Source organism: Euprymna scolopes, chromosome 30 (genome assembly GCF_053919585.1).
Source record: "Euprymna scolopes isolate OS-2025 chromosome 30, ASM5391958v1, whole genome shotgun sequence".
In the NCBI taxonomy this organism is placed as follows: domain Eukaryota; kingdom Metazoa; phylum Mollusca; class Cephalopoda; order Sepiida; family Sepiolidae; genus Euprymna; species Euprymna scolopes.
The window spans coordinates 12,197,830-12,342,008 of NC_136511.1; the positions used below are offsets into that span (position 1 = coordinate 12,197,830).

The 144,179-nt window shown below is 32.7% G+C and overlaps 1 protein-coding gene across 1 annotated transcript; it reads left to right on the plus strand.

The window, feature by feature from the left end:
* The first annotated feature begins 17,241 nt into the window (after positions 1-17,241).
* Positions 17,242-68,082, plus strand: LOC145254653 (cap-specific mRNA (nucleoside-2'-O-)-methyltransferase 2-like). Its single transcript, XM_080113296.1, has 14 exons — positions 17,242-17,348; positions 24,952-25,386; positions 27,940-28,145; positions 32,917-33,114; positions 35,608-35,737; positions 40,875-41,137; positions 43,070-43,228; positions 48,031-48,168; positions 49,898-50,053; positions 52,876-53,031; positions 54,147-54,245; positions 55,242-55,431; positions 65,680-65,853; positions 67,714-68,082. Exons 2-13 carry the CDS (start codon positions 24,957-24,959, stop codon positions 65,784-65,786), a joined length of 2,232 nt encoding a protein of 743 aa, XP_079969422.1. The 5' UTR covers positions 17,242-17,348; positions 24,952-24,956; the 3' UTR covers positions 65,787-65,853; positions 67,714-68,082.
* Positions 68,083-144,179: the final 76,097 nt, after the last annotated feature.

Sequence of the window (144,179 nt, forward strand, 5' to 3'; positions counted from 1 at the left end):
CCACTTCCATTGATCTTAACCGATTTTGGCCGTGACTTCTCAGCAGAAAAAGTATAGAAATCTAAGATTATCGAGGAATTTGAGAAATAATAAGCCTATAACACACCTCAGATATTGTTCTGCCGTTTGTGCATATTATATTTGCATGAAATATCTTGATTTTTAATCCTATTAATGTCAAAATCAGACGGGGAAAAAATGAGTTCATTTTATTTATATATATATATATATATATATATATATATATATATATATATATAAGAGAAGATAAAAATCGATACAACATTAACTCTATAATAATATATATGCAATTTTCCAGAATTTAAATATCATATTTAAGCATACTTTACGACCGGGCTTTGCCAGGCATTCGTGCTGGCTTAGATAAATAGTTTTGCAGTTTTAACAAAAAAGCTACAATAATATCAAAGCGTCTCCATCAATCTGTTACATCTGAATGAGTCCCCTGTGGAATTTCCACAGGTCCCGCTAGTTATTATTGATAGGATATTAAGTCTAAATTTGGTTCCGTGCTGATATTGATGTGTTAGTTCCCTTGTTATGAAAATGAATAAAGCATTCTTTGGCACCTATTTTTCTTGTTATTTTCAAGTAATTAAACTTTGTTGATTCTAACAATCGTTTTCAATCCTCTCATAATATTCTACATAGTTAAACCGGCAATACGTAGGATGTGTGTATTTCGTGGAAATATGTGCAAACCTATAACATGGTTTATGTTACACACAGGTTTATTCATCGACAACGGTAAAATTAAGAGGGAATAAAAACGCTGTTTCAGGCACACGTAAATACAAAATGAAGACAGTGCAGGCACGATGTGTTTAAAAAAACTTCAGAGAGCCGTAGACTTAATAAACTTACAGAATAGAAAGTATAGTGAGCATAAAAATACTTCTAGAAATGAAAAAATACAAATTATGCTAAGTAACAACCGAACTACGAGTTTAGATAAGGTTTCACATGTCGAAAATGTAATCAAAGTTCGTTAAGATAATAGAAATAATACTAAACAATAATACAATATGATTGAATTCTATCCTAAGAGAGAAGAAAGGCAATAATTCTACTGGTGATACTAAATATGTCGAGATATTTAAAGGGATATAAAACCATCGAATTAGGCAATTTAAAGGTGTCGGGAACAGACACCGGAAGCGTCAGTCAGTAACAGGTCTGAGGGAAACTTCTAAGAAAGGGGCCTACAAAGGGAGAAAAATGCTTTGTCAACTTTCAGTCTACAGGCTCGAGATTTGACATAAAAGGATACTGAGGTTTGGGAAAATCTTTTTAATTGGTTTTCGGTCAAAAATTTGGTTGTCAAGGGGTCAAAGTTCAACGATTTCACCTGTGAAAACTCTACCAAACTCCTCCGCTAAATTTGGGTCTAAACATTTGAAATTTTAGATGTAGGTTACTTGGGCATAGAACAAACATTTTAATTTGATTTGAGCACTAAACAATAAATGTTAAGGCGTCAAAATTGGGGTCAAAGTTTTAAAAACGATAACCTCTGCAGTCTCTACCAAATTGCTCAGCCAATTTTTGGTCTAACCATTTGAAATTTTACATAAAGTGTATTCAGACAGAGCAAGCGTTGTAATCGGTTTTTGTCAGAAAATTTGGCTGCCAAGGGGGCAAAGTTCACAAGATTTTACCTTTATGGTCTGTAGCAAATTATTCAGCCAATTTTGGGTCTAATCATTTGAAATTTTACATAAAGGGTATTTAGACATGCAGCAAGCATTTAAAACAGTTTGGGGGCGAAAATTTGGCTGCCAAGAGTCAAAGTCGAAAGAGTTGACCTTTGCAGACTCCAAACTCCTCCGCCAATTTTAAGTCTAAACGCTTGAAATTTTAGATGTAGGTTACCTGGACATGAGTCAAACTTTTAATATATATGTATGCATATGCACATAAAATTATGAACAGTACATAGGGTCCGAGCAAACCCGGAATGATCTACTAATATATATATATATATATATATATATATATATATATATATATATATATATATATATATATATACTAGCAAAAGTACCCGTCGTTGACTGGGTTCAAAAACAGCCAACAGAAAATGGACTCTGGTTTATGAAAGTATGATAGGTTATGAAAAGGAAGGGTTGCAAAGAGATAGCTTCGAATTTGGAGGTATCAAAACCAAAGCAAAATATGATGAAAGTACAAATAAAATAGATAAACCCTATAATTTATTATACCATACTTGTTCACACTGAAACACTTATCACAGTATTCTGTGGATCTATATTAAAAAACCTTGTTAAACTTTGTGACATATTTCCATTCTATGGAGGTCAGGCGCGAACGAACACCCTATAATTTTATTATATCATATTTCTTCAAACTGAAACATAATTATCAAAGTACACTTACGCAGATAGATATGAAAAGTCTTTATTAAAGTTTGTGCCTATTTTCATTCTATGGAGGCCAGGCGCGAACGCAGATCCCACAATTTTATTAGATCATCCCTATTTAAGTTAAAACATACTTATCAAAGTATTATTATGTACATCTATATCAAAAACACTTGTAAACGATTTTTTTTTTTAATTTTTAAATTTTTTATTTCCATACTTTGTGGACCAGGCGCGTATGCAGACCCACAATTTTAATGAATCATTCTGATGCAAGATCAAATATACCCATTCCTGTGTCTCGATACATCTTCTATCATTATATGTGATCAGTTTTCTATAATAGTCAACCATATAGGAGCCTATTCGTAACCAGACACACACACAGACGTTCAGCTTTATATTATAGATATATGAAGAGGGAGCAGAAAAGGATAGACAGACAGACACAGAAGCGGATAGAGAGAGTTGTGGAGGGCGTGTTTTGTTCTTCCTTTATTTTATTATTTATGCGTGCATTTATTTTAACGACGTTTTCTTTTTTATAAAAAGAAATAAAGCACAACAAAAGACGCAAGTATTTATGCAGGCAACAAATATTCACCCCCACTAGTACATTACAACAAAAAGAAACTCAGATGCGATAGAAGAACCTGCCAGTCATCATGTTATCAAGTCAGTGTTAAACAACGTTACGAAATGCAGATAATAAGAAACGTTTGCTCATCCAGTTAATATGAGGTTTTTTTTTATCTTGTTTGCTTTATCGTTTGTTTAGAGTATCCGTTTTGATTCACAAAGCGTGTATAATCAGTAATCATTCCTCACGTATATGTGTGTGTATGTCTGTGTATGTGTGTATACGTGTGTATGTGTGTGTATGTCTACATACTTTTTTGTGTCATCTTGACTTTGCCATTGCTCAAATAAAATGAAGCGGGCAGTTATCAACTCTCCTTCTATCTGCCTGTCTTCTCTCTCTCTCTCTCTCTCTCTCTCTCTCTATATATATATATATATATATATATATATATATATATATATATATATAATTATTTTTTTTACTATAATAATTAAAATAATTAAATACCTACAGACACTAGTGTTTCATCCTTTCGGGAATCTTCAGTGCAGGATGTCACGATTAATACCAGTCGAACGATTCGAACCCCGCGTCATGAGACATCTCTGGCTCGATTAGTGAACACCTAACCCATTCGGCTACCATTAACCGCGTGAAATAACGTTGAATTTAAACATTTTAATTTTAAATGTTCATTTACGTCCGTCAGAGAGTGATCTAATCGTTATACGATGATCTATGCATAAGAGCTGAATTGACCGACTATAATTCAACTGAAAGTGCTCAACGATAAGAAACGAATTTCTTAAAGGAGCTGTCATAATTATTTTTTTTACTATAATAATTAAATACCTACAGACGCTAGTGTTTCATCCTTTCGGGAATCTTCAGTGCAGGGTGTCACAATTAATACCAGTCGAACGATTCGAACCCCGCATCACGAGACATCTCTGGCTCGATTAGCGAACACCTAACCCATTCGGCTACCATTAACCACGTGAAATAACGTTGAATTTAAACATTTTAATTTTAAATGTTCATTTACGTCCATTATATATATATATACCAAATTGGTTTAAAGGGAAAATTATTCCCGACTCGCATTTAGGTAAAAATGCACTTTCGTAAATAATTGAATTCATTCAAAACATATCGCTAAAACCAAAACAAAACAACATCTAAGTAAATCGCGATATATCCAGACAGTTGGCGAGATGGTCCAGGGGTAAGGGTTTAGGCTCATTACCGTTGGGTCCCGATTTCGAATCTCGCTAGATACAGCCACTTTAATGAGTCGTAGACGACGAAACACGTGTCAGTGGATAATTACATTTTAAAAATTATATATATATATATATATATATATATATATATATATATGGGCCTTTCTGACAATATCGCGTCCGAGATGTGCATATTTGATGATACAACGCTCTATAACACGCATGGGGGAAGAATGGGTGTACATAAATCTAAGACAATGGCAGAATTGTAAGAAAATGAGCTCCAGACCATAGTCGAATGGGGCTGCAAACGGATAGTAACATTTAATGCTAGGAAGGCTAAGCTGCTCTCCATTAACAATTACAAGACGCCCCTCCAACCACCAATATCCATGACAAATAACTCCATACATGAGATTTTTCCCCTTCAAACTCCTCAACCTAATATTCTCAGGCAATATAAACCGGAACAAATACATTGAGTACATTGCAAAGGCTTCTGCAAAGGTGGGTTCCCTCTATTGAGCTAAAAAACTACTCACACCTGAGAGTATCCTGTACCTCTACATGGCCATAATTCGCCCACGCAGTGCGTATTGTTGCCACATCTGGGCTTGTGCATCTACCCCTAGCCTCTCCCTCTTAGATAGGGTCCAAAAAGTGTTTCCAATCTAATCGGTCCCACTTTGTTAAGTAAGTTCCAACCCCTGTCCCATCGCTGTAATGTTGCATCTCTGTGTCTGTTTTACAAATATTTTAATGGAATGTGCTCTTGTTGCACTTGTGTACATATTTCAGACAACCCTGCTTTGCAACAAAATCTTACCTCTTCATTCTTGAGCTCCCTAAATGCCAGAAAGTTTTCTACTTTAATAGTTTCTTCCCTCAAACAGCTAGATTTTGGAATTCCCTTCCTGTAATGTGCTTCCCTTTACTATACTTATATGAGAAGTTTAAATGTAACATAAACCAACATCTTGTTAATCTTTCCTAAGTATGCTCCCAATCCAATTGGTGATATGCCTTGTTAGGAGTGAATGTGAGTAAAAAAAAAAATTACATAAGCGAGGAAAATAATCTCAAATGCATTTCACATGAACCATCACAATCTTCCTGATTTGAACATCTTGTAAAACATCACCGTTGAACATCATACGGTCTTTACTTTTCTAGTGACACAATAATAAGACACACACACACACACACACACACACACACACACACTGTTTATATGCTCATATCCAAACTTTGTTAATTTGGAAAAAATAAATATTTATTTCCAAAACTAATTCTGCGTTGCACTGTTTACTTAAACTTACAAATTCCAATTTCAACGTTAATTACAGGGTTGCACGATAAAATTGTCGCTCTAAAGAAAACAACACTACAACTTTATTTTTATTTATTTTTTTTTTTACAAGGTGGTCACCACTTATCAAGGCCCGGAAGCCACTCAGGGATAAGGGTTATTGCATGTACAGTAAGTTAGTGTGGATATTTAATAAAGTGTCTACTTAAAGGGGTGGGTTCATCAGGAATTTGTTTATGTTGAACTTGAAGACATCCAGATTGTAGTCAGGTGGGAAGCAGGCAGACGGAACAGAGTTCCACAGGCGTGCAGTTCTAAGAAAGAAGCTTTGTTCATGGAATCCACGTTTTGATTTAGGCACAGATAAAGAGTGGGGAAATTTTTGACAGTGGTTTCAGCTAGACGGGTGTTTTTCATAAAAGATTGGCGAGGGGGGAACAGAGATTGGTGCTCAGACGAGCACCTGCCATGGAAATAACGATAAAACAAAGATAGGCTCGCAATGTCTCTTCTGTAGGAGAGAGGTTGCAGGGAAGAGAAAAGGCCATCCCCCACTAAGCCACGAAGTCTATTTTGTACTCTGTCAAGGCAGGATAGGCTGTTTTTAGAAGCTCCTGCCCAGATATGGCAGCAGTATTCCATCCTTAGACGTACTTGGCTTTTATATAGATAGAGAATTGCATCAGTAGTGAGATATCTTCTGGAGCGGTAGAAGGATCCCACCATCTTTCCAGCGACCTTGGCAACAGACTTGATGTACGTGTTCCATTTCAGATCAGTTGTAAAGGACAAGCCCAGAAGCTTGTCAAAACATGGGGCTTCTCCTAGACGAGAGCCGTCCATTTCAATTGATACCAGATGAGGATCAGAGCGTTGATGATATAAGGATAGGAGTTTGGTTTTAGATGCATTAAAGGTAACCAGCCACGTCTTCCCCCACTGAACCATGCGCTCGAGATCAAAGGAGAGAGAATCAGAGAGAACTTTGTCATCTACAGCCTTTGATGTGTTGTTGTAGATGGTCGTGTCATCAGCATAGATGTCAACGAATGATTTAAGTATGTATTTAGAGAGATCATTGATGTACATCAGGAAGAGAGTTGGGCCCAGGATGGATCCCTGAGGGACTCCAGCATTAATACTGCAGGCCTCTGATTTTTGTCCATCGACCACTACTCTTATGAGCCTATCATCGTCTGTCTTATTTGAGTGGGTCAGCCATTCCACGTTATGGACGTTGAAGTCACCACAGATGTGAATGTTAGCCGAGAGATGTACGGACAGGATGTGGTCTATTTTCTCAGACATACTCTTAAAGATAGTAACTCCGCTGTTATGGGGTCGATATAGGGCAAATGTAAATGCAGTGATGTAAGCAAGTGCAACTCAGAAGCACATATCAGGTAAATTAGGATCTTCTTTAGAGATATCCCTGCCACACGGGAAGACATCTTTAATGTGTGCACATATTCCATGCCCATGGCGGTTTTGGGCATCAGATTTAGATGTTAAGTTAGAGTATCCGTTAATTATGAATTCATCTAGGGAAGTGGTCGGCCCTATTCCAGTTTTGCTTAGAAAGAATATGTCTGGTTTCGTTTCCTGTAATTGGGTTTTAACCACTGGAAAGTTGGAATGTAGACCCCTGATGTTGGAGAAGGAGACATTGTAGTAGGAGTCTACATTGGAAGATGGGGTTCTAGGTTTATTCGAGTTATTTTCTGGTGATATTTCATGTTGAGGTTTTGGGATTTGTGGAACAGGTCGGCATACTTGGTTAGAGCAGGATAGAGACGGAAAGTAAGAGAGAAAAGGACAGGAATTTTTTTTATGTAGTGCATGATAAAGTAAAGCCGTAACAATTACCCACTAGTATGGCATCGAGAGGCCCCACCAGAGACTACTGCATGGTCCAGAATCCATTCACCAAACGGCAATATAGCAGCCCCAGTACTTTGCACCTGCTGATAGGACAGCCTCCTTAGTGGTTAATCCAAGGTTTGGGTCCCTGATTATCAGGTGGATAACATCAGTCCAGACGAAACGTTTACCTCCAGCACCCTTACTAGTGACATGGCCACAATAATAGATATAGAGACAGAAAAATTTCCGACATCTCAGACTACTGTTCATCAAGTACTACCGACCGGGAAAGCAGCTTTTTCTTCACCCTTTGTCAGAAAAATCACTCATTTGAATAAGGACTGAGGGACAAAAAAGCAGAAGTGAGAGTTACTGGAGCTGCCGAAAACACATCCACTGCATTCTCTACTCTCCATTAAAAAAAAGGAGGAATAATTACGAGGGACTTATTAATATCTACTTAGTAGAAGTCCGGAGCTCAATAATAAATTCAGGTCGCTGTTTGAAGATAATCTCCCCTCTCATATTAATGTGGGGATGTTTTTGGCATTATCTATCTCGAGTTTGAATCATTCGAGCTCCACCTTATAATTAAAATCCAATAATGAACTTTTATCAATTTGTGAATCAGCTTTATTTTGTAATTTACATTTGAGTTTAGATAATAGTTCAAGGTTCTCGTTTTCATGGGTGACTTTTTTTCTTTTCGTTTTACATGTAACAAAACGATATTGGTTAATAGCATATTTGACACAGAAAGATTTCAGAACAAAAAATAAAAAATGCAAGACAAGATAGATAAAATTAAGTTACAGATTTTTAAGTCAAAGCTACAATAAGAAAACAGTTAGCGGTAATTAGTACAAAATAGATTTCAAAAAGTTAGATAGAAACATTTTTAACCTTAGCTTAAGAGTCTGGAAAATGCGAGCTACCCTTCTTCAGGTCATATCAGAAATGGGAATCTAGCAGAATTCTAGGTACATAAAGATATCGTGGATGTTGTGTGTATATGTTGGGGAGGGGGTAATGCGTTTATTTGATTTTTTTGTGTTTCTTTGTCTATTTTTATTTTTATTTTTATTATTATTTGCTTCATGTATCGGGTTTGAATCTTAGAGCTTCACCTTATAATTAAAATCCAATAATGAACATTTATCAATTTGTGAAGTCGGCTTAATTTTGTAATTTACATTTGAGTTTAGATAATAGTTCAAGGTTTGAAATTGGAATGTTCTCGAGAACAAAAAAAAATCAAGACAAGATAGGTGAAATTAAGTTACAGGTTTTTAAGTCAAAGCTACAATAAGAAAACAGCTAGCAGTAATTAGCACAAAATAGATTTCAAAAACTTACAAACATTTTTTAACCTTAGCTCAAGAGTCTGGAAAATACGACCTACCCTTCTTCAGGTCATATCGGAAATGGGAAGTTAGCAGAATTCTGGGTACATAAAGATATGGTGGACGTTGTGTGTGCATGCTTTGGAGGGGGGGGGGCGGGGTAATGCTTTTATTTAATTTCTTTATCTTTATTTCTTTGTCTATTTTTATTTTTAGCTTTATCTATCGGGTTTTAATCTTCGAGCTTCACCTTATAATTAAAATCCAATAATGAACTTTTATCAATTTGTGAAGTTGGCTTAATTTTGTAATTTACATTGGAGTTTAGATAATAGGTCAAGGTTTTAATTTGGGAGGTTCTCGTTTTCGTTGGTGACATTTTTTTTCTTTTCGTTTTACATGTAACAAGACAATATTGGTTAATAGCATATTTGACAAAAAAGATTTCAGAACAAAAAAGGAAAAAAAAAGCAATACATGATAGGTAAAAAAAGCTTTTATTAAAAAAAACAATTTAGGTAACGTGACTATGTAGTGGAGCTGACATCTATTCAATGTAGTCGCCTTCAACCTAAATCAACACTTTGATATCTGGAACTGGGAGCATGCCTTTTCCACAAGCACCAGAGGGAGCTTTGTGAATACTCGGCAGATGACAGCAATCAGGCTGGCTTTGGTGTTGTGGAAGTCATTTTGGTGAGGTTTTCAACATATACCAGACAAGTAGTCCAGTGGGTTCACATAGACGGAGAAGGAGTGAGGGGCAATGAGAGAAGGGTACAAAGTCATTGCACCCATTTGAAGCCAAACCTAGATCTCTTTTGATTTGTGGGCCAGCGCCAAGTCCAACTGCCACACCCAGGATCTGCCAGCGGCCACCTGATTGCATCAGGGGATCACTACACTCTTCAGCACATCCAGGTACACTTTGGTGTTGATTTTCAAGCTGATTTTGAAGATGTGAGGTGGCATGATGTGGCCCTTACTTAAAACCATGCCAAAGCATAATCATGGCCGGAAAGTTTGTTTCCATCACACTGTTATTCGTGGCAATCGTCAATGCATTATGAGGGTGCTGGCAATGGTCCTGTTGTCATAACTTGGATCAGTAGAGAGCATGAGTTGTACAGCGGAACATCTCTGATCTCACTTATTAAACATTGTCTCACTTTCAGACCTGATAGAAGGCTCCTATCGCTTTTGGGATTTGTACACACCTTGCCAACTAGTAGATAGCCTGCAATAAAAAAAGAAAACCGATTTTCATTAAATTGAATTGGAATCATAGTCTTTTTCTATGGCGACAATTTTATCATCTCACCCTGTATTTTTTAATGTGTCAAACATAAGATATTATTTTAGTCCAGTAAGTTTTAAGAGACCAAGCGCTGACATTTGATTCTGCTATGAGTTAAAAGGGTTCTCTTAAGGATATTGCCAATTTTAGTACTACTATTTGTACTTCCATAAAATTTGGTCTTTCCGGGATTGTATCTAAGTACTTTATTAGAATTGAAAATTTGACGATTAAAAAACCAGACAAGTGCAGAATATATATTCTTTTATAAATATATTTATTTATTAAAATAAATATATTTATTTATTTAAATAAATATATTTATAAAAAAAGAATTGCACTTGTCTGTCTTTTAAACCATTAGATTTTACATTCCAATATGATATTTTTAAACAGTGGATTTTTTTAATAATTTTTTTAAAATTATTATTTTACTTTATTAGATCTTTTTCCATTTGCCTCTCCCGTAACAGATATAATGTTTATTTCTTTCAGGGACCATATTGCTTTTAAGTCATTCTTGAGGACTATTGAGGTTTGGTTATTTTTTCTCATGATGAGGCCCTCACTTGAATGGTGGTGACTATGTAGAAAAATAAATTCTGGAGCACAAAAGACTCTTGTTTTAGTTGTACCACTCTCGTTTTCATAGCTCTTCAACTTTTTGTGTTAAAACAAATAGGAGGTTTTACTTTTGGAATGCCCATTGTATGACAAAGCACGTTCCAGATGCCCATGCACAGTAATCGTTCATCTCTGGCAAAAGTGCATTGAGAATGATGGAGACTAAGTAGAAAAATAAATACTGAAACACAAAAGGTCACTCATTTTAATGGTGCAACTCCCATTTTCGTAGCTCTACAATTTTCTGAATTAAAAACAAAAGAAGACTTTACTATAGGAATGACCCTTGTGGAACACTGCCACCTTTCCGGTTGATATTATACGTAAAGATTCATGTTCCCAGATGTTTAGATATCTTTCAAGCTGCATTTTTCCGTGTGATAATAGTGTAATGACTGTTAAAAGATATTAGGTGACTTGGACTTTCACTGGTTGAAGGATAGAATTTGCAATGCTTATTTATTTTATTATTTAATATTGTTATAGACTAGTCATTTTCTTAAATCTTTTTGTGAGTAAGCCCTGATCTTGTGTAATTATGATTATCTGTTCTTCATTAAATGAGAATAGTCATAGCACTTATTCTGAAGCCAAGCATGGGTCTCTTTGGACTTGTGGGCCAACGCCAAGTCCTACTGCCACACCAAGGGTCTGCTAGTGGCCACCTGATTGCACCAGAAGATCACCACACTCTTCAGCACATCCAGGTACATTTTGGTGTTAACTTTCAAGCCGACTTCAGACGATGTAAGGGTGATTGGTGTGGCTCTCACTTAAAACTACACCAAAAACCATAACTGTGGCCGAAAACTTTGTTTTCATCACCCTGGGCACGCCCTTGTCATTCGTAACAATCTAACAATGCGTTTTGAGGATGCTGGCAATGGCCCTGTTTTCATAAGTTGGATTGGTAGAGAGCATGCGTTGCACAGCAGTGCATCTCCGAACTTGCTCGTTGAACATTGTGCCATTTTAAGATATGATACAAGGCTACTATCGCTCTTGGGATTTGTACACAACTTTCCAACTAGTAGATGGTCTGCAACAAAAAAAGAAAACAAGTCTGCATCAAACGGAAATGGAATCCTGTCGTCTTTTCTATGGCAACAATGTTATCATTGCGCCCTGTACAGCTTCGTATGTGAAGTTAGCAATTTTTGTCTAGACATAATATAGGGTAGGGTATATTTTGCGATTATGAAGAATCCATGCAAAGTCTCTGTGCAGTTCTAAATCCTATGACTGATAAACTTAACCAAACATGGGTATGAGAGACTTGTTCACAACCTATAGTTGCAGTCAGTAGTGCAAGTAGACATGCACACATGAATTTAAGGAGTACGAGTAAATCCGTACTGTTAGGTGTACAGGTTTATTAAGGTTGCATATAATTTCAAAATTTCTACTCCCAGTAAGTTGCTGAATAGTCTACAACATGAGTATATGGAGTCTTATCTAATTCTGCAGTAAAAAGGAAAGATCAGCCACAGTAAGAGTTCCCAGTATGACTCTCGATAAGTAGGATAAAAATTAAGAAATATCTCTATATTAATACGATAATGTGTATGTTATTTTGTGTGTCATACTTACATCTTTTTTCTTCTGAGTGATTGTTGTTTAATTGTTATGATCTATTTCTTGTAATAAGTAATTTTACCAAGAATTCTTTCATAAGTTTTGGTTATGATTTCAAATATAGCTGATGTCATCTATTTTTTTATAAATAATTTTACCAAAACTTTTAGTTCTTCATAAGTTTTGGTTTTGGTTTCGATTATAGCTGAAGGAACTCAAATTATGTATATATATATATATATATATATATATATATATAGAGAGAGAGAGAGAGAGAGAGAGAGAGAGAGAGAGAGAGAGAGAGACAGACAGACAGACAGACAGACAGAGAGAGAGAGAGACAGAGACAAATAGATATAGATATTTTTTTCCTTCATAAGTTTTGGTTTCAGTTTCGATTCAACTAATGCATCCAAGTCATATGGATATGTCTTTATTTTTGTAATTACAACTTTATAATATATAAGAATCGACCAAAAATTGACTCTATAATAATATATGAAAGCTGCATTAATTAAAATATCATATTTAAGTGTATTTTATGACCAGGCGTCCCTGCTAGCTTAGATAAATACTTTTGTAGCTTTAACAAAGGAGCTACAATAATAACAGGGCATCTCCATTTATGCTGAACATCCGCAGAATGTCAACATCAATATATTACATATGAAAGAGACCACTGTGGAATGTCCACAGGTCTCACTATTTATACTTATTACCAAAGACATAAAAGAATTAAAAAGTTCAAAATTTCCGAAGACAAAATTATGAAAAGTGAGATGGTGAAATTCACTTGTACAAGTTACATCTCTGGAGACTAAAGGTTCAATCGTCAGTGTGGATGACCCAAAAATACAATTGTGAATTACTTAAAACTTCTCCCCAGTCATGGTTGATAGGATGAGAGCATGCTACGCCAGTGGATTAAATAAAGGGTTCCATTTGAAATTCCCAAGTTTGACAGAAAGTTTCCTGAGTTAAACAAAATACATTTAAAGAAAGTTGGAGGTTACATTGGCTAAAACGTTGTGCAAATAACACTCAAGGTAAAAACAGTAGTCCGAAAAATACAAATTAGAAGAATAATCAATCCTCATCTCCAAAGTTGTTAATGTTGCGGATATCAGTCTTTTCTATAAATAATATTGTGGCATGTGTTCTTCAGAATAGTTTGGTTTATTCCCTGCTTCTTTGTTTCAGCTCGTTTGACTCTTTGGTCTAGTGGTCTCCATCGATTCACTGTTTTAATACCTCATTGTAATGCAGCTTTCTATTCCAGTAGCTTCTTTCCAATAGCTTTGCACTTCCATTGTTTCTGTGAGCCTGTAAAGATGACAGTGTTGAGGGGAAATTAGTCCAATTGAAGGTTTATTCTGACCAGCTTTTTTGGAAATGAGATATTTTGTGTAATTTTTTTTTTTGGTATATCAGCACGCCAGGACGCCAGATTTCAATCCGCGATTTTGGTTTGTCAAAAAAGTACACCCAAAAAAACAATGTGAGATATTTTCTTTCACCTGTTTTTGCTTCAAGACAGTGGCAAAAAAATTAACAAAACAATTACAACAAAGCATACCTTTAAAATTCCATACAAATTTTATTCGTTCTTCGTTGCAAAAGAAGTAAATGCCTGATTTGCCTCTGAATAAAGTTGGTAACAACCTCGAAAGGTAATAATTCTTTTATCTTCATCAGCAACTGGTATTCGTATACAGTACTGTTCGAAGATCAGATTAATTACAGCCATTTGAAGGGGGTTGGTATAATGCCTTCTGGTAAAGGATTCAATTCTCGACTTGAGTCAACATTACAGAAGTTCAAAATGAATGTGCAGTTGAAGGAAAAGTAATTTATGATGATTCGATAATTCTGACCTTAAAAAAGTCTCTAAGAGACATATATAATAACTAGCCTGGGTGCCCGGCATTGCTCAGGTGTTTGGAGGTGTGTGTTGAGCAAAAAAAAAAAGTGTTAGTAAGCAGGCAAGCTTGAACCCATGACACGAAAGCGGAAAAGAAAGTGAAAGAAAATCTAACGTCTTACCACTACGTTCGGAATGTTAAAATTAGGCAAAGTCAATCCAACCGATACAATGACTTGCAAAAATACCTTGCAAAAAATTGACGTCTTCTTGTAGAAAACTGCCCAGTTGAGGGTGGAGGAATTAATATTTTTGGCCAACCTTTTGATATTTATTGTCCAAGACGTCGAGCTTTAAAATGATACCGATCTCGTGAAAATCCATCGCCTCTGTTGAAAGTTTTAGGCATACATACATGATGATTGCAACGTCTCTTCTCAGACGAGTGGCACTCCCTCAGACACTGAAAGTTCATGAGCCCGAAAAATGACATATGGTCCTGCCATCGAATTCACATGCTCAAGCAGACATGACACTAAAGACGGTCATTGTTATACATACATATATATTCACGCACGCATACATACATATGTACACATAACACACACATATATACATGCGTACATACACAATACACAATATGCACACATACATATGCATACACACACACATGCAAACATAAACAAGACAGTCATTGGTATACATACATATAAATATATACATGCATACATACATGCATACATGTCTATAAGCATACGCTCATATACAGTGATGATCATATTTATTGGCACGGTAAAATAAAAGTTAAATTTTGTCTAATAAATTCTAAAAAAAGGGATTAAATTAAAGAAAATAACAAAGTATATTATGTATTTTTAACTGGCCTTTCCGATGCAGCAATCGGATTTTAGAAAAAATAAATAACAAAGGAACAACAAACATAATTGCAAAAAACCCTTGTTCAAAATTATTGGCACGGCTTTGTTTTTCTTTTAGTATCAGTATAATATCAATCAATTTCCGATTTACGTGCTTTCTGAACTTTTTTATAGCCATATTATGCTTGTTTAACGCTAATTCAGTGAATAATTTTTTTCAGATAATTTTTAGATAGCGATTTATTTAAACTATTATAAGTGACTAAATTATAATTTTCAATCGCCATGGTTAAAACTAAGGAACACAGCGAAGACGTCAGGAAGCTTGTTGTAGCATGCCATACCAATGGGGGGGGGGGCTATGATAAGATTTCAAAGAAGCTAAACCTTCCCAAATCCACTGTTAGAGCCATAATAAACAAGTTCAAATCGCAAGGCCACGTTATGAGTTTAGAGGGTAGAGGGAGAAAAAGGATTCTTTCCCCAAGAGATGAACGGAAAATTGTTCGACAAGTAAAACAAAACCCAAGGATCTCTGTTGGGGAGATTGTTGATGAACAGAGCACCTCTGGAGTGAATGTATCTCGACATACAGTTGGTAGAGTTTTGAAGAGAGCTGGTTTAAAAGCATGTCGTCCGAGAAAGACTCTCTTATTGAAGCCTATGCACCTGAAAGCAAGGCTAGCCTTTGCAAAACGTCATATTGATAAAGATGTTGCATTCTGGAAACGTGTTCTATGGACTGACGAAACGAAAATAGAGTTATTTGGCCATAATAAAGTGTCTTATATTTACAGAAAATCTGGCGAAGCTTTCCTGCCTAAGAACACCATACCCACAGTGAAGCACGGTGGAGGCAGTTTAATGTTTTGGGGATCCTTTGCTGCCTCTGGACCAGGGCGACTTGTTAAGGTCACAGGTAGCATAAAAAAGGAAGATTATGTTAAAACCTGAAAGACTCTGCTAAAGAGCTCTCACTTGGTCGTCGTTAGTGGTTCATGCAAGATAATGACCCAAAGCATTCGGCTAAACTGACTAAGAAATGGCTTGAGGACAATCATATTAATGTTTTGGAGTGGCCATCACAAAGCCCAGACCTTAATCCAATTGAAAATTTATGGAGAACATTAAAATTGAGGGTAATGCAAAGGAAGCCTAAGAATCTTATTCAATTGGAGGATTATTGTCAGGAAGAGTGGGCTAAAATTACTACTGAAGAGTGCAACAACTTGGTTGTAAACTATGAAAAGCGACTGAGGAAGGTAATCAAGGCCAAAGGCTATACAATTGATTATTAAATAAATCGTGCCAATAATTTTGAACAAGGGTTTTTTGCAATTATGTTTGTTGTTCCTTTGTTATTTATTTTTTCTAAAATCCGATTGCTGCATCGGAAAAGCCAGTTAAAAATACATAATATACTTTGTTATTTTCTTTAATTTAATCCCTTTTTTAGAATTTATTAGACAAAATTTAACTTTTATTTTACCGTGCCAATAAATATGATCATCACTGTATACCCATATACATACACAATGCATAATACACAACCATACATATACATACTCACATTCATACATACATATATGCATACACATATACATCCACATATACAAATACATGCACACATATATTTACACATACATATACGTACACATATGCACATATATATACATACACTTAGCTACATATACATACACATCCATATATATGCATTCATACACATACACACATACATGCACACATACACATACATATACATACACACATGCATACATACACATACATGCATATACACACATACATGCATACAAACATATATAAATGTATATATGTACACACACAAACATATATACACATAGACACATATACATACATATACACATAGATATAAATACATATAAACTCACATGTACATATATAAATATACACACACGCATACATATATAAATATACATACACATATACATACATAGATACATATAATGATGGCAGATTAATTGTTGCATAAAATGTATTTTATTCAATTTTTTCTACGTGAGAAAAAAAAAATTGCTTGTTTTTATTTTTGTTATTTTAAATTTTTTTTCAAAATTGAAATTCCTTTTTGTCAGGTTTTATGGAAGCATAAAATGGTGTCATATTAACGTCACATTTTACAAATGTGACATAAATAATTTTATCGGTGCCGGAGGAAAGATTTATGGGTGCGGGAGAGGCTAAAATGTATGGGGTTTTTTTTTGCTGTTTTTTTTTTCTTTCTTTATTCTTTGTGGTGAAACACATCTTTATATTTCAATGGAAAGAATATAATTGGGTTATAGTTTTGGTTTTACACCGTAAGTAAGACGGTGACGACTGAAAAAGTATTACGAACTGACTTCGCTGAGGTAAATATTAGAATGTGTTTTCTTACTTTTTACTTGATTCGTTTACGAAATAACTTTGAATTCGTCGAAAAAAATAAAACGGTTCTAGTCAACTTATTGATCCGCGCTATATTTTAAATAGTATTTTAAAGTTTTATGATATCCGTTTTTATTAAATTGTAATTGGCCCTTCCATGTTAAAAATGAATGGCTTTCTAAATAATAACGTTATTATTTCAGCACGGATCAATAAGTGCACTGCACTAGTACCAAAAAAAAAAAAAAAAAAAAACTAGTACTTCTGCAGTTTAGTTCTATGTTTTAGATAGGATTTTCGCGTTAAATTCATTTTTACGGTATTGTTAGGTGAAAGTATGGTGCTTCTACAGTTTATCGCCGAAACTGGAGACGCCGTTTTATTTCGCGCACCTGTCGTTCAAATCCAACGGAGAAATCCGTATTATTTTAAATTGTGATCGAAGTAAGAAATAACAAAATATATATATAGTAATATTAATTACTTCCGGAAATGACTATGAAAAAAAGTAAACAAAGTGAAAGAGAACATATAGCCGTAATTGTTTAATTGGAAATGTTTCGATTTAATTGATGAAAACGGGAAAGATTTTCATGAAACGTATATATATATATTTATTTATTAAAAACAGAGGTACTAGTGCAGTGCAGTGCGCTCATTGATCCGTGCTGAAATAATAACGTTATTTAAAAAGCTATTCTTAACATGGGGAGAGGAGGGTGTTTTGTACCTATTCTATACTTCAACCTTACAATTGAATAAAAAAAAAAAACACATAAAACTTTAATTAAACTTGGAAATACGATTTAAAAAATAGCGCGGATCAATAAGTGCACTGCAGCCACTGCACTAGTACTACTAGCACCAAAATGGAAAATGAAAATGACATATTCATAATTGTCTAAACTGGGCGAGCACGAGCGCCATTTGAAAACATTTACTGTATAAAAATTTATCAAAATATAATTGTAAAAACATTTATTGAAAAGTTGGCGTAAGAAAATATAATTTTAATAAAACAATTTTGTAATGAAAGCAACATTGGATTTTAAATTTTTTTTTTTTTTTTTTTTTTTTTTTTTCGAACAAATAATTTTAATGAAACTTTTTTTTATTTTTACTTAAATTAAAACAACTTTGAAGGGTCAACAACAAATTAATTTAAATGAAACCTAGTTTAATTTTTGTTATTTATTTCATGCTTCGGTCAGATACCGATTTCTCCCTTGGATTTTAACGACAGGTGCGCGAAATAAAATGGCGTTTCCAGTCTCGGCGATAAAGTGTAGAAGTACCGAAAGGACAGAATATTTAACAAGCCTACCCCATCCCCATATTCAAATAGGTTTCTAAGTAGCATTATTAGGTACAGTTTAATCAAGACATTCAGAAATGAAAATATCGAAAAAAGGTTATATTGTATGTATTTGTTATAGAACGAAGTTCTCCGAAAAAATTTACTTTCATGAAGTAGTTTTCTTTGGTTTTTTTTTTTTGTTTTTTTGTTTGTTTTTTTTTTTTTTTTTACAGCGAAAAAACAATTTGTTATGATGCCGAACAAAAGGTTCGATTTTTAGGAAGAAAAGCTCGTATTAAAGATGGGGAGGGGGTGTCGGCGCTTTAAATTGAGTTATCTCCCTGTGGCGTGTTAAAAAAATTCCATAATGGCTGACTTTAACACGCTATCATAAAAACGTGTTTTTCCACTGTAAAAAAAAAAAAAAAAAAAAAACTACTCGATCAAATTAAATGAAATTTTTTTTCGGGGATCTTCAGTCCAAAACGGATACGTACAATATAACCTTTCTTCGATATTTTCATTTTTGAATGTCTTTATTAAACAACATATTTTTTTTTTTTTAAATCGATCTGTCGACTGTATCTTAACAAGCACCTTAAATTCATATCATTTCTTTATTAAATTGTTAGGTGAAAGTACAGAATGGTTACAAAAAGCCCTTCCCAGCCGTCCATGTTAAGAATGTCTTTGTAAATAACGTTATTATTTCAGCCCTGTATTATGCATAAGTACCTCGAAAACTTAGGTTAACACGCACACAAACATAGAAGTATTGATTTTTAAAAAATGTTATATATATATATTGATTGGGTAGTTTTAGAGTGAAACGATAAAATTGTCACCCTAAAGAAAACAACACTACAGTTTTATTTTAAAGCTTTTACTGAAAAAATCGATTCAAGTAACTTGATTATGTAATAGAACTGACATCTCTTCAATGAAGCTTTTAGCCTCAATTACTGCCTTGATATGCGGCTGAAACTAGAAGCATGCCTTTTCTACAAACGTTGGCAGGAGCTCGGCGGATGGTGGCGACCAGGCTGGCTTTGGTGTTGTGGGAGGTCATGTTGGTGATGTTCTCAATGTATGACCAAATAAAGTAGTCCAGCGGATTCAGGTCGAGAGAGGAGAAAGGGGCAGTGAGAGAAAGTTACAAAATCGTAGTACTCTTGAAACCAAGCCTAGTTCTCTTTGAACTTGTGAGCCAGCGCTGTCCTGCTGCCACACCCAGCGTCTGCCAGTGGCCACCTGATTGCACCACAGGGATCACCACTCTTCAACACATCCTGACACTTTGGTGTTGCCTTTCAAGCTGACTTCAAAGATGTGAGGTGACATGGTGTGACCCTCATTTGAAACCACACCAAAGACCATAACCGTGGTCAGAAACTTTGTTTTCATCACTCTCCTCCCTGTTATTCGTGGCAATCCAGCAATGGTTCCGGCTTTTGTGCACCTGGTCCTGGCAGAAGTTCTTTTCGTTTGAAAAGAACAAGAGAATGTTTGGCTTCTTGGGATGCTTCTGTTTGTTGCACAACCTGACAGACTTGATTAGCCTAAGGTTCTTTGTCTTTTCGGTCAAGATCTGGCTTGTCTGGTACCTGCAGAACCTACATTTCAAGTCCTCCCTCACACATGCATTCATAGTTGTTTGTGAGACACCTAAATCTCTGGCAGTCTGCTAAATAGGCTACTAGGGAATTTCATCAATGATTGCCTGGTCCTTTTTGATGAACTCCTTCGTCTGGATCTTTCTGGAGGTGTCATCGGCTTTGAGCTTCCATTCCACCACCTCCAAAGGGTCGTCTGATACATTGAGCTGTGCCTTGAAGTGTTGAACCGTTCAGATTTGCATTTTGAGGGTGCTGGTAATGGTCCTTTTGTCATAACTTGGATCGGTAGAGAGCATCTCTGATCTCGCTCATTAAACATTGTGTCACTTTCAGACATAATAGAAGGCTCCTATCGCTCTTGGGATTTGTACACAACTGGCCAACTAGTAGATGGTCTGCAACAAAAAAAGAAAACTGGTTTTAATTAAATGAAAACGAAATCCTGTCAGCTTTTCTAAGGCGACAAGTTTATCATTCCACCCTGTATTAATGAAAAAAGGAGTGGGGAGAAATAAGTATACAACAAATAACTGTTATCAAACTATAGAAATTCTTTTAAGAAGTATGGCATGGTTTGCTTGAAGCAAATAATAATAGGTATTTTGAAGGCTTACAATGCAAGAATAAACAGTCATTATGAGCAAATAAATGATAAATAATTGAATATTTTTTAATTTATTTATATTTATTTATTTATTTATTTATATACCTGAATTTTCCAACTGTGGATTGTACTTATTCCAAAGGTCCTTTCAGGTAATAACCTATCATTAGTGGAGAAACAAATCCTCTCTCTAGGCTGTAAATTGTAAACAATTTACAGCCTAGAGAGAGGATTTGTTTTAGAAAATTTTTAATTCAAACTTTTTTTTTTTTTTTTTTTACAATAAAATACATCTTATTCCACTTGCCCACACAAAAATGTGAGTTTACTTTTTAAGGTGATTACATATAAACTGGCTGAAGATAGATATGACATTAATTTTCGAGACTCATAACAAAAAATACAAGTAAAAACTAGTAAAATTAAATTAATTCATCATAATTTGTACTCTAAATGAGATAATTTTTTTTTTTTATATATTATTTTATTTCAGTTTATATGTAGTTTAGCCTTTTTTTTTTTTTAAATAAGTCTGTAAAAAAAATAACGAAATTGATTAATTTGATTTTTGAGAGAATTCTAAAAAATCACCTGGTTTTCATTGTTTACGTCAAAATATGTAGAAATTCGGTTCTAATTTTCCCCGCATGTTTTTCAGGATAGATAACAATTTTGCCGAAGCTTAAAAAATAGCTAGCACAAAAAAAAAAATAAATAAATTAAGGAAGTTACTAATTGAACAATCAATCTCGGTCCAAGTGTGGTTACCAATCAGTTTTTATTTTTTATTATCGTTTAACCCAGAAATTTGTGAAGCAGGCCTTGGCAAAATTGCTGTTAATCTTAAAAATCACACTGGCTTGGCTAAATAACAGTAACGCTAACATATGCATAGATATTAAACTTTAGAATCAGTAAACACATGCAAAAATTATATTTTTCTCTTGCTAACTACAAGTAAGGCTTCCTATTTTTAACTCAAAAGCTAGAATATTGATGAGCTATGAAGACTGGAGTGGCATCATAAAACGAGTGAGCTTTTATGCTCCAGAATTTATTTTATTACATCATCATCATTCTCGATGCACTTTTGCCTCTTTTGATGTCTCGATCTAAAAAGTCTACAGCATACTTTGTCGCTCACATCTCTCTCACTACTCTGAAATTGACAAACTCATCTCCAAACTGTGTAAGCATTTAACAGGCGCCGATGAATGTTGATCGGTTCAATTTTTCTGCATGTTGGAATTCAATGATGCATCTATGCTTCTGAGGCACATGCGTTACAGGAATTGTGTTTTTTAGCTCCATCAAGACACAGATGAAGACCTTTATTTGCTCCAGATATGACGGTAAATTGTTCAACTTGGCACAATCGAGAGCAAACACAAAGACTCAAAATGAGCTGATAACAAAACTATTTGCAGATGACACAGCCTTGATGGCACACAGCGAGTACCAAATCCTAAACATGGTAAACTCATTTTGTAGAAAATTGGTCTTCAGGTAAATGCAGGGAAAGCTGAGGTAATATACCAACCATCACTTAACAATATACACCCACGACATCCATCAATCATGATAAATGTGTTAGAGAATGGATAGAGAGAGAGAGAGAGAGGAAGAGGTGAGTTATAGTGTAGACACGTTGGCCGGAAGTAAAAGATCAGCTGATTTGATTGCGTGTGAGTCATGTGATCAGGTTAGCTGAATCGTTGAGATTTGATTTGGACTCGGAAGACAACGGACGGCTTCCCGTTGTCTCCTCCTCTTCACTGGAGAGGGAGGGGGGACGAACGAAGAAGAACCCACACAGGCCGATTTCACTTTCCAACTTCTGCAGGACATCTGGAGAAAGTGAAATAAAAACTATAGAACTAATTCCTTGTCTTGGAGTGATTGAATCTTCATCCAAAAACAAGTATCAAGTCTCCCTCCAGGACGAGAAATTCCAGATGGACAACATCGAAGAAGCAGAGGTAGGTTCTGAAAATACATGTCACTCGCACACGATTCCCTTTATGATACAACATAAATATATAATATAACACGTCATCTCTTTTAATCCATTATTAGAGATGACGCAACAACACTCAACCCTTTATTATAGAGCAACAACGTAACAAACGGTGAGGAATTAAAAATGGTACTAGACTTTAAGAACCTGGGAAGTACACTGACTGTCAATGGCCGTGCAGACAAGGAGATAAGCTGCCACATCTAGAGTGCGTGTGCTTCATTCAGAAAACTAGAAAAACGATTATGGTTAAGGAACAGCATTAGACTAGAAACAAAATCCAAAGTGTATCAAGCAGTGGTATTACATGGTCTACTATATTCAGTAGAAACCTACACACTGTACAGGGACCCACATAAAGAGGTTGGAAGTAATACAACCGCGCCATCTAAGAAAAATTATAAGAATGATCTTATACAAAATGTTGAAGTACTCAACAGAGCCAACATGAACAGCATAGAATACATACTCACTACTGCATTCATTTGATGGATTGGATGTGTGACCAGAATGGAAAAGTTACCCAAAATCCTATTGTATGGCGAATTGGAAAATGGGTACAGAAATATTAGTGGGCAGATACTCCACTACAAGGGTGTGATAAAGTGTCACCTAAAGGCAATTATATGAACACTAAAAATTGGCAAGAACTAGTAGCAGACCATAGGCAAAAATAAAGGTTAAGTTTGTACAAAAACATTAGCAAAGGCACAACCCTGGTAACTACCCATGCACGATTTGTGTGGAAACTTTCTATACTGAGTGTGGCATGCTGCAACACCATAGGATAAAGCACAGATACCCTGACTATTCATCTTCAGCTATGAAGGACTACGTAGTGATGATGATGCATTTTTAGTTTGACACTGTCAATATCAGCAACAGAGACGTGAAACTTTCAGATCATGAATGCATGAATTCAGTCAATTTGCAAACCCCTTTGATCCATTCAGGCAGAATATTAAAAAAACAGGAGGCATTACTTTTGTATATGTCTTACCAGCAGCAATTTTATAACCTTTTTTAATCCTTGAATATCTTATGCTTTATCAAATTGTCTGCTTATAACTCAACACTTTCTTTTTCTGCACATCATCAACCCAACTAATCAGATCTCTCGTTCAGAAAGTATCTCATTCCTGACGCAGTCGTCTACCTGTATAAGAGCCAAATGTATCCTAAGATGAAGTACTATTGCCACATCTGGGAAGGAGCTGCTCAGAGCACCTTTTCCTGCCTTAAGGTCGAGAACCAGCCTCGAAATTTGGTGGGAGATGTCCTTTTCTCCTCCGTGCTATTTTTCTCATAGAATAGTTATGAGTCTATCTCTGCTCTATTATTATTTTCAGCAGGTGGTTGGTTGAGCTTCAATCTATGGTGACTTCCCCCACTCCAAAAAAAGAAACAGTCACAGCAAACACTTGTCAGCAATTTCTCTTACTCTCCATCCGTGCCTAAAGCTAAACAAAAATTCCATGAGCAAAGCTTTTTTTATTAGCACTAACCATCTATGGAACACAATACTGCAGAGGCTGCATCCCAGCTGACTATAATGTGGTAATTTTCAAGTCAAATGTAGACAAATTCTTGTTGGGATGTCCTCAAATAATTAATTTCTACCTAATTTCCACCACCACTGATCATCGGTGTTGGCACTCATTAACCTTTATCCTCGAATGGCTTCTAAGTCTTGATAAGTGGTGGCTCCTAGTTTTACAAACATGTCACACCAGACACAGGACAATTTTTGTTTTTTTGTTTGTTTCTTGTTTTGTTTTGTTTCTTGTTTTGTTTTGTTTCTTGTTTTGTTTTGTTTCTTGTTTTGTTTTGTTTCTTGTTTTGTTTTGTTTCTTTTTTTATATTTGCATCTTAAATGTGGTTTCAAAGGAATTATGTCATTTTTTTTTTCTTTTTCCAAATTTCAAATTTCTTTTAAAAATGTTTGCCAATTTTAATCTTTAAGAATAAGTTTCATTCTGATAGAGTAGCAGAGACACCTGGAGTTGCCCGGGAATGAATCATCGTTGACCAAAATATGTCCTTTTACTTTCAGACCTAATGAATCTGACAAAAGCAGATAAAAATGATATCCACCAAGTTTTTGAAAAGAAGTTCTTGTATCCGTCGGAGGATGATACAACATGGCCATGGCCTACTCTCGCTACTTCGACTCAGGAGAACAACTGGAATGATGAAGCATTCTCTCGGCTTAGAGATCAGCTGAATGTTTGCAAAGATAGTCTCAGTGACAAGGACATCAAGGCCTGGCATGCCCATACAACAGTCACTAACCTTGCTGGTTCCGTTTGTTCAACTCTTCGCTCAAATTTTAAACCTGAGTTATGTACCCAGGCCTGGTGTAAGTTTTTCGAAGTTCTCTGGTCATACCACATCGTTCCTCTTGATGACCCCGAGTTGTTCACTGTCCACCTTTGTGAGGCCCCAGGGGCTTTTATCACCTGTCTCAATCATTACTTAGCAAATACAGGTAAGATTTTTTTGATTTTGTTTTTATGTAAAATGATTGATGCTGCTTTGACTGGATTATCTACAAAGAAAAAAAAAAATAGAGCTGACAAATGACATGAATAATTAGTAGAAATAAGACATAGTCTATTATGACATCTCAATGTAAACCTGTGTTTCAACACTGCCAGATTTTAACAAATTTCTAAATATTTATGAAAATGTTTTGGAATTTTCAAATATGTATGCAATAAGTATGTGCAAAATGAATGGCTGATCTACAAAATGTATAAACATTTTTGATTCCTTAACAATTCATTCAGGAAATCAAACGATTTTAATTAAATTTTCAGTATTAATTAACGATCACAGAATATAATGAATCCATTATTTTTATTTAATTTTTTAAAATTTTAGTGAAAATGTATTTTATGTAAACCAGAAACATTTTTCTTCAAGTTTTAAGTACAATAGAACCCCGGGATATGGCATTAAAAATTAGTAGCAAAATACAGATTACCTAATTTAAAGAATATTTTTTATAATCTTCAAAAATGCAGGAATTAAGGTATGAGAATATTTAAATTTCTCTATAAATTTAAAGATAAAATTTAATTTTCAAATTTTCGGCTTCTATAGAAAATTTGAGTGTCACTTTTTTATTTGTTTCGATGTAGTAATAGCCAATTTCTGTTACTAAACTTGTTTTATTTTTTTTTTTTTTTTTATTAATTCAGTATCTAAAGACTTCACTAATTATCTTTGAAATAGTTTCATAAATTTAATATTTATCTTTCAAAGGATTTTTACGAGTTTATTTAATTTTCAAATTTGCCTAAATTTCTGAATTTTTGGATCCGCTATAAAAATAATTTGGATTATAATTTTTTATTTTCATGTGTAAAAATGCATTTTTTTCTTTTAGAGATTAACTTTAGTGTTTATTCTTTTAAACGCAATGAAAAAAATAATCGAAAAGTTATAAACATTCATAAGCCAGTTTTCAAAATCATGGGCTGGATCAGTTTCCACCATTAAATTGCACTTACCAAATATACAAACGTTTTGGAATTTCCAAAAAGTTTTCATAAATATTAGAAAATTATTAATTTCCCCTAAAATTTAAAACTATTGCTGTTATAAACTACTTGCTTATTTTTCTTCGCTCCTATCAGACACTAAACTTTAACTAACTTCCTGACTATTTTAGCTTCTAATTCTCAATTAAATTAATTTGACTTTAAACTCAAAACATAATTTTTATAAGAGCATTTTTATTTAGCTATCCCAAAATTATTTTATGTCTACAGCTTATAGTAAGTTTGCTTCTTTGTTTAAGTAGATTTCTTGATTCTTTAATTTTTAGTTTTACGTTCAGATATATTTATCAACAAAAACCTAACTAAAGATTTCCCACTGAACACTTATATTAAAAATTGTATTCTGAAAGAAATTATTGAAAGTTATCCAAGAGTTTACATTAATTCTTAAGCAAAGCTTCTAAAAATAAATATATACATTTCTGTGTACCAGATTCACTCCTAAACTGGTAATTATGAATTTTGGCACACAGCTGTCAAGCATAAAGGGTTGTAAGGTTGACTATATTTAGTTTAATTAAGTTTAATGCAAAAAGAGTATTAGAAGCCTTAGTGACCTGATTTTTATTAACTTTTAACAGTAGATATTAGATATCAATTAATTCCAAAGATTTCAGTTTCTTTGGAATATTTTAAAGGATTTTTAGAAGGCATAATATGGGCAGAAATGTTCATTTTTAAATTCAAATAGTTTGCAATTTGCATTGAGTTTCGTTTCAATTTCTTAAGATGCCTTAAGTCTTAGGCATTTTCTAGAATTAAAATCATGATTGATTTCGATCAAAATTGGAATAAGGATTCTAGCCATAAGATTTAGTATCCTTATATTTTGATTTTAATATTTGCAAATGGGCATAAAAGTGGTGCAAAATTGGATGCTTGTTAAGATAGTCGACAAATCGATTTTTTAAAATGTGTTATTTTAAGAAAAAACAGTATTACATACTTAATTGTCTTGCTGAAAATAGTAATATATCCAAAAATGACGAAAGTTCATCTAATAGAAACATATTTAAGAGTATTTTTTATGGAAAATTAGGTAAAATTGCATTTTGCTTAAATGTTATAAAGTAGACAGTAAGAGTGTACATGCAGGGGACATAACCTGGAGTGAATATTTACGATTACTTGTTCACGGTTGTAGTATTTGTTGTCCATAGCAATAGACTTTTTTTTTCTTTTTTCTACTGAAAACGCAATTACAGTTGTTCTACTCAATGAATTTTCATAATTTTTGGATATATTACTATTTTCTACATGACAATTAAGCAGATAATTTTTGCTTAAAACGACATATTAAAAAAATCGATTTTTGTTTACTCTATCTAACAAGCACTCAAAATTGTCTAAGAAAATTAATTTTACCCATTCTGGGACGAGTATAATTCCAGTTTTGTATAAAACGCTTCAACACTTTAAAAAAAAAAATTTTTTTTTTTTTCTGATTGTTACAATGAAAAAGTATTTTCTTCAAGCTTTTACCGGTAAATGGCGATGGGTCGGCACAACATTGAATCCTTATTACGAAGGAAACGATTTAGCCCAGATGATTGTTGATGATCGTCTCATTCGGAACACGTTGCCAAACTGGTTCTTTGGAGATGGAACTGGAAACATTATGGACAATAACAATTTCCAAGAATTCCTGCAAGTCATCAAATCCAAAGGGTCTGTGAAATTGGTAAGCATTTAATTTTTAGCATTATTGATTGCACAAATGAAAAAAAAAAAAAATTGTCACTCAGGGATGGGAGTTCTCTACTTTTTATCAGAATTCTGCCATTTTTTTTTTTTTTTTTTATATTCTGACAAAAAAATATGGTTATAATCAGCTAACGTACTTCCTAACTTCCGGCGTAGCGCTACTGGAAGTCGTGACAAGGCAAATCAGTTCCTTCACTTTTATTGTTCTTCAGTATTTCTATTGTGAAGAGATTTATTAAAAAATATACAATAAAAATGAACAAAATTATAAAAATAAAAATGAACAAAATTATAAAAAGATAAAAATAACACAATTAGTCTTTATTTGCACTTTTAATAACAAAATTAAAAACGTTTTTATTTTATTTGAAATTTTATAAGAAATATGTTTATGAAATTATAAGTTTTTTATTTGAATTTATCAAAATAACAAAATTTCAAACGTCATAAAAAATATTCAATACACAATATTTCCGAAATAGTTTTAAAAGATTTTTAAGTGTTTTTAATAAAAAGCGAATTTAAATTAATATATATATATATGATGGAAATAGTATTCCGACAAAATAGAGAAATAAAAAGGAACAAACCGTATTATGTGTTCATCAACGTTTCGTCTTTATTTCGAGACTTCCTTTGGATGAATCCAGAGGTAGTCTCGAAATAAAGACGAAACGTTGATGAACACATAATACGGTTTGTTCCTTTTTATTTCTCTCTCTCTCTCTCTCTCTCTCTCTCTCTCTCTATATATATATATATATATATATATATATATATATATATATATATATATATATATATATATAAATGGCAAAACAGGTGCAAGAGTTTTTATATGTCCAAGAAAGGCTTTTTTCACCGGGGTTCTCTCATTGGGTTACTATCACTTAGAACTTATGTACGAATTGCAAACGTGCATCGCGGCTAGATTTATTTACGTTGACTTTTACAAAATTATTGCGATTTCGGCATCTCACGTGTTGATTCGGCTTTTTTGTATAAAAGCGAAACTGATGTGAAACTAAGGAGCAGATCTCGGTCTACAGGTCAGGAGCGTCCAGAAAGCAATGGACGTTTGGTCAATGTCGATAAAAACCGTCATATCAGACAATTGCTTTCATTTGGACACTCCCCTAATAAAGGGGAGCTGGTTTTCTCCAACACGTTGGGGAAACAAAACCAGACAAAGTTGGATGAAAAAAAAAAACCAAAAGAACTACCCCGCAGTTAAAATTAAGTGCGGAATTTAATTTCCTTTGACCTAATTAAATTTGCTGCGCACCTGCCACTTGTGCATTTGTAAATGTTAAAATGAAATTTTTTTAGTTCCTTTCGTGGGCGAGCGATAAGTTAAGTTTTTTGCCTCAATGTTCTGGGTTCAATCCTACCTACCTACCTACCAAAACTTAAAAAAAAATTTTTTCCAATTTTTTAAACAAGTTTTTTATTTTATTTTTTATTTTTACATCATGTTCGCTGTTTTTTATTTCTTTTTTTATTTCCGATGTTTTAAAAGAAGTTTAACATAGGATTTGGATCTAATACCCCCCCCCCGCCCAAATACACGCACCTACAAACACCCAGGCAACGCCGGGTACCCTTGCTAGTCTATAATATAAATCTCACTTGTCTGTTTAAATGTGTGTTTGTATGTCTGCCTAAAACTTTTGCCAAACTTTTACAAGAAACACTTGTCTAACTTAAAACATTATCACTCTTTATTTGTGCCTAAACCTAAACGTAGATTCCATGATCAAAGCTTCTTTCTTAGAACTGCACGTCTATGGTATTGTCTTCCGTTTTCCTGCTTTCCAGCTGACTATAATATGGTTGTCTTCAAGTCTAATGTAAACAAGTTTTTGATGAGCCGGTCCATTTAACTTAACAAATTTACCAAATTTTCATTACTAACAATTAATATATTGTCCAATTGTCTACTGCACACTCTTTAACTCTTATACTCGAGTGTCCTCTTGGCCTTGATAAGTGGTGATGCCTATGTAATATATATATATATATATAACATTTTTACTGAAAAATTTGTGTAAAAAATGTGACAAAACGGTCTTGAGGAAGGAAAAATAACCAAACATGTGAGGCATAAAAATAGTCATAACTTCCTTAATTTTAATTGGATTTTAAAAATTTAAAAAGATTCTAAGCCATTTCATTTTTTTGTGTGTATTGCTAATCTTTGTTACTTTTAGTTAATCTTTGCACTGCTCCCCCACCTCGTTTTCTAATCAGTTAATTAGTAAATCTTTGCACTGCTCCTCCTCGTTTCCTAATTAGCTGACTCTATCCAAATAGAGATTTTGTCATCAAGTTAACATTTTTTTAAACATAATAAATACATTGCAGAATTTGTCGCATTTCGAAATATCAGAAATCTTAACTTCTTTTAGGAATGAAAAGTATTGCTTTAATAGTAAATAATAAATTCCTGACAAATAAAGCAGATGCCATGACTGGAAATCAAAACTGAATCTTCAGTCTGGATTCTATAAACTGAGCTGTTTAGATTTTCTCATAAAAAGAGCTTAAAATATTGGCTGAACGAAATAATTATAGCTTTGATATCGAATATATATGGATTTAGTATTCACATGTATTATAAATAAAGTATATATAAATATCAAATATATATAGATTTAGTATTCACATGTATTCAAACATTAGTGATAAATAAATGGATGGTTAAACATTATCAATGGCATTGGAAATTCTTTTAATTGTTCAAATCAATTCCTTTTACTTTTACAACATAATAATGTTAAAAACTATTTATAATGTATTACAATTTGGGTCATATATATATATACACACACATACATGAGAAACTGTCTGTCTGAGTTAAAGTTTGTATGCTCCCCCCACCTCTATACTGTGTTGGGATTGAACCTAACAAAAACTATTCTTCCAAACTGAGTCTCTTCTCTAAAGAGAATCAAAGCAAGGCAAGAGTAGATTGGGTCAAGAAGAAAATCTCTGGCGACTGATGTGACTGGACAGCTATTAATGAACAACATTTGGAGTGTCTTCTATACTACGCGATGGTATCTCATGAATTTAAATCAAATAATTGTCTTGTGTTGTTTTATCATGGCGTGATCACAAAGGTGATCGGATTATAAGAATATCTTTTGATATTCGGTTTTTTTTATTTTTGGTGTTTTTTTAGAATTACACCTAATTAAAAAAAAAAAAAAAAAAAAATACAGAAAAATATGAATGAAAGAAGCTGCAATATTCCAAAAATCACATCAATTGATCAAGTACTTTTTTTTTTATTTAAGAAAATTAAATTTTATGAGAAAGTGAGGAGGAGGCTGGGAGCCGTCATTGATTTAAATTTTCCCAAAATGCAAGGACTACAATTCAATTCATCTACAAGATTTTGTTTGTATTCAAAATAATTGAAATTTGATTTTCTTAGTTTAAAAACAAAGCTACTTAATTTATGTGATCTTTGGAATATGTCCTCTTCGTTCTGTGATTAGTTGTTCGTCATTGGCAGAACTTGGATAAAAGTATACATTTTGCTCATTAGGATTGAGCCAGCCCCAACTACAAAATGTTTTATGTGATCCACGAGGTGCAACTTCATGTTGCACACACTTCAGATGTCACCATTCACTGCAGCAAACATGCTTGACATGCAGGTTCAAGAAGGCACGTACATCAAATCTGTTGCCAGGGACGCTGGGAAAATGGTGGGATCCTTCTACCGCTCCAGAAGATATCTCACTACGGAGGCAATTCTCTATCTGTATAAAAGCCAGGTACATCCAAGGATGGAGTACTGCTGCCACATCTGGGCAGGAGCTGCTAAAAACAGCCTATCCTGCCTTGACAGAGTACAAAATAGATTTCATGGTTTAGTGAGGGATGCCTTTTTCTCTTCCCTGCAACCTCTCTCCCACAGAAGAGATGTTGCGAGCCTGTCTTTGTTTTATCGTTATTTCCATGGCAGATGCTCGTCTGAGCTCCAATCCCTCGTACCCCTCTCGCCAATCTTTCACGAGAAACACCCGTCTGGCTGAAACTACTGTCAATAATTTTCCCCACTCTTCATCTGTGCCTAAATCCAAACGTAGATTCCATGAGCAAAGCTTCTTAGAACTACACGCCAGTGGAACTCTCTGCCGCTTGCCTGTTTCCCACCTGACTACAACTTGGACGTCTTCAAGTCCAACATAAACAAACTCCTGACAAACCGCCCCTTTAAGTAAGTCACTCTATCTAAACCCCCAATACTAATGATTACTACAATACTATCTCATTGATTACTGTACACGCAATAACCCTTATCCCTGAGTGGCCTCCGGGCCTTGATAAGTGGTGAACCCCATGTAAAAAAAAAAAAACGGCATCTTGCAGCAGGTTGGTAGTACACCATTACATGGAGTACCGCCTTGTCACCTACCCATCAAGCAAGTATATTTGAGGGTGCATCTCTCCCAGTGAATTAAATGTGCCTTCAGATACCAACGTGGAAATTTCTACGATTCGGCATGGTGATGAGTACGTACATCATAAAGATTTTTCTGTATTTGTGGGTTTTTTTTAATCAAGTGTAATTCTAAATAATCACTTTTTTCTTTTTTTTTTATTATAAATTTAATTTTTATTCAATTTATGATTTCTTAAGATTCAACGTACGAATAAAAAATTTATGATGAAAATATGAAAGCAGAGCAAGCATATATTTGCAAGTGATTGTATTTTCTCATTTCCCTTTTTAGGTTACAGCCGATGGTAGCATTGATTGTCAGAATAATCCCTCCGAACAAGAGTCTATAGTTGCTCATTTACACATGTGTGAGGTTTTTACGGCACTTCATGTCCTTGCCCGAGGTGGTTCATTTGTGATCAAATTCTTTACCATGTTCGAAGCCAACAGCATCTGTTTGATGTATCTCTTGGTGAAATTCTTTGAAAAGGTTTGTTCACTCTTGAAATTCTTTACACTGTATAAATACAACTGATACAGATTTTTTTTTTCATCCCAAGATATGACTAAAGTGAAATTTTTTTTTTTTTCATCCCAAGATATGACTAAAGTGAAATTTTTTTTTTTTTGTTATGCCATTTTTTTTTTTAACTAAATGGTTTATTCTTGATTATGATTTTTGCAAGTAAAATTTAATTACATAGCCGTGTTGAAAGAATGAATAAAAGTTCTTGCGTTAGTAGTTGTAGAACATTTGATGAAACAGAATTGCTTCTCTGGGAAAGACCAAGGAAAATATGGTGTAACGCTATGAAGAATCTTCCTTTTGGGGGAGCTGGGGGCTTCCTGTGTTGCCATAGATGGTCGTGTCATCAGCATAGATGTCAACGAATATAAAATTGAAAGTGTCTGTCTGTGTGTGTGTCTGTCTGTCTACACAATAACTCTGTCAATTTTCAGTTTACAGACTCGAAATTTGATATACGGGGTACTGAGATTTGGGAAAATCTTTGTTATCCGTTTGGGGTCAGACTTCTCACTTGTGGGGAGGTGCACGGCAACGGACTCGCGCAGATATCCTTGTTGCTGTCTTCAGAATTGAAAAAAAAATTTCAGTCACTTTGTTTTCTTAGCATGTATACATGTCTCTATCTGTTTATCTCTCTTTCTCAATACTCTTTCTCTCTCTTTCAAAGAGAGAGAAATTGTTTTTACGTAGTTGAAGTTGAGACTACGAACAAGACAGATTGTGCGCCAGCCAACGACGGACAGTCGAGAATGACTTTCCAAGTTGAAAATGATCCTTTTAATTGTTAAAAATAAAATGATTTTATTTTTATAAAAAAGATGTCTTGTCACTTACTTTTTACAAGTGTTCAATTCCAGCAAAGCGGTCCCTGATATTAACGACGATAAAATCCTGCCCGTAATTATGTCAACAATTGACTCACCAGCAGATGTAGTCGACGTCAAATCAACACTAATCAATTCTGTTGAATCCATTTATGTAACAAATGTATTGTGTCAACCCTTTAGTTTAAAGGGGATGTACCTATCATTTGATTGTGTCTAAGACTCTGGGGAACTGGTTGCCATTCCTAGAACGTAACTCAAGAAATGTCCGTTCGATAAACCAAGTAACTCTCCCTCGCAAACGATCGGATCACAATGGGAGGAAATGATGAGAATGAACTTCAGAGAAAGAGGGATAAATAGACCTGGTTAGAGATAGGTTAGTTTGGAAGCCAATTTCTTAACCCTTTATGACCTGAATTATGATGTAGATGATTAAAAAATATTAAAGGGTAATTATACTATGATTTACAAACTGGAACAATTATGAAGTTCAATAGTTAAATTACCACTGAGAATTTTTGCATTTCCTAAACTTACCTTGATTATTATCCATACAAGTATTTATGACAACAAATGAAATCCTCCACTTTCTGAAACAGATGGCGGCATACTGAATGTAAGCAATGGACATTTTCAATCTGGAGGCATCTGGCATCTGCCCAGATATTGAACTAATACGTACAAGGTGTGTTTGAATCAATTCCCACTTAGTTTATGCCATTATGTTCACTTATTTATGAATGAATTAGTTCAATCAGACCATAAAGGGTTAAAGCCGCCCGACACATGCCAGTATGTAAAATGAACGTTTAACCAAATGTGATGATGTTGTGACAAGATACAAATGTGAAGAAATAATTTGGATGAAAATGATTCTGTGGAAATCAACAATATAAAATGATTTATAAACAATTTTACAACTCTAATTACTATGAATAAAGGCCCATTGTTCAATCAGTGTTGCTAAGCGACGACATCGAAAAAATGGCTTTACCAATAATAGATAAATTAAAATAACGGTTTTGGTTATCGATAATTATCGGGGGAGGCAAAACTTAGCTAAGATCACTCCCAGACTTATAGATTAAAGTTCTGTAAATTTTAAAGAAAATCTGTTCAGTCATTTTGGAGTCTATAAGGAACGGACTCACACAAAGTTGCATTTATATAATTGTAGAAATTCTTATGTTGAAAAACATTGATTGGAAATTTTCATAAGTGACTGGCTAGACAAAATCAAATAACGATTTGTCAGTAATATGCAATATCATTTTTATCCATGTATTATGTTTCACCTGGTATAGTTTTTTTTTTTTTATATAACAAGAAATTAAAGTTTACAGAAGGCAGAACATATATACACACACACATCTTTTAACAATATTTTACATATAGGATGTTCTTACTTGCATCATCAGGTACTATGTCCATGATGCTATATTTCAGGATGTTTGCCCTTCTTCAGGTGTGTTCTATTTTCAAACATGCATGGCAGGTTTTATTGTAGATGGTGCAGGTTTACAGAAATTGGAAATTAATTTATCTGTTTCAGATGAATAATTTTCTAATATCGCTTTAAGTACTTTAACCTATTATCAAGTTTAATATATTATATTTTTTGTTGTAGGTAAATGTCTTCAAGCCAGCCACAAGTAAGCAAGGAAACTCAGAAGTATATGTTGTCTGTCTCAATTACCTCGGCTTGAATGTTTGCCCCGAACAGGAAATGTTGGACATGCTGCAAAATATCATATTCAGTAAGTTTTTATTATGATTTGTTTTATTTAAGTAGCAATACACATGAAAAAATTGAAATAGCTTAAAATATTTCAATATTGGTATGCATAGAAAGAGCTTGATGAGCTAAGAAAGAATCTTTTTAAATTTTAAAAATCTGATTAAAATTAAGGAAGTTAGGACTATTTTTGTGCCTCACATGTTTGCATATTTTCCCCTCTTTAAGACCATATGCGTTTCGTCACAATTTTTACACTACTTTTTCAGTAAAACTGTCATATCTTTGTTAAAACACAAGACTAAGCAATGAAATTTACCATATAAGTGTATTTTTGTACTAGGAATCAGAATATGCGACTGAAAATCTCCAAAATTTCATGGTTTCCAAATAATCTGCAGTAAATGTGCATAAATATGCTGCAATTCCTTAAAAAAAATGTCATGTATCCATAAACAGAAAAGAAGTTGGAGAAACTTAAATCTAAACATAGGACCATTTAAAAATGAATATATTGCAATATTTCTTTGGTATTATTGTAGATTAACACCTTCTATTTAACCCCATCCAACCCCTTCTGACCACTCCTCCAAAATGTGATTCTACCTTTTTAGGCAATTATGTATGAAATGCCATGAAAAACTTTAATGAAAGATAAACAAATTATTTTAGAATTTAATGTAAAATAATTCCCCATTACAAGTCATTCTAGCATTTTAGGGCAGTTAACTATTTTTTTTTTATGGGAGATAAATCCTGTATGCTTTTTGTTTTATTTATTTATTTATTTATTTTTTTAAGATGATTATGTGTGGTTTTAAGAGGGTTTCTTTGCAATGAGAATATGGGGAGAGTTGCCATTCAGACTTTGAATTAATTGTAGGGCTAATGAAAATTATGTATGAACATACTGAAGACTTGACAGAAACAAAAACAATATTAGAGGGGGAGGGGCGGTTAGTTTCACAAAAATTTAATTTCAAATAAATAATAAATATCTTACAGAAAGTTGTGTGTGTGTGTGTGGCAGGTAAATAAGTCAGCAAATGTTATATTTAGTTTTAATTTAAGAAACTGCGTTACGAAATTTCAAAGAAAATTCCATAAATTTGTTGATTTCTATTTTCGAGGTTGAAGGTGTTTATTCCATAGGCCATTCATACTACACTGGAGTACGTTGTAAAAATACCTTTCGTTTAATAAGTAGAAAAAAAATAATGGAGTTTGTATTACTGTACACATAGATTCGAAAAAGTTATCAAAAAGCAAATACATAAAAGATAAATGTTATCAAAGGCAAGATAAGTTACTTTTGTACTTAACTGGATATGTTTTTAGTGTTTATATTTAATGTAACATGTTTATTCAGTTCGAAAAACATACAGTGCTTACCGATGTAATGGAAAGTTAAAAATGGCGGCCGACTATCTCTTTCACATGGTAAGTTTCGGAAAATGAGTTAAAAATAAAAGAACTAGTCAAAATACTGTTAAAAACCTGCCAAATATATATCCGCCTATGTCATGGTAACATATATTGAGCAAGTTTCTAACAGTATTTTGTCTAGTTTTTTATTTATAGCTCATTTTCCCAAACTTATCGCCTGAAAGAGAGAGTCGGCCGCCATTTTAAATTTTCGAATACATTGGTAAACACTGTTTTTCGAGCTGAATAAACATGTTACATTTAATATAAATACTAAAAACATATCCAGTTAGGTAGAAAAGTAACTTATCTTGCCTTTGATAACATTTATTTGTTCTATATTTGTTTTTTGACAACTTCAAATCTATGTGTATAGTAATACAAACGAGATTTTCATATATCGTTTGATTTTGATTAAACATTTGTGGCTGTTCGCAGTAAAACATTGTTTTAATTCGCTGTTCAAAACTAATGCAATGAATAAAAGTGCATGCAAGCTATATATCTGCAAAAGTTTTTGTTTTTTAACCATGTTTTTAAATTTGACCAGAAATGTGAAATTATAATGGATTCATAATGCCGAATTGGTTGGGATTGTTGTTATTATACATTCTGAAAACCGAATAGTTCTAAACTAATTTTATTCTGATAGCAAAATAGCTCTAATTAAACATATCAGAACATTTATATTCATATTTTCATGTTTTTCTTAATTCATTCGTGAATAAAAATTAAAGAATGCGTGTTGTTTATACTGTGCTATGACTAATACTACAGCTCCTGCTGCTACTAAATGCTAACTTAATTTGACCAAATTCGAGAAATAGAAACTTTTTTTTTCGTGTAGGTCCTTTTAAATTATTATCAATTACCATGGTTCTACTCAACATAGAATAATACTTTTAATTGATAAAGATAGTAAAAAGAATGATTTACTTACTAGTGGGTGTCCGATAAAAATTTTTTTTCGAAATGTTCGATACTCGTCATATTAAAGTCTTATTTTTAACACGACAAAAAAAGAAATGGTCAAAAATATTTCGGACACTTGACAGTATTAATATTAACACCTCTTCTGATTGTTTCCTAAATTTCATGACGAAATTCTTCATACAATCATGGTACGGGCCTTTAGAAAACAGGGAGGGTCATTACAAAACCTTACCGAAAACGCCATTTTATGATTTTCACATTTTTATTACTTTATTTGCTTAAAACTCTTAAAATATATAATGTACATTCATATTTATTAATTCATTTGAAAGTATATTACTTTCCGAACAAAACACTAGTATTTTGAAGTCTTGAAGTGCTTTGGTTTGAAAAATATGGCTATTTTAGTAGAACTACCTTGAAATCTGTGATTATCCAAAGCGTTTTTTTCGTCCGTGTGTATTACTAATTTAAGTTTTTTTCACTCATAAAAATAAGTTTCTTTGAATATATTTGGCTAAAAGTTTGGTCGTTTTTGCATCCACTTTTTTGAAACGTGATGTGATGACGTAGTGAAATGAAACCTGACTAGTGAGGGTTGAAAGCTGGTATTGTAACGTTATACACATTTTAACATGTAAGGACTCGACACATTGTAAACTCCATCGCAAGGAACATAAGAAAGGAAGAGGAAAGAAATTCAACTCCCTGTTTCAATTTTTTTTATTATTGGAATCCTTTCAGATGAGTAATTTGTATATTTATTTGTGGACTGTTATCCTCATCTTCATTGTTGTTTCATGACGTTTTGGCCTACTATTCCTCTGGCCTTCATCAGGTGGTTAACCGCAACAGGATAGGAATACTGAAACCGTATCCTCAATAGTGCCTGTGACGCAGTGGATAAAGGCACTGATTCTCTGTGGTTCCAGGTGAGCATTGTCTGAAGATAGCGGTTTCAATCCTACTCAAAAGCCAGCCAGAGGATTAGTTGGCCAAAAAACATATAGTTAAGAAACTTAGCATTCTTATCCCGTGATCAACAATAAATTAACCCCTTCTCAAAGGATGAGGAGATAAGGTCTGGGAGGCTAGATCCCACCCCTTAGAATTGCATAGAATCACACCTTAGACCGACAGAATAAGGATATACCAGCACAGAATTCTCCAAACTCTGTCAATCTGATTTTAATGAGAAAGCCATCCCAGAGAGCAGCTGCATATAAAGTTACAGAGTTATTTCCCTTTAAATATAGAAATCATTTTAGATGCATTATTTTTATTTAACAGGAACAAGAAGTTATATGGCATTGTTTCAAGTTATGTCTATTATATGAACAAAACGTTATTAGTTTTATGACTTTATTTTTCTGGTGTCTTATTTGTTCTAATGAATTTATATTTTTTCTTTTTAATATTTTTTCTTTTTAATATTTTTTCTTTAATATTTTTTTTTTCTTTTTAATATATTTTTTCTTTTTAATATTTTTTTTCTTTTTAATATTTTTTTCTTTTTAATATTTTTTTCTTTTTAATATTTTTTCTTTTTAATATTTTTCTTTTTAATATTTTTCTTTTTAATATTTTTTCTTTTTAATATTTTTTCTTTTTAATATTTTTTCTTTTTAATATTTTTTCTCTTTAATATTTTTTTTCTTTAATATTTTTTTTCTTTAATATTTTTTTTCTTTAATATTTTTTTTCTTTAATATTTTTTTTCTTTAATATTTTTTTTCTTTAATATTTTTTTTCTTTAATATTTTTTTCTTTTTAATATTTTTTTCTTTTTAATATTTTTTTCTTTTTCTGTAATCTATACTTCTATAACTAAAGGAGATTTGGTATCTGTCTGAAGTCAACACTATATTTCTTTAAATTTTACAATTGTACAATCTTTTAATGTTGATTTCAGTCTGCTATACTGTTTTAGATTAATGTCCTCAATTATATCACAAGTGGGTAATGTAGCATCTGTTCTGTGATTATGAAACATCCTACCAGGCGTTATCTTCTCCTTTAGGGAATATATCATCTGTTCCGTTGTCATGAGACTATCTTCTCAAATGTTACTTCCTCAGTGTCAAACCAATGTAGCTATTGAAAGATAAGAAAGATTTAATATTAAATAACTTGAAGAAATTAATTGAATTTGGGCATGTGCAGACAGAAGTAAAAATATCATCTAGTTGAAATAAACAGTTTGAATATCAAATTGCTGATATGTTTTGTACACATTATTCATCCATCCAAACAAAGATTTTACTTGTTATAAACAATCCTTGGTGTGTGTGATTAATATTTCCTGTAAATTTCAGTGTTGTGAAAAGTAGTTTAAGAGTTTATCTGTTAAATATTTGCACACACATACATCTACTGTTTTTATTTATATAGATTTGTTTTCCATCCCTAAAAAAAAAAACCCAAAAAAAAAACCATCACCTTACAATCCTTCCAGGTATTACCTGGTCTTATTTTGGGGGCAGGGAGTTAGTATAGTATGTTCTGTTGCCATGAGACTATCCTTTCAGACCTTACCTCCCTTTTAAGAAGCGGAGTAGTGTAGTGTGTAGTATATGTTTGTTAGCTCACAAATATGTGATGAGAGGAAACATACTTTTGTTAGTTTTTATAAGTGTCTCGATAAGTTTCTTGTTTTTTGTGTAATAATTTTACCATTTCTGCAATATTTTGTATTACCATATTTGTCACATTTTTATATTCATATTATTTTTAATTTTTTAACATTTCTGCAATATTTTGTATTACAATATTTGTCACATTTTTATATTCGTATTTTTCAGGTGAATCGAATCTTCCAGACTGTTTATGGGATATGTCATCGATACCGGTCAGCTTTATTGAGTCGCACTTTCAATGCTGTCGACTATTCACCGGTTGGCAAGAGTCTGTGATTAAGAACAACCTCCGCTTATATCCGTGCTCAGTATCGATGAAAAAGAAACTTGACGTTATGCGCTATCACTGCTGCAATGAATATTTATCCCGTTATCCATGTCACAAGATTCCGCACTGTAACCGTCTCGTGAATCCATACAATTTGTTTGTAAGGAAATACTGCTTTTTTTCTGCTGGAAATTCTTTTGTGTTTTTACTTGAGTCACTTTATGAAGTGCTGAGGCTACACATAAAGCTTACTAATAATAAAAATTACAAATGCTCACAAATATAAAAAAAAAGTTCAAAGAAATGGTTACCTGTTCTTTTCCTATGCCATCTGGTTCAGAAGTGAATGATCATTAACATTTACTCATCCTCCCCGCACTTTAACATCTAAATTAAAGAAATTTAATTTAACACTTAATTAATGCTTTAACTGTTTTAAATTATTGCAATTATATATTTTTACAGATTTTTTTTTTTTCAAGCAGTTGCTTAAAAAGTAGAATCTAATATTTATCTTTCTGTAAAAAGCCTATGTTAATCTCTCCAAATTTACAATGAAATAAATATTTTGAAAATAAATATATTAAAAAAAAAATAGTTTTCATTTAACTTTCTAACTGGATGGATAATATTAGTGTTAACAAAACGTTATTGATACAATCTTGGTTAATGTGATGTCTATTAACATAGTCACAGAACGATATTAGTGTTATGAATGTTAATGTTTATTATCATAATAAAACATTATTCATGTTATGACCTTGTTTCATGCTATGCCTATCATAAGGAAATATTAGTGTTATGACACTGATTAATGTTGCCTATTACAGTAACAAAATTAGTGTTATGGCCTTGTTTACTGTTTTATCTATTATCATTGTTACAATTAGTGTTATGTTCCTTTTCAATGTAATGTCTATGGCATAATAATGGCAACCTTCTGTCTCTTGAGACCATGGTATTCTGCACCTAGTTTGGTTTACTACAGCGTCTGCTGTGGCTAAATAGTCCAATTTTAGATTTGCAGCTATGGTGACAATTGCTGCAATTATGGTCAGTGGTCCGGGTGGCATGGGTGGACTGTATCCACTCTTGTCTGTGGTTTTTCTTTTCTTCACGTTGTCTTTCTCTCATCTTTCTACTAATTTGATGTCGTCCTTGACCATGGCTGTGCGATCGGATGACTCTGACTTGAGATTTTGTGGCTGAATGCTGCAAGTCTTTAGGTCTTGGTTGCAGGTGTCCTTGTAGCACAGAGTTGGTCGTTCGATTGGCCATATTCCAGAGACGAGCTTGCCAGACAGGATCTCTCTTTTGGGATGTGACCAACTTCCATCCTGCACATATGACCAAGCTAACGCAAGTGTCTCTGTTAGAATGGCAAACATGCTTGCTATGCCAGCCTGGGACAAGACAACTGTGTATGTTGCTCTATCCTGCCAAGAGATGCCTAAAAGACGTCTGAAGTTTTACATGTGGAAAGCATTCAGTCTTTGTTCTTGGTGTGAGTACAAAATCCAGGACTCGCTACCATAAAGAAGAGTACTCAGCAGGCAGGTCTGATATACTCTCATTGTTGTGGTTAGTATCAGTAAGGTGTTGGTTGACACGGTGTTGGCTAAACAAGCCATGCTTTGCCTATCCCTATGTTGAGTTCCGCGTCCAGAGATACTGGTGATGGTGCAGCCGAGGTATGTGAATTGTCTACCACTTCCAGAGTGTAGTCACCAATAGTGATTTTAGGGGTGGTATTATCTTTGCTCATGCTGTTAGTGTTCTGATGGTAAGGGAGAACTCTGTGCATGCGTTCGTAAAGCAGGAGATGAGTCATTGAAGACTTTCCTCAGAATGAGCAACAAGAGCTGCATCATCTGCAAAGAACATCTCTCTAACGAGCGCTTGGTGAACCCTTGTCTTCGCTCTGAGATGGGCGAGGTTGAATAGATTGCCTATACAGTAACAAAATTAGTGTTATGACCTTGTTTAATGCTTTATCTATTATAATTGTTACAAAGCGTTATAATTAGTTTCATGTTCCTTTTCAATCTAATGTCTATTCTAATGTCTATTTTGATTTTGTCTTTCTATTCAGATCCAGAATGATGATTTCCTTTCCCTCAACTTCCAAACAAAACACCAAGGAACTTTCACTCAACGAATGGACTATCTTTCCCTTTCATGGAAAGACCAACTTAATCACTTTGATTTAAACGAATACAAACTCCCGGAATCATCCACAGTTCCATTAACGGTTTGTATGCAAAAAAAAAAATGCTTTATTTTTCTGTAAGACCAAAATTTTAATTTCATTTGAAAATTAAAACAATGGTGTGCATTTTTAATTGTTTTTTTTTGTTTTTTTTTTATGGACGGAGACTTTTTAGCAGGTTTATACATTATATACATTAGTTTGAACTTTAATGGCAGAAAACACACTTTTAGCATATTTTAACATGTATTATGTATTTTAACATGTATTATGTATTTTAACATGTATTATGTATTTTAACATGTATTATGCATTTGATTTATTCAAACTACTATTCTTCTTCTGGATGTTATTCTCACAATATTTTATCCGATGTAAGCATCAACCATCAAACTAGAGGAAATCTTTGCTACATGTGCTGCAACTCACCTGCTGAGAATTTGTATGGAATTTCGGACTGAACCAATAATTATAAATAATCTGATCTATTCGATACTTCCTTTGTTCCAACTTCTTTGACTCGTTGGTCTAGTGATCTCCATCAATTCACTGTTTTACTACCTCCTTGTAATACAGTTTCCTATTCCGGTAGTTTCTTTCTAAGAATTGCAAAGTTGTGGAACATGGTGTAATGCACCCAGTGTGTATGTATTTAAGGCAGCTTTTTTTCATTCAGGCAAATTTTATGAAAGCACACGTTTTTTTGTTTTTTTTAATATTTTTATTATTCTTTAATATTTATTATATTAATATTTTTTAAGTTTTCAAAGTTCATTTAGTATTTTGAAGTTGATGTACATACATTGGGTTTCTTGTTCAATTTTTCCTTTTATTTTACACAAATACTTTCAATTGGATTCATCAAATCATTATCATCAGGTAGTTTTGGTATGCTTACAACTGTCTTTCCTTATTTAGTTTATTTTTTAATATATGCATTGGTGATGAGATGCAGGATGTTATTGTGTGCAAAGTGCATGACTAGCTGAAAATTACAAACATGTGAAAAGTTTTTTTTTTTTTCTAAGGATTCAGGTTTGACATTATAAAATATTGTGGCTAGAGTCGTAATTGATATTGTGTGTGTGTATTTATATAGTTGACATTTCAAAACCAGAAGATGTATTTAATTCACACTCATGCTATTTTATTCATATTTTTTTTTTTTGACATATTTCTTGCACATGTTTTGTTGAATAGCGGTAACCCACCAAACAACTCATCAGAGACAAATGTAAATATCTCAGAACAGTTGGAATTTATTTTTCCTTTTTTCAATGTTGATGAAAGGAAATGGAGATATTTAAAGTTTGCAAAAACATAAGAATAAGAACCACTGTAATATTTATAGGTAGCCATCTCCAAAATAAACAATGAATTCAAAGCACACAAGAAGAATCCATATTTTATTATAAGTGCTACACATCTAAAACAAGATTACATTTAAGGTTTCAAAAGATAAAGGTGTTGAGTAATAATCAGTTCTAAGTGCCAGTCTTCTAAAGGTTAAATCCTCAGTATAAGCAATGCGAAGAATAAAATAAATTTAAGACTTTTGCTCAGTCATGGATAACTGAATGAGAATGCCGAATTAAATAAAGGGTTCAATTCCAACTTCCAAAAGTTCTGGGGTTTTGATTAATAAAATTGAGTAAGCTGATCCATAAGGATTTTAATTAATAATGATTGTAGCATTACAAGTGTATGCTGTATTTTCGTAGACATCGGCAATATTACATACCTAATGTGCTTCAACAAGTCATATCTTTTTTATTTGTGAGTCAATTTTTAAAAGAATTGCATTGATGAAAAGAGAATAGAATAAGCATTCCAATGATGTTAATTTATTTTTTTTTTATGCTCAAAGTCAAAGATGAAAAAAACGGTCAAAAATGACGACCGCAGAAAGGGAAGCTGTTTTTTCAATGTTTACATTTTGTACGTTACGTTTGGATACACATGCACGTGGTCGAATTTGCTTGGATATGGCTGAAATTTTACAGGCTATATAAGCATAGATGACCATCTCTACTGGACTTTGATTTATACTTTTACGACCACAGGAAGCAAAGTTACAACCAAGCAAAGTTGACAAAGAATATTTCAAAATTGATGAGATAAATCGGTATATATCATACATTTTCATATAGATAATAGTTTCAGAATTATTTGATAATTATTGTGTGGAAATTTCTTTAAAATGTTATCTTTTATAGAAATTACAGAATATAGATCTTAACGGGAAAACGGCTCGCTATGTACTAATGCGCTGAGCTGCCTGTACTCAGCATATTAACGAGTTTCGTTTGTATTCTCCTAAAAACACCAAGCTGTTTTTTTTGTTTTCAATATGAAAGCAGAAAAGTTTCATTTTTTTTTTTTTTTATTCTGAATTTATAAGTTAAAAAAAAATATTTTTAAGTTTTTCAAATTTGATTTTCAAACAATACTATTTTGTTGTTTTTAACGCTTTTAGTACATGTGTACTAAAAGCGTTAAAAAACAACAAAATGTACGAAGTTCATGCGTTTCTGTTACCATTGTATTCATAACTTCTTACTTAAGGTAGAATTGTGTTTTTTAGTGGTAAAAAAGAAATCAAATATATAACAAATAAAAGGTACTTGTGCACTTATGCTACTATGCTGAAATAACATTATTTAGAAACCCATTCAAAACATGGGGAAGGAAGGGTGTTTTGTTAACTATTCTGTACTTTACCTAACAAAGAAATAAAATATATCATGAAACTTGAATTTATTTTTAACTTATTGTCAAGACCATTTTTTGAATCAGTAAAACAAACTCATTTTTTTTTTTTTTTAACTGAGGTTATCTAAATAATAATAATTTGATAAAGAATTTCATTGTGATGCATTTTGTAAATTTTTACCTTAACATTTTTCTTTAGAATGACTACCTTTTAAGGTTTTCGGGTATTCTAAAAATAAATATCGCATTTAAATTTTCCGCAAATAAGTAGCTTTCCAGATATTAAGCAATGTCATTTCTTATGTTATTGCTGGTGGCCATCTTGGTACATGCGTTTCTGCATAGTTTCTCGGGGGGGTTATGTTTGCGTGATGGCCACCAGCGATAACATAAGAAATGACATTGCTTAATATCTGGAAAATTACTTATTTGCAGAAAATTTAAATGCGATATTCGTTTTCAGCATACCCTAAAACCTATAAAAGTAATCATTATACGTGTTATGGTGGAAACAAGGTAAAAAATTACCGTTTTATTTCTTTGTTTACATAGTTTTCAGTAAAACAACAGAATAGAAAATGACAAAAATTACCATCAACTGGTGAATATAAAGTTGTTGTTTATCAGGATTCCTGGTATCCTGGTACTGTGAAAGCTACATCGAGGATTCATGTAGAGGACGATTTTTGGTTGCATCTCAGAAAATAGGGGTATATTTTGGGCCAGATAGAGGATTTACAAAATTGATAATTGGACTGGTCACAAAATGCATAAGTTCTGGTCGACTATGGGAATTTCCATCTTTTACAGAAATCCAAAATCTATATGAAAAATTTTCTTCGATTTATTTCTGAGATTAATTCATATCTACTCATTTTTTTTTTTTTTTTTTTTTTTTTTTTTCTTTGAGGGTAGTAGTAAATACCAGCCATGAATGCTCTGTAGGCATTCAATGGCTACACCTTAGATTAAGCTCTCCTTTGGTGAGGAGGAAGGAAAATTCCTGCTCTCAATAAAGCTATATTTAAATACCACTATAATACTTAGTTTTATTCATGAATAGAAACCCACTGTATGATACTATGCGGCAGTTTAAAAAAATTGAAATTTGTACATCTTAATTTATAATTCATGGGTTATGGTAAAGAGATACATCAGATTTGACTACATAATCAGAAAGCACATGATTTTACATAAGAGCACCAAGTTTCATGAGAATAGATTGAAAAATAAATAAATGGTGGCAAAATTACCAAATTTCTAGAAATGTTGAGGTCTGTAATTCAGCCCATTTTTTTCTAAAGAAAAATGTCCACAGAAAAGCATAAATTTTGGCACTTAAAATTCTTATAACTTTTGAACTACTGATGGTATTTGCATAATTCAAACGGTTTTAACTATCTTTTACATAGCTCTTTTCATGCAAGTTGATAAAATAATAATTATCTAAAAAGAAAAAAATCAATTTGTAATGCTAATGATTGCACACAGCTCCAGAACCTGACTCCGTCCACGTCAGCAGTTTATGGTTAGTTACGTGAAAAACAGCCTTAAAAAGCCAACATGATTAGCCAGTCAGCTGTTAGCCAACATTTTCATTAACAGGAAAAAAATCACGTATCTGTTACTATTCTAAAAAGAATTTTATCATACAGTAGAACACCAGGATATGTTGTTTTCAGGTTACGATGTAGAATATGTTTTTCCGGACCCTGGTTATGGTATTTGCCCCGCCTTATGGTGTTATTTATTATTTTATTTGATTATATACATGTATATTATATACTGTACTGTATTTTGTTACTAATTTTTAATGCCATATCCCGGGGGTTCTACTGTAGTTGTTTCCATGAAAAATGTATCAAAAATATTTCTTTCATATAATTAAACTTACTATAAGTCTTTTCTTCTTGTGTTAAACTTGTTTTCAATGTTTTGAATTTATCATCTGACAGAGTACATCAGCTTTTTCCAGCAACTTTTTCAGTGGCTTAGCATAAACTACCAAAAGATGCCGACGTAGACTTGGGTCAGGTTCTGGACCAGTAACCATGATTGTACACTTGCTGACTAGTATAAAACTGCTTTATTAATCGTCTTTGTATCTCTTTATTTTTGTGATTTATTTACAGAAAATGAAATCTTCATCCCCCCGAAATAAGTCCCAGCTACAAATACTCTCAGGAAAGCCATTCTCTGTGATTTATAGCTCGCGACTTTGTGTTATAAAACTTCTGGATGATCTGAACACGTTCCTTGAAAACTGTGATGTATGCAGTTTTTCTTGTTTTCCTCGCATTTTTTTATTTAATTTTTCTTGTGGGTAAAAGTGCAGAATAGTTTACATTAGAGAAATCATAAACTTTTTTTTTTTTTTTTTTTTTACACAGTGGTCACCACTTATCAAGGCCCGGAAGCCACTCAGGGATAAGGGTTATTGCAAGTACATTATGTTAGTGTGGAGATTTGAAGTGTTTACTTAAGGGGGTGGTTCATTAGGAATTTGTTAACATTGGACTTGAACACATCCAAGTTGTAGTCAGGTGGGAAGCAGGCAGACAGAACAGTTCCACAGGCGTGCAGTTCTAAGAAAGAAGCTTTGTTCATGGAATCTACGTTTTGATTTTGGCACAGATAAAGAGTGGGGGAAATTTTTCACAGTGGATTCGGCTAGACGGGTCTTTTTCGTGAAAGATTGGCGAGGGGGGACCAGTACGAGTTTGAGCCTGCCTGCCTACTACCACTTTTTTTATTTTTTTTTTTGCTCAACACACACCTTCAAACATCCGGGCACCCAGGCTAGTATTAAATATGGGTGAAGGTTCTGAACATTCAGAATTAAGTTTAATTGTAGAGTAATTTTTAAAAAAAATTTTATACCATCTTTTCAAGATAACCCCCTCCCCCCAACAGTTAAGCAAAATCTCGATGGCCATTTTGGTTTATATGTGAGGATAAGCCAGTTTTCATAGAAATAAAATTTGAAATAAAACAAATCCTACAAATCATTCCAGCACATTAAAATTGTACTGTTCTACTGCATTTGATATAAATTATTTTGTTGTTTTTGTGTCTTTCTCAACTGTTAACTATTTTGCACTTTTTTCTTGGTTTCATTTAAAAAAAATGATATTCTATTAAATTTTAGCATTTTACTTTTTATTTTGTTGGTACTTATGCAGAATACAGGCTATGTTGAAATAATAATGTTAATATTTAGAAACTCATTCTTAACATGAGAAGTGGTACTTTTGGACTATTCTGTATTTTTACCTAATTATTGACTAAAGAAAAGATTCTGTAAAAATAAAATTTAACTTTAAAATCCTATTTAAGAAATAGCATGCTCCATAAATTGTACAAGTATCGAAATTTGAAATTAATTTGGAAGTAAATTTTGGTGATACTAACAAATTTAATTTGAGTACTTTCCCACAAAAGAGACGTAGCGAGCCTGTCATTGTTCTATCGTTATTTCCATGGCAAGTGCTCGTCTGAGCTCCATTCTCTGGTCCCTCCTCGCCAATCTTTTCAAAAAACACCCGACTAACTGAAACCACCGTCAATAATTTTCCCTACTCCTTATCTGTGCCTAAATCAAAACGTAGATTCCATGAACAAGGCTTCTTTCTAAGAACTGCATGCCTGTGGAACGCTGTTCCACTTGCCTGTTTCCCTGGATGTCTTCAAGTCCAACACAAACAAATTCCTGATGAACCGCCCCCCCCCTAAGTAATGACACTTTACCAATTCTCCAATACTATTGCTACACTATCCCTTTGATTACTGTACACACAATAACCCTTATCCCCGAGTGGCCATTGGGCCTTGATAAGCGGTGAACTCCATGTAAAAAAAAAAAAGTTTGCAGACCGTGCTGCATTGAATCACCTAAAAAGGGTTGATATGCCATAAAACAACCAAAAACGAAGTATTATTTTTATCTTAAGAACAATTATTCTTTGATAAGCTTTTATTTATTTGTTTTTTTCTCTTTAGTGCTCTGCTTATTTGGCGAAACAAAGCCAAAGTCATTTTGTTCACTTATCAAACACAATAAAATCATTGTTTGACGGAAGCAAAACGCAGACTCCATTGACTTCCCTCGTCTGTTGCTTGAAAGATGATTGGATATTAAGCGAACTACAAATCAAGGTAAATTTTATTTTTATATTTCTTTCTTTTGGTTGGAAAAAAAAAAGGGGGGGGGATAATCCTGCTTTTTTACCTACATTATTATCTCCCTTTGTCCATTATGTCAATGAATTTTGTATTTAAGAAATCAACAGGCACTACATTTTGATAAAAAATGATTCTGTAATTTACAATCCGTGCTAAACCAAAGGTTTCGTTGTCATATTCTGGCAGTTTACGTAAATGTGTGTAAAAATCGAATGGAAACTGATCTGAAAATCAAAACAAAACTAAGCTATCGAACAGGAAGAATTAATGGAAAAATGTTCTTTTTGTTTTTTGGTTTGTTTTTTGTTGACAAAGGCTCTATCAAACTGCCAGCTAGGGATTATTATCCTCGGCCCCTTAAATTGACAGATTAGACCATTCTTGCAATGACCTGGTCCCCGTTGATTGCAGTATAATGCTGGTTGTGTGCAGTTCTAGAAGTTCCACTCTCAGGCTTTACCTTCTCTCTTTGGGAAAGGATTAGTTTATTGCTAATCGCCTGAAGCGCCTGTGTCGGGAAATGCTGACGAGGCTGCCCAGGCACTTTTTGCAGGTCAGAATACCCCTCCTCAGTGATACTGACTTCTCAATTCCACTTTCCGATCCTGGGGTTACAGTCCTTGCAGTGGGAGCCACATAACATACAACAAATATGAGGGTCATAAAGTAAAGCCTCCTATATTTTATTTTTTATAACACAAAAGTTAAAGAGCTATGAAGACGGGAGTGATACCATTAAAACGAGTAACTTTTCTGCTTCAGAATCTGTTTTTCTACATGGTCACCACCATTCTCAAGCACTTTTGCCAAGAATTCAATGATGCATTTCTGCTTCTGACACATGTCTATGACAGTGGTTGCTTTTAATCTCATACTGTCAAAATTCTGCAGCAGAAAGATGAAAATTTCAGGTTTTGAATGCATATGTTCAGTCATTATAACAATGCAATTTACCCTCTGATCCATTTGGGCAGAAATAAAAAAAAATAGTTGCCATTACTTTTGGAGCGTGCCTCTTAGTTCTGTTTCGCGATATTGTTTTATTTTCTTGAAAAATGTTTAGTATTTGTGTTCAAAAGTTTCTTTCTTCAGAGAGGCTGATTTGATCTTCAACAAGCTGTGCAAGTGAAAAACAAACTGACTTTTCATTTCTTTACGGTCACGTTTCAAAGATAAATGTGCATCAAAATTATCAAAATGCTAATCTTCACATGTATTTAAGTAAATTTTTTCATTTTACTTCAGTTAGCTCTCGGAAATTATGAGGCCTCTTCCTACGGTGAACACTTGATTTCTATGAGATATATAGATATCCGAATGTTCAATCAAGATTCTTTTCCATTTCTCAAATGTGCAGTTTGTAAAGCAATGAAGAACATTCATTTTCCTTTTCCTAATTGATCAATTAATTATATATTTAAAAGAAAATTTTTTTGTGGTCTTTTACATGGTCTTGCTGAATTTTCAAAACAAAAATTTATCTAGTCTGGTAGAGTATCCAACTTAGTGTTGTTACTTGAAGTAACATCACTAGGAGAAGGTGGACCCTTCCTCATATGAGCCAATGTATAGCTGTGTCGATTCAATATTATTATTTGGGCTTTGAATACAATGTTATTTTGAATATTTCGGCGGGCTTTACTTGTAGGGAGAAATGTCCTCCTGTCAGCTTGTCCTGACAAACCGATGGATAAAGAGACCAAAGAACACTCAAGAATTGTGTTCAGTATGTGAAACACTGTTTCATGTTTGCAGTAAAATTTTGATTTTTTTTTTTTTTTTTAATTAATGTTTCAACTAGCAAATTTTGCAATACAATAGCAAGAGGACAAAGTGAACTTGTAACATATATAACAAATACTGACCCAGTGGGTCACAGATGGTTCAGTTAAAAAATAAAGAGTTGTGAATTCCATTCTTTTTTAGGTCCTGGATATGACCGTAAACTATATCCAGTGGTGAGGCCCCAGCTTGCGGGCTTTGGGGAGTGTGGAGCCACCCTTTAATTACCATTGTTCCCAGGTCCACTCTGACCCGGAGTGGAAGTACCTGTTAGAGTCCCAACTATGTGTTAAATAGAAACCGACATGAAAACAACAAATATATTCTAATTAAAAAAGTTTTCTTCAAAATCTTTGGATTCGGCATTAAATAACCTGAAAAGGGTTGATATGCCGTAAAACAAAAACAAGCAAACCAAACCAAATCCATTCTTTTTTATTATTATTATTATTATTATTATTATTATTATTATTATTATTTAACTTCAATTTACTCCAAACAAGACAAACTGCCTTTGGATACTGTGAATTAGGAGTCAGATTTATAGCGATGTCCTAAATGAGTCGTGCAATAAGATGCTTGTTTACTTTACATTTAAATTTCTGCATGCTGATATAGTTGGAGAAATGGAGCAGAGAGAGAATTTCAAAGGAAAGTAGTTCAAGGAAAGAATTTATTAGAGCAGAAAGCTTTCTGGCATCTGGGAGACATCTACTATGAAGGGGTGTAATTTTGCTGCTTGTCAAGTTGGTCAGAACACAAGTGCAGCAACTTTATTAGAGCACACTTAATTGATGGGTAATGGGACAGTACATTGTTTGTGAAAGGGAATGTGCACTGTGTATGTTACCAGCTGTATCAAATTTCTATCTTGTACATCCGGCCACGCCCAAATGGGAACAAGGTTATTTTTAGCAGTAGGGGCTGGGGGTCAAATAATGCATTTTAATCTCCAATGTCCACAGCATTTTGCATTTCTGTGTCTGTTTATTTTTTTCATTTTCTTTTCAAAGGAACTGGACACTTTTCAAGTTGACGAGTCATCTCAAGACGTTCCATCTTGGCCATTCACAATGTTTGTCAATGCGACATCTTCACTCGGTTGTTTAGGGAAAGGGGAAATCCGAGACAAAAGACTGCTGCTTTCGAAAATCATGTTTGCACTTCAAGTATGTTTTTTTATTTTTTAATTTATATCATTGGAGTTGATGTAAATTCTTTTTTACATATTTATTAAAAATCAATAGTATAATATCGATCCTCCCTTTGATTCCAATTTCTCATTTTTCCCCTCCAGCTTTTAGGAACTGTTTCTAGTACTTGTATTATGGTAGTTTCCTTCAACTTGCATATTTTCTTCAAGTTGTAGTAATTTTAACAACAACTGCAGAATAACGATGTCTAAAATCATTTGCTGTTTGTTGACTGATTGGAGTAAATACTCTATTTCAATTAGTCAAATCCTAATATAGAGAACCAATCTGGAACCACGTACATGTTCTCAGTTATTAAAGAAAGAATTGTTTGGGTTTTCTGATCATTTGGTGATGAAGGCCAGATTTTTACATTACACATTAGCCTTCATTATAAAGTTGATAATTAGACTCAAAAAGGGTTGATATGCTGTAAGAACAGACAATATCACCCAAACGAAATTATAAGAAAATTATTTCCCTTAAATTTTCATCATCTTTTTTATTTTTTTATAATATTTATTCAATAAAGAATAATCAATAATGGCTAATTGATAAAATGCCCTTTTCAAAACCAATATGCAAATATCAGGAATTTTCTTATGCTGGCTTAGCAAGTTAAGAGCAGGCTCAAAGCAGTTTAATGAATAATAGCAGTAAAGAGGTGCTCATGAAGATCAGTCCATTCACAATGGTTCCTGGTGTAGTGCATCATTAACAGACCAGGACTGTTGAGGAAGTTATGCATAGCAGGTTCTATTTTGATTGTTTGCAATTCTCTGCTGATGTTATTGTATGTCCAAGGTTTGTTGCCGATTCTGTTACTGTAATGAGGTGCAAAAGTGTCAGCACAACAAAGTAAAAAAAAATTTATTTTTGTAAAGAAGTTTCTAGTCTGTCATGCTTCAGCTTCACATAAAGTTTTTGTTAGTTTTATGTTTCAGTTTAAATTACATTAAATAACCCAAAGAAGGGTGAGCAAAAATTAATTCATGTTATCAAAAAACAAATTTCATGTTTGAACATTTTTGTAACGTTTTCTGCAAGTAATATTTTTCTTATTGTTTTTTTTTTGTTTGTTTTTTTTTCAGAACTTGAAACCTGGCGATAATCTTATAATTTTAACCCACACTCTTATGACAAGATATTCAGCTGGACTGATATTATTGACCAATGATTGTTTCAAAAAAGTAAGTTTCTATCATCATTCTACAGTCATTTGTTTCAAATTGTTATTTTCGTCTGTTAAATGTTATTCAATTTTTACAGAATGGTATTAGCAATTTTTATTTATAGTCTGTTCAAGGTTTTTTATACTTTTTATGGTTTTGCAGAATATGATAAGTAGTTTTATGGACAACAGTAGTCCAATAGAAATCGGTTTGAAAATAAACTTCAATGCAAGGAATCTTGAGTAAAGTAATCTTCAATAGAAACTAAAAAGTCAGTAAATAATTAGGACACTTCAAGGATAAACTGTATTGTAATGTTCTCAAGGAAAATATTCTTCAGATGAGTTTCACATGTCTGGAATTGGTCAGAGAGGTTCCGAAGAATAAGCCCAATGTAGTGTAACCAGGTGTATGAATCCCCGAAACCTCACATTTTAGTAGTCAGTCCGAATAATCGATTTGTGTGAGCATATCCAAAAGGAGCTTTCAATAGTGCAGTATAAATTTAAGAGAAAGTTGATCCCGAGAAGAATTTGAAAATATATTTTAAGAGAAGTGATCATGAGAAAAAAAAATGGGAAAATTACATTCAAGAAATATGAATTACAATTCAGAGGTTCCTTAAAATCTTTTTTTGTTCTTTTTTTTTTTTTTTTTTTTTTTTTTTAAAAAAAGGAAACCAAGTAAATGGAAATTTATATTCAACTCTAATCATATTTTTATGTTTAATTTATGTAAAAAAAAAAAAAATGAGTTGCTTAGAAAATCCATGGAGAAAAATTTAATAGAAGGTTAGTCATGGGGCTCAATTCGAAGCATACAGCCCAGTGCATGTTTGCAATAATTCAATGACTAAATCTGCTATCAAAATAAATTTGGTATAATATTTGTTTTGCAAAGATTTATGTGTCTGTATTAAAATTTTGGTTTCACATATCTACTTTTACAATCAGATATTTTATTTTAATGTAATTCTTTTTTTTTTTTTTTTTTTTTTGTGTTATCGATTTTCAGTTGGAGTTCCACACAAGTCCAGCCAGATTGTCTCTTTTACAATTACTTGTTTTCTCTGACTTTACGTCCTGCCATTCCAACACTGCTCAGCATTTGCAGGACATTAACCATTGGTACGAAACACCAAAGCCAAATCTGCAGTCCCCACATGATATTCTTGAAGTCATCTCTACAGAAAATAGCGCTGATGGTTTGTTTTTCCTTATGTTTTATTCAATGATGGTAAAAAAAAAAAATGGTTATTTGTTAAATATAATTAAAGTTGGCTGTGATAGAAGGTCCATTAATTTTATAGGTAAATAAAATAGACAACTACAGATAATATTGAAGATTAACAGAAATGCCTTTTATTTTGGTCTGTGTTGGAAAGGAAATAAAAGCAGTTAATAGTCAATCGTTATAAACGTGTGTTATGCATTTTGGTATATTTTATTGGCAAGTTTGGAAAGCCACTGACATGAGGTGCCTTCAATAAGTTTCCAGACTTTTTTGTACAGGCTTTTAAAATTGTAGACTCTTGAAAATTTAGTATGTTATTAATTTACATCTTATGAGATGACTGCCCATATAAAACATAAACAGGTAAAACAACTTGCATAGGCATTGCAAGTAATAGTTGCTACTTACTTGCCTCCCCAAGAGGGTAGAGTGAGACACATGGTCAGTTGTTAATGTGAGGGGGAAAAAAATGCAGCTTCTTAAAAAGGATACTCTGGATTGGAACAAAAATAAATATTGCTTCAGTCTAGAAAGATTTCTCTTTCACTGACTAAGGACAGAAACAATGAAGTGAGTATCAGAACAGATACTACAGTTTGCTCTTATTTAAAAGATCAAGATGCTAAATATTTAAAAAAATAAGCCCACCTTTTCAAAACCTGAACATTCAAAACTAAACGTTACTTTTGTTACTGTTAGTGATGAATAACTGTGCTAAAACCACTGATATTTTTTGTTCCCTGAGCCTTTGAGAGTTTCCTCCGTTACATATACAATGCCGACTCATTTTTAGGGACATATATTTGTATATTTTTATATGGATAAATTAGTTGTCCATGTACCACATGTTTTGCCATTATTGGGACTCATCAGTGTGGCTGACTATGATAGGATTCAAATCTTTGATCACAAAAATTAAACTAGATATAGATAATTGTGCACCACGTGGAAATTTTGTTTGTTCATATAAGTCATTACAACAGTAAACACACTGAATCTTCTTGCTATGATTCATAGTACAGTAGAGATCATAATGCAAGACATAGTCCAACAAATTCTTATATCATCTGAAGACCTTGGTGGGCAATTACTCATTGGCAAAACTCTTTATTTATAACAAAAGAAAATAGTCCATCAAAATATGAGACTGCTATGATTCTTTAGAAACTATTTTCTCAATGGAATTCTCCTTTCACCTTTTTAGTACCATCTTAATAATTAAGACTTTATTCACTTCTTACACTCAAGGGGATTCTGGATATGACCTTAAACTATATCCGATGGTGAGGCCCCAACCTGCAGGCTTTGGGGAGTGTGGAGCCACCCTTTAATTGCCATTGCTACCAGGTCCACTCTGACCCGGAGTGGTAGTACCTGTTAGGGTCCCAATTATGGGTTAAATAGAAACCAACTTGAAAAAAAAAAATATATATATATATTCTATTAAAAAAAATTTTCTTCAAAATAACTGGATTCAGCATTAAATAACCTGAAAAGAGTTGATATGCCGTAAAACAACCAACCAAGTACACACAAGGGCATGTCTTAAATTGAAAAGCCAGTGCACTACAATTAGAGCACTCTGGCCCACAAAAAAATACCACAGCTGCCCTGTTTAAACTTACTGATAGAGGTGAGGTACCTTAGGCAATTAGCTATAAACTTTCTCAAAGAAAATGTAAAACTGGGGAGAATGGACTTCTATGACTGAACAAGTCTATACTTTGGTCTAACAACTGCACAATCACTGTCTCACTGATTGTCGTAGACAAATCTCCAACTTTTATGAAAGGGAATAAGTTGTGTCAACTTATGCATCACCAAGCAATTCTGTAATTAATAGAAGTTTACTAGACAAATGTAAATGTAAGCTTCAGTCCAATAAACATTTTAATGTTTATATTATCTCAACCAAGTAAAAAAAAAAAACTCGATATGACAGTGAGAAGTAGAGCTCAATACCATAAGAATAAATAAAAACTGTAAATCAGAAATTTGCATGTACAAATTTATTTTTCAACAGAATACCTCCAATAAAAAAAGGGGCAGTTAGCAGATTATATATATATACATATATATATATATAGCATGGAGCTAGAATCTGCTGGTTTTAGTACTTTTCTAAAATGCATTCTAATTCTTCTAATGTCTGCGCCTGAATTGAACATTTATTAATTATTAATTCCCTTCATTCTCATGGCAATTGTTTGGTGACCTGGCGGTAGAATTATAGCAAATGGAGTCAAAGGTGGCTTCATGGCTGGGTTCGAGTCTCTCGACTGGCAGCAATAATCATCCTACAATAATGATTGCGTTTCAATCTTGGCTTGAGGTAGTTGCCTGTCTAGCTGCACTGATGAGCTGTAAAACAGCGAAACAGTACTGTATGTGGATGACTATATATATATATATATATATATATATATATATATAAAACAATCATGTAATTTATAGGGGAAGTTTATTAGGTAAATGCAAAAGTAAGCTTCGGTTCAATAAACGAATTAATGTTTATATTATCTCAACCAAGTAAAAAAAAACTCGATACGACACTGAGAAGTAGAGCTCAATACCATAAAAATAAATAAAAACTGTAACTCAGAAATTTGCATGTACAAATTTATTTTTCAATAGAATACCTCCAATAAAAAAAGGGGCAGTAAAATATCTTTATTCCACAGTTTCAAAGAATGTAATCTTCTTGTCGGGGGGATAGAAACCGGTTAGCAGATTATATATATGGCAGTGCTAGAATCTGCTGGTTTTAGCACTTTCTGCAACTGCATTTTATGATGGCGGTCATAAAATGTATGATTATGCTTGTAAAATAATGTTAGCAAATAGTGTGTGTGTAAAATAATTTTTTTAAATAATGTTAGCAAATAGTGTGTGTGTAAAATAATTTTTTAAAATAATGTTAGCAAATAGTGTGTGTGTAAAATAATTTTTTAAAATAATGTTAGCAAATAGTGTGTGTGTAAAATAATTTTTTAAAATAATGTTAGCAAATAGTGTGTGTGTAAAATAATTTTTTAAAATAATGTTAGCAAATAGTGTTTGTGTAAAATAATTTTTTAAAATAATGTTAGCAAATAGTGTTTGTGTAAAATAATTTTTTAAAATAATGTTAGCAAATAGTGTGTGTGTAAAATAATTTTTTAAAATAATGTTAGCAAATAGTGTGTGTGTAAAATAATTTTTTTAAATAATGTTAGCAAATAGTGTGTGTGTAAAATAATTTTTTAAAATAATGTTAGCAAATAGTGTGTGTGTAAAATAATTTTTTAAAATAATGTTAGCAAATAGTGTTTGTGTAAAATAATTTTTTAAAATAATGTTAGCGAATAGTGTGTGTGTAAAATAATTTTTTAAAATAATGTTAGCAAATAGTGTGTGTGTAAAATAATTTTTTAAAATAATGTTAGCAAATAGTGTGTGTGTAAAATAATTATTTAAAATAATGTTAGCAAGTAGTGTTTGTGTAAAATAATTTTTTAAAATAATGTTAGCGAATAGTGTGTGTGTAAAATAATTTTTTAAAATAATGTTAGCGAATAGTGTGTGTGTAAAATAATTTTTTAAAATAATGTTAGCGAATAGTGTGTGTGTAAAATAATTTTTTAAAATAATGTTAGCGAATAGTGTGTGTGTAAAATAATTTTTTAAAATAATTTTAGCGAATAGTGTGTGTGTAAAATAATTTTTTAAAATAATGTTAGCAAATAGTGTGTGTGTAAAATAATTTTTTAAAATAATGTTAGCAAATAGTGTGTGTGTAAAATAATTTTTTAAAATAATGTTAGCAAATAGTGTGTGTGTAAAATAATTTTTTAAAATAATGTTAGCAAGTAGTGTTTGTGTAAAATAATTTTTTAAAATAATGTTAGCGAATAGTGTGTGTGTAAAATAATTTTTTAAAATAATGTTAGCGAATAGTGTGTGTGTAAAATAATTTTTTAAAATAATGTTAGCGAATAGTGTGTGTGTAAAATAATTTTTTAAAATAATGTTAGCGAATAGTGTGTGTGTAAAATAATTTTTTAAAATAATGTTAGCGAATAGTGTGTGTGTAAAATAATTTTTTAAAATAATGTTCGTAGAAAATTTGTCAGGGGATATAAAGAAACAAGAAAGCGGGGAGGGGGATTCTAAACTGGACTGGTTGAATCCAAGATGCGATATTGTCCTTTGTAAATATCATGAAGCGAAAGATGTATATATCTGTTTTGGAGTTTTAAAGCAGTTGATGAGGATTTGAAGGGAATTAGCCCTATGTGGTCGCAATTTTTTAACCCAAAATCTGTTAAACGTTTAAATTTGATTCATTGTCAGGGAAAGCAGGAATAAACATAGACTCAGGACCAAGTTCACGTCAATCCTAAGCTCCTTGCTTCAAAATCCCTCTTGAGAACACCCGCATAAGACGAGCGACACGTCAAGCCTTTAGGTCTCTCCGCCTCCATTTTAATGTCATATTGTCGGATTTTATTTCTTTTTAATAATTATATATATACACACTACTTTTTATTATGGAGTGGAGGATTCCATATTCAGTTGATTTAAAAAAAAAAAAAGTTTGTAGTCATAAAAAATCGATGCTTGTGAAAAAAACCCTAATTTTTGTAGGTTTACAAAGCATTTTGTAATATATTCTGAATGTTGCCGATAAATGATCAATTAGTATATAATTAGTCATATTGACATATATAAGTAGTATATAATAATTTTATGTGTGTACTGTAACCCTCGCTTCAATTATCATGGATTCACTACTTCATGGCTTTTTCAATATATTAATATTGCAGATTTCCACCATAAATCCATAAAAACCATGATACTCAAATATTCAAAAATTCGATATTAAAAATAATTAAAATATCAAAAATTGTGTACTATAAATATTATATTATAGGAAGAATAAAACAGTAATAAAAGTTTAAAAAAAAAAAATTTTTTTTAATTATTTAAGTATAAAATATTCAAAAATTCGATATTTTTAATTATTTAAGTATAATAACTTATTTTTAACAAAATACACTAAAAAATAATTACTGGAACATCGCCGTCATATGATTGCTTTCTCGGTTCGCTAGCCACATCAAGAAGCATAGCGTAGCATCTATGTGAGACAGACTGACGTCATTTGTAAGATCTGTGATTGGTTCATGGAGAATGAGATGGCCAATGAGAACTGTAGAAAGAAAAATATTCCATTGAATACGAACATGATCCAGACAAAGTCATGGAAACTTTATGAAGTGTATGTTGCTAAGGAACCACAAGAAGGTGATAAAGAAATGGAAGAAGACGAAGAAGGCCCTGACGATCCGCAACCAGGCCCATCCAACCGATCAACAAAAAAAAAAGCAGTTTGTCGTTAGCAAAGGGTGGTTTGCCAAATTCCAGAAACTATACAGACTCAAAAGCGTAGCAATTCGAAAGCGTCCCTAATTCAATCTATTGACCAGGGAGTTATTAAGGCATTTAAGGTTTTTTATTTTTTTCATACACATGTGCGTATTATAAAGGTTCTCTCTCTACTTGCTTAAATTATTTTTTATTTTATTTTAAGAATTATTTATTTGCTTAATTTGTAATTTATTTTTAGAAATCATTTTTTTTACATACGTATGTATTGTACATGTATCGCCACAGTAACTAACTTGTTGCATGTACGTACTTGCATAATTTTCTAGTGTTACCCATGTATTTATATACAGTACTGAACTGTAATAGTGTAACCTAACAATCTTTCTATTATTATTAATATAGTAAATAATTATTAATAATATAGTAAATAATTATTAATAATATAGTAAACGGTGGATTATAAACATTACAGGGATGTTTTTAAACAGTTTATAAACAATTAAATAAGGTAAAAAATAATGGTTTTGTTCTACTTTTCGGATTTCCGAATGTCACGGGTGGTCTCGGTCCCTATCTACCGCGATATTCAAGGGAATACTGTATATTAATATATAGTTTTTATACCTTCATTTTCTTTCTTCATTTACTTATATATATACACCGTACTTTGTGATCATTGCACCAACTAAAAAAGTGCTCTTTATATGTGTGGTTGCTAAAAGAGCACTTTTAGCTAGTTGGCGCAATTACCCCGGACTTGATACATACATCTTCATGTTATGACTTTCGATGCAAAGAACATACGCATAACAAGGATGCTTTTAAACAACGTATAAACAATTGAAAAGGTAAAAATGTTTTGTTTTTTTTAATATCATGGATGGTCTTGGTCTCTATCATGATATTCGAGGGAATACTGTATATATAAAGTATGATTTTCTTGGTTAAAAAAAAAAAATGATTAAAATAGTTTGCTTATTGAAGCATTTGATTATAGATTGGGAAAATAATATGAGATAAATACCTACTTAGTGCTTAGATAAGGTGATGGAATGTGTTTAAATGTACATATACACAAGGCGTGGACAATGTTTACTCTCAAGATAAGTGTAGGAAAAAAAATAAGGTTAATTATTTTCTTTTTTTTTTTTTTTTTTTTTTTTGTTCATCAAACTTTTTTATTTACTAATGAGTCGTTGCTTATCAAGGTCCAAATTCAATTTGAGGATAACGGTTACAGAGTTTGTTAGGTGGACGATGAGACAACACTTTGAAAAATGTTGGTTTAAACTGATTAGAATTTGATTCTTTAAGCGGATGGATCAACAAGAATTTATTTACATTGGACTTGAAATTGATCAAGTTGTAGAGAGATTGGAAGCAGGCTCAGTATGATAAACTAACTTATCTTCATTCACTTAAATTAAGGATCCGCCATTTTTGCACACAAAATGTCAGGACGTAATTGGGGATATTTTTTTGTTAAAAATACATCTCGTAAATTTACTTGTCCATAAATTCTAATTTCAACATGGCATGTTTTCATTTAATAATTTATTAATAAATTAATATTTTCTTAATTAAATTTGTTTTCTTAATAGTTACAATAAAATAAACAATATATATATGGTGGAGTGGTGGTGGTGGTGGTTAAAAGAAGTTTTACTTCATATAATGAGATATATATATGTGTTCACTTTTTTTTTTATATTACTAGTGTTTTTTTTGTTTTGTTTTTTTTTTTTTTTAAGAGATCAAGGGAACTAATTATTTTTATTTTATTTATTTTTTTTAATTCATTTTACTTAATTTTTTAAGAGATCAAGGGAGCTAACTCCTCCCGGAGCTAACATTTTTTTTTTAATAAATGTTGTTCCCTTTATGGCTGCAATCTGTATTTCATTACAGCTTGGTCTTCCAGCGATTGTTTTCAGATACTACTTAAGATTCTCTTTCACTAAGCCACTTGCACCAATTACAACCGCGATAATGTCTATCTCTTTCAGGGACCGTGTCGTCTTAAGTCATTCTTTAGGTTCTGATGCTTGGTTATCTTTTCCTGTTCAGCTCTATTAAGGCCATAATCATTTGGAACAGTGACCAATAATGAGCGCAGTTTTTTCAGGCTTGTTCCATATTTTTTTTTAAATGTTACTTCAGTCGAAGTTCTCAGAAGTCAAGGGGCCCACAACCTGGGGCTAACACTTGAACTCTATATGAGATAGATATTCGAATGTTCCATTTAACTTCTTTATTTCTCAAACACTGAGTTAGTAAAGAAATTGAGAACATAATTTTCCTCTCCCCAATTAACTATTTTAATATGTTGTAGTATATCTTTCATTTTGGTCTCTTGGTCTTACTGGGTTCCATGACAAAAATTTATCTAGTCTAATGGAGTATCCTGCTTCAAGCTATTACTTGAGGTAACATCACTTAGAGAAGGTACACCATTCCTCATAAAAGCTAATGTGGGTTAGCCATAGTGAGGAGATCTTATTTGGGCAGCGAATACTATGTGATTTTGAATATTTGGTCAGGATTTACTTCTATGGAAAAAGTATCCTTATGCCAGATTGTTCTGACAAACCGCTGCACAAAGAGACCTTACACACTCGAGGACAGTGTCTAGTAGGCATTCAAGTTCTCTCTGTCTAGTAGAAACTATCAAAGAGTCATTTCTGGTTTTAACATTCTTAGCAAATTTTCCTGTATTCAAAGATTTGGAAACTATTTATCTCGAATAATTTTATAATGATTAACAACATTAATTTAACAAAATTAGTTAGAGTTTTATAAGAATTTGATTCAATTAATAATTTAATAACCAAATAATGCCTTAATATTTAAATTTAACTCTCAAAATCCTATATTTCAAAAGAAAAAAATGATTTGGTAAAAAATGCAAACGGCATAGTTTAAAAAGAAAAATGAAAGTAAAAGTCCTAGACAATGCTGAAATCGGTAGAGTTAGTAATTTATAATCTCTAAGTTTCCTGAAATAAAATTTTTGTTTGTTTGGCTTTCATGTAGCATGATCCAGAGAGTAGATATTAGAAACAAATAAAATATTCAACAAATAACTGTTTCCATATGCAAGAAAATTTAATTTTCTATCGACCTGTATACTTTAAAAGTGTGGAAACTGTAAGATTTATTATCTCTGAATTTATTATCACCAAGTTGAATTATCGAAATTAGAAAAAGATCTGCAAAATAACATGACTTACCATTAACCCTAAGTCCATGGATAACTTTCCACTTAGTGTAAGTGGTAGTGGAAGTCATTTTTTAAGGAATTAAGTCCTACAACAGGGATGAGCAGCCATTTTGTTCCTCATTTCAGAAGAGACATTTGAATAATTTTGTTATTGTCACTTTTATTAAAATACGAGTTAGGAAAAAAGGGCTTTTTTTTTAAGATGGTTGCTGATTTCAGGATTAAAAGATAGTAAAAAAAAAAAAAAAAAAAAAAAAAACATACGCTATCATTAACCCTAAGTCCGGAGGTGAGGACAGTTGAATTCATTGTTAGTTGTATGAGAAGTAAGTTTTTTTTTTTTTTTAAAGGAATAAAACACCAATACCAACACATTGTAGGCCAGATTGAATTTTTTACTGTCTCTGAAAGGCAAGATAATATTAGCTAAATCTTATATTGAAGTAAAATTACTTTTAGAAGTTTAAAATTATGCTACTCAGTAGAAAAGTAAACTATATGGCATTTGGTAACAGTAATTTGTTATACTTTTTTTCTCAATTTCTACTGAATCAACCATACTAGATGACTTTTTTTTTTTTGACTATTGAGTCGCCACTTATCAAGATCAAAAGCCACTCAAGGATAAAGGTTATCAAGATGTAATGATTGTCTGTTTAAAAATGAAGAACTTTGAGAAAATAAAAAATAATGGAATGAACAAAGTGACAGTTTATGATGAGTGTTGTAATCGGCAGGGAAGCAGCCTCAAGGTAATGAGTTTAACAGATAAGAAACCCCTTGCAAAGGAGTTCTGTAAATGGAAGTTTTCTATATTTTATTTGTAGGACAAAGTGTTGATAAAATGAATTTTTCTCCCAAGTTCTATGCATGCATACACACCATTTTATATTCATTTTTCATTTGTGTTTTCATGAATGACTTGCAACTTCTGTCCGTTGCCATTTTGCTTGTGCTGTCTATTAGAATCAGGTAGGCATCAAATGATCACCTCTATACCTTAAGCAACCTAGTGCACGGCTTTAGACCATTGATGTTGTTATGGGACACACTTTGAACATTTTGGATGGCAGGCAGTTGAGATGTTGTGCAATGCAAATTTCACAAAAACCTTTACTGTAAAACTGATTTTCTAGATTCTTCATCCTTACATACTAATGTAAAATTACAGTTTGTAATAATAGATTTTTGTTTCCACTTGGAACAATCACAGGCTTGGTTATGGCGATCATCATATGCAGCATTTGCCCATCTCATCATAAAAATTTCCCGTGGTTGCTTTTCGATAACTTCTAATTTAAAAGTGAGTTTTGTGATGGTGTCGTCAGTGACTCCAACACATGTCCAAACCAAACAGGCTGCCATTCACTAATCTTGCTTTTGATTCATGTGATGCTATAGTGCCTTTGGATGTCATCATTACAGATGTGGTTGATCAGTGTAATTCTCAAAATAAATGTGCCTAGATTGATAGAATGATATCTCTCAGGTGGGATCCACAAGTAAAAGAAGGTTGGGTACTCCAGGCCAAGATCAATGGAAATGTTTGTTTATTTATTTCTTTTGTTCAAAAAAAAAAGAAAAAAAAGTATGTAATGATAAAAAATCAATTTCTTTTTCATTTTGCAGATGTTCCATTTTACAACATGGTTATGGGACAGAATGTGAAATTACTGAAGTCCTTTCTCTATTCCGTTTTATCGTTGGAAAAAGAACACTTCTCTGCAGATGGATGAGAATCTTACATTGTGTGATGTTTATCTTTTTTTTTTTATTGCCTTCATTCGAAAGATCATTTGTTTGGTAAGAATCATTTTGATTTGTGCAAACAAATCAATATTACATATGTCTCTGAATTTTTTTCGGTGAAAATTGATAATTTGGATTATTCAGCTTAACGTTCTGATCCTAGATGTTATTCTCACGTCTTGGCCGAATGTAACCTCCGACAGACTTCAGCTGTGTCTTGTCAAACAGGAATCTGTACAAAATTTCAAACTGAATGCTTAATTGCATGGATTACAAGAACGTGCGATGCAATCGATAAAATGCCAAGTTCTAATCAGCTCTGACGTGTAGTTTTCTAGAGTTTGTAAGTTCAATCCTTGCTACGGGCGATACTAAGAATAAAATTACAAATTAAGATTTCCACCTTGTCATGACTGACATAATGAGAACAAGCTATAAACGGTTCTCTTAGAAATTCTGTACAGATTCTCTTGTTTGACAAGATGGGTTTGTATTACTATACACATAGATTCGAAAATGTTGTGAAAGAACAAATGTTATCAAAGGCAAGATGAGTTATTTTTCTACCTAACTAGATAATTTTTTAGTGTTTTTATTAAATGTAACATGTTTATTCTGCTTGAAAAACAGTGTTTACTGATGTATTGGAAAATTTTAAATGGCGCTTGACTCTCTGCTGAACACAGTAAATTTCGGAAAATGAGTTAAAAATAAAAACCTATACAAAATACTGTTAGAAACTCGCTCAATATATGCTACCGTGACATATATTCGGTGGGTTTTTAACAGTATTTTGTATAGTTTTTTATTTTTAACTCTTTTCCCAAACTTACTGTGTTCAACAGAGTTTGGTGCCATTTTAAATTTTCCAATACATCCGTAAACACTGTATGTTTTTTGAGCTGAATAAACATGTTACAGTAAATAAAAACACTAAAAAAAATTATCCAGTTAGGTAGAAAAGCAACTTATCTTGCCTTTGATAACATTTGTTATATCTTTATTTATTTTTTTTATTTATTTATTTTTTTTATTTTTTTTATTTTTTATTTTTTTTATTTTTTATTTTTTTTATTTATTTTTTTTATTTTTTTTTTTTTTTTTATTATTTATTTTTTTTATTTTTTATTTTTTTTATTTATTTATTTTTTTTGGGGGAACAACTTTTTTCGAATCTGTGTATAATAATACAATCCCAACAAGATGTATCTGAAGATGGTTGGAGATTGCATAGGCTGAAACGTCCGAAATGGGAACATCCAAATAATATGGGTATTTTTAGTCCACTGACCAAGTAGGGATTGAACCTAGTAATTCATCCGTTTGTTTGTTTGCACTTAATAACCACGCCTTAGATTTTTAAAAATTTTGCACAAACCTTAACCATGGTGAAATAAAATTTTTGCCAGAAGATGAGTCGGTCAAAACGTGATGAAACAACTATGAAGATGAGGATAACGGTTTGCAAAAAAAAAAAAAAAATGAATAAACAAATTTTGAAGCCTCATCTTAAAGGATTCCAAAAAATAAAATATATTAATTTATTATTTTATGACGTTTTGGCCAACTATTCCTCTGAGAATACAGTTAGGAAATTCAGAGTTCCTATCCCGTCGCGGTTACCACCTGACGAAGGCCAGAGGAATAGTTGTCTGAAACGTTGTGAAACAACAACTAATAAAGATGAGAATAATAGTCCGCAATAAATAAATTAATAAATAATACTCATCTCAATAATGAATTCCAATTCAATAATATAAAATATATAATGCAATGTATTCAAGGAATATGAAATTACTATTAGTAAAAAAAATATTTTTGTTTTTTTGAATAACGTTTCTTTTTCATGCAGGTGTTTGAAGATGGTTTTATCACCTTTTCATTTGATTTTCAAATATTTTGTTTTTTCTTTAGGTGATATACTCGATGACATGCTCATAAAATAAAGGAGAAAAGTGGTTTCCTGTTGAAAGATTTTATCTTTAAGACAAATCCCTGCATCCCTCGTCAAATATTGCCCCCCACCCAGATCTTTATTCCTAAAAATGGTGACAATATTTCATCCTTTTAATTTTTCTCTTTGTAAATAATTGTGAAATGCAATTTTTTATTTTCTTTTCATTTGTATGCATGTGTAACTTTGTTCGCACCATGATTATGAGAAAGCTGTCAGCTTAGAAGTTACCTTCCTTGAACCGTATTTAAGTGATCTCCCCTGAATTCTACTGTCCAGCAAGAGATTGCACTAATCTGTCCAGAAGTCAAAAAAAAAAAAAAAAAAAAGGACTCATTGAGTGTGATTCAAAACAAGGCTTTTTCACTTTGTAAGCATAGGCTTCAAGTTAGCTGGATATGTTCAGCCTGGATTTACATTTTTAGCATGATACTAGCAAACCGCCCGGTGTTGTTCAGCTGTAAAATATGCTTAAATATGATTTTTTCATTTCTGCAGATTCCTTTTTTTATTATTATCAAGCTAATTCTTTATTGATTATCTTGTATCCAATATATCCTAGCGAGTTCAAGTTTTTTTAAAAATAAGACCTGGGTGCCATTAGCTATAATCAAAACCAAAACATTTAGCTCTCCAGCACTATTCGCTACCATCAGAGCTAACAACACCTGCATATCAAAACTAAACATTAACACGGTGTAACATATAAATGTGTATTTACACATGCGCAGAAGATACACATTAAATCGACTTACAAGTTCCAATTTTTCAATCAGCAACAATTTTTATCGGCTAAAAATGAAACCAAATGTGTTCCACAGGTCTGCATCTCCTATATATCAGGTTTCAATTTTGTAAACTAAATATTGATAATTTCGTAGAGAATGTTCCGCACACACATGCACACAAGGTCACTTATATATATATATATATATATATATATACACACAGCACAATTCGCGTTGATACACCGATTCTCGCCAGATCACTGAAGTTAAGCAACAATTAGCCTGGCAAGTACCAAATGGGTTACTATTTGGAAGGCTAGGCGCTGTATGTATCATGCCAAGTCATAGAAATTTTCAAGGTTGATATCTGGAAGTGCATTAGTTCACTGGGAGAGATGCGCCCCCAGTCTTTGTTAAGACATGCACCTAGGAGATGGAAAACTCTGATGTAAAAACCTGCAGTTTACTGTATGCTCTGTCTTGTGGCAGTCATCTGCATCGATATTAGCAGTAATATTAATAAGTGTGATTGGTTCTCTACAAAGCCTTCACCACTATAAACAAATCATCTGTGTGGATAACCAAATAACTTAGTTGTTGTGGCGGAACCTCATACACTGAAAGTCCATATATATATTCTTTGTCTCTTCTGCAGGACGTTAGACACAAAGACAGATGAAGTTTTGAAAAATTATTCATACTAAATGAAGTGTATTCTGGCCTTCATAAATGCCTGAGCAGCCTCGTTTGCATTTATCGGTAGGAGTGTCTCCAGCAATTAGCAATAAATTAACCTCTTCTCAAAAAGAAGGTAAAGCCTGGGAAGTGAACTTCCTTGGACTGAACAGAACCTTATCTCAGCCTGACAGCAAGAAAACCATGGTTGGACTGAAAATAGTGTCAGAACAGATACTACACTTTGCTTCTTGATTTTCATGCCTCTGACGTGGTTTGGTCAGATTTCACTTTTAGTCGCAGTTAGACATGACACCCGAACAGCTATCAATCTCTTAATCACAGATGATGTCCAAGTAACTCGAGTTTATTTTATATAAAGTAGAAGTTTTAAGTGATCCATAATTGTATTTTTAGTATTGCCTGTACTGAGGATTAAAAAGTATCACTTAGAAATGATTGTAGAGGTTTTACCTTGAAATACATTATGGAACATGGTTACACGCATTAGGTTGATGTGTACGAATTATGACTAAAGTTAAGATTTGCTAAAAAACAAAATCTCTGTTTGTCTACTTCTCAACATTGACATACTTCCACTTCTTACATTGTGCTTGATTTCTATTACTCCTTTCTGTCTCTCTCGTATATATATATATATATATATATATATATATTTAAAAGAGTGTAGCCATCAACAATTGTGTTTTTTTTTTTTTTTAAAGGTTTTCATCATATTTTTATTTTAAAATATTTTTATAACGCGTTTCGAGCTTAGGGTGTGCTCTCTTCAGATGTTTTCGTAAAAAGTTTTTCTTTAAAACGGGAGTTTGTAGAGTTACCTCCGCTGATATTAAATATGTTTTTCAGATTGATGCGTGGGCTCAGACATTCTGACTCCAACTGTAAGTGTTCAACGGAGGTAACTCTACAAACTCCCATTTTAAAGAAAAACTTTTTACGAAAACATCTGAAGAGAGCACACCCTAAGCTCGAAACGCGTTATAAAAATATTTTAAAATAAAAATATGATGAAAACCTTTAAAAAAAACCCACAATTGTTGATGGCTACACTCTTTTAAATATACATTTTTTTCTCTCATTGGAACTACACAACCACCACTTTAAATATATATATATATATATATATATATATATATATATATATGTGTGTGTGTGTGTAAATGAAACCATCCCTTTGTTATTTTTTTCATCATTGTCTTCTTGCCATTATATTCTAACTTTGTGGGTACCCAAGAAAACACAGTACACAAGATGACAGCCTTCCTGTTGGACAATAGACTCAAGCACATGCATCATTATGGAATATACAAATAGAAAATTATTATTCTTGTCAATGTTCTTGCACACTTCCTGTCACCTTTTCTGTCTAATTGACTTTTTAGAATTTTAGGACACCACTCCGATTCATCCTTATTGAAGATGCACACTTAGATTTGAAAATAGAAATGATTTAGCCATTAAAATATTGTTTGTTTTTTTTTGTTTTTCTTTGCTATTTTCATTGTTGAGAATATATTTTGCCAAATATTGGAAAAACAAAAGCACTGTTAATTTATTTTTTAAATATTTTCGTTTTATTTAATTTTTTTTCTTTTTATAAAGAATTCTGTGTGAAAATATATTTTTTGTAAAGAAAAGAAAAAAAGAATGGATTAAATTAAAATTTATTTTCTTTCTCTTGTTTTTTTTTTTTTTTTTTATTTCTTGCCTTTTTTCCACAAATTCAAAGGATTTGAGGCAGCCAAGGATTTTACCATAGCACCAAATTAATTTTTTTTTTAATTTTCTCTGGAATTATAAAAAAAAAAATAACTTTGCCATCAAATATATTTTTTTAAAAAATAAGTTTGTTTTGTAATATTTATAATATCCCAAAATACTGCATCCATTTTTTTGAATCATTAAATTTGCTGATTGTTTTACTGGTCCGTAAGGATAATAGAAGGGTAGGAATACACATTTGAGTATACTGACAATATAATTAACAAGAAACATTAAAAACACTTTTAATAACGGTAAAGACAGAATTTTCATAAAAATTAATACCAATTTATAACACAACCAATTCTGCTCAATATTTTTCAGCACTTGTACAGTTTAATCAAGACATTAAAAAATGAAAATATCAAAAAAGGTTATATTGTATGTATCCGATATGGAACGAAGTCCTCCAAAAAATAAATTTCACTTAATTTCATCAAGTATTTTTTTATTTATTATTTTTTTTTTTTTTACAGCAAAAAAACTATGATACCGAGCAAAAGGTTCGATTTTTAGGAAGAAAAGCTAGAATTAAAGAGGAGTTATCTCCCCTTGGCATGTTAAAAAATTTCAAGATGGCTGACTTCAACATGCTTTCATAAAATGTGTTTCCGCTGTAAAAAAAAAAAAAAAATACTCAATCAAATTAAGTGAAACTTTTTTTCAGAGATACGTACAATTTTTTTTTTTTTTTCCGTATCGATTTTTCATATCATAAAGAACTAGACCTAAAAACGTCCTGCAACATTTCCCTTGGTACATAAGCATGTTCTTTTGATTTGTCAACAATTGTTTCAGGTTTGAACATTGTCTTTATTAAAAAAAAAAAAAAAGGTAGAGAGATAGGCATATAATGCAACACTGCATTGTCTGCTCTTTAATGTTAAACTGGTGCAGCTTGAAAAATCTTGCAGAGGACAACAATAATGCAAAGGGCTGCAGGAGGTTTTCTCTATGCCAGCATCTTATTTTCTGCCTATGTCAAGTTGTATTCAAATTAGTTTATTTTAGAATACATATAGGTATGAAAGAGTGGTTAAAAACTTGTATATATAACAAATGTTATCAAAGGCAAAATTAGTTACTCTTCTACCTACCTGGAAAAGCTTTTAGTGGTTTCATTCACATTAGACGGTTATTTGGTTTGAAAAACAAATAGTGGCTAGCATTAGGTAGGAACAAGAAAAATGGCTGCAAGTTAACACCGGAATGTTTTAAATCTTGATAATGACTTAAAAATAAAACAAAACTCAGCTGCTCACTCTGTCTAACTCTCTTTTCTCTCTAAGCTGATCTTTTTCAAACAACTTTTAAAAAAACCCTCATCAGCTCTGTATTCAAATTATATGTATTTTTTACTGTAAATTTTAAATGTTTAGTTTTGTTTTTTTTTTTTTTTTTTTTTTTCAACCCACAAGAACTAGCTCCACTTTTTTTTAGACTCACTCCCTCCAAAATCTAACACCAAATTGTCATGCGATTTAATGGATTACCAGGGGCATGCAATAAGTAATGCCTCTGACCCACTTCCCATAGCAGTAGAGCAACGAAACTTGGCACAGTTATTAGTCTTTCTCTACATAGGAACTACCCAGAGTTATGCATTTCTCCCATCGTTTGATGCAGCTCTGGAGACCGTTTTTGTAGAACACCCTAGGTTGGTCCTCCAACCATGACGTGACTTCAGAAATCAAGGCAGCAGCATCTTGGAAATGCTTTCCTTTCATAAACAACTTCATGGCTGGGAAGAGGTGAAAGTCAGAGGGTGCAATGTCAGGGAGGATTTCATAACTGTGCTTCTGATCTGGTGACATGCAAGTTGTGGATCGGAGTGTTGTCCTGCAGGAGGAAGGTACCTTTGCTGATCTTGCTCCGCCTCTTGATTTTGATAGCTTCCCTTAATTTCCTCAAAAGTGAAGCATAATAGGCTCCTGTAATTGTGGTACCCTTTGCCAGGAAATCTGTGAGCATGACCTTCTTTGCCAGAAGACTGTGAGCATGACCTTGGCAGCGCAGGGCTGCACCCTTGCCTTTTTTGGAGGTGGTGAGTCCAAGTGCTTTCACTGCATTGACTGGGCTTTGGTCTCTGGATCATAGTGATGAACCCAGGTTTCATCCTGTGTAATCAGTCTTTTGAAAAACTTTGACTCATCTTCTTGGCACATCTCCAAATTCATCCTCGAGCACTCTACGCGTTCTCGCTTCTGGAATCGTGTGAGCAACCTGGGAATCCATCTGGCAGACAACTTATGCAAATGGTCATGAATCATAGTTTCCACAGACCCTGTACTAATCTTGACATCTTGGGCTATTTGGCGAATAGTAATGCGCCAATCTTCCAAAATGGCAGCCTTAACTTGACAGACAGATGGCGGAGGGGTGACCAGGTCTGGCAGCTGTTTCCACAGACTTCCGGCCATGTTTGAATTCACGATGCCAGCATTTTACAAGGTCATATGATGGGGCATTATCACCATAAGTTTCTTTCATTTCATCAAAAGTCTCCAGTGGTGTGCGTCCAATACAAAAAACGGATCACTGCTCGACATTCAATAGGCTCCATTTCACACCTGACTCTGTTCAAACACCTGTGAAACAGAAACCACAATTAGTTCAGAGCTGTAATTTGCCACATAACCTGTAGAGATATAAATCATTGCACATGCAAAATTTCAGCTAGATCAGACAATTGGAAGTGGGTCAGGGGCATTACTTATTGCACACCCCTCGTATTTGGAGTTTCTATATTTTTATTACTATTTCTTAACTAACATTTCCCTGCGGTCCTGGCCTTTGTCTTTTGTTTTTTGTTTTTTTTAGGTGGGGGAGGTGCAGTACATAGTCTCACATGAATAGGACCAACTGGAGCTTGTTTCTATAAACATCCAAATAACAATTAACTCTGGTGAAAATAAACATTTTTACTTTTGATTCAAATGATTCTTCCAGTTTAGACTTTCAAAGAAAAACTGAAGACTCCAGCAAGGTCAATTTAAGGATTATCCTAAATTACAGGTGATTAGATGGATGAAACCTAGGTACCTCTGATGAATACTATTTTAATATATGTATTTTGCTGTAGCAATTTTTATGATCGAGCATTTTTAATTTTTTTTTTTCTGCTGACATGAGATGCTATTACTACCTCCCTCTCTCATATATATGTATATATATGTGTGTGTGTGTGTTAGTGGCCTGGCAAGGCCACAGGGGAGACAACCAAAAAATTCATCACAAAGCAACAAAACTGAAGTAGGCAAATTTGGGCATATTTTATTGATTTGAAAATATAAGTTCTTTTTTACCAATTTTCATAAATATTAACTATAGAATAGTATTATAATCTTCAAAATGCCTTCAAATTTTCATGTAGTTTTGTCCCATACAACTAAAGATATGAGCATTTCAATATTCTATTTGGCTACTAGTGTGTGTGTGTCATATATATATATATATATACATATATATGGGTAGGTTGATGTAAAAAAAAAAATATATATATTTTTTTTAAATATCAAAAAGAAAATGTAGCTGTGTAATATACTGATACAAAAAAATTTAACTGAATCTTCAGCATTTTTTTTAGCATTTGGCAGGAAAGGTTTTAAATAAATATTATCAATTTTTGCCAGATTTAGCTTAAATATTAGTGTGAAAACCAAACAATTGCAGTATTTATACAAGAAATTTTATTTTATTTATGGTGACATAAGAATAAAATTATAACAAAATTTCAATTTGAAAATTAAACCCCACCCCCACCCAACTTACCATTTTCGTCTTTGAAATGCAAGCAGTAATAGTTGAAATATATTGATATTTTTTCCTGTTGTTATAATTAAAAAATACAACAAAAGTCGAAAACGATTGTTTAATAATTTTTAATATATGAAGTGAAATTGTTCCATATATGAGCCTTTTTAAGAAAATGACGGTCTTAATTGTTGGTACTGAACTTTTGCTAGTATGTGCTGATGCCTTGCTTCAACGTCATCCACTGATTGAGAAGCCTCTGTTACCAACTTGAATGCTCATTCCACACGTTGAGAATGTGAAGGGAAATCTTGCAAGTCAAGCTTTTCTCCAATTAATAATGAATTTTGCAATTGTCAGAAATGTTTACTGTTAGTCGCGGTTCACAAACTCTATTTACTGACAAATAAATTAAATTTGTCTAATGTAAAGCTTGGATTTTTTTTTTTTTTTTTTTTTTTTTTTTTCAGACTTTTCTTGGCTGGCTTTTCTCTTTTTAAAAAATATAAAAAATTGAGTTTAAGGCAGTACAGATTGCATTTAAAAATTCATATATTTGAAATTAGATAGAATTTTAAAAATCTATATATATAAAGTAGTAGCATTCGTGTGTGTCTGTGTGTACAACTCCCAATGACCAAAGAAATATAAAGGCCAAATGTGTGTACACCTCTCCTGGTCAAGAAATATTAATGCCCATTTTAGGATACTTCTGTCACAGGAGACATTATATTGTATACAAACTTTCAATATATAGCATTCTTCAAACCACATTTACATTATTGAGTTACGGTCATTAACATATCACATTAAATTAAATCTATTTAAATAATTACCTCGATGACATAATAGCTTTGTTTCAACTGTACTAATTAAAAACATTAATTATTTAGTTCATTTAAATTTCAAGTTATATTTGATTTAATTGATTTTATCTGAAACCGTTTTATTTTCAAACCGAAAACCAAAAGGAGAAATAACTGTGATAGTTTAATTGAAACGGAGCACATTATTAAATATTTGTTTTCATTTTGAAATATTCTAAGCTGAATTATTATTTTTATTTTTAATTCGGAGGAAATTTTTTTTCGCTTATTCTTAATTTTTAAGTAACCTTTTTTATTTGTTAGAAAAAAATAATTATAACTAATGTCCTCATTTACTTGCATCCTCACGAGGGCAGAGTTAGTCAGAGACACATGTGAACAAAATCCATCATCCTCTACTCTTTCTGTTTATAAATTTAATCGGTGTTTCCCAGGATTTATTATAATAATTTACCATAGCAAGTGTGTTAAATTGCTTGCGAAACGGATTTTCTTTATAATTTATTTAATATCTTAGATTAAAAATGCTCAATTTTTATGACGTGACCCAGCATCATTTGACCATTTTTTTTTCTACGGGTTAATGTCAAATTTCTTTCCAACTCCTCAAAAACCTTGAAAATGACAACTTTTAATGGTTTACAATGGTGCTGAAAACGAATATCACATTTAAATTTGGGGCAGATAAGTAGTTTTCATGATATGAAAAATTGCTTTTTCAAAAAGTGGGAAATCACTTTCCTATATAAATTTAACATAAAATGAGCACCCACTTTCTAACCACTTAATAATTTCTTTATATCATAAACAAATTTAACTGTGATATTCGTTTTCAGCACCACCAAAAACCGGCGCTGTTTTTTTACTAAGAGATTCGTTTATTTTCATAATTTAGGATGTAAATAATGCTGTCAGTAAGCTTACACGAGCGGTTTACAAATATATATATACTAGCAAAGATACCCGTGCTTCGCATGGAGCTTTGTTGCGCACTCGGGTACCAAAATCTGTGGGCACCTTTCCAGTAAGTTGATGTTGTAAGAGCAACGATTGCATAAGGTGATTAACATTTTAACTACCTCTTGTAGTGACTGAAATTCAATCAGGAACTTCACAAAACATTTTCATCAAAAAGGAAGGTTACTTGATGTTACATAGTAAATTTTTCATTGAAGTAATTTTCAACTCTTGCTTAAATTTTATCTTGCACATTCAATACTAAAAACTTACCACAATCAGATCATGTCAGTTTTTCCTCATATCCATTTCTCGAACTTTTCACTGAAGAGCCTCAGGGTAAACTACATTTCTGCTGCTTTGATTTGGAGCCAGAATGTAGAGTTTTTCTGAATTTCCTGTCCGGCTGATGGAGACGTAGAACATACCGTGACTGAAGCAGTCTGATGTCAAGTCTACGCCAATGGTGTTAAATGTCTGACCTTGACTTTTGTTTATGCTCATTGCAAAACACACCTTCACAGGAAATTGGAGTCTCCGGAATTTAAATGGAAGTTCTGAGTCCGATGGAACTAAGGGGATCCTTGGCAGTAGAACGGTTTCGCCTTTGTAGGGACCACAGGAAATGGTGGCCTCAAGTACATTGGTGTGCAATCTGGTGATAACACATCTGGTTCCGTTTGTTGTTTTTGGCGGTTCCAAGGATCGAAAAATCATGATTGGCGATCCAATTTTGAGATTTAAAATGTGTGGAGGCATTCCAGATATCTCCAAAGAGTTTAAAAACTCCACAGGGTAGTGAACAGCTTCATATTCATTAGTAGCCGAATCAACTGACTTGTATTGCTTTGTGTCTCCTGGAAATTCATCCATTATTGAATTGTTCAAATGATTCACATTGCTGTTTAATGGCGAAATAATAGCCCTCTCAGCAAGCCAATCCGGTGATTTTCCATTGTTTTGCAGGTCTGGGTACACTTTGTCTTTCAGTTGCTTCTGATTACCGACACATTTACCAAGCGCAGTTGGAATCTTAATTGTGTCAGGTGAAGAAGTGATAGGAAACTGACCATTACAGATTTGGAGAAGCAATTTTGAGAAGTCTGCTGCAGCTGTGTTATCAGAGATATAGGCTCTCATATTAGTAGTCAGTCTCTTCACTATAACGTGCCTCCAGAGATAGGATTGTTTCAAACTTGCATTGACAATGTTAGCCCTTGTGCCATTTTTAACCACTGGGAGGATTTGACGGAAATCACCGCAAAATAAGGTTGGAATGCCACCCATGGGATTCTTGTTTCCTGTGATGTCTTGCAGTGTTCGGTCAATTGCTTCATAAGCACTCGTGTGCGTCATTGGGGCTTCGTCTACAATGATTGCAGAGGTGTCTCTAATTACATTTGCCAAGGCTGAGTTACCAGTAATTTTGCAAACTGGCTGATCCATTCGATGAGTATCCAAGGGTACTTTAAAAGTGCTGTGAAGAGTGCGGCCACCTTGTAGTAGAGTAGCAGCAATGCCACTGAATGCTGTTGAAAGCACAATCTTTCTCATGGATCTAATCTTTGCAAGGATCAAATTGATTACAAAAGTCTTGCCCGTACCACCTGGAGCATCAAGAAACATCATGTTTTTGTTCATTTCACCTTGTGATTCCAACATTGCCATGAATGAATTGTAAACTTCTCTTTGAGAATCGGTCAGTTTTTCTTGCATATTTTCTGCTTGTAGGGAAAGTTCTTCAAGATTATAAGTAACTTCACGTTGATACTCTCTCGCGAGTCTTTCATCTCTCCCTTGCGTTGGTGCAGGTAATCCATAGCTTGCCAATGGTTGACCGCACATAAGGAGAACTTTTTCTTCAATTAGACAAAGAGTTTTATTGTAGATGTCCTCATTAAAATCTGCTTCTGGATTGTTAACTTCTTGCCTGTATCTGTGAAGAATGTCTTCAGATATTACATCACGAAAAGCCATCCAGATCTCAAGAGGATTTCTTGGCTCAAAGGCTGTTAAAATTATCACAAATAGGCTTCGCAAATTTGAAGGTGATTGAGTGGCACTTGCCTCTCCTACTGCTTGATGCAAGTGATGGTCATTTTCTAGAAGGCCTCGAGCAAGGCACGCTGCTCTGTATGTTTCAAACACCTGACCATTGTATGCTCGCAAATTTTGAAATGAAGTTGGACCAGCAACCTCATTGAGCAACAGGCGTAAGAAATAACACTCCCCTGCTTTTGGACTAATCGTGTAGATTCTCCCAATGCATGGTGCCTTCCATACATCATCATTTTCAGTACCTTCAACTTGTACCCCACGCATTCTTCTCATCCATTTCTTTGTCGATTTGTTCCAAGTGTAAAACTCAGGGACTTCTACGTATTTGAGACCCCTTGCAAAGTCATCCTCATGGCAGAGTTGAAAAAATGCTGTCAAAGTTGTGGCAGGCGGTGGACCTTGGGCTCGTTCCAGAGCAGTATCAGCTGAGAACATGACACGCTGCCCATTTTCAAGATGAACAGAAAGTTGTACAATTGGGGGGAAATGTTCATGGATGGGATGTTCCAATATCCTCCAGGCCGCCTCTGAACTGCCGACATACCTTGCATTCTGGAACTGCTGGATCTCATCCACAATGTGACTTTGTACTTGGCCTTGTTGGTTAGCTGCTCCATCAGTTCTTTGTAGTTCAAACACTGCTTGATCACATCCTTTATTCACGTATTTGAGGACATATTTGATGCTTTGGATCGAGCTGCAAATTTCTACGTTAATGTGAGCGTTGAACTGCTGAAGGAGGACCTTGTTGTACGGAACAATCCACTGGTTTGTTATTTCTTGATTAACATACCGACCATTTCTCTTCATCCTTATTGTACCAGTCTGGCCTCCATCTTCTGGTTTTCTTCGCCTGTACTTGGGGTAAGAGTCTTGGCCTTGCTCGGTACACTGAAGAAATTCTTTTGGGTATTTTTTGGAACATTTGTTGTCAATCATACATGGACAATTTGGATTAAATGGTCCACAAGGTCCATGCACCATATGTGCCATCACTTTAGCATGAAGATCAGGATCTTCCTCTTTGTCAGGGATCTCTGCAGATATGCAGAGATCCATTTTTTCTGGTAGAAGTTTGTCCTCTGGGGCCTGCCAGGTGAGGATGTGTGCATGCGGCAGTCCTCTTTTTTGATATTCAATACTGTACAGGAAAGCCCTCAGCCTGCCAAATCCTCCCTTTTTAATAAATTCAAGTAACTTTTTTAGCTTCTGCCTGAAAACCCTGGCAACAATATCTGGACGATCCTGAGGGTCTTGCCCTTGAAGACAATTTTCTGTAATTTCTGTCCACTTTGGATTTGTTGTGAACGTGATGAAGAGGTCGGCTCGGCCCATTCGCCGAACATATGCCATGGCATCACTTTGACGCTCAAACATGTATCGAGGGCCTCCTGTATAAGTTGCCGGAAGTACAACTCGTTGACCAAACTGTTCTGGATTCCCATTCTCCCTAAGAATTGAATCTCTCAAGTTGCTATAATTGTCAGCTCTCAGGGTCTGTTGCTCACACCTCAGGAACTGTAAACGTTCTGTTTCAATCTTGCAGTACACATCCACCAGCCATTGTTGAAATAGCCTTCGGTACCAGAGAAAATAGTTTCCAGGCCGAGTCATTAAATGGTACGAATAAAATTGCTGTTGCGTAACTTTTCGCCCATTGGATGCCTTCATGTAGATGTTGTAAGATGGAGAACCATAGGGGTACATTAACGGGTACATTAAAGTATCGTAGAGGGGATGTAGTTCGGAGATCCATTTTAATGTATCATTTCTAAAATGCAAGACAATATCCCGGTTAGCTGTTGGTTCATTCTCCATTAATATTCCAATCTCATACGTTGTTGTTGGAGCATTGAATCGCCGTGGATACTCTTCTTGCGGCCTTCGGTCTTCCCTTATGACAACTTTATGTTCTACCAAGTGTTCTTCTTCAATCCTCTCCTTTGTTGTTTTCAGCTGACAAATAAAGCTGTTGTTCTCATGTAAAAATTCAGTCAGACTTTGGAGAATGTCTCTATTGAGTCTACTGTCACGTCCCCGATTATGTAGTTCCTCTTCCAGACTATCCAAGAAGTAGACTTGAATAAACTTTGCTGTTTCATCTTCAGGTGGTAAAAGACTCCCAATCTGGTGGCAAACCTGGCCTCGAATTCTAAAAGAAGGATTCCACCCATGTACTGCCGCAATTTTGTGACCAAATGATGTCATTGCAAAACAATTGTTATAACAGCGTAGATTTTGCAGAAAATCTTTAGAGATGGGACCATTGCCGGAGAGCAAATCTTGAAGCAACTGAGGCAGTGGTGGAAAGCTATCAAGCACAACTTTGCCAGAAGAACAACAACAACCAGGGGTTTCTCCTTTAAATTTTACAGCTGAGCAATGTTGACATACTTTGTCCATTTTTCCTATATCAGCTGTAGTGAGAGAGTCATTTTTGTTGTAGAGCAATCCTTTTCTATTGCAGTGTTCTATTTCATGGTGTCTCAAAGCAGTCATTCGTTGTCTAGCTGCCTCGTTTTCTGTCAATTGCTGGGGCAAAGTCATACTCTCTCTCCATGCAGCCTTTCGTTGTTGCCCTTGGTATAGGCGAAAGCTTCGTTGGGTTTCCGATTCATTCTGATGTCGTTGAGCCACTCTCAACTGACCTTGTGTACGTCTACTTACCTCATATAATTCATTCGATCGTAATATTGCTTCTCTTTCCAGTGCATATCTTTGCCTTTCTTGAATTTCATCTTGTGATGAATTTAACCGCCTTACAGCATGTCTAGTTCTGTCAGCTTCACGTTGGGTTTCTCTTTCCAAATCTGACAGTCTTGCTCTCCTTTCTCTTTGACGTATCCTGTTAAGTTCTAGACGTCTTTCTCTATCTGAATTGTTTTCATTGGAGCGAATTGCAGCAACTCTTAGTCTATTAGCTTCCAATCTTTCCATTCTTTCTTCCTCACTTTCGTTTCTACTTCGTTTGGGTGGCATAATTTCGGTTTTAAACGGAATTGTTTAACGATATTAATGATTGTAAATTAATTAAGCGTAAAGGAAATGTATACTAACTGAAATGGACGAACTATAAATAATATTTCTGAATAGTACAATTATAAACAATTATATTGTACCTATTTACTATGCCTCCCCACGGGACAGAGTTAGACACCAGGGTCGTTTTTTAACGTGGAGAAAAGGTACAAAAATAAAAATTGTCTCAGTCGTGAAGGATTTCTCCTCCACCGAAAGAGAACAAGAAAATGAAGTGCAGCATCTGAAGAACAGATACTACACTTTGATCTTGACCAAAAGGAATGAATAAAAGCGACCTACGTGTGACTCATTACTTCCGGGTGTAAACGTCACAGTCTAAAAGTAATAATTAAAAAAAAAAAGTAAATGTAAAATAAATGTAATACCAACTTAGGTTAACTAAGTAAACAGTTCTATTAAAACAAATAATTACTAAGATCTAGGTAATTGTTAGTCTCATTGTTATGGTTTTAAAGAAAAAAATGTGTAAAAAAAGTTCTGCTTTTGTGAGTACGTGTATTTCTTTTAAATTACATAACCTTTTTATTTTATTAATTATATCTCTTTTAAATTTATATATTTTGTTAGTAAACTGGAAGAAATTCAGTTGAATAAAACCTTGTTCGTTTTCTTTACGTTAAACTCATATTTTTATAAAAGGTTCATCCGGTTTAAAGAAAGCACTAAGTTTAAATAAGACTGGAAATAACTAATTCAATATATAAATAGAAAAATGAAATAAATATAAGCTTTAAGTCTTAAGATAGTAATAATCAAAATGTAATAAATTATTTGTAGTTCAAATCTATGATAAGACAGGCTTTCGAAATAGGCTCGACCAGAAAGATTAAATTGGAACGAAATTATAATCTCCGTGCCATTTTCAAAACAACCCCACAAAAGTAACGATATCCTGCAGTTGGTTAAATGACAATGGTTGTAAGAAAAATGTAAAAGAAAATGCGCTTATCTGTTTATTTTGACCTGTTTTATTTAATTAAAAAAAAATTGGCTATAACTGGAAGAGAGCGTTATGTTTTGGGGGTTGTTTAAAAAATAGAATGGAAATAAAGTTAGTTCCGTTTTAATTGTCTTTAATTGCGGCAAGCGCTAACAAAATCGAAAAATCACTGTTTACATTCGAAATGTTAACTTTTATAGGTTTACAGGTTTGCTGACAAGGCTGGGGGTGTTTAATACAATTATTTTACTAAATTGATTTTTTTCATTTAAAAATAAAATTATTTCTTTTTTAATAAAGTTTTATTTTAAAATATTTGTTTTTGTTTATTTATATAAAATTACGATAGTTGAATTGTATTCTTTCAATTATATTGGCAAGTAAAATATAAAAGATTAAAACGGAACGAAATTGAAATTTCCATTACATTTTCAATACAATCCCAAAACATAAAGCTTTCCTCGCCAATGAATTGTTTTGATAATATACGTAAAGTGAAATAAATCGAATATAAAATTAAATGAAAATATATTAAATAATTAAATGTTAAATAGATTTTGTAAATAGTACAATTGAAATGATTAGAATATTTCCAATATGTAATAAGGTCGAGGTAATTAGTTAAAGAGATTTAATATAATGTGATATGCAAATGAGCATAAGTCATTCGATATGGGGGTGGTTTGTAGAATAGTATATAAAGAAATTAGGCATTGATTCTTATGTCTCCTATAACAGAAACATCCTAAAATGGGTTCTAATGTTTCTCTACTAGGAGAGATCTACCCTCTAACCTCCTTTATATTTCGTTGATGATGGAGAGCTGTACACACAGACAGAAACACACGAACCCTATTACTTTATAAAAATATATAGATATAGATAGATTTTTACTTAACCGCCTCCTAATGTAAGCAGAATTTTTGTGAAATGTTAAACTGCAGAGGCAACTGTTAACAACTATAAAAGTTGTATAAAAGAATGAAAAACAAAAGTATGCTTTTGTAAACTTACTAACATCATAATTAGCGTCCTAAATTATGAGATGAAAAAATGAACGCATCTCTTAGTAAAAAAAAAAAAACAAAAAAAAACAGTGCCAATTTTCAGGAGTGCTGAAACAAATATCACAGTTAAATTTGTTTTGATAAGAAGAAATTACTAGATGACCAGAAAGTGGGTGCTCATTTTACGTTAAATTTATATAGGAAAGTGATCCCCCATTTTTTGAAAAAGTAATTTCTTCATATCATGAAAACTACTTATCTGCCCCAAATTTAAACGTAATATTCGTTCTCAGCACCATGGAAAACCATTAAAAGTAGTTATTTTAAAGTTTTGGGGGGAGTTGAAAAGAAACTTGACATTGACCAAAAAATTAAGACCTATTTTTTTGTGGCCTAATACGTTTAAGCAGTCTTTATAAATAATATGAAAAAAATTTTGAAAAAACAAAAATTAACATTTTAGCATGGGGGATAACTTTTCTATATAAATTTAACTAAAAATGAGCACCCACTTCTGGGGCACAAAGCGTTCAACCAGACATGTCATCTCTAGCATTTTTTTCAAGGTTGTCTATCGATGGGTGGGGGACAAAACATGACAAATACAGAACCTCTTTTTCTTTTTTTTTTTTTGTGGTGGGGAGGGACAGGAATTACATGTTGAAACATAAAATAACAATAAATTTAATTAATTTTTATGAAACCATTCTGTACTTTCACCTAACAATTTTATAAACAGAATGAACCCCAAAATATGACAAATTCAATTATTTTTGGAGAGCAAGGGGAGGACTACATTAGAAATATAAAATGACAAAAAATGTCATTTAATTGTTTTGGGAATTAATTTTTGGTAGATCTTTTCTTTTTCTTTTTTTTCTTTTTTTTTTGTGATCACACGGGCATTCACTGCTATTTTTATTGAAACAAAAGTTGTAATAATTTATTTTTAATTATCTTTTCTTTGCAGGGGGGGGGGTCTTTCCAGTGCTCAATATCCGGAGAATAGTTTCTTCTGTGTAGCCCTTCTGCTGAAATATCTGATGGAGAGGGTATCACATACTTTTTTTTTGTTTTGTTTTTGGACGATTACATTTACATATTTTCATCCATTCTTTTATTTTTGTTGTGGGAGGTATCCACGTTGTCCATGATGAAAATGATTAGTATACAGATGTGTTTCAAACAGAACTCCATGTCAACCCAGGCAACGCTGGGTACCCATGCTAGTATTTCAATAAATTGCCACAAGTATTTCAACCAGTTTTTTATGAATAAATATTAACTTACCTAATGGCCAAAGTTCTTTTTCTACATTCTTCTCTCACTTCAGGTCCATCACATTTCACCATTGAAAATAAAACATTTGCATGTAATAGTAGTTATTACCCGTGCGAGCCATAAGAAAAAAAAAAAAAAACTTTAATTAAAAACAAATTAAGCAAGAATAAAATATAAATAGCAGTAAGTACCTGTGCGAATGCCAAAAAGAAAAAAAAAAATTAGCGGCGGTAGGCAGGCCCAAACGTATAACACTAAGAGGAGGAGGAAAAGGAAGTGAAAAAGAGGAAGTGCTTTAGTTGACTGGTCTATGATGAACTTAGGACGTTACTGGTCTTCGAAAAAACCCTTTTAAAACGTACATATCATGAAGCATGAATGACTTTGCAAAATTGTCAATGCATAAACTGACCGGTCCTAGCAAAGAACGGCCAAGTTGATGGTGAAAGAAAACGATACCGATTTTGGCAGATTTGCCATTTAGTCATACAAATATCTTCGAACCATGTAATCACCACCACCCACACCCCTCAATCGCCCCCTCCCCAATGTAAACAGAATTTTTGTGAAATGTTAAACAGTATTCTACTCGGTAAATGTTGGTGCCTTACATATGGAAAAAACGATTAATTAAACTGCAGAAGCACTTGTTAAACTAAACAAGTTCTATAATTGAATACCCCCCCAAAAAAAAGAACAGAAAACATAAAAATGTTTTTGTAAACTTGTGAAAACTTTTTTAGATCAATTAAAAACTACGTAACACACACAAAAAAAAATGAACCGCATTTATTTTTAAAACTTTATTTCAAATGTCCGCTAAAAAGATTCCTCCGCGATGTGATAAGTCACTTCACTACGTGTGTGCGCATGATGTAAGAAAACACTACTGAAGGCGGTTAAATGGCGCAAAATAGTATCAAGGTCCAGGGGTTCATACCATGCAAACGGTAAATTTATGATTTGGGTTTGATTATCAGATTCATTGTTAGCGACCTCGAATACCCCTATTTAGAGTGGTCGGTGTTCTGTTGTAGCTTAAGGTAATATTTACCCAATAATTATAAGTTTTTTTTAAAAATAGTTGTCTATTTTGCTAATATCTTTATATACGCGTGTGTCAATTACAAGGGATAAAAATATAAACAAATCGAACTTATTAGGCGAGATAATAAATTCCGGTGAATGCTAGAAAAATATCCAGTAAATAAAACGGCGTTTCATATTTTGTATTTTAAACCAAATATTTTAACATAGTTTATTTTATCTTTTATTTATTTTGTCATTTCATTTAACGTAATATAAAAATGGATAATAAACATGAAAATATCTATTATTGAATGGATTTTATTATATTTTATTTATTTAAAGACTCAGTTTTATTTTTATCGCAAATTATTGTCTCTTTAAATTCAATTGCACCAAAAAATATGTTTTAGAAAAAATATTTTGTGTGGTAATTTTTTAATGTTATTTTGCAACTTTCTTCAAATTATTTTTTTCCAGTTCCAAAATCGACCTACCCTAATAAATAAATATATAGTGAATATGTAATTACAGAATATATTGATATTCCCCAAAACCTCTGGCCTTGATGGAGCGGAGACTAAAACTTGCTGCAGTAAGGGGAGACTTGATTCCAAGTATGTCTCAGATGTTATATCTCTCAATTATGAATATCTCCAGTAGCAAATAATCCTTATACATTGTGAAATTTACTTTATGTATGAAAACCAAAGAGAGGAGATATAACATATGAGAAATATTTGGAATAATGTCTCTCCTTGCTGTTATTTCAGATTATTCGAAACCATACAAACAAGTTTTAGTCTCCCTTCCATCAAGGCCAGAGGTTCTGTTGAAATATTAGATATTTTGTAATTCATAAGGAAAACTAGGAAAACAAATCACTTTATGGTTTCAAATGATCTGAAATAGCAAGGGAAGACTTAATTCCAAATATTTCTCATGTTTCGAATTAAGTCTCCTCTTGCTGTTATTTCAGATCATTTGAAATCATATTAACAAATTTTAGTTTCCCCTCTATCAAGGCCAAATGTTTGGGGGAGAAATATATATATATATATATATATATATATATATATATATATATATATATATGCATATATATATATATATATATATGCAATTTATTTATTTTTTTTTTATGCGATAGTTTGCAACAAATTATTTATCCAAAAGAAGTTGGGAATTTTTGCTTCACTAATGTGATACCTCCCAATGGAAAACGCCATATATATTTATAATTTTAATTCAAAATATATATATAGAGAGAGAGAGATAGAGAAGGATTTTAAGAAAGGAAAAACGGGAGCAAGATACAAAGAGAGGTCTAAAAAAATTGAACAGAGAAAAAGCAGAGATTTAAATAGAGAGGACAGAGGCAGAAGGAAGTTTTAAATAGACAGAAAGTAGAGAGAAAACTCAGTAAAATTCTCACTTCCTCCCTGGAGGAAAAACAATTTTCATATTTCTTCCTATAATTAAACTTATTTATAGGAACCAGTCGTCAGAAGAACACGTGATTGACACATGACCGGAAGTTTTTTGTTTTTTTTTATTGATCATGAATTATCTAGAAATAAGTCCCACATGTTAGAAGGAGAGGGAGAGAAAACAACTAAAATGATTATTCTTCAGGTAGGCAACCCTAATTAAGAGCCAACCTACTGAACGTTCAAAGTATTGCGGCTGATACCTTTGCCTTAACCCAACAGCAATGATACCTTTTTAATGAGAGGAATCCATTCCCCAAACAGAACAAATTTGCACCACTTTTACGTCCCCTTCCAAAATGAAAATCAAGATATAATTCTACTAAACCTTATGTCTAGAATGTATATTCCAATTTTAATCAAAATCCATGACCTGATTTTGATTTTAGAAAATGTCTCGAATTTAAGCTTAAAAGATCTTAAGAAACTGAAATTCAGAAAATTTTGCTTGATTAAATGAATATAGATCGAATTCTATGTAGATCTGAAATATTTGAATTTTGGTTGTACCCATATCAAGCCCCTAATCCTTCAAAAAATTGAAATTTTATTAATTGATGTCAAAATGGAGGCATTTGAATTTTCATAAACGGCTTCTGCATGTTTTTGCCTCCTTTGCATGAAACTAAACAAAACTAAATATAGCCCATATTATCTATCTAGCAACTTTCTTGGTTAATTAGTTTAGGAGTTTATGTAGTAAATTTATATATATATATATATAAATATAAATCAGACGCTAAGAAGTGTGTGTATATATATATATGAATCAGACGCTAAGAAGTGTGTGTGTGTGTATATATATATATATATATATATGAATCAGTTAGACGCTAAGAAGTGTGTGTGTGTGTGTGTATATATATATATATATATATATATATATGAATCAGTTAGACGCTAAGAAGTGTGTGTGTGTATATATATATATATGAATCAGACGTGAAGAAGTGTGTGTGTGTGTATGTATGTATATATATATATATATGAATCAGATAGACGCTAAGAAGTGTGTGTATATATATATATATATATATATATATATATATATGAATCAGACGCTAAGAAGTGTGTGTGTGTGTGTATATATATATATATATATGAATCAGTTAGACGCTAAGAAGTGTGTGGAAATATATATATATATATATATATATATATATATATATATGAATCAGTTAGACGCTAAGAAGTGTGTGTATATATATATATATGAATCAGTTAGACACTAAGAAGTGTGTGTGTGTGTGTGTATATATATATATATATATATATATATAATGTTTTTTTTTCTTTTTAGTGTCTGACTTCATTTATCAGATACTTTTAAAAATTAGCCTCTTTTCTCCAACTTTATTATTTTTTTTTTTCTATTTCACCCTAAACAAGGCAGAGTCACTTGCATGTAGTGAGCTACTATTTGGGACATAATTTGCGGGGATAATATATAGAGAGTTGAACAGCAAGATGTTTGTTCAGATTACACTTGAACTTCTGCATGTCTGTACGGACATGGAAGCTGGAACTCTGGAGGGAATTCCAAAGTCTAGCAGTTCAAGGGAAGAAACTTAGAATATTTATTTACTTGTTTCATTTGATGATGATTTGATGCAGAATCAAAAACGTTTGTGATACACATTGAACATACATTATTTCCAAGACAATTTAATCTAGCATGCAACTTAATCATAAAATAAACTTAAATATGATATTTTAATTTATGCATATTTCATATTTAATAGTATAGATAAAATTCTTTATGAAAAAATTTATTTTTCATCGAAAAACGTTGCATTTATCAAAAAATTAGGCACAAATTCATGGCAAAAGTGTGGGAAGGGGCATCTATGGTTATCCTTGTTAGTGTGACTTTGATTTGTGTAAGGTATTCCTAGCTAGAATCCTCAATCACCATAATACCACATTCACTCCAGTGGTCGTCCTACTTAAGATTCTCAAATCGTTTTTTTTTTTCATTTATTTTAAATAAATATATACATAAATAAATCGTTTTTATTATGAATTCATTTTATCATGGAGTGTGGGGGGGTGGAATAAAAAAAAACAAAGATCCTTTCAATCCTTTCTAAATGTTAGACCACCCACTGTTTTACAGCTTGTTTGGAACAAGCAGGCCAATTTCTAATCTAGATGGGAGAGTTAAAAAAAAAAGAATGTGCTGGTGGTGGGGGAGGGGGAAGTAAGTAATATCTTTCCAAGATAAACGCAATTTGGGGAAAGCCATAGTTGAAAAGAAGGGTTGGGGATTGTGCGTCTTGAAAGTTTCCTATTGAAATGGGGGGGGGGGACCATTCACTTGACTAGCTAAGAAAGGCTTACCTTAGGGCATCTGAGATCCGACAGGACTAGGAACACCATGCAACGTTCAAGCAGGGAATCGATACTCAAACTTGACTCTTCCGCATCCATCTTCTTTAAAAAAAACTATAGAATGTAATTTTTTTATCACATCTGATTTTAACATTCAGTTGGTGTTTGAAGAACGTGATCAGATCCTGATCAGCAAAAGATTCAACCCCTCAATTCTCATTCAGATGCAACGTCCTCACCACCGTTCTTGCTTTGGCCAGGATCATGAGAAATGCCATTCATTTCTTCCTTTTCCATGGTAGCCCGCCATTGTGGATGATGTAGAACACTGGAGTGATAATAGCTGTCACCTCATTGACATACCCACAGTACCATGTGAGTTCACTGCCTTCAAGGAAAGCATGTTCCAGCATTTCTTCTGCTGGAAGGGGCACCCAGCTAACTCCAATAATACGAAACTGTCCTGCATGGCAATGAGGGGTAACATGTTCTGGACCAATTGTCAAGGAAAACTCATAACTTGAACCTGGCGCCCAACTTCACTGGGAATGGACATCCTCTTCCAACAACCCCAACCGCTCGACAAGCACATCAGCAGTGGCAACCCCTTCACTAATCTCCCCTGGAGTTCCTTGCTAGAAGTCAGAAAGGTCGCTGGACCTTGGAATCTTCTTGAGCATGACACGCCACTCTCTGAGGAACTGCATATCACCCTACGGCAACCCTTGACCAAATGATTAAGAATGAGGTTGGGAAAGGCACTATCAACTGGGAGGTAATGCAGATTCCTCAGTTAATGTTTGACTCAGAAAAGCCAGTCTCTCAGCATCTCAATGACACGTTGTCTGGCTTTCCAAAGACTTCCTCACACGGATGTTGAACATAGACCTATCTGTGAACCTAATGCCTCTTTCTGTTCCAAAGAAATGAGGATGGGAGGTGCTCAAGGGCCCTTAGGAATTTCACAGGCAGAGGAAGTACAACTAGTTAGTGCAGAATAAGGGGGAAGACATACGTGGTATACGCCTCCACTCTACCTTTTAAGGAAAGTTTCCTTCGAAGCTAACAGTTGATCGACGCTTCCACCTTCGACTGTAACTACAATCAGTTCTTTTCGAGCTAGAGGCCCAATCCAACCAACATGCCAAGAATTCAAACAGGGGCATCTGTCCAGCTGAAAGGAGCTGGGAGGGTGATGACGCTAGTCCAGGCAGCAAACCACAAACTTACCGACTTGCTGCAGTTGATTTTAGATCCTGTGTCACTATCCCAATGTTTTGGAAGCACAACACAAAAATAGTGATGTTATTAGCAAACACTCCACTGGGCAAAGCGATTCTGCAAAGGACCGAACTTGCCTCCCCATGCCTTAGCTTGAGAAGTAGCGGCTCCAATACAAGGATGTAAAGCAGAGGCTACAGCAGACATGATACAATACAGAGATGCATTTGCATAAGTCTGGTTTAAAACTAGCGCTCTCTAAAACAGACGCCAAAGAGTGATGATTGACCCTGCTGAAAGCTTTGGACTGATCCAAGTTGATCTGTGTGGCTTCCACATAGTCTTCTATTCCCTCTCTAGGATCATATGGATAAGGTGTAAGTTGTTCTGAATCGAATTCCTCTTCATCGCATAGTTCTGCTTAGGTTTGATCAACTCACTGATAACAACCTGCAACTGATTTAATAGAATCTTGGCCAAAATCTTTAATTCTATGTTTAGCAAGGTTATCGACCTGTAGTTGTCTAGTTCTTCCCCCCCCCCATGCCTGTCTCTCTTGCTGAGCAATGTGATCACTCCCTTGGTAAGTTGATCTGGAATCTAACACTCATCAAACTAATGGTTGAACACATCCGTCAGTATCAGAATAAGCAGTCTCAAATACAGTTTGTTGGGCAGATCATCAAGTCCTGGCGATCTGTTGCAGCTGACCTGCTTCAGTGTAGTTAAGACCTTGTGCTCTGTCATCCTGACTTCACAACCAGCCACATAAAGGTGGAGAGAGTCGGCCAAATAGTCAGCAAAGTCTTGTACATGGACACTAGGCTGTTGCATAAATCGCCCCTCAAAATGCTTCCAAACTCCCTCGCAGATCTCTCTAGTTTATCCCAAGCTTCTCCCATCCAGGTGCTTGACACACATAATATATCTGAGTCATAACTACAACCCTTTCTACATTCATCCGCACCAGAGCTCACTGCTTGTTGGACACTTTTCTTCGCCTAATCCTAATTACTTGGCTTTCATAACATTCGCTAGCCTTGCATGAAAGTTCCTGCTTAGCTAGTTCTTGACTAACAGTATCCCCCTCATACACCACCTGGGATAGTTCCTTTTTAAGCTGTTTCTTCATCTTGGTCTTATCTAATGCAAAACGCTGAGCATATTTGATGGAGAAGTTTGTGATCTTAGTTTTTACACTAACCCACCACTTACTCCCGCTATGCACTCTTCAAAAGCCTCTTGTATAAATAGTGCTAGCTTTTCACAGAAGTATTGTATCTCTAGCAAGGAGGTATTCAACTTCCAGTACCCAGTTAATTTAGGCCTAATTCTTAATTTCAAACGGGTCATCACATCTATCTCCTGCCGGTAACCTGCATTTCTACAAAGCATCATTAGCACATGCATTGAGTATTATTGTTACATCTGGACTACTACATCAATCAATAGTTTTTCTAACCCAAAAACTCATCCATTCTTTCAATGTGACCATACCAACAAAGTCTCCTGTTCTGCAAACATCTCCCAATACTGTTCAGATTTAATCTTCTTCTGAGATCATCTTTGTTTGAGACACGCATTACACATCCATCATATCATTCCCATATCATTTCTCTCCATGCAACGCAACTCCACAATCCTCACTAACCACTAACCAAATCGATACATAAAATTATATTTCTTTTTATGTGGATACATTGAAAGAATAATGCTTATAATAATATATATATATTACCTATAATCCTCAAGCAGTTGAGCACTTTAATAAGAATTCATTTCATTATCTGAAAAAAAAAAACCAAATATGAAAAATATAAACTGTTGCAATATTTTTTATATAATTACAGGGTAGATATTTACTTGCTGCACACCACAGCAAGATGTGACACAAGGTCAGAAGGTGGGGATGTCAAGCCAGTGCCACTAAATACGAGTCACTCTGGCCTAGCAAAAATTGGCTGGGTATCCCTCTGAGCATTCTCCGGTAAGGGCGCCCCAGGCAACAAGCAATAAACTTGCCCCACCCCAAAACTGGATCGCAAGACCTGAGAGGGTGAACCTCCTAGGTAATACCCAGGCAACATACTGGGCCAGTTCCTGGCCCTGCACCTGTAAAGCTGATTGTCAAGAACGGATTCTTGACTGGTACTTTCTACCCAGGTCTCCTTAAAGGAGGGGAATTATTGCTTAGCAAGAATTGCCTGGGCATCCCTGTCGGCATTCTCCAGTTGAGGCGCCTCAATAAACTTACCCTGCCCAAATGCCAGGTGGCAAGGCCTGGAAGAGTGGACCTCTTAGGTAATATTCAGGTGGCATACTTCAATTAGACAGGTACTGGGCCAATTCCTGGCCCTACACCTGTCGGGCTGATTGTCAAGAACAGATTCTTCACTGGCAATTTCTACCTAAGTCTCCAATCAATCAAAGTAGCAAGGAGACTCATGATCTATAACTAGAGGATTTGATTAAAGAAAATCGAAAGGTTCTACTTATAAACATTGGCGATATGAACTGACCAATCAAATGGTGTCATGTTCTGCTAGCAACTCATCAGAAACTGCAATCACTCTATAAAAATATCAGATCTTTTACAATTCTCACACTTATTTTTTATGTCCACATGAAAGATGTGGTGCATTTTTGCCTGCAAAATTTTAAAGTTAAAGAATTATACAGATTAACTACCCACTAAAAACTCTTTTTCATCTCTAGGACTTATACAGATCCTGAAACTCTTCTGAAATTTAACGTGGCTTTCAATATCGCTTAAAAACAATCCAACATCTAGCAAGCAATGAATACATTATTAAAATGTCTAAAAATTTCTATTTAATTTCTAAATACCGAGCTTCTTATTTGCAATCGAGATTAGATTTTACTTGCTGCACACCACAGCAAGATGTGACACAAGGTCAGAAGGTGGGGATGTCAAGCCAGTGCCACTAAATACGAGTCACTCTGGCCTAGCAAAAATTGGCTGGGTATCCCTCTGAGCATTCTCCGGTAAGGGCGCCCCAGGCAACAAGCAATAAACTTGCCCCACCCCAAAACTGGATCGCAAGACCTGAGAGGGTGAACCTCCTAGGTAATACCCAGGCAACATACTGGGCCAGTTCCTGGCCCTGCACCTGTAAAGCTGATTGTCAAGAACGGATTCTTGACTGGTACTTTCTACCCAGGTCTCCTTAAAGGAGGGGAATTATTGCTTAGCAAGAATTGCCTGGGCATCCCTGTCGGCATTCTCCAGTTGAGGCGCCTCAATAAACTTACCCTGCCCAAATGCCAGGTGGCAAGGCCTGGAAGAGTGGACCTCTTAGGTAATATTCAGGTGGCATACTTCAATTAGACAGGTACTGGGCCAATTCCTGGCCCTACACCTGTCGGGCTGATTGTCAAGAACAGATTCTTCACTGGCAATTTCTACCTAAGTCTCCAATCAATCAAAGTAGCAAGGAGACTCATGATCTATAACTAGAGGATTTGATTAAAGAAAATCGAAAGGTTCTACTTATAAACATTGGCGATATGAACTGACCAATCAAATGGTGTCATGTTCTGCTAGCAACTCATCAGAAACTGCAATCACTCTATAAAAATATCAGATCTTTTACAATTCTCACACTTATTTTTTATGTCCACATGAAAGATGTGGTGCATTTTTGCCTGCAAAATTTTAAAGTTAAAGAATTATACAGATTAACTACCCACTAAAAACTCTTTTTCATCTCTAGGACTTATACAGATCCTGAAACTCTTCTGAAATTTAACGTGGCTTTCAATATCGCTTAAAAACAATCCAACATCTAGCAAGCAATGAATACATTATTAAAATGTCTAAAAATTTCTATTTAATTTCTAAATACCGAGCTTCTTATTTGCAATCGAAATTAGATTTCTTTCTGAATCAATGTGAACTTTATAAATTTACAGACGTGAAACATGGATTGAGAGAAAATGAAGGAAAAAGATCAGATAAAAGATTTAACGATTAAAGTGAGTTAACGTTCAGTTTGTAACATCGTTTTTCTCCTTGTCCAGACAAAACCGATGAAGAAAACAAAGCATAAAATAAGAGAGCAGCGAATGTAAAATGGCAATAACAGAAGGGGGTGAAAAAGATGAGATAAAATAAACTGTGGCGTATAGCGAACGTCGGGGTTACCAGTTTGTGGTGTGGTTTCTGGCCATTTTGGACGACGAAAATATCTTTGGGTAGTGCCATGAATCATGCAAACATTTACTATGAATTGAAGTATTATTGTTGTTTTAGCGAAGGAAGAAAGTCGATATATAGACAATGGGAACAAATGCAAATATAAGAGAACAAGTACTACCTGAAGCATAAACAGAGTTTTGTAAATGAAGAATTGAGAAAAACAAAATTTCAAAACAAAACAAGAATATAAAATTTATTTCCAGTCATTTATGCAAACAAGTGTTTGGTGAAGAATGTTCAAACGTGCAGGTCAATATGCTCATAGTGTGAATATGCGTATATAAGTAATATACGTATATGAGTATTTTGCAGTGTGGCATTGTGTATGTATGTGCGTTGGTTGTTAGTGTGTATTCTCTTGATTAATTTTTGTATGTGGCCGCCTTTTATATTCTCAGCCAATTCATATATACTCAAGAAACATACAGCTTTGTATTTAAGCAGAAACACATTTGATTGGGTTAAAAAAATTCTAAAAAGTAATTAATATTTTTACCGGAAATTCTGTATGGAACCACATTCGTGTGAACCATTTTAAAACATATTCTATTTGGACATCGCATAGGAAACATCTGGTTTTCTATACACCACAATCTTTGACTTTTATCATTTGGCTCAGTACAAAATTAGATTAGTAAAATGTAAGCCTGTCGAACATTTCCACATAAACCCGTTTAGAAAAACAATTTAAGTCTTAAGAAGATGAAAATAAAATTATTTCAGTTTATATTATCTTCCCTTTTACCCTTCTTTTACTCTTTTGTTGAATCGAATTTCTCAAGCTAAAAAAATATTATTTAAGTAGAAATATTATATTACTTTTATATTTGAAATACAAACATTTTTCTATTGATAATTTTTTAATGGAAATTCTGCGTGGAGCCATCTACGAACAGATCATTTTAAACATTTTTATTTGGACGTCCAGGGGTAAATATTCAGTCCTCTGTACGTCATTAAAGGATCCGAGCCACTACTTTACTTCTTCGTGCACAAGTGTTTCGGAAAAAGTTACAAAAAACATTTTGTTGATTTGTCACGCTTAAATTTGAAATAGCATTTTGGTTGGTCTTTTTTAATGATTTGAGTAACCAGAAAACTCAAGAATGAGGGTTAATGAGATGGTTCGTTTCAGTTGAAAAATGAAGAACACTATGGGAGTATAAAAACTGACCAGTGGAATGAACTAAGTCTAATTACGTATGGGAGGATTTATGGCAAGTATTTATTGGCGTTAGATTTGAAGACAACTATGTTGTAATCTGCAGGGAAGTCGTTCCAGTGAAATGTGTTCCGTTTGTGAAAAAGCTTTATGCATGAAAATTTCGCCCGAACCTAGGCACATGAAGAAAGAAATGAAAGCCTTTTTCTATTGTGGTAGAAAGACAAGTTCCTGCTGTGAATGAATTACACTCCGTTTAAATGAACGCTTGTTTAGTATCCGTGTTCACTTCCGCATGATAAACAATTTTCTGTTATTTACCATTTCTATTACGGATGTTCGTTTAAGCATTAATAGGTAGAAGATTAACAAATGAGAAGGTGGAGCCGACAAAAGGGCAGTGACCTCCAGAAAATAAAGGAACGTCAGAACACGAGATTCTGTTGGTGTAAAATGACTACGACAAGGTTATAATTAAGAAGGTAGGGTGCACCCAAAATGTTATTGTGTCCCCCCGTCCACCGACCAGTTGTTGGGAAAACCTAATACACTTCGACTCATTAGTAGTTTTTCAATATATATATGCACACACACACACACACACACACACACACACACACACACACACACACACACAGAAAAAGAGAGGAAATTAGGCCTGGACTAAAGAGTAAGTTTAATTTAATGTATTAATACTTTAAAAGAAGAGTGCTTATATATATATATATATATATATATATATAAGTTTGAAGTTAAATAAGGTGTAATGCATCATTAGATCAATAAAAAAAAGGAATCACTTTAGGTCATGGCATTTCGAAGCCAAATGCTTCTCATCAGAAGGGAAGAAAAATCCCGGTTTATATATGTACAAAAAGCTGGCATATATATATATATATATATATATATATATATATATTACTCAAATGATCTTGTAACGAGTGATGTACCCCACTTTCCGGTTTACGACATCCGGTTGCGCATGCAGGCATAAGCATTAACCCATAACAATGTAAACAAATAACCACAAATCGCTAGTTTTGCAGATTTTGACCTGCACACTGAAATATTAATTATTTTTTAACATGGGAAGAGTGGGGGTGTTTTGCAACTATTCTTTATTACAACAATACTGTCGCTATTTTCTTACAACTAAACAACTTTAACCCATTGACAAACATAAGAACAATTGTAGTAAAGCCAAAACTACTACTATTACTCTCTATCCGTCCCTTTTCCTTCTTTCCTTCCTCCCTTCTTTTTTTATTTTTTGTTTACATTTCTAGATACAAAATAGTTGTGTGAGAACGGTGAATTTGTTGACACATTTAGTAATCTGTTTCAATATTAGTTTTATTTTATTTTATTTATTTAGGTTTTATTTTTTGCTTCAGGTTTTATTAATTTTTTTTTTAGATTTTAAGTTTCTATAACTTGGTTGAAGGATTCCAATATGGGTTTTTCATTCTTATATTTCTCATCGTTAGGTTCATGTGCGTTTTTGTTGCTAAATGACTTTCGTCAGCGTTCGATTCATAGGAACATCATGTTTAATTTTCGATTTTTGAGCGATTATTCGGAAAAATAGGTAACTTTACACAAATAGGGAGGATTTTTTTTCATGTTTGAGTGATGCGTCCGTGATTTTTCATTTTAATATACTTTCATAGAAATCTTTCTGTTATGTTAAAAAAAAGCTATTTTCTTTACGACACAAGTGTCACGCTCATACATGAATTCCATAGCTAATATAACATACTGACCCAACGAGTCACTGGTAGTCTAGTATATATATATATATATATATATATATATATATATATATATGTATAGGAAATTTATTACTGTGAGTCCAGAATGAGTTTACAAATTGTTTCAGCTAGAGGAAAATCCTCAAAGAGAGGAAAAATCCAACTAGCATCATCAGAATTCATAGAGTCCATCTATGAATTCTGATGATGCTAGTTGGATTTTTCCTCTCTTTGAGGATTTTCCTCTAGCTGAAACAATTTGTAAACTCATTCTGGACTCACAGTAATAAATTTCCTATATACTGCTCTGACTACACATTGAGCACTCTAGTCCGGTTTTTTCACCACTGGTAAATATATATATATATATATATATGTATATATATATATTATATATATGTATATGTATATATATAATATAAATGTATATATAATATAAATATATATATATATATATATATATATATATATATATATATATATATATACACTAGCAAAAGTACCCGTCGTTGACTGGGTTCAAAAATAGCCTGCAGAAAATGGACTCTGATTTATGAAAGTATGATAAGTTATGAAAAGGAAGGGTTGTAAAGAGATAGCTTCGAATTTGGGGGTATCAAAACCAAAGAAAAATATGATGAAAGTAAAAATAAAATAGATAAACCCCATAATTTATTATACCATACCTGTTCACACTGAAACACTTATCAAAATATTTTGTGGATCTATATTAAAAAACCTTCTTAAACTCTGACATATTTCCATCCTATTCCGTCAAGCGCGAACGAACATCCCATAATTTTATTATACCATATTACTTGAAACTGAAACATAATTATCAAAGTATACTTACGCAGATAGATATTAAAAGTCTTTATTAAATTGTGTGCCTATTTTCATTCTATGGAGGCCAGGCGCGAACGCAGACCCCACAATTTTATTATACCATCCCTATTTAAGTTAAAACATACGTATTAAAATATTATTATGTAAATATATATCAAAAACACTTGTAAACGTTTTTTTTTTTTAAATTTTATAAAGTTTTTTTTTCCATACTTTGTAGACCAGGTGCGTATGCAGACTCCACAATTTTAATGAATCATCATTATGCCAGATCAAACCTACCCATTCCTGTGTCTCGATACATCTTCTATCATTATCATGTGATCAGTTTTCTATAATAGTCAACCATATAGGAGCCTATTCGTGACCAGACACACACACACAGTCGTTCAGCTTTATATTATAGATATATATATAATATACATATATAATATTATAATATATATATATATATATATATATGTTCAGCTTTATATTATAGATATATATATATAATATACATATAATATATATATATAATATATAATATATATATATAATTATTTTTTACAGTAATAATTAAATACCTACAGACACTAGTGTTTCATCCTTTCGGGAATCTTCAGTGCAGGGTGTCACGATTAATACCAGTCGAACGATTCGAACCCCGCATCACGAGACATCTCTGGCTCGATTTAGCGAAGACCTAATCCATTCGGCTACCATTAACCACGTGAAATAACGTCGAATTTAAACATTTTAATTTTAAATGTTCATTTTCGCCAGTCAGAGAGTGATCTAATCGTTATACGATGATCTATGCATAAGCGCTAAGTTGATCGACTTTTAATTCAACTGAAAGTGCTCAACGATAAGAAACGAATTTATATATATATATATATATATATAACAGTAGGAAGGATGCTAAAAAAAAAAAAGTACAGAATAGATAGGAGAAATACATAGGGAGAGAAAAGTAGAGAAATACGAACATACATACTGTAAAAAAATATAAATTCAAATAGTTCAAAGGTCAAAGTAAAATTTGTGAAAAGTATCCGTCGAGTCGAAAAATAGCCCAGAATATATCGATACGATGGTAAAAAAATGTATTATGAAAGTCCGGAATTGAGATATATTTTAATAAAAGATCATTTGGATCTCTAATCAATTTCATTTACTTTTGCATGTATATATATATATATATATATATATATATATATATATATATATATAATAAAGCTGAACGTGTGTGTGTGAGTGTGCGCGCGCTCGTGTGTGTGTGTGTATGTGGTCATGAATAGGCTCCTATATGGTTGACTATTTTAAAAAACTGATTAACTATAATGATAGAAGATGTATCGAGACACAGGAATGGCTATGTTTGATCTGGCAGAACGGTGGTTCAAAAAATTGTGGGGTCTGCGTTCGCGCCTGGCCCCCAAAGTATGGAAATAAACAATGAAAAACAAAAATGTTTAGAAGTGTTTTTGATATGAATGTACATAAGAATACTTTGATAAGTATGTTTTAACTTAAATAGGGATGGTATAATGGGTAGGTTTGATCAAGCATAATGATGATTCATTAAAATTGTGGAGTCTGCATACGCACCTGGTCCACAAAGTATGGAAATAAAAAATCAAAAAAAAAAAACGTTTACAAGTGTTTTGATATATATTTACATAATAATATTTTGATAAGCATGTTTTAACTTTAATAGGGATGGTATAATAAAATTGTGGGTCTGCATTCGTGCCTGGCCTCTATAGAATGGAAATAGGCAAAAACTTTAATAAAGACTTTTCATATCTATCTGCGTAAGTATACTTTGATAATTATGTTTCACTTTCAAGAAATATGGTATAATAAAATTATGGGATGTTACTTCGAGCCTGACCTCCATAGAATGTAAATATGTCACAAAGTTTAACAAGGTTTTTTAATATAGATCCACAAAATATTTTGATAAGTGTTTCAGTGTGAACAGGTATGGTATGATAAATTATGGGGTTTATCTATTTTATTTTTACTTTCATCATATTTTTCTTTGGTTTTGATACCCCCAAATTCGAAGCTATCTCTTTACAACCCTTCCTTTTCATAACTTATCATACTTTCATAAATCAGAGTACATTTTCTGTAGGCTATTTTTGAACCCAGTCAACGACGGGTACTTTTGCTAGTATATATATATATATATATATATATATATATATATATATATATATATATATGCTTTCAGACTTTTTGTATACGCAATTTGTATTTATAGTAAGCACATGAATTCTAGTACCCTTCAAAGTAATCTCCCCCGGCTGCAATGCTCTTTTTTTACTGTTACAACAACTTCTGGAAGATCTCATACCTCTTGTGTGATGTGTCAATGACCCTCGTCACAGCTCTTTTTTCATCTCAATTGTCTCATAAGACTTTCCTTGAGCTTAGACAATAACCAAAATTCACTGTGATCAAGATGTGAAGTATAGGGTGGGTGAGGAATTCTTAATCATGATAACGTCTCTCTGTCTGATCTTCTCTAAGCACCCTTGGGACAAACTTTGCGCAAATCTTCTGCATATTCAGTTCCTCACGAATAATTGTGTGAACAGTTCCCACACTGACATCAAACTATGCACTGTTTATCGCTATAGACACACGACGGTCCTTACCCATGAAATTCGTATTTTGGCAAATCAGCTTTTGTGTTCTGACTACCTTAGACCTTTCACATCTCTTATCATTCTTCATAGACTCGCTGCCTTCCTGAATCGTTTATGTCACTCAAAAAATGATGCACAATTCATGCGAGATGGTCCAAAAGCAGCATAAAGCATTCCATACGTTTCTGCGACATTTTCTCCAAGTTTAAAACAGAATTTCATTACATATCATTCTTCTAAAGTGTTCTCACGTCCAGATTGTATTTTTAAATTTCACTAGCTGTGACAATCAGGCTTTAGTTAGATGTATTTCAGTTCCTACTGTAGCTACTCATTTGAACCTGATATCATAAACATTTGTCAATCGTCTCATAAGATGTATAGCAATACCATACTGAATTTTTAAAAGAATACGACAATTTTTAATGCTTGTACAAAAATGTGTGGAAATTTATTAAAGGCGCCTGATATATATATATATATATATATATATATATATATATATATATATATATATATATATATGTACTAGCATGGGTGCCCGGTGTTGCCCGGGTGTTTGGAGGTGTATGCTGAGCAAAAAAAAAGGGGGTAATTTTTTAAACTTTGACCCCTATTATGACCCCTGAAAATTTATTGTTTTGGGCTCAAATCAAGTTATTAAGTTAGATCCATGTCCACGGAAGCTATATCTAAAATTTCAAGTGTGTAGACCCAAAATTGTCGGAGAAGTTTGGTAGAGTTCTCAAAGCTCAAATCGTTGAACTTTGACCCCTTAATCGCCAAATTTCTGGCTAAAAACCGATCACATAGATTTTTCCAAATCTCAGTACCCTGTATATCAAATTTCGAGTCTGTAGACTAAAAATTGACAGAGTTATTTCGTAGGGAAATGTACACAGACACACACACACACACACTTTCACTTTTATAGATATATAGATTTAAAATTTGAGTCTGACAGAATGACAAAATTATATTGCAAACCGATATATTAAACAAACGAACTTCAAAGAGACAAATGGACACATAAGTAAAAAAAATTTGTATTAGAAAACATTTATTATTCCACGTCTTTTTTTACAGACCTGACGACTGAGGTTCGCTCTTAATAAAAATTGTTTTTTATAGTCTTAATTTTGACTTCCTTTTTCATAAAAAACTAAAAAAAAATCAAGAAAGAAAAGAAATTTAATTTTATTTTTTCATTAATTTCTTTCTGTGCAAAGCAATTCTTTCAAACTTACTCTGTTTCCAAAATGTTTTTATTTTATTCCCCTCCCCCTTCATTCATTTTCCTCCGCATCCTGGCAAGTATTAAAATAAACCATTTATAATATTTATTTATGGATTTATTTACTTATCATTTCTTTTGTATCGGTAAATGAATTCCATTTAAAAAAAACTGTAAAAGTCACGTTAAAGGTGATTAAGTTGGAAAGTAAGTAAAAATTTACCCTTTTTACTTTTATACGATTTCTGATCACTTTGAAAAAGGTGTGTGTGTGTTTTAAAAATGTTTTTTAACTGCTATAATCTCATTTATATATATATATATATATATAACAACGTGAGTATTCATATCGTGGGTTTGTATTACTGTACACATAGATTCGAAAAAATAGTCAAAAACAAATATATAAATAAATGTTATCAAAGGCAAGATAAGTTACTTTTCTACCTAACTGGATATATTTTTTGTGTTTTTATTCAATGTAATATATTTATTCAGCTCGAAAAACATACAGTGTTTACCGATGTGTTGGAAAATTCAAGATGGCGTCTCACACCCTCTTTAACACCGTAAGTTTGGGAAAAGGTGTTATAAATAAAAAAAACTATACAAAATACTATTAAAAACCCGCCGAATATATGTCAACCTATGTCACGGTAACATATATTGAGCGAGTTTTTAACAGTATTTTAACAGGGCACATCGTAAAAACTGACCCATTAATTTTCCTGAAGTAAAAACTATATAGTTTTTAAACTTTTAAAACTGTACATTATAAAAAGAAAACTGTTCGAGTGATTTTTTTTTTACATGGGTGTCACCACTTATCAAGGCCCAGAGGCCACTCAAGGATAAGGGTTAATAGGTATACATTAGTCATTGTGATTTTAGCATAGTAAACAGTGGGAATTTTGTAACTTGGATTACTTGAAAAAGAAAACTGTTCGAATGATTGAAAATGAAAACAAAATAACAATGTAAATATATTGATAAGAAAAAAACAAAAACAAACGAAGTTTCCGTTTCAGGAACCCGAGTTTAATTTTATGTCGTAATCATTCAACTCGTTAGCGGTTTTATTCAGCGATTAGGGATAACCATACGACATATCTAATTACCAAAGCGATTTAAAAAAAAAATTTTTTTTATTAAAACTAAACCTGTTTAGTTTTAATGAACCAATTTTTTTAAATCCAACACTTTAGTTATTTTGAGAGCGTGCAACTGCACCCGAAAGGTTGATTAGGAAACTCCAAATCCTTTTATGACTCGAAAAAAAAAAAAAGGGCTTTTTATCGGCTTAAATGATAAACTAATGTTAAATATTAGTATTTAATATAATGAGATATCAATCTACACAATTTGCCATCGATTCTGAAATAAAATGAAATCCTGACATTGTGATCATTTTTGCAGGTGTTATGTGCCAAATATTGAAATAAGAATGTTTAAATTCAATTATTGTAATTTAAGTCTTTAATTTTAAAGTCGATTTTATTTATAAAATATCTTTTTAGAAATCAATCTCAAAAACAATCTGAACAATAAATCTCTTTTGTTATGGCTAAGTTTTGTCAAGGGTAGAAATTATAATAGACAAGTATTTATGTATTCATCCATGATGACATTTTACCGATTTCCTGGTTTACAGGTATTCTTGCTAAATTTCTTCGAAAGAATAGTTTAACATTCTGTAAAAGTACCTTCCGTTTTTTTGTACTTCTGCAGAGAAGGTAAAAAACCGATAAAAACTGGATATATTTTTCGTGTTTTTATTCAATTTAACATGTTTATTCAGCTCGAAAAGAATATAGTGTTTACCGATGTGTTGGAAAATTCAAGATGGCGTCTCACACATTCTTTAACACCGTAAGTTTGGGAAAAGGTGTTATAAATAAAAAACTATACAAAATACTATTAAAAACCCGCCGAATATATGTCAACCTATGTCACGGTAACATATATTGAGCGAGTTTTTAACAGTATTTTAACCGGTTTTTTATTTATTACACCTTTTTCCAAACTTACCGTGTTAAAGAGAGAATCGGCCGCCATCTTGAATTTTTCAATACATCGGTAAACACTGTATGCTTTTCGAGCTGAATAAACATGTTAAATTGAATAAAAACACGAAAAATATATCCAGTTTGGTAGAAAAGTAATTTATCTTGCCTTTGATAACATTTATTTGTTATATATTTGTTTTTTGGCAACTTATTCGAATCTATGTGTACAGTAATACAAACCCGAAATGAATTTAAGACCACGAGTGAAATGAGAAAATGAAGAAAATCACATTTACTGTGTGTGTTTACTGTTTATGTAGTCAGCGGGTTTGGTTGCCATAACAACGTGACGGTAGTGAACGTGTGTGTGTGCGTGTGTGCGCGTTTCGTGTAGTTTAGTTTCGTATTTTTTTAATTTGTAATTAAAAAATTAAACCCTTCCAAGATGGACAATAAATAAAGCCATAATATTTTATGGTAAAGGTAAGAGCGTAGAAACGATTGTTTTTTAGGAGATGTGATTATTGGATTAACCAATCAGAAATCGTCTGTGGCACACACATCTCTGTTTTTATAGATATAATATAGGTCGAGGTAATTAGTTAAAGAGATTTAATATAATGTGATATATAGATAAATAGATTAAATGTTAAATAGATTTTGTAAATAGTACAGTTGAAATGATTAGAATATTTCCAATATGTAATAAGGTCGAGGTAATTAGTTAAAGAGATTTAATATAATGTGATATGCAAATGAGCATAAGTCATTCGATATGGGGGTGGTTTGTAGAATAGTATATAAAGAAATTAGGCAAAGATTCTTATGTCTCCTATAACAGAAACATCCTAAAATGGGTTCTAATGTTTCTCTACCAGGAGAGATCTACCCTCTTACCTCCTTTATATTTCGTTGATGATGGAGAGCTGTACACACAGACAGAAACACACGAACCCTATTACTTTATAAAAATATAGATGTATATATATATATATATATATATATATATATATATATATATATATATTGTATAATATATACAGGAATTTACATTTATATCGGTAGTCGGTACCGACGGTTTCAAGCCCGGTAGTTGAGGACTGCTCTTAATGTCCGCCTCAGGCTCTCTTCAGCCGACTCTCATCTGTCTTTAACCGGAACCGAAACTCTATATATAAAGTAAAGTGGACTTCTTAGACGTAACTTTAGATCTCCAAAAAAGAATATATAAACCCTTTCATAAACCAAATGAAAAATTAGTATACATAAACAGAGGTTCATGCCACCCCCCGACAATATTTAAAAATATGGTAGCAAATGTGAGCAAAAGAATATCTACATCGTCTTCAAATGCAGAAGTATTTGAATAAGCAGCTCCATATTACAATGACGTGCTCCATAAAAGTGGATTTAAAGAACAAATAAGATTCGAACCAACCCATAACCAAAAAAAAAACAAAAAAAAAAAACAGAGGACGGAAAGTAATTTGGTTTCTACCTCCATTCTCATTAAATATAAAAACTAAAGTAGGACGGTTGTTCTTGAAACTACTAGATAAACATTTTCCAAAAAAGCACAAGCTACATAAAATATTCAATAGAAATACAATTAAAATAAGCTACTCAACAACACCGTCAATAAAATCCATCATCTCTAGAGAACCAATAGAGAGGGAAAATGCAACCTGCTCTTGCAGAGCCAAAAATGAGTGCCCGCTTGAAGGGAATTGTAAAGCAGAGTCACTTGTATATGAAGCAACTGTAACGAATACATCCACAAACGTAACTAATAAATACATTGGAATGACGAAGGGGCCGTTTAAACAGAGATATTACATGCACATGAGCTCTTTTAGAGCAAAAGAGAGAAGTAATACGGCTTTAGCAAACAAGATCTGTCAGTTAAAAGAAGAAGGTGCACCTTTTACGGTTAAATGGAAAAGAATCGAGCAAAAACCTTCATACTCCCCAAAGCTAAAACAATGCTCGCTCTGCAATGCCGAAAAATATTATATTTTAAAAGCAACCCAAGAAGATGGATGCTTAAATGTAAGAAACGAATGCTTGAAGGACTGTATACATAGAAGAGGATCGCTTCTTATAAATTGAGATAGAAAAAAAGATAAAACGTGAAGATATAAAAAAAGGGTTTAGTTATAGACACATGCCAAAATATTTTATTTTATATTATTGTAGATCTTATCACCCATTTTAAACGAGATCTAGAGAGAATTTTTAAGTTTAAAATTTTAAATGTTTTAAAACGTGTTTTTAAATAAAGCGAGATCATATTATACTTAATATACTTAAATATAAAAACGCCAATTTTTGACACCGTTTAGACCTATTTCAATCTAAGATTTATTACCGTTTTTAAAACGAAATTACATATAACTTTAAAATAACGTTTTAAATAATTTTAAACGTGAAACGATACTTAAATATAAACATATGCCATATTTTTACACATTTTAAGTCTATTTTAACTAAATATTATTACCGTAATTAAAATTAAACTAGAGATTAATTTAAAATAAGTCTTAAACGTTTTTAAAAGCAAAGCGATACTTAAATATTAGTATATACCATCCCCTGGGCACTTCCTAGGTCTATTTCAATCTAAATTTAATTACCCTATTTTTAAACGAGATTAGACATAACTTCAAAATGAACTTTTAAAACGCTTTTATACGAGACTTAAACTGAATGATAGGGGGTGATGCTTAAAGAAAAATAATAATATAGGAGGCATCATCCCATACTTTTTAATTTATTGCTTCAAATTTATTACCTTATTAAAGTAGCATACAAAAAAAAATATAAAGGATAAAATAAATAAATAAATAAATAAAAATTATGGTGTGCATATATAGAGTTCCGGTTCCGGTTAAAGACAGATGAGAGTCGGCTGAAGAGAGCCTTAGGCGGACATTAAGAGCAGTCCTCAACTACCGGACTTGAAACCGTCGGTACCGACTACCGATATAAATGTAAATTCATGTATATATTGTACAAAAAATATATTGCTCTTATTTCGAGAAAGGTTTTTTCCCTAATAATAAAGCACTGTATGGGATTTCTTTTTCTACAAAAAAGTACAAGTATATATATATATATATATATATATATATATATATATATATATGGGGGGTATAAAGTCGGGCATTATAGTTCACATTGAAATGTTTCAGCAGTTTCCTCGACTCGAGTATAGTATTCGAGTGATCTTTTTCTTTTTTCATATAACATTCTTTCATTGTATTAATATTAGTTAATTAATTAACTTGTTTTGCTAACTTGTGTCCTTTGTGTAAATTGTTTCGGTAATTTTCAAGATTCGGCTATAGTATTTATGTAATCATTATTTCCATTAAAAAATAACATGGTTACCTAAAAACAAAAAAAGATTTATTTATTTAACGTATATACACACAAAAAAAATCAGTCAATCATACTGTAACGGCGCACACGCACGCACACACACACACACACACACACACACACACACACACACACACACACACACACACACACACACACACACGAAAACAAAAGAACATCAAAGTAAGATCATGTAAAAACAATGTTAAAAACCAACACGGTAACATAAGTGTATAAGAAAATTAACATCTTCGATGTAATTAACGGAAAACAAAAAGAATTTTTTGTTTTATAAACATTTACGATATATTTAAACAAAAAGAGTTATATAGCGTTAACTTCATATAGTATAGTCAATCGCACACACACAAACACACTAAAACAAAAACACGACTGTAAGAACGTGTCAAAACAGCATGGTAACATAAATGCATAAGAAAAATCAACACTTACGATGTATTTAATGTTAAAAAGTTTTTGGAGCTAATAAACATCTACGATTTATTTAAACAAAAAAGATTTATTTACCATAAAAAAAAAAGAAGTTTAGTCACGCACGCACGCACACACATGCACGCACGCACACACACACACAAACGTAAACAAAAACACGACTGTAAGAGAATGTAAAAACGATGCCAAAATCAGCACGGTAACATAAGCGCATACGAATAATTAACATCTACGATGTATTTAACGTAGAATAAAAAGAAACTTTGGCTTATAAACATCTACGATTTATTTTTAAAAAAGAGTTATTTAGCGTAAAAAAGAAGTTTAGTTAATCACGCACACACACACACACACACATACACACACACACTAAAACAAAAACACGGCTGTAAGAATTTGTAAATAAGATGCTAAAAACAACACGTTAACATAAATGCATAAGAAAAGTATACATCTACGATATATTTAATATAAAATAAAAAGAGATTTTGGCTTAAGAACATGTGGAGAAGTGAAGCTATGTTTGAATGTTAGGAAGTGTTCGTTTATTCAAAAGAATCGGATTCCTGAATGTGAGGATGTTCAGGACTCAGCCGATCAGAAAGGACGGATTTTGTCAAGGGAGCCATTATTATTTTTGAAGAAGAAATGGGGAAGATTATGGTATGTCTATGAGTTTATGATCCAGTTACGAAGGATGAAAGTACCATATCTGTATAAGGTGTGTATTTTCCCCCGGTGTTGGCTGGTGACGCTAAGAGGATTTTATATTTAGAAGGAAAAATAAGAATCTTCTTCTTAAGATGGTGAGATTGTGATGGCGTTGCTCCTATGATGTAATGTAGCATTTTATTTAACGATGCCTAAAATATCGTTCTAAAGTTACATAAGATAGTGGCTAATAGTCTAGACATAATAAATTTGTACGTGGCATCTGTTGTTGTAAACTCACGGTACTTTGATCCAAAGAGGAATTCCTGCAATCAAAATATTATATTAAGATTAGGAATAAAATTACATAAAATTTTATTGTATCATCAGATCAATAAAGTAAAGAAATGGAGAAAAGAACTTCTTTATGCCATGGCATTTCGAAGCTAAATCCTTCTCGTCAAACAAGAATAGTCACGATTATATGAATAAAAGCACAAAGATCAGCTTAACAACGTTTAGTTTAGAAATGAAATAAAAATATTTTAGTAAATATCAGTAGGATACAATTTTAACAGTAAAATACTTAACAGTATTTAAAGCATGTAAAATACAATATATACACAGCAAACAGCTGAATATATTAAATTCCACAAAAAATATATGACTCCATAAGACCTTGTTGTGTTATTTGATGTGTTATTTGATGTTATATATTCAAGTCACAATTAATCGAAATATGGAATTAATATGAAAATATAAAATATCCAAGCAGGCAAAAAGATTATTCAGGAAATACGGCAGAAAAAAGTTTATAGTGCATATAAAACTCACCAACCACGTAGTATGTATGTGTGTATGTATATGTGTGTATGGTCATGTCATATGCTACTGGTACCATGTAACCCAGTACTACCTGCCTCATGGTCGGGTCACCGGCGACTAAACTGGTTCCCCCACCAGACTTGTTTGGTGAGGAGGGCGGCTAGTCTCCCTGAAGGATTAAAAACAAGACCTTCCAAAGGGCGAATGAACTCTTTTTCTGGGTCAACGGCCAACTAGCACCGTGTATATTTGTGTGTGTATATGTGTATTGGGGTAGAGAGGGCTCCCGTAAGCCGTGGTGAAGGCAACCTTTCTAGGAGAAGCAAATCTCTGATTTAAAATCCCATAAAGCGGAAGACCAGTACCCACATTAAGCTGGTCTGCAGTTCAATTTGTTGCTGGCTATCTTGCTCTTGCTTGTTGCTGGATCTCAACATTTTGAACCGAGAGAGAGACTTAGCTGTCGTACAAAGCTAAGACTCTGTAACATCATATTTGTATAGATACTCCCTCAGACATTTGGGCTCATGGATGTTAAATGTCTGAGGGAGTGGCACTCGTCTGACAAGACGTTGCAATCATCAGGTATATGTGTGTATGTGTGTGTGTACTTTTGCAGATTGCGCTTCAAAAAATAGCAGTTTCTTCATATTTTAATATTTGTATTTTTATTTGTTTTATAAATCAAAGTTTGAAAAAAATAATATATGTCATCTTCAACTTTTATTGAAAAAAAATCTTCATTACAGAATCAATATATTCGGAAGAAAAAATATGGAATTATTAAACAAAAAAGAACAGTTTTTTTTTTGTGAAACAGTTTTTTTTTTTGCGAAACTCCGCCCACGAACTATTTGCGTTTGGAATTCTCTCCCTTCTCACTTTTTCCTCGATTTCATCAACATGCAGAAATTAAAATGTAATAGTAACAAACATCTCGCTGCATAACTCCCCATTCAATATGCTCCTACATCTCAATAGCAATGTGACTGTGGCGAGTGAAGTTATTCATACGAACGCTAAACGCTAAACTGCAAATGGCTATAATTGCTTACAGTCTTCCCTTCTCTGCTTCGTTGAAATTCACTTTCTTCATTCCACAAAGCAAGTAATTTTGACAGAACGTGTGAACTCCAAAGTATTTTCAACTAATGGAAATATTTCAAAAAAAAAAAAAAAAAAAAAATGATACGTACATATGAAAGAAATAAGTCAGTGCGGAGTTGATAACTTCTATAAAGTAGAGAAACAGCCAAAACTAGAAAGATTTTCCAACCGATCGAATGAAAAGAACCAAGAAGGTCTACTCGACAGCCTACTCCATGCCTTGGTTCCCCGGTGTGACAAGACGAAAGAACTTAATGACTCACACAGCCAGCCTTTCATCATTCGCAGACATCTATACACACTATAACAAGGAAAAGGTAAACGTACGCACATACGCAATACCATGTTAGCCAATGCATTATGAACATATTGATTTGTAAATATTCGGTTTGTAAATAATATTCATTCAACTTTTTTACCCAAACATGTGTCGTACTATAAACATTTACTAACCTGAAACTAACTTTTATATTCTTATTTCTTATATTAAGATGTTTTCTTATAAGCTTTAGTATTTCTCTATTTTTCATTCATAAAATTCTGTTTATGTTTTAGGTAGCACTTGTTATCTAGTGGCGCTTCTATTCTTTCAATGTTTCATTTTATTTATGCACGTTCCATATTTATGCTTCATTTTATTCCTTCGTTAAAAAGAGTAACTTATATACACTAATTCATATTAAATGCCGGTGTGGATTTTTGCTGTACACAACAAAGAGCTCCAAGATAGCGCCTACTAAAGCCAGGTATCACGCCATATAACTTGACCGTTATACTTTAACCGTGTCGTTACATTTCAACCACTTGGACTCACACGTTGTCTGGTACCATCGCAGGAACAAACAAGCATAAAAAATACGACTGAACATTTTTTTTCTATCGCCGCGTACGAGTCAAAATACCTCCGGTCTCTTCCTTTACTCGACCACGTGCTGTCCCTTTTTTCTGCCTTTTCTTTTTCCCGCGTTGATATTACTGCGCATGCGCCCGCTCGCTTCAACAAATGTCAAACACCTTATCGTAGCCTCGTCATCACCCGAGCAAACAACAACAACGAGGGCTACTCAACTAGAATAATGGCGGCGCACAGCACAGCCACAGCGCGTGTCTGCTCGCCAATCGTAAAACCCAGTTGCGCGAGCACGGCTGTATAAAGAACGTTTTCTCTACGCGCACATTTGCTTTCCTACACCTACGCAAATATTCCACTACACCTTTTCTCCACGTTAAAAAACGACCCTGGTGTCTAACTCTGTCCCGTGGGGAGGCATAGTAAATAGGTACAAATAGCAAAACTTCATACTTGTAAAGGAACGCGCAAAGACACAATGTCGTGATTTGCCTATCTGCGCACCAGATAAAAGGACTACGTTACGCCTCACGCGTAGCGATACAGTTAAATAGTCCAGAACCTTCCAGAACCCGGTTATATAAGCTTTTGCGCGCATAAATTAAACAGTTGAGCCCAGCCCAGCATTTTTTAAACAACATCGATTCCGTCCTCGTGACGTGCTCACCCGTCATTTAATTCTCCACGTGGAAATGGATTTTTACTCCTATCTGATTTTTTTGCTGAAGTAAGCAATTGAATTCTGATTGTTTCAATTTCATTTAAAAGAACATTACTTCACCAGCCAGGATGACTTTCTTGTTAAATTTTATGTTTTTAATTATTTCTTAAAAGAACTGGTTTATCCAACCTAGAATTTTAACCTTTTCTACTTCATTTCATAAAGAACATTTATTACCTCGATCGCAGGAAGAGACTCTTAATAAAGAGGAAACTTTCCGGCTTTTGCCATTTATTTTTCAATTATGAGGAAATAAATTTTATATAAAATTTACTCTTCGCCTCGGTCATCTTTGTTTTGGTTGTTCAACTCATTTTTTTTTTTTTTTTTTTTTTTTAGTTTTATTTATTTATTTATTTTGAGTTTGCGGGGCTAACACCGATACCAACAGTCCCGCAACAACCTCTTCTCTTTCCGATTTTCTGACCACAAGGTCTATTTTTATTTTTATTTTCTCTCCTTCTTCTTCCCGTGACGCCAGCGAGTGCACAATTGTCAAATTGCATACGTGTTTTAAATGCGGTTGCTGCTACTGCTGCTTTTCTCGTTCGTCTACGTTCTGTTACAATAAGAGCGCATAACATTCTTGGCCTTCGGTACAAGATCAAAGTGTAGTATCTGTTCCGGCAGATACTGCAAGCTATGACTAGCAAAGACCAGCTATGACTAGCAAAGACCAGATGTGGGGGCAACCCCACATGCCTGACCTTTAACCAGCTCCCATTTCCCACCTCTCGGGAGCTGGTCCCCTTTTTCCCTTCCCCCTCCCTTCACTCCTCACATTAAAAATCGGCCTTGTGCCTAATTTGCTCGGTGGGGGAGCAAATAAATACCATCTGTTCCGGCAGATACTGCACTTAAGATAATTTGTACCAGTCAATGGAGGGGAAACCCTCTATACTGGGACATACGGTTACCATTTGCCATCGTATGCACCTGGGAACAATGTCTTCTGTAACATTAAACCACATTTTGGTGCTTATGCATTTTTGATATCACGCTATTTTTACATTTTTTTTTGTTAAATTAAACTTTCACGATATCTTTTTTTAATTTTTACTATCCTTCCCATGTTACGAATGCCTTTCAAAATATTAACATTATTATTTCAGCACAGTAACAAAAAATATATAAGTACCACAAATTTTATTTTTATTACTAAAACTACAAATTGTTAGGTGAAAGTATAGTTTATTATGCATTTTTCGTATCGTGCTGAAATAATAACTTTTTTTTATTTTTTACATTGGCGAAGGAAGGGTGTTTTGTAACTACATTGTCCTTTCAGCTAACAATTCATTACTAAACAATAAGATAGCATGAAATTATAAAAAAGGCAGATTTGCTGTTTAGTTGTACAAATAGCCTCCAACCCTGTTATCAAAAAAGGGACACGTTGAGGCGACACCGGTGTACATATATCGTAAAAAGAAAGTTTGTTTATATCTACGTGATTATTGAAAATATAATCCTATGATTAAAATTTAATTAAAATTAACAACGTTGTTTAACAAATAAAGCAGATAAATAATGAAAGATGAAGGTTTAACACGATTAAATGTGTTTTATTTTTATAATCTAAAAATAAAAACATTAAACAATATAAATAAAATATTGGTTTTGTTCTCGAAAAGAAATAATGAAAGATGAAGTTAAATATTGAATTATTGTAGAGACGCATCATCATATGCATTCGAGTACAATATAAAATGTAAAATCAAACCAAAAATCTTATTTGTATTGTTCAATGTTTTAAATTTTAAATTATAAAATAAAACATTTACCTTACGAAATAAAACACATTTAATCATTTTAAAACTTCATTTTTCATTTCTTTTTTATTTGTTAAACAACGTATTATTTGTATTGTTTAATGTTTTAAATGTTTAATTAAAAAACAATAATAAATTATAAAATAAAACATTTAATCCTTTTATTTGTTAAGCATTTTGGTTAATCTAAAATAAATTATACGTAAACAAACTTATTGATATATTCCGGTGACGACCCAATGTATACCTTTTTGATAACAGGGTTGTAGGCTATTTGTACAACTAAACGGCAAATCTGCCAAAAAAATATTGTTACGTTATACGTCAGTCGATTGTTGGGGTTTTGTTTTTTTTACCATAAAGGTTAAAGCTTTCTTTTTTTTTTCAGAAAACTTTTAACAGTGAAAATACACTTTTTTTTTACAAGAAGTTGATTTTTATAAAAAAAATATGAATGCTTTTCCTTCGTTAAAGAAATTTTTAGGTGATATACAGATACGTTTCTACAAAGAAAACCGTTATTTTCTTTAGCCATTTTACCATGGAGAGTGGATAGTTTTTGGTAACTATTCCGTGCTTTCAACTAACAATTTATTACAAAAAAAAATTCTTAACGTGGGGAGAACTGTAGTAGTCATTCCAAAAGCCATTTTTAATATGGCGTTCTTAATATGGGGATTTTGCCATTACACCAAATTGAGCCACAGCAATGCGTGGCAGGGTACAGCTAGTATATATATATATATATATATATATATATATATATATATATATATATATATGTATATATATATGTGTGTGTGTGTGTTGTTTCTACTTATGTAACGAAGCGATGCACGCTTATTGTAACAGAACTTCGATGAACGAGAAGATATTTGCTGGCCATGATAGTGGCATAGAAGTCGTTGGCGGAAGAGAAGTGACGAAACATCATTGTGAAAAAAGGAAAAGAAAAAAAAACAAGAGAAAAGAAGGGAGAAAGTGAGAGGTAAAACAGGTCCAAATGAAGGAGGAAGTAAACGAAAAGTCATCAAAAAAGGTCACTGCAGTGTCAAAGTTTTGAACTTGGCCAACAGACAAATGAAACGCCAGAATCTTCATTGCCAACAACTGAACATGCTAGAGAGTATTTAAATGTGTCAACTGACAACACGGGATTTGAATGAGAACTTATAGAAACCAGATATGCTCGGCCGTGGGAACCGAGCATTTATCTAAGATAAGTATTTTTTAAAAAATATTTCCTTTCCTGCTAGAACTTGTACAGGAATTTACTCTACGAAAATATTTTAAAGAAATAAAGACAGAAAGAAAAAATATGGGAATAAACACTAAAAAAAATTTAAGATGCCATTTTTTTTTTTTTGCATTTATATCCCTACTTGGCGAAAATGTCTGACGTTTTTATCTCTGTAACCAGATGCATTATTATGTTGAAAAGTGACTTCCGTATATTGATGAAATAATGACATTGATTGCAATGTTGTAATAAGGTTTGCCGTCTCCATCATTTACTCGGCATTAATGGTGGACGATTCCAATATTATGCCCGATTCCGATACAATTACCGATTCAGATTCTTTATAAATATAAATATTTAACTATAGTTAAATATTAAGAGATTTATATATATAATTATAGTTAAATATTTAGAGATTTATAAAAATTTTTTTCACGATTAACGTAAAAACATATTAAATGTGTAGATATTTTCTCAAATGTAAAAATACATTTGTGATGCATATGTTCTTTCGAATTAAAATTTACTAGTAGTTTAAAATCAATAGATATTCATTATTTTATGATTGCTATTAGCAGTAGATTTGCTTTAAAGAAAATAAAATAAAAAGCCAATTAAAAGAATTGTTTTTGACATCGGAAAATAGGCACAATTTTTTTCTGATTTCAAAACTGATTCCGATACTCCCCAAAGTCTGGATACTTCTGATTTTCAATTCAGATTCTGACTAAAACTACTTGGTATGACAATTCCATAACCTTTACTCTTAAACGACTGGGTGAGATTTTCATTTCTTTGTTTATTCATTTTCTATTTGCAATGCAGATCCTTTCAAGAATTTTTTTCCTGAACATTTGATATCTTTCTGCTAAAAACATTTTCCTTTCATGATTTTCGCATTTCTTTGAAATTAATACCAAAATTTACTCAGAGAAATCATAGTTTTCACCAATTGGTTTTGTTTTCGAACAATTTTATAATTTATCGCATTATTTCAAGCGAAATCTTTACGATCGAGAAATGGACCGTTCTTATTTTCTATGAAAGAAACATTCACAATACCTCAGACGTAATTTATTTGAATCTATTTCGGCCAATGAAATAAGGGGAAATCTCACTTTACTTACTGCATAAATGTTTTAATTTCATAAATAGAACAGGCAATCGACCACATATTCCGGCTTCTATCTTGAGTTAATTAGACTCAAGTGCTCCCATGTCCTGCGTGTAATCAAAATATACCATGTTCTTTTTTTATTTTATCTAAAGTTAGATCCACAGCGTCCCATCAGATTCTTCCCGTTTCAATTACATTTTAAACTAGATGCTTTTTTGTCTTCTTTGTCTTTTTTCCATCGGTAGTCCATTGAAACACTTGGTTGGTAATTCTTTCTAAGACCAATCTTAGGCTAGGTCATCTACAGACGCTATTACCTCTTGGTTAGTACGATCTCTGACTTCTTGACTGGTAGTTCGTTCACTCCATTGAGAATCATTTTAACGCCCTTGGAATCAAACGCATCTAATTTAATCTTGTGGCTGATTTTGAAAGGGAAAATTTCACTTCCATATAACAGTGTGAACAAGGCGTTGCTGTTATAAAGTCTTAATTTAGATCCGAGGATCTGTTGGTCTTTATGAACTTGCCTTTATGGAATTTGTTGCGGTATTTGTGTCCTAGTCTAGAGGTAAAGGAACGCGGCAAACATATTAATTAAAAATAAAAAGATAATAAAAAAAAAGATAATTTGAAATAAGAAATTTTATTACAAAGAAAAGAACACAAACATAGTAGAAAGGAAACGAATCTCTAACAAGCTTTTTACAATCGTAACTATGCAAAGGGGAATAACTCTGTTTTCTTGTTATTTCCCTTTGTGATTAAAGTAATTGTTTTTTATAGTAATGTTTTGTTGTATTTTAGATGTAAATAGTTTTGGTCAAATATAATTCAGAAAAATCTATATTTACCAGTTATTGATGAAATAGATTTTTTCTCTGTATCTTGTTGTCCAGTTCATCTGTTATTTAACGACTCGAATTTTGCTTGAGATTTCTCCAGTTGAAGTCATAAGGACTGGTCGCCTATGAACGCGCCCCAGTGCTGTATAATAACTGACTATAAATAGCAATCTCTTTCGCTATTTATAGTTGTCGCTAAATAATGTTCTAGAGAAAACAGAAAAAGAATTATTTTCTGTTCCATCTTTTGAAAAATCTCCAGAGACGCGAAATAAAACGTTTTGCATTCAAATTTTTAAATAATACTTTTATATTATTTTATATAATCTTTTATTGTTATTTTTTTTAATTAAGTAATTTATTATATTTTATATTTCATATTATTATATAATATTTTAAGTATTTTTATTTTGTTATAATTATTAATTATATTAATAATTATTTTTTATTATATTTTATTTTCATTATATGTTATTATTTGTATAATTAATATTATCATAATTTCTTCATATCGTAAAAGGAAAATATGTCCTCTTATGACATTGTATAATAATGGCTTTTGTTTTATATTTTTTCTTTTATGTTCGCTATCTCTGGTTAGAGATTCTCATGATAGTTTTCTTGAAAGTGTGTGTGTGTCGATGTAAACGATGTGTATGTATGTGTGTGTGTCGATGTAAACGGTGTGTGTATGTATGTGTGTGTATGTGTGTATGTGTGTATGTATGTATTTGTGTGTATGACTTCATAAAAAATTTTGTGTCCTTTAATGTATGTTTTCGTCAATATTTTTCATGCTCCACTATCTCCGTTTAGACCAGATTGCGCACTAACATAAGCAATCCCATGACAGTTTTCTGAGTCTTACTACTTCCGTGCTTGATCACGACAAATAAGAACTGGATGTTTTATTTGCGATACCATCATTAGATGATTACTATATTGGTATGGCTTCTCAATAGATCCTTCCCTTCCCATATGTATTGCCTTCAACACGCTTAAGGAACTCTATCTACCCTCTCTGTATGGTAACTTCAGAGAGAGGCTAACAGATACTACGCTTTACTCAAGGATGACCTAGAACTGTGCAAGACAGAAAGGTTTATTTCTCGTGGGTATTATACTCATCTACTTTCTTAAATATATGTTACTCCTAGTATTTCCAAATGATCAACCATCCAGTACTGGCCACGGTCGACGTCAATTAATTTTATTGATCTAATGAGAACCGGTATGTCAACGTGATTGTGCCGTATAGTTTTAATTGCTGTCACTATAATAGCATAATGATTTGGGTTTGAACCATCATAATTTTTGAAAGAAAAAACGTACACGATTATTTTCTGGTTGAAAAATTGGAACAAAAACAAGTTTATATAAGTGAAATGAATTCTTTTCCATGCTAAAACTTGATCCTTATTGAAATGTATTCTTTTCCATGCTAAAACTTGATCCTTATTGAAATGAATTCTTTTCCATGATCAAACTTGACCCTTATAGAAATGAATTCTTTTCCATGCTAAAACTTGATCCTTATTGAAATGAATTCTTTTCCATGCTAAAACTTGATCCTTATTGAAATGAATTCTCTTCCATGATCAAACTTGACCCTTATAGAAATGAATTCTTTTCCATGCTAAAACTTGATCCTTATTGAAATGAATTCTTTTCCATGCTAAAACTTGACCCTTATTGAAATGAATTCTTTTCCATGCTAAAATTTGACACTTATTGAAATGAATTCTCTTCCATGCTAAAATTTGATCCTTATTGAAATGAATTCTCTTCCATGCTAAAATTTGATCCTTATTGAAATGAATTCTCTTCCATGCTAAAACTTGATCCTTATTGAAATGAATTCTCTTCCATGGTAAAACTTGATCCTTATTGAAATGAATTCTTTTCCATGCTAAAATTTGATCCTTATTGAAATGAATTCTTTTCCATGCTAAAATTTGATCCTTATTGAAATGAATTCTCTTCCATGCTAAAATTTGATCCTTATTGAAATGAATTCTTTTCCATGCTAAAATTTGATCCTTATTGAAATGAATTCTTTTCCATGCTAAAATTTGACCCTTATTGAAATGAATTCTCTTCAATGCTAAAATTTGATCCTTATTGAAATGAATTCTTGTCCATGCTAAAACTTGATCCTTATTGAAATGAATTCTTTTCCATGCTAAAATTTGATCCTTATTGAAGTGAATTCTCTTCCATGCTAAAATTTGATCCTTATTGAAATGAATTCTTTTCCATGCTAAAACTTGATCCTTATTGAAATGAATTCTTTTCCATGCTAAAATTTGACCCTTATTGAAATGAATTCTCTTCCATGCTAAACTTTGATCCTTATTGAAATGAATTCTTTTCCATGCTAAAACTTGATCCTTATTGAAATGAATTCTTTTCCATGCTAAAACTTGACCCTTATTGAAATGAATTCTTTTCCATGCTAAAATTTGACCCTTATTGAAATGAATTCTTTTCCATGCTAAAATTTGATCCTTATTGAAATGAATTCTTTTCCATGCTAAAATTTGATCCTTATTGAAATGAATTCTTTTCCATGCTAAAACTTGATCCTTATTGAAATGAATTCTTTTCCATGCTAAAATTTGATCCTTATTGAAATGAATTCTCTTCCATGCTAAAATTTGATCCTTATTGAAATGAATTCTTTTCCATGCTAAAACTTGATCCTTATTGAAATGAATTCTTTTCCATGCTAAAACTTGATCCTTATTGAAATGAATTCTTTTCCATGCTAAAACTTGACCCTTATTGAAATGAATTCTTTTCCATGCTAAAATTTGATCCTTATTGAAATGAATTCTCTTCCATGCTAAAACTTGATCCTTATTGAAATGAATTCTTTTCCATGCTAAAATTTGACCCTTATTGAAATGAATTCTCTTCCATGCTAAAATTTGACCCTTATTGAAATGAATTCTTTTCCATGCTAAAACTTGATCCTTATTGAAATGAATTCTTTTCCATGCTAAAACTTGATCCTTATTGAAATGAATTCTTTTTCATGCTAAAACTTGATCCTTATTGAAATGAATTCTTTTCCATGCTAAAACTTGATCCTTATTGAAATGAATTCTTTTTCATGCTAAAACTTGATCCTTATTGAAATGAATTCTCTTCCATGCTAAAATTTGATCCTTATTGAAATGAATTCTTTTTCATGCTAAAACTTGATCCTTATTGAAATGAATTCTTTTCCATGCTAAAACTTGATCCTTATTGAAATGAATTCTTTTTCATGCTAAAATTTGACCCTTATTGAAATGAATTCTCTTCCATGCTAAAATTTTATCCTTATTGAAATGAATTCTTTTCCATGCTAAAACTTGATCCTTATTGAAATGAATTCTTTTCCATGCTAAAACTTGATCCTTATTGAAATGAATTCTTTTCCATGCTAAAATTTGACACTTATTGAAATGAATTCTCTTCCATGCTAAAACTTGATCCTTATTGAAATGAATTCTTTTCCATGCTAAAATTTGATCCTTATTGAAATGAATTCTCTTCCATGCTAAAATTTGATCCTTATTGAAATTAATTCTTTTCCATGCTAAAACTTGATCCTTATTGAAATGAATTCTTTTCCATGCTAAAACTTGATCCTTATTGAAATGAATTCTTTTTCATGCTAAAATTTGACCCTTATTGAAATGAATTCTCTTCCATGCTAAAATTTGATCCTTATTGAAATGAATTCTTTTCCATGCTAAAACTTGATCCTTATTGAAATGAATTCTTTTCCATGCTAAAACTTGATCCTTATTGAAATGAATTCTTTTCCATGCTAAAATTTGACACTTATTGAAATGAATTCTCTTCCATGCTAAAACTTGATCCTTATTGAAATGAATTCTTTTCCATGCTAAAATTTGATCCTTATTGAAATGAATTCTCTTCCATGCTAAAATTTGATCCTTATTGAAATGAATTCTTTTCCATGCTAAAACTTGATCCTTATTGAAATGAATTCTTTTCCATGCTAAAATTTTATCCTTATTGAAATGAATTCTTTTCCATGTTAAAACTTGATCCTTATTGAAATGAATTCTTTTCCATGCTAAAATTTTATCCTTATTGAAATGAATTCTTTTCCATGCTAAAATTTGATCCTTATTGAAATGAATTCTTTTTCATGTTAAAACTTGATCCTTATTGAAATGAATTCTTTTCCATGCTAAAATTTTATCCTTATTGAAATGAATTCTTTTCCATGTTAAAACTTGATCCTTATTGAAATGAATTCTTTTCCATGCTAAAATTTGATCCTTATTGAAATGAATTCTTTTCCATGCTAAAACTTGATCCTTATTGAAATGAATTCTTTTCCATGCTAAAATTTTATCCTTATTGAAATGAATTCTTTTCCATGTTAAAACTTGATCCTTATTGAAATGAATTCTCTTCCATGCTAAAATTTGATCCTTATGGAAATGAATTCTTTTCAATGCTAAAATTTGACCCTTATTGAAATGAATTCTCTTCCATGCTAAAATTTGATCCTTATGGAAATGAATTCTTTTCAATGCTAAAATTTGATCCTTATTGAAATGAATTCTTTTCCATGCTAAAACTTGATCCTTATTGAAGTGAATTCTCTTCCATGCTAAAATTTGATCCTTATTGAAATGAATTATTTTCCATGCTAAAATTTGATCCTTATTGAAATGAATTCTTTTCCATGTTAAAACTTGATCCTTATTGAAATGAATTCTTTTCCATGCTAAAATTTGATCCTTATGGAAATGAATTCTTTTCAATGCTAAAATTTGATCCTTATTGAAATGAATTCTTTGCCATGCTAAAACTTGATCCTTATTGAAATGAATTCTCTTCCATGCTAAAATTTGATCCTTATTGAAATGAATTATTTTCCATGCTAAAATTTGATCCTTATTGAAATGAATTCTCTTCCATGCAAAAACTTGATCCTTATTGAAATGAATTCTTTTCCATGCTAAAATTTGATCCTTATTGAAATGAATTCTTTTCCATGCTAAAACTTGATCCTTATTGAAATGAATTCTTTTCCATGCTAAAATTTGACCCTTATTGAAATGAATTCTCTTCCATGCTAAAATTTGATCCTTATTGAAATGAAATCTTTTCCATGCTAAAACTTGATCCTTATTGAAATGAATTCTTTTCCATGCTAAAACTTGATCCTTATTGAAATGAATTCTCTTCCATGCTAAAACTTGATCCTTATTGAAATGAATTCTTTTCCATGCTAAAACTTGATCCTTATTGAAATGAATTCTTTTCCATGCTAAAATTTGATCCTTATTGAAATGAATTCTCTTCCATGCTAAAATTTGATCCTTATTGAAATGAATTCTTTTCCATGCTAAAACTTGTTCCTTATTGAAATGAATTCTTTTCCATGCTAAAACTTGATCCTTATTGAAATGAATTCTCTTCCATGCTAAAACTTGATCCTTATTGAAAAGAATTCTTTTCCATGCTAAAACTTGATCCTTATTGAAATGAATTCTTTTCCATGCTAAAACTTGATCCTTATTGAAATGAATTCTTTTCCATGCTAAAATTTGATCCTTATTGAAATGAATTCTCTTCCATGCTAAAATTGTACTCTTATTGAAATGAATTCTCTTCCATGCTAAAACCTGTATCCTTATTGAAATGAATTCTTTTCCATGCTAAAATTTGATCCTTATTGAAATGAATTCTTTTCCATGCTAAAATTTGATCCTTATTGAAATGAATTCTTTTCCATGCTAAAATTTGACCCTTATTGAAATTAATTCTCTTCCATGCTAAAATTTGATCCTTATTGAAATGAATTCTCTTCCATGCTAAAACTTGATCATTATTGAAATGAATTCTTTTCCATGCTAAAATTTGACCCTTATTGAAATGAATTCTTTTCCATGCTGAAATTTGATCCTTATTGAAATGAATTCTCTTCCATGCTAAAATTTGATCCTTATTGAAATGAATTCTTTTCCATGCTAAAATTTGATCCTTATTGAAATGAATTCTTTTCCATGCTAAAACTTGATCCTTATTGAAATGAATTCTTTTCCATGCTTAAATTTGATCCTTATTGAAATGAATTCTTTTCCATGCTAAAATTTGATCCTTATTGAAATGAATTCTTTTCCATGCTAAAACTTGATCCTTATTGAAATGAATTCTTTTCCATGCTAAAACTTGATCCTTATTGAAATGAATTCTTTTCCATGCTAAAACTTGATCCTTATTGAAATGAATTCTTTTCCATGCTAAAATTTGATCCTTATTGAAATGAATTCTTTTCCATGCTAAAATTTGATCCTTATTGAAATGAATTCTTTTCCATGCTAAAACTTGATCCTTATTGAAATGAATTCTTTTCCATGCTAAAACTTGATCCTTATTGAAATGAATTCTTTTCCATGCGAAAAGTTGATCCTTATTGAAATGAATTCTTTTCCATGCTAAAATTTGATCCTTATTGAAATGAATTCTTTTCCATGCTAAAATTTGATCCTTATTGAAATGAATTCTTTTCCATGCTAAAACTTGATCCTTATTGAAATGAATTCTTTTCCATGCTAAAACTTGATCCTTATTGAAATGAATTCTTTTCCATGCTAAAACTTGATCCTTATTGAAATGAATTCTTTTCCATGCTAAAATTTGATCCTTATTGAAATGAATTCTTTTCCATGCTAAAATTTGATCCTTATTGAAATGAATTCTTTTCCATGCTAAAACTTGATCCTTATTGAAATGAATTCTTTTCCATGCTAAAACTTGATCCTTATTGAAATGAATTCTTTTCCATGCTAAAACTTGATCCTTATTGAAATGAATTCTTTTCCATGCTAAAATTTGATCCTTATTGAAATGAATTCTTTTCCATGCTAAAATTTGATCCTTATTGAAATGAATTCTTTTCCATGCTAAAACTTGATCCTTATTGAAATGAATTCTTTTCCATGCTAAAATTTGACACTTATTGAAATGAATTCTCTTCCATGCTAAAACTTGATCCTTATTGAAATGAATTCTTTTCCATGCTAAAATTTGATCCTTATTGAAATGAATTCTTTTCCATGCTAAAATTTGATCCTTATTGAAATGAATTCTTTTCCATGCTAAAACTTGATCCTTATTGAAATGAATTCTTTTCCATGCTAAAATTTTATCCTTATTGAAATGAATTCTTTTCCATGTTAAAACTTGATCCTTATTGAAATGAATTCTTTTCCATGCAAAAATTTGATCCTTATTGAAATTAATTCTTTTTCATGTTAAAACTTGATCCTTATTGAAATGAATTCTTTTCCATGCTAAAATTTTATCCTTATTGAAATGAATTCTTTTCCATGTTAAAACTTGATCCTTATTGAAATGAATTCTTTTCCATGCTAAAATTTGATCCTTATTGAAATGAATTCTTTTCCATGCTAAAATTTGATCCTTATTGAAATGAATTCTTTTTCATGTTAAAACTTGATCCTTATTGAAATGAATTCTTTTCCATGCTAAAATTTTATCCTTATTGAAATGAATTCTTTTCCATGTTAAAACTTGATCCTTATTGAAATGAATTCTTTTCCATGCTAAAATTTGATCCTTATTGAAATGAATTCTTTTCCATACTAAAACTTGATCCTTATTGAAATGAATTCTTTTCCATGCTAAAATTTTATCCTTATTGAAATGAATTCTTTTCCATGTTAAAACTTGATCCTTATTGAAATGAATTCTCTTCCATGCTAAAATTTGATCCTTATGGAAATGAATTCTTTTCAATGCTAAAATTTGACCCTTATTGAAATGAATTCTCTTCCATGCTAAAATTTGATCCTTATGGAAATGAATTCTTTTCAATGCTAAAATTTGATCCTTATTGAAATGAATTCTTTTCCATGCTAAAACTTGATCCTTATTGAAATGAATTCTCTTCTATGCTATAATTTGATCCTTATTGAAATGAATTATTTTCCATGCTAAAATTTGATCCTTATTGAAATGAATTCTTTTCCATGTTAAAACTTGATCCTTATTGAAATGAATTCTTTTCCATGCTAAAATTTGATCCTTATGGAAATGAATTCTTTTCAATGCTAAAATTTGATCCTTATTGAAATGAATTCTTTTCCATGCTAAAACTTGACCCTTATTGAAATGAATTCTCTTCCATGCTAAAATTTGATCCTTATTGAAATGAATTATTTTCCATGCTAAAATTTGATCCTTATTGAAATGAATTCTTTTCCATGCTAAAACTTGATCCTTATTGAAATGAATTCTTTTCCATGCTAAAATTTGATCCTTATTGAAATGAATTCTTTTCCATGCTAAAACTTTATCCTTATTGAAATGAATTCTTTTCCATGCTAAAATTTGACCCTTATTGAAATGAATTCTCTTCCATGCTAAAATTTGATCCTTATTGAAATGAAATCTTTTCCATGCTAAAACTTGATCCTTATTGAAATGAATTCTTTTCCATGCTAAAACTTGATCCTTATTGAAATGAATTCTCTTCCATGCTAAAACTTGATCCTTATTGAAATGAATTCTTTTCCATGCTAAAATTTGACCCTTATTGAAATGAATTCTTTTCCATGCTGAAATTTGATCCTTATTGAAATGAATTCTCTTCCATGCTAAAATTTGATCCTTATTGAAATGAATTCTTTTCCATGCTAAAATTTGATCCTTATTGAAATGAATTCTTTTCCATGCTAAAACTTGATCCTTATTGAAATGAATTCTTTTCCATGCTAAAATTTGATCCTTATTGAAATGAATTCTTTTCCATGCTAAAATTTGATCCTTATTGAAATGAATTCTTTTCCATGCTAAAACTTGATCCTTATTGAAATGAATTCTTTTCCATGCTAAAACTTGATCCTTATTGAAATGAATTCTTTTCCATGCTAAAACTTGATCCTTATTGAAATGAATTCTTTTCCATGCTAAAATTTGATCCTTATTGAAATGAATTCTTTTCCATGCTAAAATTTGATCCTTATTGAAATGAATTCTTTTCCATGCTAAAACTTGATCCTTATTGAAATGAATTCTTTTCCATGCTAAAACTTGATCCTTATTGAAATGAATTCTTTTCCATGCTAAAACTTGATCCTTATTGAAATGAATTCTTTTCCATGCTAAAATTTGATCCTTATTGAAATGAATTCTTTTCCATGCTAAAATTTGATCCTTATTGAAATGAATTCTTTTCCATGCTAAAACTTGATCCTTATTGAAATGAATTCTTTTCCATGCTAAAACTTGATCCTTATTGAAATGAATTCTTTTCCATGCTAAAACTTGATCCTTATTGAAATGAATTCTTTTCCATGCTAAAATTTGATCCTTATTGAAATGAATTCTTTTCCATGCTAAAATTTGATCCTTATTGAAATGAATTCTTTTCCATGCTAAAACTTGATCCTTATTGAAATGAATTCTTTTCCATGCTAAAACTTGATCCTTATTGAAATGAATTCTTTTCCATGCTAAAACTTGATCCTTATTGAAATGAATTCTTTTCCATGCTAAAATTTGATCCTTATTGAAATGAATTCTTTTCCATGCTAAAATTTGATCCTTATTGAAATGAATTCTTTTCCATGCTAAAACTTGATCCTTATTGAAATGAATTCTTTTCCATGCTAAAATTTGACACTTATTGAAATGAATTCTCTTCCATGCTAAAACTTGATCCTTATTGAAATGAATTCTTTTCCATGCTAAAATTTGATCCTTATTGAAATGAATTCTCTTCCATGCTAAAATTTGATCCTTATTGAAATGAATTCTTTTCTATGCTAAAATTTTATCCTTATTGAAATGAATTCTTTTCCATGTTAAAACTTGATCCTTATTGAAATGAATTCTTTTCCATGCAAAAATTTGATCCTTATTGAAATGAATTCTTTTCCATGCTAAAATTTGATCCTTATTGAAATGAATTCTTTTCCATGTTAAAACTTGATCCTTATTGAAATGAATTCTTTTCCATGCTAAAACTTTATCCTTATTGAAATGAATTCTTTTCCATGCTAAAATTTGACCCTTATTTAAATGAATTCTCTTCCATGCTAAAATTTGATCCTTATTGAAATGAAATCTTTTCCATGCTAAAACTTGATCCTTATTGAAATGAATTCTTTTCCATGCTAAAACTTGATCCTTATTGAAATGAATTCTCTTCCATGCTAAAACTTGATCCTTATTGAAATGAATTCTTTTCCATGCTAAAATTTGACCCTTATTGAAATGAATTCTTTTCCATGCTGAAATTTGATCCTTATTGAAATGCATTCTCTTCCATGCTAAAATTTGATCCTTATTGAAATGAATTCTTTTCCATGCTAAAATTTGATCCTTATTGAAATGAATTCTTTTCCATGCTAAAACTTGATCCTTATTGAAATGAATTCTTTTCCATGCTAAAATTTGATCCTTATTGAAATGAATTCTTTTCCATGCTAAAATTTGATCCTTATTGAAATGAATTCTTTTCCATGCTAAAACTTGATCCTTATTGAAATTAATTCTTTTCCATGCTAAAACTTGATCCTTATTGAAATGAATTCTTTTCCATGCTAAAACTTGATCCTTATTGAAATGAATTCTTTTCCATGCTAAAATTTGATCCTTATTGAAATGAATTCTTTTCCATGCTAAAATTTGATCCTTATTGAAATGAATTCTTTTCCATGCTAAAACTTTATCCTTATTGAAATGAATTCTTTTCCATGCTAAAACTTGATCCTTATTGAAATGAATTCTTTTCCATGCTAAAACTTGATCCTTATTGAAATGAATTCTTTTCCATGCTAAAATTTGATCCTTATTGAAATGAATTCTTTTCCATGCTAAAATTTGATCCTTATTGAAATGAATTCTTTTCCATGCTAAAACTTGATCCTTATTGAAATGAATTCTTTTCCATGCTAAAACTTGATCCTTATTGAAATGAATTCTTTTCCATGCTAAAATTTGATCCTTATTGAAATGAATTCTTTTCCATGCTAAAATTTGATCCTTATTGAAATGAATTCTTTTCCATGCTAAAACTTGATCCTTATTGAAATGAATTCTTTTCCATGCTAAAACTTGATCCTTATTGAAATGAATTCTTTTCCATGCTAAAACTTGATCCTTATTGAAATGAATTCTTTTCCATGCTAAAATTTGATCCTTATTGAAATGAATTCTTTTCCATGCTAAAATTTGATCCTTATTGAAATGAATTCTTTTCCATGCTAAAACTTGATCCTTATTGAAATGAATTCTTTTCCATGCTAAAATTTGACACTTATTGAAATGAATTCTCTTCCATGCTAAAACTTGATCCTTATTGAAATGAATTCTTTTCCATGCTAAAATTTGATCCTTATTGAAATGAATTCTTTTTCATGTTAAAACTTGATCCTTATTGAAATGAATTCTTTTCCATGCTAAAATTTTATCCTTATTGAAATGAATTCTTTTCCATGTTAAAACTTGATCCTTATTGAAATGAATTCTTTTCCATGCTAAAATTTGATCCTTATTGAAATGAATTCTTTTCCATGCTAAAACTTGATCCTTATTGAAATGAATTCTTTTCCATGCTAAAATTTTATCCTTATTGAAATGAATTCTTTTCCATGTTAAAACTTGATCCTTATTGAAATGAATTCTCTTCCATGCTAAAATTTGATCCTTATGGAAATGAATTCTTTTCAATGCTAAAATTTGACCCTTATTGAAATGAATTCTCTTCCATGCTAAAATTTGATCCTTATGGAAATGAATTCTTTTCAATGCTAAAATTTGATCCTTATTGAAATGAATTCTTTTCCATGCTAAAACTTGATCCTTATTGAAATGAATTCTCTTCCATGCTAAAATTTGATCCTTATTGAAATGAATTATTTTCCATGCTAAAATTTGATCCTTATTGAAATGAATTCTTTTCCATGTTAAAACTTGATCCTTATTGAAATGAATTCTTTTCCATGCTAAAATTTGATCCTTATGGAAATGAATTCTTTTCAATGCTAAAATTTGATCCTTATTGAAATGAATTCTTTTCCATGCTAAAACTTGATCCTTATTGAAATGAATTCTCTTCCATGCTAAAATTTGATCCTTATTGAAATGAATTATTTTCCATGCTAAAATTTGATCCTTATTGAAATGAATTCTCTTCCATGCTAAAACTTGATCCTCATTGAAATGAATTCTTTTCCATGCTAAAATTTGATCCTTATTGAAATGAATTCTTTTCCATGCTAAAACTTTATCCTTATTGAAATGAATTCTTTTCCATGCTAAAACTTGACCCTTATTGAAATGAATTCTCTTCCATGCTAAAATTTGATCCTTATTGAAATGAAATCTTTTCCATGCTAAAACTTGATCCTTATTGAAATGAATTCTTTTCCATGCTAAAACTTGATCCTTATTGAAATGAATTCTCTTCCATGCTAAAACTTGATCCTTATTGAAATGAATTCTTTTCCATGCTAAAACTTGATCCTTATTGAAATGAATTCTTTTCCATGCGAAAATTTGATCCTTATTGAAATGAATTCTCTTCCATGCTAAAATTTGATCCTTATTGAAATGAATTCTTTTCCATGCTAAAACTTGATCCTTATTGAAATGAATTCTTTTCCATGCTAAAACTTGATCCTTATTGAAATGAATTCTCTTCCATGCTAAAACTTGATCCTTATTGAAATGAATTCTTTTCCATGCTAAAACTTGATCCTTATTGAAATGAATTCTTTTCCATGCTAAAACTTGATCCTTATTGAAATGAATTCTTTTCCATGCTAAAATTTGATCCTTATTGAAATGAATTCTCTTCCATGCTAAAATTTGACTCTTATTGAAATGAATTCTCTTCCATGCTAAAACCTGTATCCTTATTGAAATGAATTCTTTTCCATGCTAAAATTTGATCCTTATTGAAATGAATTCTTTTCCATGCTAAAATTTGATCCTTATTGAAATGAATTCTTTTCCATGCTAAAATTTGACCCTTATTGAAATTAATTCTCTTCCATGCTAAAATTTGATCCTTATTGAAATGAATTCTCTTCCATGCTAAAACTTGATCATTATTGAAATGAATTCTTTTCCATGCTAAAATTTGACCCTTATTGAAATGAATTCTTTTCCATGCTGAAATTTTATCCTTATTGAAATGAATTCTCTTCCATGCTAAAATTTGATCCTTATTGAAATGAATTCTTTTCCATGCTAAAATTTGATCCTTATTGAAATGAATTCTTTTCCATGCTAAAACTTGATCCTTATTGAAATGAATTCTTTTCCATGCTAAAATTTGATCCTTATTGAAATGAATTCTTTTCCATGCTAAAATTTGATCCTTATTGAAATGAATTCTTTTCCATGCTAAAACTTGATCCTTATTGAAATGAATTCTTTTCCATGCTAAAACTTGATCCTTATTGAAATGAATTCTTTTCCATGCTAAAACTTGATCCTTATTGAAATGAATTCTTTTCCATGCTAAAATTTGATCCTTATTGAAATGAATTCTTTTCCATGCTAAAATTTGATCCTTATTGAAATGAATTCTTTTCCATGCTAAAACTTGATCCTTATTGAAATGAATTCTTTTCCATGCTAAAACTTGATCCTTATTGAAATGAATTCTTTTCCATGCTAAAACTTGATCCTTATTGATATGAATTCTTTTCCATGCTAAAATTTGATCCTTATTGAAATGAATTCTTTTCCATGCTAAAATTTGATCCTTATTGAAATGAATTCTTTTCCATGCTAAAACTTGATCCTTATTGAAATGAATTCTTTTCCATGCTAAAACTTGATCCTTATTGAAATGAATTCTTTTCCATGCTAAAACTTGATCCTTATTGAAATGAATTCTTTTCCATGCTAAAATTTGATCCTTATTGAAATGAATTCTTTTCCATGCTAAAACTTGATCCTTATTGAAATGAATTCTTTTCCATGCTAAAACTTGATCCTTATTGAAATGAATTCTTTTCCATGCTAAAACTTGATCCTTATTGAAATGAATTCTTTTCCATGCTAAAATGTGATCCTTATTGAAATGAATTCTTTTCCATGCTAAAATTTGATCCTTATTGAAATTAATTCTTTTCCATGCTAAAACTTGATCCTTATTGAAATGAATTCTTTTCCATGCTAAAACTTGATCCTTATTAAAATGAATTCTTTTCCATGCTAAAACTTGATCCTTATTGAAATGAATTCTTTTTCATGCTAAAATTTGATCCTTATTGAAATGAATTCTTTTCCATGCTAAAATTTGATCCTTATTTAAATGAATTCTTTTCCATGCTAAAACTTGATCCTTATTGAAATGAATTCTTTTCCATGCTAAAACTTGATCCTTATTGAAATGAATTCTTTTCCATGCTAAAACTTGATCCTTATTGAAATGAATTCTTTTCCATGCTAAAATTTGATCCTTATTGAAATGAATGCTCTTCCATGCTAAAATTTGATCCTTATTGAAATGAATTCTCTTCCATGCTAAAACTTGATCCTTATTGAAATGAATTCTTTTCCATGCTAAAATTTGACACTTATTGAATTTAATTCTCTTCCATGCTAAAATTTGATCCTTATTGAAATGAATTCTTTTCCATGCTAAAACTTGATCCTTATTGAAATGAATTTTCTTCCATGATCAAACTTGACCCTTATTGAAATGAATTCTTTTCCATGCTAAAATTTGACCCTTATTGAAATGAATTCTCTTCCATGCTAAAATTTGACCCTTATTGAAATGAATTCTCTTCCATGCTAAAACTTGACCCTTATTGAAATGAATTCTCTTCCATGCTAAAACTTGACCCTTATTTAAATTAATTCTCTTCCATGCTAAAATTTGACCCTTATTGAAATGAATTCTCTTCCATGCTAAAAGTTGACCCTTATTGAAATGAATGCAGTAATATAAATTTTCTTCTCTTCTCTTCTCACTGAAGACATTAAAGTATCTTTCTTCAAATATTTGTATGTTTTTTTTTCATTTCAAATTTTATTTTGGTCTTTGTGTTTTTTTCTATATTGTCGTTTCCGTTCTATTTGTACAACGAACGCCCAAACCGATCTCCAATATGATAGTATTAAAGGTTCAGCCCTTTCCAGGGCACGATCGTAGTCATAGAAAGGAGCTGTTTTTAAAAAGGATTCTTGTCGACAAACCTACACACATCGACTCTGTGAAGATGGCAACACAATCAACCGTGATCATAGCCCAAGAAACACGATTTTTATCAAACCCCCATTAAGTACTAAACTTTTCTCCACAAATACAACAACCAAAAATATAAACTTCCTACAAAATGACACTTTGTACAAACACAGCGCACCTGTTGAACATTTTACAAACACAATAATTTCATTTTTTTTAAACGAACTATTTACTAAAAACAGATTTCACATCTTTGTAAATTTGTATACTTCTAAATATGTTTTGTTTGTTAATCATGAGTTGATCTTTGGTTTCAAGTGCATTCATTTGCATATCCGAGGGAAAAAGAAGTTATGAGAAGACCAAATTGGAGAGGACAGCCACTCGGAGTATTTGGCACCAAACAGAACATTAAAGAATGTCGTGCGAATGATGTCAATCCTTTTCTCTTTTTGTAACAATTAGATTACAAGCTATTTTGTATGAAGAAAAGTAAAGTTTATGCGACTGAGACAAGAGTTGGATATCTTACGAATAGTATCGGCATGTCATGGATAATTTTGAATAAGCATTCGTGAGCCGGATTTGAAAATTGTCGTGGTATTATGGAGAATTTTAAATAAGAATTAGACAGTCAGACTTTTTCAAAATTATTGTATTGTAGAAATTTTTAAATAAGCATTCGGAAGTCGGACGTTGCGAAAATTGTCGTCAAGTTATGGAAAAGAGCAAATTACAATTCGCATCGAATTTTTTAGAAAGTTCGTTGTATTATTATATATTATTTTTTATTGGAACCCGACTATAGATGACCAGAAAAGAACAACGACTTAGATTTATAAGACAAAAAAATTTAACCTTGATCGGCTTTCGGGGCCCGTGGCGCAGTGGATAGAGGCGATGAATCTCTACAGGTGACCTTTGTCTGAAGATAGCGGTTTCAATCCTACCCAAAGCAGACCAGAGGATTAATTAGCCAAAACGCGGTGCGACAAATATATATAACGAAAATACGAGCGAACAATTACTGCGAGCTAAACGAACGTGAGTGCTCGCCAATTAAGTATGACCTGAATAAATGATAATAGCTGATAGGGAATATTGTAATATCCGTATTATTTGGCATTTTCAAACTACTTTAGCGTTATTTGCACAATGTTTCGGTCGATGTAATTTCTGACATTTTTTTAAGTGTATATTGTCAAACTCGGGAATTTTTCTGTTGAACTCAAGAGTCCATGACGCAGTGAATAGTTCAGTGCTGCGATCACAAAAATATAATTGCGAATTACTTATGATTTCTACCAATAGCTGTCAGGACGAGAACACGTTACCTCCGTAAATTATATAAAGGGTTTTGTTCGAAATTTCGTACAGATCCCGAGTTCGACATTAAGATTCCAGAATGCACGTATAGTCTTCCGGTATATACGACCATTATATATCATTCAAGTCATCCGTAACTAAAAAAGTCTGATCGTCATAAACGTCATAAACGTTTTGTTTACTCGTGAAGTGGGATGGTCGCTCAGTGTTGTTCAGGGTAACTCAAGCTGGGGAATACTATTTCTTTTAACTTTCTGGCGCCAAATTTCATTGTTTACCCAAGTTTTTGCGTAATTTGATCAAGACCTGCTTGCAATGTTTACCAATGAGAATGATTAACCGATATTAATAAATTTGCTAATGGTCTATGGACGGAATTGTCTTTCGCTCGCCGCTGCTGCTGCTGCTGCTGTCTGAGCAGATGCAAGGATTGGCTTTATCAACGTGTAGTCATTAATGATAGCATTTTCATCGGTGCTAAATCCAAGAAAAACGCGGAGGAGCACTGCTAATAATTAATTTTCGGACCCAACTAAGATCTTATAAAAAAATATGGTATAATAAAGGAAGTAAAAACTTATATAGTAGAACCTCGGGATACGGTGGTGATAGGATACGTTCTTTTCATGTTACAATGTGGAATACGATGTTTTTCGGCACCAGGTTACGGTATTTGCCCCGCCTTATGGTGTTATTTATAATGTTATTTGATTATATGCACGTGTATTATATATATTGTACTGTATTTTGTTATTAATTTTTAATGCCGTATCTCGGGGTTCTACTGCATATATTTTATGGAAATCGTTCCAGACATGGCGTGAAGATAATCCTCTTTTGTCAGAAATATTGCTCATGAAATGTGAGGACTAATGGACAAAATAAGGGTAAATCAACAATGCCAATTGGTGTAGAGTCGCATAATATACAACAAGAGAATGTTAGACCGATGCATTTAAACACTAAGAAAGGTTCTATATCAGTTATGGAATTGTTTGGAAAAAACTTTTCCCCCGTCGTAGACAGAATACAGAAGTGCGTAGTGTTTGGCCGAACAATGAAACTCAGTATTATTGCAGAATTCGTTTTACATATAACCTTAACTCATGTCATGATCTCCGTTCAGTCTTGAGATACAGTGAATACTCCTGTAAAGGTGGCGTTTAATTGTGAAGCAACGGTTGCGCAATTAACACTCATAACTCTCCTAAGTCACACCGTTTAGTTCTAGTAGCAACGAAAAATCCAGAAAACTGGAAACAATGTTGAAATAATCGGTGTTTCCAAACGGTAACCAATACTGACCATATGCCGTATCCCGTGGTCCTACTGTATATATTTATGGAAATCGCTCCAGACAAGACATGAAGCCAATAAACCCCCCGAAACTTACAATATGTATTAGATAGATAGAATGCGAGCCCCAAAACAGCAATTTTCATCGATTAATTTCGGTGATTGAACGGGAACTGTTGTGTCAATGTAATCATGCTGTATATTCACATCCACGATTACATTCAAGCTTTAGTAGTGTTAGCGTCACATGTCCACACTAGGGACCTGCACGTTGTATGCAAACAGTCGCAAAGAAACAAATACAAGGAGTTCGACTCGTTTTTTTTTCAGTTTAAACAACAGACATTTATTTACAGGTACTTCTATAATAACGCCTTGTCTCTTGCTCAAAAGTCGTTTTGTACTCCAAAGGGTTTAATAAGACTCTGCCGTGTTGAACACGTGGTACTGTCTTTGTCTGGCCATGTTTAGGACTCGTCTTTCACTGTCGCACGCTTTTTCTTTTCTTTTTCCTCGTTGTGACGTCACCTCGCAAACAGCTCAGTCATGTGCATACAGCTGTTGCTGCTACCATATGCACGTCCTCGCTCTGTTACACACTTGTACGTTTAAATAAAAATTCTTCACAGAACACTTTTATCCCATCACAAACATTTCTCGGAATACTATTTTTAAAAAAATCTATTTTTCACCATTTTTTTTTTTTTTTTTTTTTAGTAATTCATCGTCGACTGGTTCTTTTTGTTAATTTCTTAACCACCGACCGCATTAAGCATTAACGTAATTTCAAACTAAGCACACGTTCTTATGACGTAATCATTTTGAGTGTGTTCGCTTGAAAAATAAATAAATGGCTTATTAAAAAAAGATTAAATTGCCCATAATGAGATTAAATTTCATTTCGGTCGTCTCGTTATTTTCTTTTGGAACAAAAATATACAAGCGATAGAATAGGGAGAATCGAAAAAAAAAAAAAAAGATGTGTCCTATTAAGTGTTTAACGTGACAAACCAAGCGAAAGGTTATTGTTTAAATTTGTTTTAATGGAAATCGCTCCGGACAAAGTGTAAAGCTACTTGATTTAATGGATAAAAAAGACGAAAGATAATTAACGCAAGGCAGAAGATTCCTATTGACCTCAGTATTGAAAATATCAATACTATAGATAGGAGGAAAATATACGTGATGAACCAAGAAAAACGGTATTTCTAACTTTAGTGTAATTAAAAAATGTGACAGGCAAAAAGAAAACGATATTATGAACTTAAGAAGAAAGAAAGTGGGAAAAGGAAAAGCAAGAATGCGTGCGAGAAAGAGGGCGGGGGAGAGATGGGGAAAAGGGCGTAAAAATGATTATTAAAAAGAGAAAGATATAAAGAAGAACGGGACTGAAGAGGATAGAGGGAAAATGGGGGAAAGATAGATGAATAATGAGAGAGAGAGAGAGAGAGACAGACAGACAGACAGACAGACAGACAGACAGACAGATGGGGAATAAATAGGAAAAAAGGGACAGGGATGAGTGGATAAAAATTATTATCAAAACTAAAATATGTCAGAGAGAAGACCGAGATGGGAAAGCGAGAGGATGAGAACGCGGAGACAGAGATGGATGGAGAGAAATAGATAAGAGAGAGGAACAGGGAAAGAGATATAGGGAGGGTGAATAGTGGATAAAACATCATACTAGCATTTCAGCCCGGCGTTGCCCGGGTGTTTGGAGTTATTGCGTAGGGAAATGTACACACACACACACACACACACACACACACACGTTCACTTTTATATATACTAACATTTCAGCGCGGCGTTACCTGGGTGTTTGGATGTGTATGTTAAGCAAAAAAAAAAGTGGTAGTAGGAAGGCAGGCTCGAACCCGTACCGCAAAGAGGAAAAGAACGGGTAAAACCTAACGTTTATGCTGTCACGACCACCGCCAAACCGGAAGCGACATTTTTTAATAGTAAGTCTAGACAATCTAAAGGGGAGAATAACTTTTAAAAATATCGGTGAAAAAATGACCCCCCTCAGTAGAAAAGTGCCTAGTGGAAGGGGAAGATATTAAAGTTTTTAACCAATTTTTCAATATTTTTCGTAGTAAAGGTCGAACTTTAAAACGATACTAATCTTGGTAAAATCCGTCGCCTCTATTGAAAGTGTAAGGCAGACATGCAAACAGACATACATACATTTATGTATTGGTAACTAAACAATTTCGACCCAAACTGATGAAAAACTTGCCCTATCTCTGAATACCCTTTATGTAAAATTTAAAATATTTAGACCAGAAATTGTCTGAGTAATTTGGTAGAAACCGCAGAGTTCAATTTTTTTTAACTTTGACCCCTATGATGACCCCTTAAGATTTATTGTTTTGGGCTCAAATCAAGTTATTAAGTTAGATCCATGTCCAATGAACCTATATCTAAAATTTTAAGTGCGTGGACCCAAAATTGTAGGAGGAGTTTTGTAGAGTTCTCAAAGATCAAATCGTTAAACTTTGACTCCTTAACAGCAAAATTTCTGGCCAAAACCAGATCACATCGATTTTCCCAAATCTCAGTACCCTGTATATCAAATTTCGAATCTGTAGACTAAAATTTGACAGAGTTATTACGTAGGGAAATGTACACAACACACAGACACACAGATACACAGACACGTTCACTTATATATATATATATATATATATATATATATATATATATATATATATATATATATATATATTTATTTATTTATCTATCTATCTATCTATCTATATATATATATATATATATATATATATATATATATATATATATATATATATAGTAATTTATAAAATATATATGGCGATTAAGCTACACTGAATATTCGGCGTTTCGATTCCTCAGGCATCCTAGAGTGGATGAAACGCCGAAATTCAGTGTAGCTTAATCGCCATATATATTTTATAACTTACTATCTAGCTCTACCCACGTATTGAGCACCTTTGAATTAAATACTTAAAGTTTACGCAGAAATCTATACTTTCGTATATTAATTTTATGTGAGTAAATGAAGTAGTTATATATATATATATATATATATATATATAATTTAAGGAATTTCTAAAATGTCATGCTTTTCTGTTCAGAGGAAATCATTATTAAATTATACAAAATAACCAAAAAGTCTGTCCGTTTGGAAAAAGAAAACGTTTCACAGTATTTGTAACTTATAGTCTTCAAAGTAATTGCCATAGACATCCAGCACCTTCAACTGTTCAATCTCCTTGCGGTAGAACTCGAGGGAGAGGGGGCTGACGCAAAGAAGTCGGTAAGGGCTGTGCACAAATCTGATTCATTGGTAAACGATTTCTCACAAGGATGATTAAATGAAAGAGGTGAAAATCGGATGGCACAAAATTAGGCGAATAAGGGGAATCGCACAATGTCTCCGACCCAAGTTGCTGTATGGTGGTATCCTTCACTAATCGCGCGACATGTGGCCTCGCGGTGTCATAAAGGAAAAATACCCCTTTGAGAATCACCCTGATTGTTCCTGGCACAATGGCTGTTGCACACGTTGCAATTGCTGCGAGTATAGGTCTTCAGTGATTTTGTTTTCGCTCGTTGGTAAGAGTTCAGAATGAACCACCTGACGCAGTCTCCACCAGACACAATAATTTTGCGTGGATGCATAGGCGGTCTTGCGACCGGTTTTGACCGACAGCATCCTGAAGAGATAAGCATTGTCTGGATCGCTTGGGAGTTTCGTACAGGACCCACTTTTCATCACTAGTAAGCACTCGATTATTTAAGGTACGAGGTTCAAGAATCAGGTATGATGGCGAGAAAGCAGCCTGCTACTCGTTGGTTCTTGTGGATCTCCAATAGTTTACGGAACCCACTTGCACAGTTTGTCGTTTTATCTTGTTGGTGCAGGTGAAGTCTAACTGTTTTAGCAGAAACGTTAAACTGCCTTGCAAGTTCACCACGCTTTAGACTACTGTCCTCTTCAATGGCCACCTTCAGCTTCATTTAAGACATGTGGTCGTCCTCTACGAGGTTCATCATGGAGGGACAAATCTTTCGACTTGGTATTTTGAAACCAACTCCTTGCAGTACGTTCATCCATATAACTATCCCCAAACACTTGACGTTGTGGCGACTTGATGCAACTGCTGATAAGCTCGCTTTGAAGTCGTAAAGCAAACAGCCCCGAACAAGATATCTTTAGACATTTCCGTTCTTCTCTCAGCTGTCAGTTCTCAGCTTAGGTTCCCGGCGTTGCCCGAGTGTTTGAAGGCGTAAAAAAATGTGGTAGTAGGCAGGCAGGCACGAACCCGTGACGCGAAGGCGAAAAAGAAAGTGAAAGAAAATATGACGTCTTTCTGCTACTCCATGACGTGACCGGAAGCCTAAAGTATTCAAATTAAACGTAGTCAATCAAAAAGATCTGCAGAAATGGCGTTGCTTTTAAACCTTCCACGAAGGTCGTTTTTAATGTGGTGGAAAACCAGCTCCCCCCAAAAAGGGGGCACTCTGGCAGTATCCAAATAAATACTAATTGTCTCAGTAAGAAGAGTTTCCTCTACATTGACGAAGGACCAATTACAGAACAGTTGTTACTCGGCCGGAAGGCCAGGCGTTTGCATTCGAATATTTTCGCTTTATTTATACGAGAAAGACAAACAAACACTGGATACGGTGGGAATTTTTTAAAACTCGATCCAAAAAAAGATAGATATGATACTATCGCTTCCCCGGGGAAAGTTACTTGTTGAAGAACCTCCTGGGAACGCAACTAGCTTCCCGGAGTAATAAACGATATCCAAACGATATCTAAACGATAGGCACATGTTGGAAACATCAAAATAAAACGGGTCGAGATGTCGTCGGCTATAACTGGCTGGCATGGGTCGCTTCTTGTCTTCATTGCGTCGTTACAGGCATCTTTCCATCGCCGGCATTAATGGAATGCTGGAATTTACTGCGTATGCAAAAATAGCGAACAAATGCATTTTGATAAAAATATATAAATTATTTCAGATTTAACAATGAGGAGCACATTTTTATAAAGACCAGTTGAAACCAGACGCATGCTATGTCGTGTCCATCCGTCGACTTCAGAACCCAAGCTTCAACTGTTTAAAACAATAGAATTATATTTAATCCTCTCTTCATTGAAAGAGAGAGAGAGAGAGCGAGAGAGAGAGAGAGCGAGAGAGAGAGAGAGCGAGAGATATGTTTTCTCGCCCATATTTTGTTTTTAAATTATAATGTCAACATAGTTTCATTGTGCACTGGATTCATATAAACACCTGTCTGTCTTCGTGTGCCGAAAGTATAAAAAAAATCTATCCTCGCTGAAATGTGTGTTTGCCTCCACACAAATGCAGACCAAGTTAGGCACAAGGTTTATTAATGTAGAAGCCCCCAGTTCCCTCAAAAGGGGCTACGTCATGTTGACACATAGAGACAATGTCCGTTTAAGAATACGTGATATTGCAATCTAGAAAGTATGCGAAAATTTCTCCCGGAATCTAACCGACGCGAGAACACCGATGAAAAAAGCCTTTCGTGGACATGCACAAACGCTCGTGCCCATTTTGTTGCCCTTTATATAATTGACTAGAGGGGGTACCCGGCGTTGCCTAGGTGTTTGGAGGTGAGTGTGTTTTGGGGTAAATGAAAACAAAAATTTTTGGCCGGGTGCTTGTTTAAAAAAAAACCCCGAAGCATTGGAAAATAATGAAGTGTGAAAAAAAAAAAAAAACGTGCGACGTTTAACGGCAGGTGCCCGTTTTTGACGACTTAATGAAGTCAACTTTGAGTGCGGGACAGTGTTTTATTTACCGCGAGTCTGTTCGCTTCTTTCTTTTTCATACGAAAAAGCTTAATGCACACGCGGCGATCGAAAAATCTTGAATATTTATCTTTTGAAAGTCGGGCAAATTAAATAGACAGGCGACCCCGGTTGTTAACTCGTAGATATTATCATTTAGGCGAGATATAAAAAGGTTTTAAGAAGAAGTGAGTTGACCGATCGCTTCTCGGAAAAAAAAATCTTTCTTGGATATACACAAAAAGCGAACATACATACAGACACACATTTTCGCTTTTATAGATGGCTGGGCACGGCTTGCGTGTTTTCGTATGATGTTCCTATTTCCGGCTGTCCGAATTTGAAAACAATTGCTACGCGCATTTCGTATGAATTTCAACTTGTGACGCATTAACCTGCAAAATTTATTGTATATTTTGCAAACCTCTTCCCTCTGACGAGAAGAATTGCATTCTTCGAAACTCCATGGAATACAATTTTTTTTTGTTTCATTTGTACTCCTTGTCGAATAATTAAAATTTTGTATACCTTCATTATCGGTTTATACGGTTTTTTATTTTATAGTACCAAGATTTTCATATTATATATATATATATATATATATATATATGTATATATATATGTGTGTGTGTGTGTGTGTGTGTGTGTGTGTGTGTGTGTGTGTGTGTGTGTGTGTGTGTGTGTCGAGTAGGAGAACTGCCGACTGTAAAACACGACGGTTCTAGGTTCAATCCTTGGCTTGGGAGAGGTGCTAGTCTAGCGACACTGATGAGTTGTGATACAACGAAACAGGACTGTATGTCGATGACTACAAATATATTTTAAGCCCCCCCCCCTCTTTGGGTAGAGCACTGTCGTAAATAATCTCACCCGCTACTTAATTGGCTGAAAAATGCGAGGCTCGCTGTTTGTCTGTTTACAAACAGGCGGTTTGAGCACTGTAAAAGTGGTGGGCGGATGTTGGTTTAAATAGACATTCGGACAGGTTATTTGTGGGTATCGCTTCTCTGGTCGAGTGGGAGAACTGCCGACAGTAAAACACGACGGTTCTAGGTTCAATCCTTGGCTTGGGAGAGGTGCTAGTCTAGCGGCACTGATGAGTTGTGATACAACGAAACAGGACTGTATGTCGATGACTACAAATATATCTATATACATATATAGAGAGATATATATATATACATACATATATATATATATATATATATATATATATATATATATATATAGCATACATATATATGAGTTATATATATATATAAATGAGTTTTACTTTTCCAAAAGTTACAAAAAGTTACCCTTCATTCCTTAAGATGCAATCTATTTTCAAGTAAATAGTTTCTTGTAAAAACATGATTATGAAACTATGTAAATTTTAAGAACTTGTATATTCAGTAATATATAGAACAAAATACTAAGCCAAAACTTTTCCGCATAACACTAGAATCCCGTGAAAATTTACATCTTGTCCACTAATATAAGCAGTAATCATAGGGAAAATCATTTATATATATATAAAAAAACACAACCTTTATATATATATATATGCCTCTATGTAATTAAGTTAAGTATATGACAATGAGAAATCCAGGACAACTAGAAGCAATGCTGCCAGCGTATCCACCACAAACATTTCCCCAAATACTATTTTAAAAAAAAAAAAAGCACCTATTCTCATCATTATCTTTCAATATGCGTTTTCTGTTGATGTTTTTTTGTTTAACCAACTACTGCATTAAACATTTACGTTATTTCAAAACAAGCGAACGTTCTTATGACGTAACCATTTTGGGTGACGTCAGATAAAATATATATATATATATATATATATATTTAAAAAATTTAGTTGCCAATTATCATTATATGAAATTCTGTTCAGATGTTTCCGTTATTATTTTTGGGAACAAAATTATGTCCGCGTTATGTTTAAATTAAAAAGTCGTATGGAAAGGAGAGGAGTCGAAAACAAAACCGAGCGTTTTGAAGATATGTCGTCTCAATCTGCTTGTTAAAAGTGACAGACCAATGAAATTATTATTTTGAACTTTAACGTGATAGACTAACGCAACTGTTGCTCATCTTCCTCTCTCTCTCTCTCTCTCTCGCACACACACACACACACACACACACACACACACAAACACACATATGTATATACATGTGTGTGTGTATTATATATGTGTGCGTGTGTGTGTATATATATACATATATATATAATATGTATATATATATACATATTATATATATATATGTATATACACACACACACACACACACACACACACACACACACACACACACACACACATATATATATATATATATATATATATATATTGAGAAAACAAGGTGTTTTTTACTGCAATAAACAAGTCCGTTTATTGTTTCTCTGAATTAGAATTAGAAAATAATCGCTTAAATAATTACATAACTCGTGCACAAATTGAACAAGAAATTCATTTTTAAAGACAAAACAAAAAAAAAAATAAGGCAATGTATAAAGCTCCATATGCGATAATAATAATAAAAAAAAACAAAACATTTTAGCATTAAAAAAAAAAAACTACTCACAGTTTGAGCTTTTTACAGAAAAACAGTTTTGGATCAATGCCGCGAACGTTTGTGTATTTTCTTTGTTTTTTCTCCTTTTCTAAGGAGCAGATGACATTTTATTTTAGCATAAATATATTTTTGGGCTCTAAAAACAAACTTTACAAAGAAGAATGTAAATAATTTATTTATAAAAGAGTTCTTTTTTCTTATTTTTTTTTCTTGAAATTTGAAAGAAAGTCTATTGAAAATAGTTTTTTGGGGTTGTTTTTTCTTCTTTTCGGA

Excerpts from the sequence above, each read along its gene's own strand:
- LOC145254653 (XM_080113296.1), top strand. The coding sequence starts at position 24,957 with ATGAATCTGACAAAAGCAGATAAAAATGATATCCACCAAGTTTTTGAA. Across the intron at positions 48,169-49,897 it reads CGTTCCTTGAAAACTGTGAT|TGCTCTGCTTATTTGGCGAA; the intron begins GTATGCAGTTTT and ends TTTTCTCTTTAG. Across the intron at positions 53,032-54,146 it reads AAATCATGTTTGCACTTCAA|AACTTGAAACCTGGCGATAA; the intron begins GTATGTTTTTTT and ends TTTTTTTTTCAG.